Genomic DNA, 144,179 nt, shown 5'->3' with positions numbered 1-144,179 from the left:
ACCTTTTTTTAGATAAAGGACTACCATCCATTATTTTTCATCATGGACATACGTAGAAGCAAGGTCAATCATTGTCGAACTCACAAAAACAAAAAAAATATTTTTGTTTCTTTATATTATTATTTTGGGGGAAATCAAGTATTTTGAAGACCACGGTTAATTAAAGATACTGTCTTTCGACAGATGCGATTGAGTGTTACCTTTCTTATGCGTAACTAATTCTCGAATCTAAAATCTAGTTTTTGTATACCATGTTTTTTTATTTTACGATTTTTTTTATAGTTTTCTCATAATAAATTATGGTGGTGACTTCCAAAATCTTTTTCTTAAACTCGTTTATTTTTGGTTCGCCGTCCTTTTGTGATTTTGGTTGTGACGCATATATAAAATTGAAATTAAAATATTTATATCATAACAAAATTGATATTATTAGAAATATAATAACATACAAAATAAAATACCTTTTTAACCATCAAGATAGATTATATATGCTTACAATAATAGTTAGACAAACGCTTACTAGCTAGTCCTTTATAATATGAATAGAAGAATTCAAAATAACAATTATTAAGTATACATCAATGCCATTGTTTTATTGTGATTTCCAATACATTGTAAAAGTGATTTACAATAAAGAATATTTTGAACTTTTTAACCAATACACTTCATAAACTAAATAGAAAAACCCTAAAGAAAACAATTATGAACTAATGCAGCACCTGGTCTTTCCAAATTCTACATTCACTCATCTCTTTAAAAGAAAAAGTCATTAGATCTCTCATTTCACGACTCTTGATTTACCTTGAATGTTTTGTTCTTTTGAAGACAATTTCTCTTTCCGAGGGCGTAAGGTGCGTACATCCCCTTGTACTAACGAAACATTCCTTTAATATTGTATATTCATTTGTAGATTGACGAGAGGTGTAAAAGGGTAAGCCGATCCGACTCATGACGGGTTGGTTACTTATCTTTTGTTCACTTGAATGAATTTAAAAGAGAGTGATTGAATGTATTTGAGAGAATTTGAAGATAAACTTTTTTGTTGTTTATTTGAATGAATTTGAAAGTAAGTGAGAATGAATTTGGAAGCAACGTTTCTGAGAATTACTATAGGATTTGATTGATGTGACAGATTAAAAAAATTTACTATCCACTCAAATAAACAAAAAAAAAATTATTTTCAAATCTTTTCAAATCCGTTCAATCAGTCTCCCCCAAATCTATTCAAGTGGATAGAATTTTAGTGAGTCAATCTAACTCAGTTTATTCATTAACAAATTGAAAAAATTTAAACCCAGCTTGACCTACCACAGGTTAGTGGTTTAAATGGGCTGACTCACTAACTCACTTAATTATATTATTTTTTAAATTAAAAAAATTATAATTATTTTTAATTCAAATATAAATAAATTTCACTATGTTAAACTTGAAAGACATTTTAAAATAAAAAAAATCATACAATTCAAGTATAATCCAAAAACAAATTAAAAAGATGAACAAATAAGTTTTTAATATTGATAGTTTTTATATCACTTGTTTATCTATATTTTTATCTCATCTACAATATAATAAAAAAATGTTAACTAATAATATTAAAATACAAAATAAATAATTAAATTAAATTAGGTTGGTTGGTGAACCGACTCAGGTTTAACCCGGAAGAGTTGAAAACTAACCCTCTTAAAACAATTACATTTTTTTAAAATTGAAATTAGCTCAAATTCATGGTAAGGCGGCATTTTGACAGCACGAGACGATACAGTAGGGAATACATAGTTCCAAAATTGTGTCTGCAATTTTTTCGAATAATATTGTAAGAAATAAGAGTTAAACAGTGTTGATGGTTGCAACAACAGTAATATTTCGGTTGTGGCGACTCAAAAGACCTTGTTCATTGCAGCTTAATAACGTTGTGGAGTCTAATTTAAAACCATGATGAGCTTGGTGTTATTAGTTTCAGGTTTATATGTTTTAGAAACTGTATCAATATAGGTTTTCATACAAAAATGCTTAATAAATTCAGTAAAAAGACTTTCAGGAAATGGAAGAGAACCACTACATTAGTGACAGTGAGTACAGCCACAGTGAAGATGACTACGAATCTTATTACTGTGGCTCCGGTGGAAACAGTGGAGAAGATAACTACGAACATGACTTCGATTCTGATTTCGGCGGCACCAGTGACTGCAGTGAAGATGACTCTCAGGAAATGTCAGAGAACCACTACATCAGTGACAGTGAGTACTGCCATAGTAAAGATGATTATGAATCTTATTACGGTGGCTCCGATGGCAATAGTGGAGAAGATAGCCGCGAACATGACTTTGAATCTGATTTCGGCGGCACCAGTGACTACAGTGAAGATGACTCTCAGGAAATGTCAGATAACCACTACATCAGTGACAGTGAGTACAGCCACAGTATAGATGACTATGAATCTTATTGCGGTGGCTCCGATGGCAATAGTGGAGAAGATAGCTACGAACATGACCTTGAATCTGATTTCGGCGGCACCGTTGACTACAGTGAAGATGACTTTGAATTTGATTTCTAGGAGCTCTAATAGCAGTGAATGCAGTGGTTTCACCGTTATGATTACTATTGGTGCGATTATAAATTTGATTACAGTTATTGTGAATGTTAGAAAAATGCTTCACGACTGAATTATGTCCATATTTTGATTAACTTTTTATTTTATTTTAATTTATTTTTTGTTTTCATTTTCATTGTCTCTCTGGTTTTAAGGACTGGTTAAATTTGTTAACTCTCCTTCATGCATTCATTCAGTGATTTACTTTTATGAGTTTTCATTATTTTCTTTCCATATTCCTCTTCCTTCTTTTTTGTTAATTCTTATTTTTCATTAAGCAAATTATCCTTTCTTATAAATTGTCAACTATTTGTATCTAAAGCCCTTTTCTTACTAAACTTTTAAAATTGATCATGAAACAGACTTTTTTCAAACAGTTGTTTCAATTTTCAGTGAAAAAAATTATGATATTTGTACCGTTGAAATGGAAGCTTTAGAAACTTTAGATGTTTGGGAATCCGTGCAAAGTTCGGTGGTCGAAGAAAGGCAGAGAAACGGAGGAAAAACCTGGGAGAGAAAAATCAAAACAGTGCGCAAGACGGAGTATAGATCACCAGAGTGAGTGAAAAAGAGCGCGCGCCAACGCGAATTTAAGCTTCTTCGATTGAACGAACTGAAAGGGTAGGAATTCACCTATATGAGAGAAAAGGAAAACGATGTTGTTTACGTACTTAAACCCAGAAAATCAAGTTAAAAACAGAAAATCGTCAAAAGAAAATTCAACAAATAAATAATTATAAATGAAATTGGTTTATTAATTATATATTATTATTATTATTATTATTTTGTTGTTGTTTATAAAACAAATTTTTTACATAGGCAAATGTTAGACAAAAATTGCTATAAAATGATATTTAAAGAGACTATTTTTAACAAAAAGAAAAAATTAAAAATAAATGAAATTAATTTCATTTAACTTAAACTGAGTTTATTGTATAAGTTCATTTGTAGACATTTTTTTTCACATAATTTCTTTAGTTTTTTATTTTTATTTTTTAATTTGTGTATAAGTTAATTTTAGCTAACAAACCAAGATATATAAGTGAGTTGTTTCTTTAATCAAAATTGTATATTTTTTTAAAAAAATCTTTTTTATACATTGATTTTAGGGTTAATATCATTGCTGATCCCAATTTTTGTCAGCTTTGCTCGAAATAGTTCTAATTTTTTAAAATGTTCAATGTAGTCTTAAACATTGTAATTTATGTTCAATTTAGTCATTTTTGGCTAACGATGATTAAATCATTAACGACACATCCCTAATCAATGAATTACATGGTAGTTATTGGCTGACGTGGTTAGGACCAGAGTTGACTAAGAATGGTCGCACCAATGAGGGCTTGACATGTGGCAACCCTTTTCTTCACTCAAAAATTAGGGGTTCAAATTTGCATCTGCAAATTGGAGAAAAGCTTGCTCCACTGTCGTCACGTGAGAATAGGGTTTCTCCTTCACGGTGGATATGGTGAACTTCGTGATAGTTGGTTTGCTTCTACGTTTTTCTCCTGCAAATGAATGAAGAAGGCGCGATGGACAAGCTTACGGAGAGGCTCTGTTGCGACGGTCGAAGATGATTGCGTGATTCAGCTTTGCGTTTCTGCGATTTGGGTTTTGCTCATGGGAGGTTGGTGATGATGTTGGTGGCCCTTCACCATTGCGGCGTGAATCACGCTTGTATTTTGAAGGAGATTTTTTGTTCTGTGGGTTTTGATCTTCTGTGTTTCAGGTTGATGGTAACTGGAGAATGAAGAAGCTTCACGACGACGTTGCTCAAAGGCGCAAGGAACTAGCGATTCGGTTTCGTGATGCTTGCGACAGAGCGTTTGGAACAGTGGCGTGACCATCTGGTTAAGGTTTCGAAATTTCTGATGATGGAGGTGCGAAGATGGTGACTTGCCGTGAGCGCGGCGACGATTAGGGTTAGGTGGTGGGTAGGGTTTCTGTGTAGCAAAAAATTAGGATTTCTGGAGGTAGGAGATGATGATGATGTGTCAAGGGTGATGTGTTACTGATTGCTCAGCTGGACATTTAGTTGTTAACGATTTAAACGTCGTTAGGCAAAAGGACTAAATTGAATATAAATTACGATGTTTAAGACTACATTGAACATTTTAAAAAAAATTAGGACAATTTCGAACAAAGCTAACAAAAATTGGGACCAACAATGGTATTAAGCCTTGATTTTATAACAAAAATCAATTCTTTATAAATAACAACAATAAAGATAAAGAGCTTAGGGAAACAGAAATTCACATAAGGAATTTTATATTGGTTTGGATAAAAAAACCTAGGTCCAATTGTCTCTAAAGAGGGATTAACCAATCACTAAAATTAACCAACAACTTACAATCATGTTAAGATTAGAAAACACCTACATTTACACACAAATGATAAACATCTCCTTTGATATACAAAGGATGAACAACTTTTCTAGCAACCGCACCAGACTCAATTATAAGACACACTTAGTGAAAGTTCTCGTTCTACCCACACAAGGTTTTTCAAAGCCCATTTTCACAAATATAAACGATTTCTCTAGTACACAACTCTTAAACCTTTGAGTGAAAAAGTTATTTTAAAGTTAAGTCTAGTCAAATATTTATAGACTCATATTTAGAAATTTAGGTCAAAAAATAGATAGTCTATTTTGTAACTATCAATGACAATCGATTTCATAAGTGATAATAGATTATTCTAGAAATTATTTCAAAAATTATTTTCTCTTTGTGATAATTGATTATCATAAGTGGTAATCGATTATTCCATATGAGTGTTATGGTGCTTGGGTTGTGTCTATTGACTCTTGACCTATTAATTTAAATAAAAGGTTTAATCATTCAAAAAGTTCCTATTTCGGATGATTTTTCTCAAATAGGTCCCTCACTTTTTTTTTTGTCTCAATTGAATCCCTATTTTTAAAATTTTTAGGAATTAGGTCATTATCGTTAGTTTCATACTAACACCGTTAAATAAGGTGAATCATGTTAGTTTGCGGCTTTTTTTTTGTCTCAATAGCAGTTAGTTCTTTTATTATGAATAAAGGACCATATGTGTATATTCAACACAAGAGAGATTAATTGCATAGTTTTCACTATATTCAACATCGTATCTAGAGTCAGGTTCTTTTGAGAAAAAAAAATTATGTTGCCTCTGCCACTACACCTGTTGTTGCTGGTGGCGACGCCATCTACTACTACCAACAATGACATCAACTATCACTCCCAACGGCTCCATCGGCTACTGCCATCGTCTATCGCAGCCATTACCGGAGTTTTAGTTTCGACTGATGTTCACAAAATTTTGATTGTCTCGGCCGGACGACCACCATGTCATCAACGAAGCCTTCATCGAAGCTCCTACACGCTTTCAACGCCTTTTGAAGTTATAGATCTGCTCTAATTTTTGTCATGCGTGGATCTCCTTTCAGTTAGCGATTTATAGTGTCGAGGTAGCTCTTTTTCCTCTTTCAGGTTCATCACGTGTGGTCGCATGTCCCGTCTCCTTTTAGGCTGATATCCAGAGCATCGAGGTTGCTCTTTATCCCCTTTTAGGTGTCTTGGTTGGAGAATCTTGGATTTTTAAGTTTATCTCTCTTGTTCATCCATGGTTTCTTTTGTTAAGATCTCATCTGACCTCTCTTTCTTCACCATTGTGTTTGGCTCGTCCATATATATTTTATCTCTCGTGAAAAAGATGACTTTTTTTAGTTTATTTATAGTTGTGGTGGCTCTTCAACAATGACTTCTTTATCCACTAGATGTGAACAATGCATTCCTCAATGACAATTTGTAAGAAGAGATTTACATGAAGCAACCTCCCATATTTGTTGTTTAGGGGAGTCTTCTGGGTTGATATTTCTTCTTCTATGTCATCTTCACAAATCATTAATAATTTGATGTCACTCGAGTGTAGGAGATATTTTCACTAAGTTTTTCTGAATTATATTAATAACAAGTTTGGTACATACGATTTGTATGCACTAACTTGAAGAAGAGTGTTAAATATATTATCTTTTATCGGTAGTTAGTTTGTTATTATTTCTTATTTATATTTTACGTTTAGTCCATTTCTTCTATTATAAATAGAGATATGTATATTCAAGATAGATTAATTTCATATATATTTTCATTATATTCAATAATGAACACAAGTCTTTTATATTTAATGTATTCAAACCCTTTAAAATAATCTTCATAAATTTATTAAATTTCACTTACCTTTATAATTAAACTTTGTATTTTAGTTATGATTATTTTTTTCTTCTCACTTTGAACCTTCATAATAAAAACATAAAATAAAAAAATATAAAAACAACCAAAGTATATATATATATATAATTTAAATAATTAAATTACTTTAACTATGTCATATTTCTAAAATTTAACAAGAATTTTCTATTGTTTAAGTGAAAAGTTAGAGATCAATTTTTTAAAATTTAATCATCTTATATATTTGAAAAAATATATATTATTCCACCAACTTGAACACATAGTTACAAAAACCCAATTTCATAATTTTTTTAGTTAGCTAATATGAACAAAATATTTTAACCACAGAGAAAAAATTACCTCAGCCATAAAGATTGTCTTTTTTCACAGGAAAACTCCAAGGAGTCAGCTTGAGATTCACGTGACTGGGCTTTCTGAACATCAATTATTCTCCTAATGTTTCATCCTACATCTCCAAGATCTCCAAGATTACACTTCCAAAAATTCCACTTTTAATCTTTTGACATCTCATTATTATCCTGCATCTTCAACTTTTTTACAACTTTATTTTTAATTTTAATAAATATTTTTCTATTTTTTTTCTTTTTTACTAAAAACAATCTTCACTACCTTAATAATAATTTAATTTAATTTAATTTAAAATTTAAATATTATTTAAAATAATTTTGTATTTTAATAATTATTAGAATATAATTTATATTATAATAATAGTTATATTAAAAACATAAAAATAAAATAATAAAAATAATAATAATAATAAAATAATAATAAATTTGATTTAATATATTCAAATATATTAAATTATAATAAAATATTAAAATAAATCAAATAATTATTAAATTTTAAATAAAAATGAAAATTTTAAAAAACTTATTTATATATTAAAATCTATAAAATATGTTAATACTTTTGCTTTTTATTTAAATTTTAATAAATATTAAACTTAAATAAAAATTATAATATTACTTATTATATTTTTATATTTTAATAATTAATAAAATATAATTTATATGTTTAAAATAGTTTTATTAAGAAAAATAAAAAATAATAACTAAAATAAAAATAAAAATAAAAATAAAAATAATACTCAAAATCATATTTAATATATTTAAATATATTAAATTATATTAAAATATTAAATTAAATAATAATTATTAAAATTTTAAAAAAAGAAAATTTTGAAAAATTTGTTAATCCGATATAGATATTCGATAAGTTATGAATCAGATATCCGATGATTTTTAAAATTTTATTTTATATATAAATTTTAATAATTATTTAATTTAATTTAATATATTAATATAATTTAGTATATTTAAATATTTTATTTAATATAATTTTATTTATTATTTGATAAATAATTGTGTTAAAATTGTTTATTATTTAAATTTTAATAATTATTTAATTTAATTTAATATTTTAATATAATTTAATATATTAAATATTTTAATTTTTTGTTATTATTTTAATTTTAATTATTTTATTTTTATATTTTTAATATAACTATTATTATAACATAAATCATATTTTAATAATTATTAAAATATAAAATTATATTAAATAATATTTGAATTTTAAATTTAGTTATTATTATGGTGGTGTAGAGTCCTTTTTAACAAGAAAAAGAAGAAAAAAAAATATATTTATTAAAATTAAAAATAAAATTTTCTATAAAGTTAAAAGTGTAAGATAATGATAAGATATCAGAAGATTAAAAGTAGAATTTTTGGAGGTGTAGGATGAGATCTTGAAAGTGTAGGATGAAACACTTTTAATCTCTTTGAGACCTATTGGATCGTCACCATATTAACTAGCTAGTTTTAAAATGAAAGACTTGAAATTATCAACCATAAATTTATATTTTGGAAATTTGGCAAATAAAATCTTTTGGAGTATTATCACAAAACATAGTGTAAATTGAGGTTATAATCAGTAATGCATGAAAATTTTTAAGAGCAGTTGATGTGTATTCTGAGCAAATATTACCACAAAATCAAGTTAATTTCCCAAAAAGTGTTACAGAAATCATTTAAAACAGCAATGAAAAGCTTTAAAGAATAGACTTAAAAAAAGCTTAGCTTTATCAAGACGTAATGCAGTTTAGCTTTAAAGATGAAAAAAAGTATTAATATTAATTTTACTGATAAAAAAAATCTTAAAAGGACGAATTTTAAGTTTAGTACATTTAAAGATATTATTTTCATCCTTTAAAATTTTGACTCTTAAACTTGATAAAGGTAAATATATATATACTATGTGAAAATGTTAAAAAACTGTATTAACGTAAATAGATAATGCCAAAATGGAAATAAAAACTTTATGAGTGTTAAAAATTGATTGACCAATGAAAGAAATGTGGGGTTTCAATAGAAAAAGAAAAGATCACCACAGCACTGGGCACCAGCAAACTGCAACTTTTGTCATAAATCTCGATCTTTACGTGTAGCCTTTTCAATGCGTGACGAAAGATTGAACACTGAACAGTTCATAAAAGGCATGCATTTCTATGAACCTATGGATTTCAGATTCAGCACCACCGAATCACCCACCAATAGAAAACATCCTTGGTGGAAAACTGAATGCATGGGACCTCTTCTCAAAAACAAAACACACAAAATCTAAACTCAAACATCATTTCATCTCTGTCAGAGCTCTTCCTCGGAATACTCCTAATCATGGCGGAGTGTGTGTCGGACACGGCTCAGGCTGCTCTTTGCCGCAACAGCACCGCTGCAGCACATTTGAAAGTGATTTCCATCTTCACAATCTTCGTAACCAGCGTGATGGGTGTGTCCATGCCTGTCATGCTAGCACGATACTTTCAAGGAAAGTCTCTCTATGATATAGCTATCTTGGTAATCAAATGTTTTGCTGCGGGTGTTATTCTCGCCACCTCATTGGTTCATGTGTTACCGGACGCATTTGCCGCACTCTCCGATTGTCAGGTGGCATCGCAACATCCTTGGAAGGATTTTCCCTTTGCTGGCCTGGTAATTTTGCTTCAATTAGAGAGAAAATTTTAGAAAAAAGTTGCTATTTTTATTCAATCTTTCTTGCTGATCCATTGAAAGGTGACTCTGGGTGGGGTTCTGCTGGCTCTGCTCGTGGACACTGTTGCCAGCTCTCACGTGGAGCATACGCACTACACGCCGGTGGAAACGGAGGAGAAGGAGGGTGGCGCTGGCTCATTGAGTATCGAGCTGGTAAGTGGCGGCGGTGGCGGCGGTGAAGCGGACAGGGTTGAAGAGTTGATGAGGTTGAAGCAGAAGCTGGTGTCGCAGGTATTGGAGATAGGTATAATCTTTCACTCTGTTATCATCGGAGTGACTATGGGAATGTCCCAGAATGTTTGCACCATTCGCCCTCTCGTTGCTGCTTTGTCATTTCATCAGATTTTCGAAGGCTTAGGTCTTGGTGGTTGCATTGCTCAGGTAAATCACTGTCAAATTAACTACTTTATTTTACTTGTTTTTCTGCATCAATGTTAAGACAAACTGGGAAGTATCAGTTTCTTAAAATTAGCGTCATAATATGCATCTGTTTGCAATCATTTACACAAGAGTTTTCTATTCTATGTACTTGTTTTCTTAATTTTGAACTGTGATATGTGGTGACATGAAGATTCTGGTAATATTTAATGGTGTTGAATAATTGCAGGCAGGATTTGGATTTGGAACAACTGCATACATGTGTTTCATGTTCTCAGTAACAACACCGGTGGGAATAATTTTAGGAATGGTGTTATTCTCGGTGACTGGTTATGATGATAGTAACCCAAAAGCTTTGATCATGGAAGGATTACTGGGTTCAGTTTCTTCAGGGATACTGATTTACATGGCTCTTGTTGATCTCATAGCAGTTGATTTCTTTCATAACAAGCTTATGAACTCCAATTTGTGGCTCAAAAAATTCTCATTTCTTGCTCTAACTCTTGGCTCTGCTACTATGTCTGTTCTCGCACTTTGGGCCTGAAACATTTTGCCCTCTGTCAAATACACTATTAGTAAAAGGAATTCATTTTCTGCTCCTAATTATATACTTTATTTATTTTCAAATTTCTTTTTTTACATTTCATGCATTAGTTTTGAGATTCAATCAAATTTATTTAAGATTTAGTTACATGTTTTACCATTCAATGATTATTATTCCATATTTTTTAATTCCTCCAAATGTGAATATACTTTTTAATTTTTAACATTAATTTTAATATAGCTAAAGTTTGATAAAGTTTAACCCAATAAAAATAAAATATAACAAAATCTAAGTATATTACATCTCATTGCATAGAATAATCAATTCATGTAAACACTTTTAAACAAGGACAAGGAGATCAGAAATTATGTCTCTCCTTAAAATAATAAAATAAAGATAATCCAACCCTTTTTATCACTACTATGTCCAAACACAATAAAAATTATGTTTATTTAATATTATTATCTTATTCTGTATAAACTGACCTGTATAGATTGGATTTGAAAACAATTTAAACCATGGTTTTTTTTTTTTACATAATTAGTTTATAAGATAGTTGGGAATTCATAACTTCTAACTTAAAATTTCAGCGGATAAACTAAATTATTACAAAAAATGTTTGATAGACTAACTCATTTTATTATATAAGTGAAATTTATACTTTTAAATAAAAATATATTACGTAATTGTTGAGATTTCATATTTTTTTAAGAAATGTTCAAATTCCTATTAAATCTTTAGCGCTTTACTTTTTTAAGAGGTTTATATATATATATATATATATATATTTAAACAGATCATTTTATTTAAAAGAAAAGATCTAATAAGTATTAATTATTATTTTTTTAATTTTCACATAGTATCATTAATGAAATATTTTAATTTGTAATGTTAATTATTTTTTTTCAATTTGAAATGGATACCGAAACTTAAAATCTAACCCAATTAAAATAATGAAATAATGAACTGTATCTATAAGATTGAAATATACGATATTAAATAAAATGAAATTAAAAATACTATAATAAAATTGTAATAAAAATCAAATAAACTAAAAATTAGAATTTAATTAAAGTAATTTATAATTTGTAAATTAAAAACTTTTAAAATAAACTATTTTAGTATACTAATTAAACATTAGTATATTAGTCAAAGTAATTTATGAGTTATTAAGTAACTTATTCCCTTTATATATATAAAATTTATTAGGTGGTAAGTTTACTCTTGATGAGAAAATAAATTGGTAAAGGTAAAAAGCGATCGCACTAATTTAAGTAAAAAATGCAGTTGAAATTTCGGTATGGCACTTCATTATGGATTGTGAAGTGTGATTCCATTGTACTCAACTTTTTCTTTGTGCACTTTTATTTCTTTAAAACTTTCTTCGAAATTTGAAGATAGATTCTTCATTCCACTATCTGTCTTTTTAAATTAGTTTCGTGATGACTGTATCTTAGATAAAGTAATATGTTGCGTTCTTTATTAGCATTTCCCTCTATCTTCCATAAAAGCGATAAAAGTTGCATTTCCCTCTATCTTGCATAAAAGCCATAAAAGCAAGACTTGGTCACATAGCCCTTAAATTATATATCTATATATATTTTATTAGGAATTCAAGTACAGAACAAGGATTTTTCTCTTGAGTAAAGGTATATAAGATGAATAGTGTACAGTAGGGCTGGACGGCATGTGATAATGCGTACCAAGAAGATCTTACGGAGCTAGAGAATCGGGAACAGATAAACGGCAGACAGATGCTGTTGGACTTCGCCAGATAACATCGGACGGCTTTCTCAAGGTCGTCCGACCTTCGATAGATAAGTTTTTTCCTGTAAGGATTAAGTTAAAAGGATTAAGTTAAAAGGACCAAGTTAAATGATAATTAAGGATAATGAACTGAGAATAGATCGAGATTAAAGTTTCACCAATGTCAAGCTCATATAAAAAATTATAAATACAAATAAAAAATAAGGAGTTGATAATGGTGTTTAATGTGCATTTAATACTATTGTTCTGAATATCTTATGAATCATTTACTGATTTAAATATCGGAGAATCTTACTCTCTAAACAGTGGAAATAAAGACAAAGACAGAACATAAAACTCTACTACTGAGCCGCCTACGAGAAGAAACTGTGAAGGTGTCAGAAGTTACTTGACCCATACCCAAAACAAATAATATATATGAAAAAGAAAACTTACAAACATGTCTAAAAAGTTGTGGAATAAAAATAGTGTAAAGTGTTTAACTTTCTTATATGTATGAAACATGCAACTTAGACCTGTAACTAAATTTTTAAATAATTTCCACATTAGAAATCAATTCTATCTAGCGTATCCATTTGAGACACTCAACGTTTTTAGTTAAAGTATGTAATTTAATCTCTGATGTATGAATTCAACGTAGAAAAACTATTGAATTAATGTGAGTTCTAGCTTGAATAATATTCCTTTCCACTTATATGTTGGTTATTAGGACAACGTGCTTTACTATTTCATCTAAACCTTTCACATGTGTACTACACTGTAAGTCTTTTCCTTTATTTTATTTTATTATTTTTGTTATTGTTTTTACTTATACATGTTTTAATTTTATTTTTTCACTAAGGTTATACAAACCTATCAAACTTAAACATCATACATGGTTTCAAAGTTTAAGTCAAACAATATCAAGTGGACACCAATTAAGGTACATTACTCTAATATGTTTTATGTGTAGTATAATCATTGTGATTATTAAATTGTTGGATAACCTTATGTGACCTAATTTTATATTATATTTTTTTCTTGTAGTATTTTTCTAGTTGCAAATGTCAACAAAATATCGTGACAATCAAATCATTGAAGTTATGGAAGATTGATGTTTACATGTAATTAGTACATGCTTATAGTTTATGTTATGGTGATGTACATGCTTATAGGTACTGATATGATATATATGTTATGGTCGTATATATTATTTATAAAGCAATGTCATGTCATGACACATACGAAATGACTTAACGATTATATTTTGAAATGTTATTGTACCAATAGTTTTTCTTCATATTAATGAATATTTCTTTTTGAGATCTTTGTCTTTGTCATATTTTTCTTAATATTTTATATTTTTTTTTGTATATAATAGAACCAAGCATAAGTTTGTACATAATAAAATCAATATTTTATATTTTTTTAATTATTTTATATTTTTTGAGATATTTTATCAAAAAATTATGATTTTCTTAAAAAAAAAATTTAGATCAATAAATAGTGTTTTTTTACAATAGATAGCGCTTATTTAAACAAGCGCTATCTATTGTCAAACACAAATAGATAGGGCTTTTTTTAGAAGCGCTATCTATTAATAGATAGCGTAGATAGCGCTGCCATCTATGCATTTTTTGTAGTAGTGTTGCCTACGTCAAATTGCTTGTTCATTGTGTCTTCTATTTACCGACCAAAATTGGATTTATTCACCAAAACTTGTGATTTTCTTATTTTAAATCTAAATAACAAATAGTTTTATAACGCCCCTAATTTGTAGTTATATCTAAGTTTACGGTCATTCGAAAAAGTAAAATATTTGTAAATAGAATACACATTGTATATAAACTTTATATATATATATATATATATATATATATATATATATATATATATATATATATAATATAAAGATATCTATACATATATTCCTTAACTAAGTTTCACATAAGCTAAAAGTATTATGTAATTCAAATAAAAATATATATACACTACCAAAAAAATATATTACTCACAAATTATTACCGACGATAAATGATCCGTCAATAAAACACATTACGGTGAATTTATCAACAGAGTGTAGAAGAAGTATTTATCGATGAGTCTATAGTCATAGATAATATACTTGATTACTTATCGGCGATATATTCACTGGTAATACCGTCGAAAAACGTCGAAAGTCATTACTGACAGACGATGGCCGTCAATAAGTTTTTCGACTTTATGGAACTAGAACTTGGTTTCCCTTTCTCCCATTTTCGTTTTTTACCATTTATATCTTAGGTTGTCTTCAACCTTCAAAATTTTTAAATTTTATTCATTTTTCTAAGAGATAAAAGTGGAGGAGTTATTATGTTTGTGTCAAGAGCGTTTATATAACTAATTTTCTTTTAATTAAATTTTGTCCATAGTCCAGTTTTGAAGTGTAGTCTAGATGTGTATTCTGGTCCTCTCAAGGGATCTTACTAGATTTAACTCCAACAAGTCTATATCCATAATTTGCTTAAGTTAAAATATTTTTTTCCTTTTTTTGGGGTTTGTGGCAATTATTATACCCGAATTTCTCTATCATATCTTCAAACGAAGGGAGGTTAACAACGATTTTCCAACTGATATTTCCCATTATTAGTGTAGAAAAAAATGATAATAATAATAAAATAAAATAATAACAAGAGCAAGAAGAGAAGAAAAGAGTGAAGAGTGATGAAATAACATAAGACAATAACAAAACAAGTAAACAAGTATAACAAGAACAAGAAATAAAGGTAAAAGTGAAAGAACATGGACTAAAGGAAAGCTTAAAGGAAAAAAGAAACAAAATGAAAGATTGAGAGAAGGAAACACAAATGCCAAAATGAATTACACACTTAGAGAGAGACTTCTCAGAATTTTGGTTAAAAGATAATAGTCTTTTGGACAGAGTAATACATGTGTAGGTCATCTAATTTTCGGGGTCAAAATTTTTTGTTGTTGGAAAGAATACAAGGCCCATGAAAATATTTACCTTAATAAATAGTAATAATTTTTATTATTAGTAGTAATAAATTTCTTTATGGGTAAATATGTGATTAATGAGTTTATATAAAAGAAAAATATTAAATTAAACAATGAATTGTGGTAACTCATATGTTAGCTACATATGTTGACATTAGGGATAAGGGTTACCCTCTTGACAAATTTATACTTGGTTTTTTTAAAAGAATTTTCAAATATATAAAATAATGAAAGGCTGAAAAATTGTCTACCTAATCACCGTTAAATTAAGCTTAAATTTTGATATATGATTCATGAGATACATACTCCACTTTAACCGTTCAAATGTTTAATTTTAGGTCTGTAATTAAGGAAATGAATTTTTCAATCTTGAGTAAACTGAGCACCAATTTATTTCTGTCCCCAAGTTATTTCGATAAAATCTCAATCCCCACTCAGTTTACCGTTAGATTAAGCTGAAATGATATATGATTCTTAATTGGACGTTTGTGATTAAAGGTATTAATTTTTCATTTTGGGTAGATCTGAAAACCATCAAATTCTATCCTTAAGTTACCTCGACAAAACTTCAATTTCTACTTAGTTAACCATTAGATTAACTTGCAACTTTAATATGTAGTTCCTAAGACATATTGATTCATTTTGACCACTCGAATTTTGATTTGGATGTTTATATTTAAAGAAATTGTTTTCGGGTTTATTAGAAAACTCAATTCCATCCTAAACTCTTTTTTTGAGAGTCATCTAGGTAAAATTAAGATTTCTACTTCATTAACCATTGGATCGAACTGAAACTTTTACAATAGGTTCTAAACATGTTGTTATTTACTTTGATAGGTTAGATATATATTTAGAGGTCTATAATGAGAATAATCATCCCACGTAATACTCTAATTGTTTAAATTGTTAATACTATTGGTGAAATTTTGAGTAATTGTATTTATTGATTTGTATGTCTGATTGTATCATTGACTTGAAAATTATTTTATGTTAAGCTATGAACATGAATTTGGATCAAATATGTATTGCATGATGAATGGGTTGATGAATATGAACATGATATGAGGTTGGTGAAGGGTCTCACGGAGAGACTTTGTAGTTGTAATTAATTAGTGTTCACGTTGATGTTGGGAGTCCTGATGTTGGAGGTTATCCTGATACTTTAATAATCATCCAGTCTCAAGTAGAGAAGGATGAATTATATGGTGAGAGACATAAGAGGTCCTCGTCTATGTGCTAGTTTTGGGAATATGTGTCAACAAGCTAACCTTGTTGATGACATGGTGTATTGTATTGAAAGTATATTTGTAAAGAGCAATGGAGGCCACCACAAGTGCACAACCTCCTGTGATTTTGCATCAATGTCTCATCCGGATGAGTGTGTCTGGTATGATTATTGTATGATGAGATGATTTTGTTTAGCATGATTAGTGTATAATGTGATGATTAAGTATAATATGATTATTGTATGTTGTGATGATTAAGTCTAGTATAATTATTGCATGATAATATGATTATTGTTATGTATAGTAATATATTTATGCATGTTTTATGAATGATATGTTACATGTTAGCTCACCCTACTTGTTTGTGTTTGTGTTTATATTTGTGCGATGATCGTATAACTCGTGTTGTTATACAGGAGCTCAAATAGGAATGCAAATAATTCTGGAGTCGATGATTATTGACAATTTGAGTTTTATTTAAAGTTTATCTAATGAAAATCTATAGTGATATTTTAGAAATTTATGGGATTAATGTATAAATGGAAATCAACATTTTTATTAATAAGTAAAATGAAAAAAAAAATTGTGACACTCCGAGAAGGGTGTTACAATACCTACTTTATAATCTTAATTAAAGAGATAATGATCCTACATATTTAATTTATATATATGTGATCCAAAATACTAACAACTTAACTTATGTTGCTTTAATAAAATCATTTGATAAAGACGCATGTGGAAAATATAATAGAACTTTATACATAATATATAATTTTGAACGAAAATAATAATAGAGTATAAAAACATGTAGTTAAATTCAATTATTTTGTTATTTTCTTTTTATAATTAAACAATGGTAATAATATAAAAGAAGAATATCAATCATGATAATTAATTTTTTATTTGATATCGTAGGAAGAGTCGGGTCCTACAGTGGACGTCAAATGTTCTTATTAGGATTTGAAACATATATTTTTTGACAGGTGGCAAGATCTACGTGATGGCTTGAATGTTCTTGCAAAAATTGAATCCCTCGTTGCTTATCGGAAGAAAATTCATCTACAAAAGACTTTATAATACTCAAGTCAATAAGAGTTTTAAAATCTATGAGTATAGTAGTGAGTATGAAAATGTCAATGTCATTCCCTAAATGAATGACATGTATTTATAGAGTTTCTAAGCCCATAGAAAATCTGTTATAAAATAAAATATAATAAAACTTACTATAATTTTTATAATTGAACATTATAATAACCTTAAGTTTTAATCATTATCGTAGTCTCTATTTATGTTGGGTTTTCTCAATTTGCTCCCTTTCTTACTTTTTTTCTCAATTGGGTCCCTAAAAGTGAAAAATCGTAGCAATTGGGTTCCTGCCGTTAAATTGGGTTAACGAAATTAAATTTGATATGAGTTGTCAGTGAGGTGGACTTATGTGGTAGATGTAGAGTCATCACATTAAGCTGAGTTGTCACCACATTCTGCTACATCATCATCTTCAACCTTTTCCCAAATCAGAAACCCTAGCCATCCATGGTAATAACAAAAAATCGTCACCAGTAGCCTCCATGCACCGCCACACAACCACCACTATCGCAAAACCATCTTCTTCCTCGAACCAACAAGAAATTGTGAGTTCTCCCCTGCTTCCACTAAATCAACCACCTCACACCGGGATGAAAACATGCAGAGAAACCAGATTTAACACCTAGAAAACCCAAAAACAGCAACAACTCTTAATCGCGATCATCATCATCGCGAACCCAATCCAGAAAACGAAAGCTCAGATAAAAAACTCAATCACGACACCATAATCGTGAGTCTATCCATCATTACACAAGATCGAACCACTCGCAACAACCATGACGAACCCTAAAGTCCAAAACTCTGGCCACCGTGAGCATAAGCACTTCCGCAAGCCTCATCTATTCTCCACCGCGAGCAACTCGCACTTCATTGCAACACACACCAGCAAGCAAAGCACACCAGAAAGCGAAACCATGAACCCTAATCATGTTCCCTATAATTCCCACATCCAAATCGCATACTCTATGGAAACCCAAATCCCTTTGCGTTCTTCATGAACCTGCAAAGAGAAAGTCTAGAAACATAAAAAGCCCCAAATCACTACAACTAGAATGACATAAATCTCGTTCCCAATTTGTTTTTTTGAAATCTCGTTCCCAATTTCAAGAACCCAAATTTGGTTTTCAGAAATCTCATTCCCAATTTGGTTTTCAAGAATCCTAATTTCGTCATTTCAAAATTCAATTTTCTGAAATATATTTCTTTAATTTTTTAATCTTACATATTTCAAGTAACCTGCTCTAAAGGTGCTACGTAATTTAATGAGTCCACCTCAGAACGATAACTCAACTCAATTTTAACATGTTAACCTAATTTAATAGCAGTGATTCAATTGCTCCGATTTCTTTATTTTTAGGACCAAATTAAAAAAAAAAGAAAAAAAAAAGTAAGTTGAGAAAATCTAATATAAATAGAAACTATGAGAATGATTAAATCTAATATTAATATATTACTTAATCAAATTAAATATATATTCTATTTATATATATATATATATATATATGATATAAAAGGATATTTACGATATTATCAAACTATTTGATATTAGTTAATATACGGTAATTATTTCAATAAATATTTGAATATTATTTAGCAATTTTAAAAAAATTATATTAATGACTCTGGTTGAATTGCGTTATTTAATATATTTGTTGGTTCCGATATCTATATATAATAAAATTATGATAAAAGAATTTATAAAATATTAGCATTAAAAAGAGAAAGAAATGTTGATCAATAAATATGCAATGCAGTCCATTAACATTAGTAAGTAGTTGCTCAGCCAACCACAACAAATTAATCAATCCCCATTCCTTGCCATGCCGCATCATTCACCAAATTTCTAATAGCCTACATGCCCATACATAGCATTCAACTTATATACAAAAGGTTTAATATCTCAACTTTATTCGAAATGGTCGTAATTTTTTTTTTTAATGTTATCCTATAAAATATAATTTATGTTTAATTTAAATTTTTTTACAAATAACATTTAAATTATTAACGACACATTGTTCAGTTGTGCAAAATCTAAATGTATTTTTGATTAGGTCTCAGTTATGCAAAGAAAAAAACAAATCAACTATTTTATAATTTTATCTGATGATATATTTTATTTTATTTTAAATTTAAATAAAACCATCAGGTCCTGGAAATGGTTAATATTTAAATAATGCATTTCATATAATATTCCACGATAATGTAAAAAGCATGCATTAAAACTTTTCATAAAACATACACTCTTTTAAAACCCAATTATTAAATAAACAAGGTCGTTTTGTTAAATAAACTACATCTAATTTTATTTAAAGCCATGTGAAATTGAGAGAGCTAGGAAAAAGAGACGAGACTACAGAGCAATAGAGGAACGGGAAAAGAGATAAGGGTTTATTTTATAAAAAAAAAATGGTATGAATATATATATATATATATATATATATATATATATATATATATATATATATATATATATATATATATATATATATAAAAGGGGTTTGCTAACGCACGTACGCCTGTTTTTCAGTTGGTACATTTTAGCAATGTGTACCGAATTTTAGTAGATAAAAATACCCTTATATATTATGGATTTTAAGTTTTAAGGTTAAGGGTATTTTAATAATTTTCATTCTCAAAACTTAAAAAAAAAAAAAAAAACCCAAACCCTTACTCATCTCTCTCATTCCTCTCAATCCTTTCTCTTTCATCTCTCTCATTCCTCTCAATCCTTTCTCTTTCATCTCTCTCACTCCAACCTTTTCTCTGTCATCCCTACTGTAGTTCCAATTGAAAAAATCAGAAACATTTGCCTTTAAACAATTTGCCTTTGTAAAGATTTGAGTCGTTGACATATTCACCTTCAGGCAAAGGTTCATTCAAGATCTCTTCAATTTCACCATCTTCACTAACCCTCATCATCTGCATATGTTGAATCATCATCTCTAAAAAAACCCTCCAGGCCAATTACCAATTCTTTTGGATGTCATTATGCTTGTGAAAATTAGATAAAATTATATACGACAAAAATTATAAAATGAAAACTCATTCTAAAGTCATTTTTTGTAAGAAATTGTTTAACAATGAGTGTTTCTGATTTTTTCCAGGCCAATTACCAATTCCTTTGATGTCATTATGCTTGTGAAAATTAGATAAAATTAGATAAGACAAAAATTATAAAATAAAAACTCATTATAAAATCATTTTTTGTAAGAAATTGTTTAACAACAAATATTTCTGATTTTTTCCAAGTCAATTACCAATTCCTTTATACTTGTGAAAATTGGATAAAATTAGATAAGACAAAAATTATAAGATGAAAACTCATTATAAAATCATTTTTTTTGTAAGATTGTTTAACGGCAAGTGTTTTTTATTTTTTCAATTGGGGCTACAGTGAGATGACAGAGAAAAGATTGGAGTGAGAAAGATGAAAGAGAAAGGGTTGAGAGAAATTTTTGATTTTTTCAATTGGGGCTACAATAGGGATGGCAGAGAAAAGATTGGAGTGAGAAAGATGAAAGAGAAAGGGTTGAGAGGAATGAGAGAGACAGAGAAAAGATTGGAGTTAGAAAGATGAAAGAGAAATGTTTGAGAGGAATGAGAGAGGTGAGTAAAGATTTGGGGGATTTCTTTTTTTTTTTTTAGTTTTGAGAATGAAAATTATTAAAATACCCTTAACCTTAAAACTTAGAATCCATGATATATAAGGATATTTTTGTCTACTAAAACCCGATACACATTGCTAAAACGTACCAACTGAAAAACAGGTGTACGCGCGTTAGCAAACCCCTATATATAATTATTACAAAAATAATTTTTGATGTGCATTGTTTTTTATATTTAATGTTGGAGACATCAAATTAACATCAAATTTAAAAACAGACATAAAAAGTCAGAGTAATTGTGACGTTAATTAATCACAAATTACATAATTGATGTCACTTTTAACCAATAATAAACGTACACTATTAGACATCGTTTGACATCGAACTATATCATAGTCGACATCATTTGATGTCTCTTAGAGTACTAACAAATGTTAATTGTTGCTTTCTTTTAAAAGTTTTTTGTTTTTACAATTTTTTAAACTTGAAAAACAGAAAATGCCTAGAACAGTTTTAAATGTTTCAAACACAAACTCAAAAAACTATACATTAATCAAAACTACTACTAAAACTAAAATCAACATCTTGAAATAAATTCAATTGCTATTGCGGGTATTCGTCAAGAAGATATGTTGTTTACTCTTATCATATCTTTTTCATTGTGTCATCCATTATAGGTGATACATTCTTGAAGCGTTGTAAACATAACACAATTTTATTATATATGCAATATGTATATTGGAAATAAAAAAGTAATCGTGTATCCAACAAAAAAGCTTGAATGAAGTTGAAAGGTAGTGTCGCCATTGTTGTGAAGCAGTCGTCGTTGGTGAAAGGAGAAAAGAGAACTCACATCATGCTTAAAGGTGTTCAAAACACAAAAATTACACAAAAACAATCGGTGAAGCATTATAAAATCATACCTAAAGCAACATTCAAACATGCATTTGTGTTAAATGGTTGAAAAGTTACCTTTGGTGGTGGTCGCAAAAGTCACTGGAAGGCCAAAGAACAAAGAGCACAGAAAAACAATGGAAGGAAAATGGTCTCTCGTGCTGTTTTTTAAATTCATAAAACAACATATGACGTCAGATATCTTGGGGGATCAACGTCTAATGACTACTGAAAAATGAATTTTGCACTACATTTTTTAATGATTTAAACACAATTAGAGGTTGTCTCCCTGACCATCAGGCGTCTAAAGCGATATGACGTTGATCTCTAGACTTTTCGATGTCATATGTATACAGTAAAAGGTCTTTTGAGTTCAATTTTTTAATAACTTAAAGGTTTAAACCCTCATTTGGTCTTCGTATTTGTGTATGAATCTCAAGTGGGTCATCATTTTTTTTTCGGTCTCAATTGGGTCCATAAACTTGTAAAATTGAACTAATTAAGTCCTCTCCGTTATGTTTTAAATAACGTCGTCTAACTTTGATGACATGGTGCACACATATGTATACATCTTATATTACGTGGATTTTTTTATTTAATTTGTTATTAAGTCTTGATTAACTGTCCAAACTCCCCCTCATAGCCCTTGACGAAAAACCCGTGAAGATCACACTGTTCACCTTTCCCGCGACACATCCGAGAAGATTAGACTGTTCTGCCGAGTTACACAGGAAATCAAACAATGATAGAATCATTAAGAAAACAAAAGGAAAATGAAAAGGAAAAAGAAAGAAGAAATATGTTTGTTTCCAATCCCTTAATAACCCCAACAAATCTTTCAAATTGAATGATCAATTCACTCATGGAGTTCTCCTGGTTCAGAGCCAACAACACCCTTTTGGCATGTTGGAGGTGCGAGATGGTGGTCGTGTTTTGGCATCGAGATGAAGGTTGGGCATGATGATCTCTACGGTGGCGCTGATTTTAGGAAATTGTAAGCGAGGAGACATTCCACCCGAAGACTTGAACAAAATGCTCGATCTTGATGGCCACCAGCACCCTTTGAATGACTTGAGCTGTTACTTACAACCTCGCCCTGGTACTGGTTCTTTGAGTCGATCTGGTCGGTCCAAGACCCTAACTCCAGCAAATCTGGAAGAGCTTTTTTCATCTGAAATTTCATCATCTCCCCGGTATTCGGATCCAGCAGCGGCGTTTGTGTTTTCCCCAACCCACAAATCAATTGTTCTCAATCAGTTTCAACAAATCAACTGTTCTCAATCAGTCAAAACCGGCATGGTTTAATAGGTAGGAGTCATACAATTAAATAATATAATATAAAGGCCACGTCATATAACACTTATACAAGACTTAATAATAAATTAAATAATAAATTCCACGTAATATAAGATGTAAGCAAATTTTAACACCGAGAGTTAAAACTTAACGGAGAGGACTTATTTGGTTCAATTTTACAAGTTTGTGGACCCAATTGAGACCGAACAAAAAACGATGACCCACTTGAGATTGACACACAAATACGAGGACCAAATGAGGGTTTAAACCTAATTTAAACAACATTAGACATTGGTCCATTTGATAGTTCGACACCTAATGTAATATGATGTCAGTCACTTGACTATCCAACGTTAAACTCTTCAAGAAGATTCCTTTTCCAACTACCTTTTTTAAATGCTTAAAATAAATTAGACGTTGACCTCCTCCAATAGACGCCTAAAGTAGGTATGGAGTCCGTTGTGTGGGCTATCTGACATCATAGGGTTAAATTTTGCACAACAGCTTGGCAGCCCAATCTCGACAAAATAATAACCTGAGCTCGACAGTCCAAAAAGATGAGCTTGATAGTTCGATGGCATGAACTGGACAGCTTAAAGTCATACATCGACACCCTCATAAAAAGGATGTCTAAAGTGTATATAATTCTAGTTACCGAGATGGTAAGATGTCTAATTGCACATTTTATATATAAATATATCACCAGTCATCTTTTATGGTAATATTACTTACATCAATTCTAGACGTTAAAAGTCCATTATATATATATATATATATATATATATATATATATATATATATATATATATATATATATATATATATATATATATATATATATATATATATTATTTCAAATATAGGGTTGACGTCCTATACTCAAAGCACTCAAGATTATGTGAATGGCCGGACGGACCTTTGAAGATTGGGCGGACCTTGCAGACCGAACTGACCAAGCATTATTGAAGATCGGACGGGTAGGGCTTAGGACAGACGGTGCTCCATGCACTAGGTTGAAGATCGATCGGACGTTTCTCTGTGCACTCCAGGTGGTCGTCCTCCTCCTTCTCCAAGTCGGGCGGGCGGGCACCTGTTTAAGGCACTCTGATGCTCAACTTAGTAATGTAACCGAGCGGTAAGTAATGCATATATATAGTGCATCGTGTGGAGCTGTTCTCGAAATCATACCTGGGACCTTTATTTATATTGGTTATAATGGGCTTTTACCTTTCGTCGGCCTAATGACGGTCCAATCACACCTTAATCTTCATTATGGGCTTTAATGAGCTATTATCGTTTGTAATCTAACCATGTGGTCAGCTCCGCCTAGGTGGCTGGTCGGCCTGGTAAGTGGGTGGCTTGATGGGCGGTCGACCTAATAATCAGCCGCTTAGTGGGCCTTGTTTGAGAACTATCTAGTCCGGTGGTGCGGGGATATCATTCGGTAAGCGACGAAACATGGAGATTGAACGGTGTCGTTCGGTGCATGAGGGAGCAGGGAGACCCTACGCACACCAGCCCCCAAGCCCGAGCATGATGTTAATCTACGGAGGGGTTTTGTACATGGCCTTCTTGGAAAGGGCAGGTTCTCTGGTTGGCTTTCGTCCCTATGCATTCTTTCTTCGTTTGATTCAGATGAGTGGAAGACAAAATTGGGTCATGCCCTTATGGGCCGAGTTGGGTAGGCTACCTATCTTGTGAGACCGATAGTCATTAAATTTCGATGGGGCTGGCCGGGGTTCCTCTAGAGCATGGCCGAACGGTTGCATATTTGTAGTACTTGAGGATCCACGGTCGCCAACCTCCAGTGAGGCCGATCGAGATTCGTTCGTTGTATGGTCAAACGGTTGTCGATGGGCACGAGGCCACGGGGGGCCGAGTTGAGTCAGACGGTTGAGGCTCCACTTTAAGGGCAAATGGTTGGCCGAATACTTGTGAGGACATTTTTAAGGTATGACTGGGCGGATGAGGCCAGCGGAGGCTGAGAATTTGAGGCCGAACGCTTGATACCACATTAGCCCGAGCCGTTGAGGCCGGATGGCCGTGAGGTTATGGACGAATGGCCGAATGTATGAGAAGTTGAGGCCGATGGCCAAAAGGTTGAGGCCAAATGGTTGAAAAGTTGAGGCCAAATGGTTGAGACGTTGAGGCCGGATTGCCGAAAAGTTAAGGCCGAATGCTTGAGACGTTGAGGCCAAATGGCCGAATGATGGATACCAGATTTGGCTAAGTCCCTGTGCGACCATGTAAGGTCGGGCAGTTGAGGCCGAATGGTCGATGGTTGGAGGCTGAATAGTCGAATTGTTGATGCCAAATTTGGCTTAGTGCTTGAGGCCGAATGACCGAGCAATGGAGGCCGAACGACCGAGAGGGAGAGGCCGAATGGCCGAACGAAGGTCGAGCAATTGAGGTCAATCGGCCTAATACCTGTGGCCGAATGGCCGAGAGGTGGAGGCCAGATGGCCGGGTAGTTGAGGCCGAATGACCGAATGGTTGAAGCCGGGTGGCCGAGAGCTTGAGGCCGAATGACCGAGGGTTGGATGCTGAATAGCCGAATTATTGATGCCAAATTCGGCTAAGTGCTTGTAAAGCCACGGAAGGCTAAGCAGTGGAGGCCGAGTGGGCGAATGCTTGAGTGAAATGCCCAATTTGGCTGAGAGCTTGAGGCCGAATGGCCCAATAACTTGAGGCCACTGTAAGGCCGCATGGTTGCAAGGCCATGGAAGGTCAAGTGTTGAGGATGAACGTCTGAATAGTTGAGGCCATTGTACGGCCGGACTGTGGCGTTGTTTCATCTGCAAAACGTGGCGTCCTCGAACTTGGGTTTTACCTGGAATCGGGCGGCAACGGTTCTGCAAGGAACTCGTCGTTCACCACCCAACCAAGTTAACAATGATTCCTTTAGGAACTCACCGTTCGTCAACTTGGGCTTTATCTGAAATCCGGCGACAGTGGTTTTGTAATGAACTCGCCATTCACCGCGCGGTTGAGTTGACGGTTCACTAAAGAACTCGCCCCTTTGGTTCCGGGCGGCAATGGCTCTTTATGAACTCGCCATTCACCGCCCGATTGAGTTAATGGTTCACTAAAGAACTCGATCCCTTGTCTCCGGGCGACAGTGGTTCTGTAATTAACTCGTCGTTCACCGCCCGACCAAGTTGATAGTTGTTCCTTTAGGAACTCACCGTTAATCAACTTGGGCTTTATCTGGAATCAAGCGGCAGTGGTTCTGTAATGAACTCGTCGTTCACCGCACGACCAAGTTGACAGTGGTTCCTTTAGGAACTCGTCGTTCATCGACTTGGGCTTTATCTAGAATCGGGCGGCTGTGGTTCTATAATGAACTCGCTGTTCACCGCCCGGTTGAGTTGACAGTTCACTAAAGAACTTTCCCCTTTGGCTCCGGGCGACAGTGGTTCTTTATGAATTCGTCGTTCACCGCCCGGTTGAGTTGGCGATTTACTAAAGAACTCGCTCCCTTGTCTCCAGGCGATAGTGGTTCTGTAATGAACTCGTCATTCACCGCCCGACCAAGTTGACAGTGATTCCTTTAGGAACTCGCCGTTCATCAACTTGGGCTTTACCTGGAATCGGGCGGTAGTGGTTTTGTAATGAACTCGCCGTTCACCGCCTGGTTGAGTTGACGGTTCACTAAAGAACTCGCCCCTTTGGCTCAGAGCGGTAGTGGTTCTTTATGAACTCGCCGTTCACCTCCCGATTGAGTTGGCGGTTCACTAAAGAACTCGTTCCCTTGTCTCCAGGCGGCAATGATTATGTAATGAACTCGTCGTTCTTCGCCCGACCAAGTTGACAATGGTTCCTTTAGGAACTTGCCATTCATCAACTTGAGCTTTATCTGAAATCGGGCAGCAGTGGTTCTGTAATGAACTCGACATTCACCGCCCGAGTTGTTGAGGCCGAACGCTTGAGCCAGATAGCCGAGGCCGGATAACGGAGGCTGGATGGCGGAATGCTTGAAGCCAAATTTGGCTATGTACTTGTGAGGGCCAGTTTGAGAAAGTACCGGATTACTACAGCCGAATGGTTGAGGCCTTTGGAGGCCGAGTTGAGGCCAAGAAGTAGCCGAAAGGTTGAATGATTCGACGTTGATGTCAAATTTGGTTATGTATTTGAGGCCATGGACGGTCGAGCAATTGGGGCCGGACAGTTACGTCCATGGGAGACCATGAAGTTGAGGTCAAGGTAAGGCCCGACGATTGGGGCCATGGTCGGCTTTGAAGTTGAGGCCTAAGATAAGGCCGGACGAATGCGACAATAGACGGCCGTGAAATTGAATCCAAGTGTTAAAGTACTTAATGGAGAGAGTTTCTTCAATCCGGATCAATATGTAGGGGCCAGGTCGATAGAATGATGATGAGATTGCATCCTTGCCTGGTTCCTCGTGGATCATGGGAGATGCTGCTCGACCCCACGGTAGGCGTCAAAATGTTTCGGATATAGGGTTGACGTCTTATACTCAAAGCACTTAAGATTATGTGGATGGCCGAACGGACCTTGAAGATTGGGCGAACCTTGTAGACCGGACAAACCAAGCATTATTGAAGATCGGACGAACGGGGCTCAGGACGGACGCTGCTCCATGCACTAAGTTGAAGACCGATCGGAAGTTTCCCCGTGCACTCTAGGTGGTCGTCCTTCTCCTTCTCCAAGTCGGGCGGGCGGGTACCTGTCAAAGGCACTCCGACGCTCAAATTAGTAATGTAACCGAGCGGTAAGTAATGTATATATATAGTGCATCGTGTGTAGTTTGTTCCCGAAATCATACCTGGGACCTTTATTTATATTGGTTATAATGGCCTTTTACCTTTCACCTGCCTAATGACGGTCCAATCACACCTTAATCTTCATTAGGGGCTTTAATGAGCTATTATTGTTTGTAATCTAACCATGTGGTCGGCTCGGCCTAGGTGGTCGATCAGCCTGGTAGGTGGGCGGCCTGATGGGCAGTCAGCCTAATAATCAGCCGCTTAGTGGACCTTGTCTGAGGATTGTCTAGTCCGGTGGTGCGGGGAGACCGTTCAGTAAGCGATGGAGCATGGAGACCGAACGGTGCTAGTCGGTGCATGAGAGAGTAGGGAGACTGTAGGAAACATATATATATATATATATATATATATATATATATATATATATATATATATATATATATATATATATATATATATATATATATAATTATTTTGATGTGGGAAAAACCTCAAAAAATAATGTTATTTAATTATGTTTATTTTCTTAAGGTAGAATAGAAGATGGTATTTTCCTATTGGATCTCGATATTTTGACAACCAAAGTTTAACAAGTTTTTGCCAACGCCAAATGTCAGCGTTTGATTGGCCAGTTTGAATTATTTTTTTTAATAAAAATCTGACGTCGAAATGGGTTGAGGGTTAACTTTTTCATGCTTCCAAAAATACCCTTATTTCCTTATCTCTCCATATTGTGTTTCTGCGTTTTGGTTCACCATTCTCTTTCCATTTTCTCATTCTCCTCTTTCTCGGCATTAAGCAAAACCCTTGGCATTCTCCAACTTTGCCTCCTCTTCGTCGTCTTCTTGTGGTTCCTCATTTGCGTGTGACGAACCCAAAGTCCGTTCACCTCATTTTGGTCCTCCATTTTGTTCCCTCTCATATTCCTCATTGTGAGCAATGACATTCTCTGGTGACCATGGTGGTTCGAGCAAGATAAATGGGTTTATCCATTTTCTTCATTGCGTTTTGGGTTTGGCATTGGGTTTTCGTTGTTGTGATTAATTTTTTTTGTTTTCATTTTTGGGATTTGGCCTTTTCTTATTTTGGTCTCTTTGATGCAATTGTGCGTTCATCATTCTTTTTCAACAAAGTATGTTTGTGCTTTGAAGAGAAGAATAAAAGGAGAAATGTACACAGTACGCCTCCTACAGAATCTGACATGAACATTGCCTTTGTAAGCCCGGGAGACATGTACATCAACCAACTCGGTGTGTAGAGGTTTGTGAGGGTCGGATCGCGAAAACATTACAAGAGCAAGGCGCTTAGAACCACACACATAGGAAATAGAGCGAAACACAAGTGATTTTTGTATTGAATTGTTATAGAAAGGAATACAAAATTGTACATAGATGAACAAATACGTTTATTGTACCCAATTTTTTTAATGAAATAAAAGATGACATTTTACTTCAGTTGGTTATTGTTAATTAAAGTTTTAATGTCTTTGTTATTGTCATTGTCAAATGTGTTGTTATTTGGAATGTGAATAAACAAAGTGGCCAATGTGATTGAGTACCATCCATGAATAATGATATCACCAATTTTCATTGCATCTATGGCATGCGTAGCCTATTTTGTCTCTTGTAATCGATTACAATGAGCCTGTAAACGATTACACGAACAAAATTGTGGTTTTATAGAAAAACCTGTGCTACAGGAGCCAGCTGCGGCCACACATGTAGCCAAAGACATTTTACGTTATTTTTTCATATTTCTTCAGTTGATGAGAGTTGTTTTTAGTGTTTAAGTGTGACTAGAGGGAGGAAATTGAGGTTTGGGCAGTCCATGGCGAAGGAAAGACCCAATGCTGGTGTCAAGGCTAAGTTTGTTCAATTCTTGAAACAAGTGCAGGTCATTTTGTGCCTTGTAATCGATTATAAGGATCTTGTAAACAATTACACGAACAAAATTATGGTTTTGTACAAAAACCTGTGCTGCAAGAGCAAACTGTGGGCACATTAGCATAAGGCAATTTGAGTGAGATAACATGTTGTCAACTTTGACCTTTGTTGGCTATTTTAATGATAACTTTTTCCACCGAACTCCAAATGATGCGATTCTTTTTATATTAGAAACTAGACTCAAAAATATTTCCAATAACTACTAATTTGTAATTTTTGGACATCTGAGTAGGTACAGTTTATTCCCTCAAGTTAATGCTTTATATATTCCTGCCAACTCTGACCTTTACTGGTTGTTTTGCTCTTAACTTTATCCACCGAACTCCAAATGAGTTGATTCTTATTTTTTTTGGAATCTAGACTCAAAGAGCTTTCAAATGACTATGAATCCATAATTTTTAGATCACTCGACTAGATGTAGTTAATTTCCCAAAAATATTATTTTTATAAGCGTCCTAAATAAGTTTACTTTCAAGTTTTTGTTTCATGTTTCTTATTTTAGATGGAAAAATTACAAATTAGTAGTCATTGGAAAGATTTTTGAGTTTATTTTCTAATAAAAAGAGAATGAACTCATTTGGAGTTCGGTGGAGAAAGTTAAAAGTAAAACAACCAGCAAAGGTCAGAGGTTGTAGGAATATATAAAACGTTAACTTTAAGGAATTAATTGTACCTACTGATATGTACACAAATTAATATTTAGTAGTCATTGGAAAGCTTTTTGAGTCTATTTTCTACTAAAAAAGAATCACATCATTTGTAGGTATGTGGGAAAAGTTATGATTAAAATAGTTAGCAAAGGCCAAAGCCCATATATGTTTTTGAACCAAGGTAGGTGAACTGCAGGACCCAACTGTGGGCACATAAGTAGTCAAAGACATTTTACTTAATTTTTTCATATTTCTTGAATGAATGGGAGTTCTTTTTAACGTTTAAGTGTGAGCAGAGCCTGAAAAATGGGTTTTGGGCAGTCCTTGATAGAGGAAAGACCCAATGTTGGTGTCATCACCAAGTTAACATGTTGTCAACTTTGACCTTTGCTGGCTATTTTAATGATAACGTTTCCCACCGACCTCCAAATGATGTGATTCTTTTTTAAATAGAAACTAGACTCAAATATCTTTCCAATGACTACTAATTTGTAATTTTTGGACATCTGAGTAGGTACAATTTATTCCTTAAAGTTAGCGCTTTATATATTCCTGCCAACTCTGACCTTTGTTGGTTGTTTTGCTCATAACTTTCTCCACCGAACTCCAAATGAGTTGATTCTTATTTTTTTGGAATCTAGACTTAAAGAGCTTTCAAATTTTTCCTTGGTAATCAAGTGTAGGCCATTTTGGCATTGTAATCGATTACAAGGACCCTATAAACGATTACACGAACAAAATTATGGTTTTATACAAAACCCTATGTTGTAGGAGCCAATCGTGGGCACACAGGTAGCCAAAGACATTTTACGTTATTTTTTCATATTTCTTCAGTGGATGAGAGTTGTTTTTAGTGTTTAAGTGTGAGTAGAGGGAGGAAACTGAGGTTTGAGCAATCATGGTGAAGGAAAGACCCAATGTTGGTGTCAAGACCAAGTTGGTTTAAGTGCTGAAACAAGTGCAGGCAATTTTGTGCCTTGTAATCGATTACAAGGGCCTTGTAAACGATTACAAGAACAAAAATCTAGTTTTGTACAAAAAATTGTGCTGCAAGAGCCAGTTGTGCGCACATAAGTAGCCAAAGGCAATTTGAGTAAGATAACATGTTGTCAACTTTGACCTTTGCTGGCTATTTTAATGATAACTTTTTCCACCGAACTCCAAATGATGCGATTCTTTTTTTATTAGAAACTAGACTCAAAAATATTTCCAATGACTATTAATTTGTAATTTTTGGACATCTGAGTTGGTACAGTTTATTCCTTAAAGTTAACGCTTTATATATTCCTGCCAACTCTGACCTTTGCTGAACTCCAAATGAGTTGATTCTTTTTTTGTTGGAATCTATACTCAAAGAGATTTCAAATGATTACCAACCCATAATTTTTAGACCACTGTACTAGATGTAGTTAATTTCCCAAAAACAACGTTTTTCTAAGCTTCCTAAATGAGCTTACTTTCAAGTTATTGTTTCATGATTCTTATTTTAGATGGGAAAATTACAAATTAGTAGTCGCTAGAAATATTTTTGAGTCTATTTTCTAATAAAAAAGAAATCAACTCATTTGGAATTCGGTGGAGAAAGTTAAAAGCAAAACAACCAGCAAAGGTTAGAGGTGGTAGGAATATATAAAACGTTAACTTTAAGGAATTAACTATACCTATTGAGATGTCCAAAAATTAAAACTTAGTAGTCATTAGAAAGCTTTTTGAGTCTATTTTCTAATAAAAAAAAGAATCACATCATTTGGAGGTTTGTGGGAAAAGTTATGATTAAAATAGTTAACAAAGGTCAAAGTCCATATATTTTTTAAACTAAGGTAGGTGAAGTCTATGACCATTTTTGCCCAAGTTATGCCTTGGTAATCAATTAGAGAGTCCCTTTAATCGATTATTAGGGGCTAACTGCTTGTTTGTAAAAAAATTATGTGACTTGTTTGTTGTAAGAACTTGACTCCCAAAGGTCATTTTTTATGTCTTTTTGGATGATTTTTTTTTACGAGATTTATCCCATTTTTTTATATGGATGATTGATTTTATTTATTGATACTGTGAAAAACTCCTTTTCTCACTGAACAAAGCCCAAACCTTGGAGAAAGAAGATATCTTTTCTCGTTGATGGAGAGCACGAGAGAGGTATAGGGAGGCAGAATGCTACAATGCTAGTGGAGCAACGTTGGGAGAGGTCACGGTGGTCGGTGAGAACGACGGGCAACCAAGAGACAACATGAGAGAAAGCCTTGAGATAGAGAGAGATTTCAAGTTGCTGAGAGGAAGAAGATGAACCCCTTTTCTCGTTCCCAAAACATCTTCTGCATAAGATTTCATTTATGAAAATATTATTTGAAATGCACCAATCAAATGTCGACACTTATTATTGTAAAAAAATTGACAAAAATGAGTTGTTAAATAAACGTTTTCCTTTCTACCTGGTAAGACAAAAATGATCACAAATGCTCACAACCACCTTACAAAGGACTCACAAGCCAACCACTACCTCCTCCTTTCATCTTACAATATTAATTTCCAATCTAACTTTCTACCCAAACTCTCTCACCCTTCATCTTATTTCACTGTTCTCTCTCACACACACCTCAGCCTCTGACCAAACATGGCCTCGCAACAACAACACTTAATTCAATTGCACATTGACGACAATGCTTCAACCTTTTTTCACTCTTATGGACAAAGCTTCTTCTTATTGCTCCTGTTTTTCGCTGTTTTCATCTTTGTTCCTTCGCTCTTCTTGTGCATCCACTTCTGTCGCCGTTGTTTCTCACATCATGGAAGGTCCACAGCAACCACAGTGGTCTCTCCCCTACCTGATCTTCAATGGGTTGGAATTGAGCTAACAAACAACATCATGGTACCGTCTTCAGCAAGCATAGTTGGTTTTGAGAAAGAAGAATGCTGCATATGTTTGAGTCTTTTCCAAGGTAATGAAAAGTTGAAGGTGTTGATTCAATGTGAACATGTCTTTCATTCTCAGTGCTTAGACTTGTGGCTCACTGCACACCCTAGTTGCCCTCTCTGCAGGGCCTCTCTCCATCTCAGACAAAATCTCAACAAATAATAATGTTTTCCCTCATTTATTCTTACATTTATGTTTCTAATGTTGTCGACATCTTTCAGAATCAACTTTTTCATCTTTCGGTGTGGCTTCTTTTACCCTCTATATCTAATATTTCTCAGACAGAATTTATCAAGTGGATATACAAATTGTTATTATTATTTTTATTAATTTATATATGATATATAATCAAATGCTATTACCTTTTTAATCAATTACTATATATATACACACATATAATGTGGAGATTAGTTGAGATTACAAAAACATAGTGTTGGTAGACCATGAAATGATGTTTGCTTGCTGATGTTTTAATCCTACTTAATACTTAGTAAAAGAAGGAGAAGTGTAAATATAATAATATATGACGTGATAAAAATATCACAGTGAGGTAGTTTAATTGAACTATAGGACTTGTTTCATATGAAGTTTTTTAAAATATAAAATATGTAAATTAATTTTTTAACATGTTCAAATTAATTTATACTCGTAAGTTAAAAATAAAATTAGAAGGAAACTATATAAAAAAAATGTACAAATTTTGTTGCTAAAATAATGTTAACTTAATTATAAAGAAATAGTTTTCTTTTTTATAAAAATTATTTTTGATAAATATCCCTTCAAACCTAACTCTTTTTTTCTCATTAAAGAAACCCCGTATCTTATGTGAGGTAGTAGGGACACGATTTAATTTCCATAATAGTTAGTAAATATATTTATCGTCGTGAGTAGCTGTGAAGTGCACGAGGAAATACTCTCTTATTTTATTTTCTTGATGAAAGACTAAAATAAAATATATGGACCTACTAAAGCGTGGGGTTTGGTAGAAAAAAAAAACAGAATGGCTAAAACAAATAATGAATAATAAATAAGTAAGAAATACACTAAAATAAATAAAATAAAAAATATTTATAAAACTATTCCTTTTCAATTTTTTTCTACTAAATAAATAAATTTACACGCTAAAACACAAACAGATACACACGTTCAAATTCAAAACACTACTAAAGTTTTTTACACAAATCATGCATTTGCAGCTTTTTGCGTCAAACATTAAAGATATTTTACTCATTAAACTATAGCGAGATTTTAATTTTTGTTTTTATCTCAAAATTATATTTTGGTTTTTATACTTAAATGCAGTTCTCCTTGTCATTAACTGTTTCTTGACGTAATAAATGATGACTTATAAAATATATTCAACTTAATTTGTCGTTTATCATCACATCAGATAATGTCGTTAAAAAAACTATATTTATGATTTTTTAATTATTGTTGTTTAATATGTTAAAGAAAATAAATTTTTTATTTTTTACAATCTTTAAATTAAATATTAATATATGTAATAGTTAATGTTAAGTGTTGTTAGAGAATATTAGTTGCTTGTTAAGTCTAGAAATGTTGTAAATATTAATATTTTTAAAATTAAGTTAATCACAACATAATCAATTAAGATTAGTTTTTGTGCGAAAAATGATTCATTTCAAATTATATACTTGTCATTAATTTGTATTAATAGATTAGCTTATTAATATAATCAATTAAAACAAAATACATTTACAAGTTTTCAAAGCCAAATGTCATTAATTTATTTTCATAATCAGTTATGATGTCATCAATAAACAAATTGTCTTTAAAACCATGTTTTCTTCTCATTCTTAACTACCATTTTTGAAATAAAAAATGAGAGAAATTGTTTAGAGTTCTGGGAAAGATTTACACAATTTTTCAAGTTTCCATCAAGATTAAAAGAAAATTGGATTGGTTCTAAGGTTTTCTTTCTTGCTTGGCCTAGGATTGAGATGTAAAATCTACACATCATACAAAATATATTCATTTCATATATTTTGTTTGTAGTTATACTATATTTTCTTCACTGTGTAAGTGATAGGTTTGGGTAATTGTATGTAACATTACCTTGGTTGAAAATCTTGAAGTATATGTCAAGTTGTTGTATATCTAGAGAGTGTAAATTTTACATAAATTGTAATCCTAATTCTTGATATTTTATTGGAATTCTTATTAAGATGGCTAGAAACTGCGTGTATACATTAAATAAATCAAAATAAAAAATAAAATTATGAACTCTTACTAAATAAATTAAATAAATATAATAACAAATATAAATAAAATACGAATAAAACAATAATTATAAATAAATATAACGAAATGAAATATATAAAAATAATAAATGTCTAACTTTCTTATCTTAAATAATTTGTTCAAATAACTCTATTTAACTAATTTTTCCAAACTACTTTAAAATATATAAGATAATATTTTGAAAAAAAAAATATTATACATAAGATATTTTTTACATGTAAATATCTTGATGTTATAAAATTGACGTTAAAATTTATAATAATAGTAATACTAATAATAAAAGAATGGTAATAATAATACTTTTAATAACAAAAATAATAATATTATTATTATATATAATAAAAATAATTATAATTATAATTACAATAATAATAATAATAATAATAAGATTTAATAATAATATATAATAATAATAAAAGATTTAATAACAACAATTATTTAGAAAATAATTATTTAATAGTTTTGGAGAAGATTTTATCAAATAATTAGTTAAAAAAAATAATATGTATTTTTTTCGCTTAAAATTTTATTTCAGTTCCTATACTTTTAAGTGAATTAATAATGTCTTCCAAGTTTTTACAAGTATACAGATTTAATTGCTTTTCATGATTAGTGGTAATGAGGACTAAATCAACATGTCTCTCAAAGTCAAAAGAGTAAAATCAATCAAAAATAAAAATCTATCGAAAGTATATATTTTCTCCTAATTTTATGATTATACATGAGATAAACGGACAATAAGTAGCCGAATTTTGTTTTATGAAAAAAAGAACATAAAAAGTGAGAATTGTATAGAACAATAAAATAATGAAGAATAATAGTGATTTTCAAATTAAAAAATTAGATTATTTTATTATCTAAAAATATTATATTATAAATAGAGTTTTTATTAATTGAATTTCATTTTATAAATTCAAAATTTCTTTAAAAATATTTTATAAAAACTTCTGTTAGTTTCTTTCTAAAATTTTAATCTCATCATTCATTTGTTTGAAAATAAGAGAGAAGGTGAGATGTTTGCAAAGAGTTTTACATATCTAATTAATTAGAATTCAAAAGAGTAAGTTCATTTTTTGAGTTAGTGTATTCTTTTGAGTTGCATATGACTTTATGGTTGATGCATGTAACTTAAAATTTCAAGATAAACCTATGTTTATTTGTGGTCATGAAGATGTATTCTGATATTTGATAGAGATTTTCTGTGTAGTTAGAGCATGTGTGAGAATTATAGCTAGAGGAAAAATCTTAGAGGAAAACTACTTTAATTATAGAGTAATGGTACCATGACACACTTTTGCATTCATTTGATACATAGTACAAGGGTAAAATGATTATAAAAGTGTAAATTTTTATATTTTTTTCAAAAAAGAAGATAGTAAAAAGTAGAAAAAGATAATGTCAAATGGATGTAAAAAATTTATGTGTGTCAAAGAATCGTTTTTCTTAATTATATAATTTGAATTATACTTGATGAATGGATTCTGATGAGAAAGTGAAATTGTTGGTAATTTATAATGTGTATGTTGGTATTTTGAATTGAATTGATGTTATTATTGAGTGTTATGATTGAATAGAAATTGTCTATCTATGGAATTAATTAGTTATAATTGGATTGTTTAATTTGCTTTATTTAAGGTTTTTTTTGAACTAAACCATGGTAATTTGAACTAAGGAAGAGATAGAGTTGCCTAGATAAACAAATTGATAATAGTTTCAGGGGGCAAAGTATTGGGCGCAAATTGATAATAGTTTCAGGGGGCAAAGTATTGGGCGCTAGGTAGTTTCTCTTAGGAGCTAATATTTGTACTTGATAAATTAAGATGTTTTAAATTTTATAATTATACATATATGTTGATTAATTGATAATAATGGATGGTTTAAATGCAAGCAATGTCATGTATGGATTATATGAATGAGTGATACCAAAATGCTTTAGAGATATATGTGTAGTGATTTTTTAAGGAGGAAGTACTTCACTCTACCGAGTGTAGGGTGTATTTAAGGGGATTTGAGGATATTGTCCTGACTATGTCAATATCCAACTCACATAGAGAAAGATATCTAGTTATGAGAGTTAAGAGAATTTCTACAGTGAGATTTGACGTGAAAGATAATTATTCTAACTAACTATAATGAATTAACCTTCTTATTTGAAGAGGACATAGGTCTTGATATTTTGAGGGTGGAGTAGAGTTTGGGTGGTAATTGTCGAAAATATACTTTACATGATAAGTGTAAAATCTTTAAGTCTACTCAATACACATTGGTTCTAGCAGGACAGTTAACTATCCAAGTCTTGAGAACTAATGGGTTTTGATTACAATTGTATGTCAATGAAGATAAGTTTTGTGCAAATATTAGATTTTTTTTTAAATGTTGATAGATTGTTTGAGCTAGTTAGGTTAGGTTATTAAACTAATAATTGTTTGACTTATGTATTGTTTGACCATGTGAGTTAATTAATGACTTGTAAATGAATTAGGATGATAATCTTATTTTGACTTGTCTACCTACTATTATCATATATCATAGAAGATTATAAATGAAAGAATTATGAAACAATAAAATTGTTAATAATCTTCTTAGAAGAAAGTAATTACTATTTAACTATATAATTTTTATATTATATACATAATCGTAATTGATAATGAATTAATTATATCTTTAAAGTTTAACTTGAAATTTTGTCAAAAAATATTATAAATACATCTTATATATTATCATTATTTTATATACCTATGTTTGTTTATCTTTTATCAAATATATATTGTTTTAATTAATAAGGTGTTACAAGAATTATCCTAACCGAAATATTTTTTTACGATCGAAATCATTACTTCCACACAATTATTAAGGTAGAAAAAAAAGAGTGCCACAATCCTTTATTTTGTTTACAGAGCATTAATAATGACATAAAATAATATAATTCTGATTGTTAAAATACCATCTAGTAAAAAACAATTTTAGAAAACAACTAACTAATCTGATTGTACTTATTGTACTCATCTATCAATAAATGATGGTCCTAATTCTCAATTAATACTTATGTAGTGTTTGTTTTCAGTTCGAAGTGATAATTTTCATTCACAATTTTGAAGAAAAATAAATGATAGCAATATGCATAGTTTATAATAGTGTGGTGATACAAACATTTGAAATATACCCATTTGTTTTCATGTCTGCTATTGTTAGAATTTGTATTATTGTTTCCTTCATTTTTTTGTTTGAATAAAAAAATCCACTTCTAAATTTTATTATTAGAATATTTGGATAAATTCGTTTTAATAAAAAAAAAGTAGTTTAATTTTTTTTTAAAAAAAGAACGGGTTTTATCACAAGTTAAAATTAGTTTATAAACAAACTATAAAATAAAAATTGAGAAAATTTATAAGATAATTTGTGAAAATTAGCTTATATATAAATTGATTTTAACTTTTGGAATAAGCTTTCCAAATTATATAAAATACAGTTTAACATCTTTTGTTTTATTTTATTTCTGCAACGTTCTCCCTCTCTCTTTCATCTTGAGCAAAGTTGATGATGGCAGCGTGGTGTGGTGCAATGATGAAGGGTAATTTAGTTTTTCTCACTAGCGTGGAGTGCAGGTAATAACTATGGAACTGCGTGAAGCACTACCATAAGATTAATTAATAGTTATGGTAAAACAAAATGTTAGGCTCAGTCCAAAGTTGCTTATCGTTATACTTGAAGTATAACGTAGCATTAAAAAAACTAAAATGTAGATTGTGTTACAAAACGATGTCTTTTATTTTACTTATCTATTTAGCTAACAATTGATGTGTTACAGTTATCATTTTTCTCTCTTTTGCAAAGTTTGGAGACAAAGGTCACGAGAGAAAGTCTGAATGTTGTAAATTTGTGTAAAAGGTTATGTAAGCACATGTATGACTTGTCATGCACCATTTACCTAATTTATCAAGAAAAAACACATGAAAAAAAGGTTATAGAGGAAATAATTTATAAATCTATTAATTGTAAGAAAAATTTCTTACATTAGTTTCTTTAAAAGCTTATTTTCAAATTATACATATGTTACTTTATTTCAAAGAAACATATATATTTTGTTCTTCTTATTTAAGTTTTGTTTCGGTAAGATTTTACGAGACCGAGAGACGAACCTTTGCTGACGTGTCTTCCTTCCTTCCGAACATTGATATCACTTGAACTGTTTGCCTTTCTTCTGTCGGAGTCGTTCGGTTGACTTCCGTCTGGGCCGTTCGGTCACTTCAGTCTTGACCGATCGATTGCCTTCGTGTTCCAGGAGGGAGTACCTGCAAAAGATACTTCGACGCTCAAGTTAGGTGTGTGATTTGAAGAGCATCGGCTCTTGGTTGAATATTTAGTGAATGGTTATCACTTTTGAGTATTTGAGAGTAGCGTAGAGTGAATAATGCGTAAGTGGAACGTACATGGCTTGTGGCCCTGGCTTTATATTTATAATTTATCTCATGGATCCTGAGCTGATACAAGCCCAATAAAATATAAACATAATAAGATATAAACAGAGTACCTGAAAATCCGGTTGGTTGTTTATAACCTGCTTATCAATATCTTTAATTAGATATTCTTTGATTATTTTATCATCTGCTGGATTGTTGGCCCAACAATAGCTTAAGAGTTGGCCCAATTGCGTCCTAATCTTTGACCTGAGTGGATGGACCGAACGTTGCTGAATGTTAACCGTTCGGCCTCCACAGGGTACGATACATTATGCCCCCCAAGTCCGAGTTAAGCATTCGACTTTAGCCGTGGTTAACTATAGGACTTATGAGTTTGAGGGAGGTTCTTTTTCCTGTAGTGAGGAGCTCGCTTTCCATGTAAACATGAACCGAGAGGGATTTACCTCTCAGTCTTCAACATGAACCGAGAGGGATTTACCTCTCGGCCTTCAACATGAGGGATTTACCTCTCGTCCTTCAACATGAACCGAGAGAGATTTACCTCTCGGTCTTCCACATGAATCGAGAGGGATTCACCTCTCGACCTTCAACATGAATCGAGAGGATTTACCTCTCGGCCTTCAACATGAACCGAGAGGGATTTACCTCTCGACCTTCAACATGAACCGAGAGGAATTTACCTCTCAGCTTTTAACATGAACCGAGAGGGATTTACCTTTCGGTCAAGAGGGATTTACCTCTCAGTCTTTGACTTTGACCTAGGAGTACCTCCTAGGAGGCGAGTTTTACCGTTTGATTTATAGTACACAGGGGGCTGTCTTCACCGTTCGGTTTATAAGTTCAGTTTGTTGGTGAGAGGGATTTACCTCTCTGTCTTTCAACTTTCTGGCGAGAGGGATTTACCTCTCGTTCTTCGGCATCAACTCTTTTAGTTGACAAGAGGGATTTACCTCTCGGTCTTTATCTTCAACATCATCGAGAGGGATTTACCTCTCGGCCTTCAACATGAACCGAGAGGGATTTACCTCTCGGCCTTTGAGCTAGGAGTGCTTCAAAGTGAACGGGCTTTACCGTTCGGCTTTACACTAGGAGTTCCTGGAGAACTTCCTAATGGGAGGACTTTACCTCTTTGCCAAGAGGGATTTTTCGCTCGGTCTTTGAGCTAGGAGTGTTTCCTAGTGAATGGGCTTTACCATTCGGCTTTACACTAGGAATTCCTGGAGAACTTCCTAATGGGAGGACTTTACCTTTTTGCCGAGAGGGATTTACCGCTCGGTTTTTGAGCTAGGAGTGTTTCCTAGTGAACAGGTTTTATCATTCGGCTTTACACTAGGAGTTCCTAGAGAACTTCCTAATAGGAGGACTTTACCTCTTTGCCAAGAGGGATTTACCGCTCGGTCTTTGAGCTAGGAGTGTTTCCTAGTGAACGAGCTTTACCGTTCGGCTTTACACTAGGAGTTCCTGGAGAACTTCCTAATGGGAGGACTTTACCTCTCTATCGAGAGGGATTTACCGCTCGGTCTTTTAGCTATGAGTGCTTCCTAGTGAACGGGTTTTACCGTTCGGCTTTGAGAGGGCTTTACCTCTCTGCTTTGAGCTTTAGATTGTTGACGAGAGGGGTTTACCTCTCGGCTGAGAGGGATTTACCTCTCGGTCTTTGACTTTGACCTAGGGATTCTTCCTAGGGAACGGACTTTACCATTCGGTTTTTGTACTCCTCTTGGCCACCAAGTGGTTTGCAGGATCCTATCACCTGCACTATGAGGCCGAATGGCTAAATAGTTGAGGCCGAAGGGCCAAATACATGGAGGCCGAATGGCTGAATACTGGAACGCTTGAGGCCATGGAAGGTCGAACGGTTGAGGCCGAATGGCCGAGCTGTTGTACGAATGAACATTTAATGCCAAATTTGGCTAATTGGTGAGTGCGTCATTTGACCCTTAATAAGTCTTTGAACAATATTATTATATTGAATTAAGATATTTAAATTAAATCATATAAATTAAATAATAAAATGAATCTATATCAAAATATTTATCTGTAAAGTCGTAGAAGCTTGTTGATGTTGATGGTGGTTCCTTATGGCTATAAGGGATGCCCCCTGGTCCTATGATGGGCGCCAAAATGTTTCGGTAGGATTTTACGGGACCGAGAGGCGAACCTTTGCTGACGTGTCTTCCTTCCTTTTGAACGCTGGAATCGCCTGAACTGCTTGCCTTTCTTCTATCAGAGTCGTTCGGTTGACTTTCGTCTAGGCCGTTCGGTCACTTTAGTCTTGATCGATCGGTTGCCTTCGTGCTCCAGGGGGGAGTACCTGCAAAAGATACTCCGACGCTCAAGTTAGGCATGTGATTTGAAGAGCATCGACTCTTGGTTGAATATTTAGTGAATGGTTATCACTTTTGAGTATTTGAGAGTAGCGTAGAGTGAATAATGCGTAAGTGAATAATGCGTAAGTGGAACGTACCTGGCTTGTGACCCTGGCTTTGTATTTATAATTTACCTCATGGATCCTGAGCTGATATAAGCCCAATCAAATATAAACAGAATAAGATATAAACAGAGTACCTGAAAATCCAGTTGATTATTTATAACCTGCTTATCAATATCTTTAATTAGATATTCTTTTATTATTTTATCATCTGCTGAACTATTGACCCAACAATAGGTTAAACGTTGGTCCAATTACGACTCAATCTTTGACCCAATCTTTAACCTGAATAAATGGACCGACGTTCCTGGATGTTAACCGACCTCCACACGCTACTATACAAGTTTTATTTTAGGCATAATACCCAATTTTGTCCCCACTTTGGTTCAGAAATCTCAAGTTAGTCCCTTTATAGAAAAGTGAGTTGAATGGATCCTTACTTGTAATTAATTGACTCTAATGAGTCCCTTCCGTTAAATAGAAGGAAACGGAGTTAGTGGACTGATGATGTGTCAGTTGTCTTTGGTGAGGTGTCTCCTTTTCTCTCGCGCTCGTTCTTCTTCGAAAATGGTAACCCAGGGAGGGGTTGGCCCTGCACGCGCGTCGCCACCTCCTCCGCGCAGTCCGCCGCGAGTTGTCTCCACCGTCGGAATCGAGCCCTGGCTTCTGCCCTTCGCTCTCGTGTCTCTGTGCCACGCCGACGCTGCTTCTCGGTAGGGCCAACCTCCGCAATTTTTCAACAGCAATGCACGATCCATTAATTTTTCTAGAGAGCCCGAGCATAAAATTTAAACTCCGCTTGGATTTCATCCTTTTAACATGATTGGCCCTTCGCTCTTCAAAGGAGCATATTCTCTTTCGAATTTTTCTCGATACTTCATCACCGTCGCTGTCTGTTTAATTCGTATTAGAGGTCCAAACGGGTCTTTGATTAACCTGAGTTGAAACCGCCGCACCAGCGCCCCCTTGAACGCACCAATTGAGGGCCTGGGCATCTCTGTGCCTTGGGGGATTACTTTAATGGCTTTTGGCTATGAGGATTCCTTGCTTTCTGTAAAAATGAATGTTGGAAACTGTTGCTGCAAAACCAATTGGTTTTCCCAAGCTGCATTCTCTATGGCTAACCCTTTTCATTGCCCAAACTATTCCCTGAGTTAATTCCTTTCCCTATCGCTTCTCTCCTGGATTAACTTGTTGTGTTGGATGAATCTTAATTTATGTGGCAAGTCTGGTCAAAGAAGATCCAATTGTCTTTCTTAACTGGAATTTGGGACAAATGGGAAACCACTTGTATATTTGAAGAAGGGGGAAGTTGCAGCTTGTAAGAAGCCTACCCGTACATATCTGTATTTTAATTTCAAAGGGTTCATACAATGAGGATGAGACCTACCGCGCAACGCCAACCCAAGGACTCTTTCCTTCCTCCACCGCCACCCACTCCAGTCGACTTCCACCGCCGCTAGTACCCCTCTTGCGACTCCGACGTCAGCAGCCGCCCCTCATCCGTTGGCGTCGGCGGACGCCCCACTCTCGATTTCTACAAAGACCGCCAGTTCCAGCAAACGGTAGTTTCCACCATCAACTCCTTCCTCTCCTCGCACAATTTCCCAATCACCTTCAAAACAACCTTCCCCTCTGCCAAAGACATCCTCGAAACCCTAAAATTCCTCCTCTCCCTCCTCGATTTCCCCTCCTCCAAACTAGAAGAGGATCTTCCTTTCCTCCTCAAATGCCTCAATTACCCTTTCAAAATCAACAACGCCATCAACCAATACACTGTCAACAGTTACATGCACTACATCCGCGGCGACGACGATGCCGTCGAGGAAGTTGACCGCAACATCCAGGAGAAGATCCAACACCAGGGTTTAGGAGAAGATCCAACTGAAAATACATGGCAGCTGAAAATACACCACGTAAGCACGCAAACAATTGCGTCTTGACACTTCACCAAAGACAACTGCCACATCATCAGCCCACTAACTCCGTTTCCTTCTATTTAACGGAAGGGACTCATTAGACTCAAATAATTACAAGTAAGGATCCATTGCACTCACATTTTTATAAAGGGACTAACTTGAGATTTCCGAACCAAAGTGGGGACAAAATTGGGTATTAAACCTTTATTTTATTATAAGAGTCTAAGAAAAAAAGTTGTATCCCAGTATAGATATATCATGTTATGTTATAATAATATTGTAGTAGAGTATATTGGAGATTTTTTTTTTATCAAGATGTTACATTATATAATATTACATAGTGTATTATATTTTATTAGTGCTTAAGAATAACAACGTATAAATAATTTAAACTTGATTTCTCTCTGTATAAAATTTAACTAATAGTAACAACTTCATATTTTGGAAGAATGAAATGAAAGAAAAGTTAAAATTAAAACACAATCATGTTGTAAAATTAAAAGTATACTAAAACGTATATTTCAATATGAAAAGCACGTGGCTATCAAAGGGGAAAAGCATGGGCAGAAGAAGCCAACTGTGAATCTATACAGCCAAGTTCTGTTTTCTGTATGCAGTATTGACTAAACATTTTTCTCTGGGTCAGGCCAAGCTCTGCATTAAATAGGATGAAGCATACATCATTTTTAATGGGTTCACTTGCACAGTTTGTTTGACCCACTCGACCCTTGCCTTCATGCACAACTATTCAAACAAACAAAACATTGACAACAAATCATCAAAGGCTGTACAGTCACACAGTTGTCTGTATAGAAATGAGTAAGTAACAGTGCTTTACATTATTCATCAATCTCTTTGCTTAAAACACAATGACAAGGTTGTTATCACTAATTATCTGAACTAATTTGGTTTAAATCGTTGAATAAAATTATAAGACTGCATGATGGACCCACCACATTGGTTTCCTGCAACCGAGCCACAATTTTTGGACTAGAGGATCGTGACAGAAAACAACACATCTCAACTCTTGAGGACAATCAATTGCTGATAAAAGGTATATATATCGTGAAGTGTGACTGCCCAATACAGCACAGTTAAGTGCTTAGTTATTAAGTACTGTATTTTTGTCCTTTTCCTTTGGTTTATGCACCTACCCTTGTTACTTTCCTACTCTACTATGTTCAAAAGAAGCAATAGAGTGTGGTTGCTACTTCCTAGCTCCATTGCTCTTTAAATACAATCCAGCATAAAGTGATGCTCATAGATTGTCATGGATTTGGTCTAAGCAAAAAGATTTCTTAAGCAGTGAAAGTTAACTGGCCTGTGATGTAAGCATGCAGGTAGTACCAGCCCAATGGAAATTAAAATTGAGTAAATAACTTAGTTAAGCAACAAGTGTTCGTTATACAAGTTATCAATATGGTTTAAGCAACAATGAGATCAAATCAATTTTATACAAGTGTTTCTATTGTATTACATAAAACTAATCTAAATAAAAGTACAAATGTTGTTTCCTGTTGGAATTTCTTCTACAACACCTTCAATAAGAACCAACAAGAAGTGGTTTTTGCAGCATTTAAAACACTAGATATTCTGAGGCTCCATATTTACATTTTCAGAAGAAACCCAATCCTAATTTATGCTTTAAGTGTGCACTGGGATGTATGTTGTAGCAATTTGGACAATAATCCAAACATGAACTAAGCCTTTTATAATTTGATTCTTTTTTGTTAGTAAATGTGATATGAGGACAGTGTTCTTAACATGCTTTAATGACATTCAACAACCTATCTAATAGTATAACACAGTGAAATGCAGGAAAAAGAAGAACACGGAAAAAGAAACTTTTGACAGCTTCAAGGTTTAGAATAATTTCTGAGAGGGATGAAACAGAGAAACCTGTACAGAACCGTAGTTGATGATGCTCATTTCATGGTAAATCGTGTAGAATATACATCTCAAGCATGTAATGAATTAATTTACATTAATTAGCCGAAGGGAAAACCTTGCCAAGCATTCTCTCCAAAGAGCACCCCAAAAACGAGGAAGAGGTTTCTGACACAGAAACACTTGTTCTTGCTCCTCCATTACCATTACCATTCCCGTGATCACTCTCTCTAGTCTCATCGGAACCAGCATCAACCACAATCTCAAAATCAGAACCACCATATTCAGCACCATGATCTCTTGAAGACACAACCTGAGAAGAATCGCTCTCAACAACATTTACTACAATGGGGGCTCTACAAATAGGACAATTGGAGTGTGAACTTAACCACATGTCAATGCACTCCACATGAAAACCATGGCCACACTTTGGCAAACACCTTCCCACTTCACCACCCTCAAAGGCACTCAAACAAATCACACATTCAAGTTCTTCATCTTCTTTTGCCTTGTTGTTATGCTCATAGATGAAGAGAGAAATTGCTCTAATGGTGGAAGAATCCAGGCCTTTGGTTGAGAGGGGTGAGGAGTCTTCTATGTTGAAGCTGTGGAACTGGTGGAACCTAGCAGGGCCAAGGACGTCGGAGACGGTCACCGTGGTTCGGCGGCGGCGGCGTCGACGGCGGGCGTGTGCCTGAGCCTGTGCCTGAGCAAGGAACCATCTGGCATAGAGGTGTAGAAGGAGGACAAAGAGGATGACAAGGAGAAGGGAAATGATGGCTGCAAGCATGATGTTACTGTTGTCTGAGAAGATGTTCTGAAACATTTGGGTCAACGTGTTGGGCGAGTCAGCTTGGGTTGGCATTGTGAAGAGTGGCCAAAAGGGTGTTTGGTTTTGGCTCAAAGTTGTAGACTTGAAGGGCTTTATTAGGAGGGTGGGTGGCTTAGATTCCTGGTGTGTGTTTGTTTTTTGTGCGCATTTATTTCAGATACATTTGTTCCAAAACCATATCAGATTATGAATATTTCGGAGATAATTTTGAGGAAGTTATAAAATCTTATAAAAACAATCATATACTTGTTATGAAACTCGATCATGTTAATTACATCTCAAATTTAACTCTAACGAAAAAAACAAATGTAACTGAGAAGAGACCGTTCAGATTTTGAAACAACACATCTGCAGAATGAATTTTATGCAACCTTAATTAATATGACAGTACTAGATAGAAAAATGTACATAATAGAGTAGATTGGGGCGTAGTTGGTGTATGGTTGCTATGTTTTGTTTGTGTCATGTGAAAGTGATTACGTGAGAGTGAAGTTAGTTTTGTATGATGGAATAAATTAGGGGTGTTGCCTGAGGCATATGATACACTTGCGTGTAGTGGTTAGCAAGAAATTAGTGTGTTGTAATGCATTAGTTTGTATAGATTGACGTAGAAAGGGGTTTCGTTGAAGTCAAAGAAAGAATCCCTATATCCGAGGAGGAGAGAGTGATGTGATGAGAAAAAGGTGCAGAAATGAAGGACTCGTGAAGGCGACGGCAGCAGAAAGAGGGTGGTTGAAGTTTATTATATTCATGTGGAGCAGTGTACTCTTCTGAATAGTTTATAGAGCACAGGTTTTTGTAGACTATGGTTTCGGTGGTGCTATTTTTTTAGTCCTTCATGAATTATCCTTGTAAAAAGTCATCTATTGGTGATGAAAATGTGTTAGTATTTTAATGAGTTTTTGGTGTGATAGAATGTACCATACGTAATTTCACTAATGTGGCGAATTTAGGGGATCCCAAGGCAGAGCCAGAGCATATAATTCCGAGTCAAGATTCTTGAGGTTTTTTTGCACAAACCCAAAGTACACCAAGGAAAGCTAACCTTCCTTCAACCATTTTTTTCTTAGAAACAAAATTTCATCGGTTAAATACGTTTTTAATTATTAAATTTGATGTAAAATTAAAATTAGTTTATCGATGCTAATGAGTTTCTTTTAACCCTTGTTACAATTAGAAATAAAATTATACCGTACCGGTATATTCTTATTGATCGATAACAAAACAATATAGAAAAAAACTATAACCTAATGTACTGAATGGGTGAAATGATGTACGACCATTTCAATTGTTCGGCTCAAATTTCTTATTCACAAGAAAATAAAAACATGCTTAGAAGATATTAGACCGTAATTAGATCAGTCATATTCAGAGACCCAATACGAAACTTATAAATACAGAAGAAACAGGTAAGAAGAAAGGTGGTTGCATTTATTGAGTATTTAAAACTTAATTGTAATAAGTTATCACTAATATGATTTGAACGTCAAAGTATCTTTAACCGGTAATTATTGCTTAGATTTAGACCGTTGAAGTGTCTTTAACAGGTAATCACTGCTTGGATTTGGACCGTAGAAAAAAGAAGTAATTGCACTTTAAGAAGAAGAAAAAAAGACTAAATTATCACGGTAGACAAAAGAAAATTGTGAAAGTGTTTGAAAATGTGATTCTCAATCCTATTTAATGAAACAAAAATGAATGAACTATTGATCAAGAAAAGAAAACCATATGGTATGTTGTGTTATTTATATGAGTCTTGAATTATTTGGAATACATGAATGATGAAATTAAGAAAATTTGATGGAAACAGGGGGGTGTTTTTTTGTAGTAGAATTGGGGTAGGGGTAGTAGGCATTATTGTTTAAAAAAGAGAAAGAGTGTTGAAGGGTCCCATGTGAATGGAAGTGAGAGGCATTTTTCTCTACACTTTATTTTGGCACACCTTGACCACCCTATAACCGAAGCTAAATGACAAAGACAACAACAGTAGATATCTTTGCATAGATTCCAGCATTTTCTGCTGCATGCTTCCGACCACCATTTTAGACATGCCATGCTGTGTGTGTGAATGTTCATATTCATTCACAAAGGCTCGTGAACTCTGACGTACCCCAAACTGCCACCATGTAATTATTGTATCATGTAAAGAGGGACCTATGGCCTCTTCCCATGCACTTCAAAATTATTGCACTTTTTCCCTTTTAACTTCACTTCTTTTTTCTTATTTCTATTCATACGAGCTTTTAGTTTCGTTTTTATAATATGTACTGCATTGTTAATATTAATGCCTTCTTGCTCTTTCAATCTGATTCTTACATAATAAGAGAATGAGTTAAAAATCTAATAAATGATACAAAATTCGTTGATATAAGAATATTATGATTAACTATCACGTTTATTTTTGAATTTAAAATTTATATACTATGTTTAAATTATTTTGACAACAAAAAAAATGTTCTTAATATGATACACAATGATTTGTAAAGTAATTATCAAGAAATCACTAGTGAAAAGAAAGAGTTTTTATAAAGACTATTTATATAGAAAGTGGACGTAATGATGATATTTTTATAATAAAAAAGAAAATTTTATACAATAACTCTGGTTATAATTGATATAAAAAATGAATATAATAATATTTTAATAATAAATAAGAAAACTTTTTATATGATTTTTAATTATAATTAATATAAAAAGTAAGTATTTTGTCTGTATTTTACGGAGGATTCCCAAATTCTTAATCTTTATTTTTCTACTTTTTCTTTTCTGTCTCCTTTTTCTCTGTGAATCACATATCTCCTTCTTCTTCACTATTCTTGCCATCATTTTGTGTCACCTATTCTTACATGATGTTGTATAGTGATTTTTGAGTTATTTATTGATCTAGTTTGGTGATTAAGGTTTACCATAGATCTAGTAGTTGAGCTATTAAGGTTGACCATCATACTCCTGTTCTATACCATTCTAAATTCAGTAAAATTATTTTTAACCTGTATAAAAGTATTTTTTATATTAGTAAATAAAATTAAAAATTATATTTTGAATGCATTGATAAGATTTATATAGATAAAATTTTGAGTATGGTGGTGAGAAGGGTGGGTTAGGTGTGAGGTTGTGTTCTGACAGGGGGATGGAATGAGTCGAAGAATTCATTGATGAGAGCAGACAACAGAGAAGTCAATATGTAGGTAATAATCATGTCTTTGTCTCTCTACAGGACCTTCATACATAACAGATGTGGCAAAGTTGGAGAGAATAGAAATATGATAGGTGAAATAAAATATAATTAGTAAAATTAACGACATCTAATTAAATAAAAATAGATAAGAAATAAAATAAAATAATGTTTGTTGCATTTAACTAAACTCATAATGATTAAGAGAGTGGAAAGGATATTTATTGGTTATGAAGAAGGAATTTTTTTTTTTTTTACATTAGGTGTATCACTTGATAATCTATTTATAAAGATATTTTTCTTATTAAAAAAACTAATTTTTATATTTATAAAAAAAATTAAAGAGTAAAATAGTGGGTGTAAGAATTTATTTGATGTCAAAATTAAAAACAAAATAATGGAAATAAGAAGAAGTGTACTAGTATTTTGTCATTTTAGTTTTTTTTTAATTTTGTTTATCAATTATATTTTAGCAAGTGAAAAGGTGAGAAGGCAAAACATGTTTTTGCTTGGTTATTTAATAAAATGAAAGAAAAATATTCTTCATAAATTCATACTACCTGTTTTTCACCATTTTGAGAAGAAAAAGAGAATGGCATATTTTGATGTATTTAAAACACAAAATTAATTTTGCTTTTCATCATAGTTATTTAAACTATAATTAAACAAGACAAAAGATCATTTTCATTTTTTCTTTTTTGTGTTTTCGTCCCGTTTCTTTCTTCTGTGTAATAGTAGATGTGAAAACATTTTCCTAAAGAAAAGGATTTTACTACAATAGAGCATTTTAAATAACAATACAAAAAATTGTATAAATCTTAAATAATTACATAAGAAAATAAACTATTATATATACTGTGACAATTATAACATTTTTTTTGTTAATACATACAATTGAAATTTTATGACAATTACAACATTTACTTTTTTTTCTTGCTAATGTTGAAAGAGAAAGAGATTGAAAATCTAAGTAAATATCCAATTATTGAAAGAAAATAAAATATTATGTAATAAAATAATTATTTTTTAAATTGAATGAAAATAAGAACTAAAGAATATGAAAAATTATTATATAACACCTCTAGATACAAATATCTTTAAACACAAGTTCATACGTCTTCCCTAATAAAAGTATTATAATTACAATAAAACTAAAATATTAAGCTGTTGCCAATAAAAACGCCAAAGACCACACATTTTATATATAAAAAATAAAGTTACTAAGGACTTAAAAGTAGCAATTGATAACAATTCTATAAATAACAAAAAGATAAATACATCTATAAAAACATCTACATTAACAAAATACAACATATGTTAACCTAAAAAATATCATAAATATATCATTTAAAGACTTGTGATAAAATGATGTAACCCATATTCCTACTATATTTAATCCATGTAAAGCGACTAAATATATAAAAATAAAGTCTTATCAACCATAGACTTAAAACCATTTAAAAATTGCAAAGTACTTTAATTAAAATTAACAACAAAATCATATTGTCCACTTTACATTTACTTAGTTTAGAGTAGACAAATTCATATCAAAAGAGGAGTGAATGATATGCAAAAACGGGGAAAAATACCGTATTAAAAGACTAAAAATTAAGATGGAGAAGTTTCAAACGGAACACTTTTAGAATAAGAAATTAAAAAAATGAAATAAACTTTTACATTTATAAGCTAATTTTACATAGTATTTTTAAATTATTATTTTTAATTTATATATACATTACTTTTAACTAGTAATATTATTACTATTTTATTATTGGTTAAAAGATATATTCTTAGTTGACATAATTATAGTCATATCCACGATGATAAATATTTTGAGTGACTGTAATTTTATCTTATTTTGGATAACATAAAAATGTAATATAATATGTATTTATATTGATTACTTGATGAATATAGAGATATGAGTTTTCTCATAGTAAAACTTACCAAAATTCATTTCATTTTTTCCACCGCTAGTGATATTTACAAAAAAAAAATAAAGAATTATCACACAACACTTATAATAGTATGGCGTGTGTATTAACTGAATATAATATTTGTGAAAGATATGTCATTTACAGTTGAAGTGAAACAACATTGAATTTGAAGAGCATACCTTGCCTTCAATATGGTAATTTAGAACAATGTAGTCCATTCAGGGCAATATTACATTTTGCCAATAAATTGAAATGATAAGAATGGATAATTGGTTCTAACAACATAGTTAAAGTATAGTAAAAGAAAGAAACTTTTCTTCAACTCATTTCAGTCCATTAGTTTGTATCTTTTTTCTTGGACACCCGTCACTCCCATTTGTATCTCAATTATGGTATGAAGAGGAACCTGGAAATCACAAATCTAACTTTAGATATCTTCACCATTTTCATCATCACTCACCAACTGACATGATGATGAACACCAAAATTTCTAAGCAAAAACTAAATATAAAGCAATATTCATTTCATTAATTAACTAGAAACTGTAGTTTATGCTTTCTAAACTCTTCTTCGATTTAGTACTTGAGATTTTACACATTGTTAGAAATGATTCACTCTTTCTAGACATGTTGTAGCACAGAAGTGTCCATGCATCATTTCATTTAAAGTATTACCAAGATAAAACACCAAATCTGATTGCAGAATAGTAATAACATCAAGACTGATGATACTGTGTTCAGGTTTTCTCATTTTCTTATCAAGACAATTAGAACAAAGCATCATCGAACTCCATGTTTCATATGCAACAATCTGGTAAACATAAATGCACAAGTTCAGGTAACCTCAATATGCGGAATTTCATTCAAAGGCCTGTCAGCAAAATATGCATATAGTGCCCTCAAAACTGCCTGCAATGAGAAGAGTATGGGAAAACCTCACTGATTAGAACAAGACAACCACAGAAGCAGGGATTTAGCTTAATGTCTTGAGTACAACCTGGTGGGATACCACAACAACAGGTGCTCGTTGTCGCTCAAGCTCTATAATTACAGGTTCTAACCTGTATTATTAGTAAAAGTGGAGTTATTTGTATCAGGAGAGTTGAAGCAAGGAGCTAAATAATGTTCATAACATAAAATGAACCTTTGAATAACATCCAAGTAAGACTCGCCACGAGGATAACGATACCTAAGCTTGTCCATCTTGCGAGACCTGCAATATGAAAAGAAGAGGGGTTGGATAGTAACCATGACTTGATTATCTTCTAACCCCAAAACCAAAAAGAATTTTCTCATAGTGCTTATTTGATATCTGATATCTGATATCTGATAAAGAAAGTCCAAGTTTGCAACGTACTCATATTCCTCTGGCATGTTTTTCTTTATTTCAGCATATGTCATACCATCACACACCCCTGCATTTATCTCATCAAGTGCACGCCATTGTATCTAACATATAGATAGTAGGTCATAATGTGTAAATTTGTGAACTTATTTCTTGTAAAAACATTGTAGTACACAACAATAAGCTTAAGATTGACATTTACCTTGGGAAACCCAACAATTGGACTTGCTGTCAGAATTGTTCGTTGTAGTGTACTAGTCCATATCTACACAACCAGTTACAAAAATCATAAACCATCCATCACTTTAATACTTGCTTATATTATAGATGCTGTTTAGCAGATTCGCACAAAGGATGTATAATCATCGGCACTAGAACACAGTTCAACAAAAATGCTATATGCAGATTTAGCAGACAAGGACTTAGCCATATATGTGTCGAAAGATAATAGCTTCAAGCATCAACTTTGTTTGGGCCTTGAATTTCAAGGAAAATGAGAGATTGAATGAATCTATACAGTTGATAAAGCTTACAGAAGCAGCCCGTTCTGATTTGAGACGCTTCCCAACAAATTTGGCAAGTTTCTTTGAATAAAGTTCCCCAGCCTCACTGTAATAACAAATTGCAGAGCTCTAGGAATTTAGCCAAATATTAAAAATGATTCTAAGAAATGCCAGATATCACATAAAAAAGAGACTACTTACTTACTGAGCCAACATTCAAACATGAGAAATATTTTACCATTTCAAACTTGTATGGAAGTCCTTGAATTTATTATCTAACAACCCTTTGTCTTCCCTCAGAAACCAATGTGACATTATACTAGAAGTCAACAAGCCATATTTCTACAATTGAAAGGGGTGAGGGGGAGATTGAAGAAAAAGAACACAGGGAATCTTAAATTTCAAATAATAAAACCCCACTTTCTACAATGTAGTTGTTAATAAATCAAAACAGTGGTCAGATTGTTCGTGTACTGATTTATATTCATATCTCTTCCTTTTCTACGTCTAATATCACCCTCAATTTTAAATTTACATTGAGTAGCAACTTAAAGACCAAAACTAAGAAAATACCTTATTGCAGTATCTCCTCCAATTCTGCCTCTCACATTATCCTGACTTTCCCCATGTCGAGTAAGTAATATTGGGCGTGGAGTAAGATGTGTATTTACCTGCCTCATATAAATTGAGGTTCATAAAAATGTATGAAAACTAAATAGAAGAAAAGTTCTGGTTATTCATAAGAAAGTAGCATTGATACAGAGTCTATGCATTACTTTGCAGATATTAGTTTTATGAAATACATAACTTTTTCCAATCATTAATCTTCTATACAAACCATTTTCATTTTATAACTATGACACCAAGACAAGCATGTCCATTTAAGTAAAATTTAGACTGAGCAGTGAAATATCCTCAGTAATATTTTCCAGGGATAATAACATGCATTTATGATTAAATATAAAAAAATAGTTAATTAGCTCATGTTTCCATAAAGTTAACATGAGTCAACTTGGACACTATATTAGCTACCTATTAATTATCGTAAACCTCTCTTATGTAAGCATACAATACAATGGTTCAACTCGATAATATTTTACCCTTTATCTGGTCAAGAATTCCAAACCCCGGCCTACTAAATTTAATATTTCACTTTCCTGCATCATGTCGTCAGCATTATTCCTAACACAAAATTGAAGAAACATAATCTGCTAGTAATTAATAGCTATCCATCTTGTCCACAGTCTACAAAAGCCACTTTGTTCTTTCAGATAGAGTAGAGTTCTTCAGGATTTGAATTCAGCTAAAAAAACTTAGCATTTGAGGACTTATAATGAAAGTATCATAAAAATGTTCTCTTGATTTTTAGAAGATTCTGTTCTTGCATCTGACCTATAAACGATAAAGTCAAACCCTGCCAAGAAAAAGCATTGTACCCTAAAAGAACACTGACTTTTCACAAGACCAATGGTGAAAGCTCAATTATGCATTTAATCACATAAGTCAAACAAAGTATTTAAATCACATAATGCTGGTTAATTTTAATTTCAAAGGATAAAAGTTCAGAGTGATATGCCATTTACATTTTGCCAATATTGGGTAAAGTAAGTATATTAATCAACTTAATTGTTTATTTTGTCAAATATTCGACGGTAATTTTGGTATTTAACTACATTTAACAAACCTTACCAAGAAAAAGACAATTCGTCCAGGAAGGTAACCACTGATATTGTTCACCTAGACCAAAAGACAGATGTTATCAACAATTAACAAATCAAAGCCACACTTGAAACTAAATTGGTAGAGCAAAACTCAAGGACATGCACACAGGTACTATACTTCAATCTTAGCTAGTGTTCACAAAAGTAAGAAGACCCATGAATTCTAAGACAAGAAAAAAGGTCTGAATTCAGTGCTTAGCCACTCTGTCAGTGATCACGAGTTCACCCACCCATCAACATAATTTAAAGCACTAAAACTCTTCCTAGCTTGTCGGTCTTCTACTATGCTAGTTCAGATGCTTTTTAGTGACTTATTGTACACCATAACACTTTCATACGAAAGCAATACTCCTTTCAAATACTAATTCTTCACAGCACAAATACATCTTGAATTTTGTGCTTTCAGTCAACCATGGAATAAATAAATAAGACAAAGAGAAATAAAAAAAATACTATAATGATTTAATGTTACGTGTGAAACTAAACAATTTCCATTTCCAAGATACTGGAATTAAGATGTCACTGCAACTACAATTTACACCTAGTTTCTATTAGAGTCTGGTAAAAATTACTAACGTGACCTAAGTCACTGACTGAAGAGAGCTGGTTCCCAAACCAGTTATGTCCATTGTAGATGGAACACCATGATGGAAAGGGAAAGAACACATTCACTATGCTGCTGAACTACACATTTTTTAACATTTTTGCATCTTCTACAATTATCAACACATGCTAATCACATCACAGAATATTACTACCATACAAGAAATCTCTGACTAGCCAACTTACCAATCAACTACGTAAAGGATTATGTTCAATGAAAGCTTACTTGTATTTGTCCACCATGTCCACTGACCATATCAATCATTTTTATGTAAGATCCTTCATTTACAGTTTCATATGCCTGGTGCATGGAATCAACATTATTTAAGGAAAAAGCTCAGCTTGAACAGTCATTAAAAGAACATGGTATGATATACACATACCTTTTCATAATTGGCAAGACGGTTTTTAAAGTCTTGCAATCCAGCCTCAAAATCTGGCCTGCATAAGAAAGTTAATTGCATATGTATCCATATAGCCATCAAAATATCACTGGTTTTAAATGAACATTACTCTTCTGCATAATCAGGACTTTGCTGAATTTTCAGACGGATATTCCTTTCAATTATATTTACATCATTGCATATTGTTTCAAGGAAGATTATCTACAATGAAAACACAACTATGATCAGAACAGTTCAAAATTAAATATATTATTCATATTGTATGCTTATTTCAGTTCCATCATGACTACCTTGCATCTTCCTTTAGCCAATTTCATCAGCATATCTCTTCGTTCCTTGCTACTGTTTGTAGCATCAAATATCCCAACCTAAATCCAAATTAAAACTTAACAAAAAGAAAGAGAAAGAAATAACACATTAAAATAACAAAAATATACAACAAAAATGAACTTACCTGGCCGCCTTCTTGCATCCAAGAGAACATATCTTCAAATGCCAGTGCTGCTACCTAATGGCACGTGATATATTAAAACTATGTGCACAGAGAAAGGGTCAACGTGGTGTCAACTTTATGAGAAACATTATAAAGCAAATATTTGAAGTAACACTATATTGAAAGTTAACACGGTCCAAAAACGTTGATGCCTGCTAATATGAATTTTTCTTTTGTTTAATTTATTCTAGATTAGCTGGGTGGGTTTACTTTATATTAACAGACTTCTTCAAAATAAATCGGATGACAGTATTAACATTTTTTGCGGAGAAAAACTGCTTTAACAAGGGAACACATGAACGTCCCTTTTGAGGTCTTGTGCTATGCTGTACGTCATGTAGAGTATTCGAACATGATAAATATTACTTTTATTCAGAAACAGTGACATGGATGATTCAGGAAACAAAAAACAGTCAGTTTGGCTTCCTTGGAAGGCCCAATAACAAAAGTTTGTTAAATGAGTTCATGAAATAATAGTCCCATGGAAAGATTCAACAAAATATAGCAGCAAAATCATCATAGAATTTTAAATAATTAGTAATAATAAATTATTATGGCCTGGCATGCATGCTATAGGTTTTATTAGGTCAGTTATCACAGACCTGCAGCTAATCTACTAATATTAAATAATTATAAGAAATAGATAAAAACTACCTCATTACGGGCCTCCATGCCTTCAGGATTATCAGCTCGAAAGAAATCAGCAGACTGCAGAGAAGAATGACATGATTAAGATTGCCCAAGGAAATCTGAGGCTACTGGTGCAACATTATGATTTCCAGAACATATCATTTAGAAAGGGAATCATGTTAGGAGACCCACATGTTAGGCTCTCCTATCAAGTGGACTATGTACCAAAGTCCTAAAAATTGATTCTTCTGTTCAGTGTTGGGTTGCATCCGTAAAGTGAAGCTATCATGGACCTTAACCCTTAAAGGATTAGTCTTTTGGTTTGTTTGAAGAATTAAGTCATTATAGAAAATAGAATCTGCCAAGTAGTGAATATTTCATTTGCTTTTTTCTTTGTTACATTCTGTTATTTGATTGTGCAGCCAATGATTGATGCATCCTTTTGCACGCACGTGCGCACATACACATATATATATATAGGCAGGAAATCATGATTTCATTCTTATTCCTATTTTCATAGTCTTGGTTGGGTATCATTAATCAATAGAATAGTATCCTATTCTATTGTCTCATTATGTGGAAACTTTTCAACTACAAGACATTATATTTGAACATCAACGATGGTAGGATTATAAAATTCATTCTTGGAGTGTTAGCTCAATATAACAGATTCTTTAACTGTTTAGAATACTATACTTTCAACCTTCCATCTTATGTACGAATTTCATTATGCAAATATTCAAGTTCAGCACAAGGAAATTGTAACAATATACTAGTTCCATATTTCAACCCCACAGGGATTTCATTTGAAAGAGTGTGTTATAAAAACATTTTTTTTGTCTCCTACAGCCTAATAAGCTTTTAGGTCAAGTGACTTGGATTCATTAAGAAGTGGATCCTCGTGAATACCTGTTTTAAGGATAAATAAACTGAATTGCTTACTTACTAATTGAAGCCAATATCTACTATCTACCAATGAAATGTCAAACAGTAGTTTAAAAAAATGAAAAATAGTTGACACCTTACACCTGAACAGAATCTATACATGAATTTTGTTCTCAATTTTTGGTGAATTTACAAGATAGGACATTGAGGCGTGGGTTTTAAAAGGTGCTACATTTTGGTTCCATAAAAAAGGGATGGAACAGAGGAGACATATAGAACAGATCGTTATTTCCATTTTGCTCTGTCTGAATGTGAAATGCTACATCAGTACAGAATTTGACACCACACTCATAATTATTTCCCTAAGGTATAAAATTCGCAAATCATGAAAACCAGCACCCCATTAAAATCATCATGAAGTCCCTGAGCATCAACAACTGTAGACTTCTCTTCAGTGTGAATTCCCTAGTTATTCAAACTAGATTTCCTTTCTGACCCACTGTCAAACGAGTAATGCTGCAAACATACCCATTTAGGCACAAAATGTCACATTCCTACACTATATTATTGGTGGTGGAGCTGGGTCAACTATTCAATTGAATGATATTGAGCATGCTTCCAATTTCTTCTATAGAACCAAGTGGGCCAGTTCTTTCCAAATTATGCTTATTTTCATATTCACATTCCTGCCTATATTTAAAACTCACAAATACAAATCAATATGTGCCAGAGGGACAGCAATGGAAGTGATAATAAATACAGAAGTTGTAGGTGTGTCAAACCAAAACCCTGCCTAGGGTTATCTCATAACTGAGAGGAGTGGTATGTGTGTATGTATGGAGCATTGCTCTAGTTAAAAAGACACAATCACTAACCATCAAAGTTTTAGCAAATTATCCACTTAATTACCTTCTTTTCACTTTTTAAACTCGAAGCCTATTCCAAGGTAATGAACTTGAGTCCCACAAGAGAAGAGATTCTTTTGAGAGGTTTATAGTGCCTTGAGCTCTCCAACTACAATCACTAGCTTATATGGAGCAATTCTACTAAGGTTCTTATCATATGGTATCAGAATTTTACCACACTTTCTTCACCCTATACTTTCTGCATTACCATGAACCAGATATTCTTATGATGATCAGTATCACGCATCAGTATATAGTACTACATGCAATGAGGGAAACAAATAAAAGCAAAAAATAAAGCAACAACTATATAAGTGAGACATTTTTCTGCATTCATGATAACTTTTTGTTATTCAATATACGTAGCTATGCAGATAATCATTAAATGAGAAGGAAAAAGGTTATTTCACAGATAAACATTACCTGATTAACTCCATGCTTAAGGCGACGATACTGTGACATCAAAAAACAAGTGTTAATATTCAAAGTTCATACATGAGAATTAATGTATTTCCAGCTTATTACTAAGTGAAAATATACTGATCAAATAAATGAATTGTGCTAAGAATGTGAACAACCTTCCCAACATTGAAGTGTTTGGTATTATGACCTAACCAACGAAGATATCTTGTAAGTTTAGCTGCTGTGAAAGTTTTACCTCTGGCGGGCAGACCCACCTACATAAAAGTAATTTCTAAATTCAAGCTTTTGGCGTATATTCTAAAGTAGCTTACAACTAGAACTCCACATTGCACAATAAAAAACAGTGACCAAGAATTACTAAAACTATGGATATTAATGAGAAATTAATGCAGCAGATTAATGAAGAATTCAAGAAAAAATTTGATATAAAACAAATAAATATTATTCAGATTGCTCCTAAACATTTACAAGTCAAAGGCTTAAATAGAATGCATAATGAAAAGGATAATGGGAAAATAAATTATAAAAGGAAACAAAACAAGATAGAAACTACTATAGGGAACTATACAAGATAGAAATAATCATAGGAAACTAAATATCTCGTAACATAATAGAAACCAGGAAACAAAATTTTCCCATGACAAAAGAGAAACTAATTACCAAGATTAGAATCTGTAACTAAATACTCATCATGCCAGAATAATACCAGGATAATTGCCAAATGTCTATCTTCCTTGGGACCCATCATCTGATCAGCAACAGCTGCAGCAGCAACCGCTCCAGCAGCAGCTGGCATTGAATTCTATCAATAAAAAGGCAAAGGAGAAGAAACGATTATTTGTGAACAACCTCACAACATGATAAGTTACTTGACATGCAATAAGTTTGAACAATAAACAAGAAATGGAAATCATTTATACACACCTTAGTATCAGCAGAGAAAATATTTGAACTAGAAGATTTTACAAGTCTAGGAGATCCAACACCTCTATCAACAAAAAGTCCCCTCTGACTCTCTTGCCTTTGCAGAGGCGAAAATGTTCCAACTGACTTGGATTCAACCATTCCAGAACTTTGAAACGTCTTAGATGAATCAGGAACGATAACCTCCATCTCCTGATTGGAACATCAGCATAACCTATTAGATGTAATGAATTACGTGTTGCAGGAGCAAGAGTCAATGTAAATGTTATAATTACTAAACAAGAAGATGATTCTATATAATCAGGAAATTATCTAAATTGTATATATGTGTGTCTGTGTGTGTGTCAAAGAGAGAGAGTCAAATTAACACTCTGTAGAAATCATCATCTGCCTGCTAGTCATAGATGTCGACAAACAGAAGAGGTTTCATTTTCAATCTTAAAAGAATTAATCTTACACCAATACAGTTACATATCCACTACAAATACAGAAAAAAGGTTCACGAGAAAGAACCAAATTTACACATTATTTTAATGTCAAGCATCCATCTGATAATCAAATTTAAGGAGCACAGAACGCATGTTCAATCTTGAACCAATTAAATTCTTTCGTACATCCAATTGCAGGCATTACAAAAAAAGAAAAATTGAAGATTCATGGTAAAAAAATGAACAGGTTGAAAATAAGCACTTAAAAAAATTTGTTAAAAGGATAACAATAAACTGATTAAAGTTTTTTATTAGTCAGTTATCCTCACAGAAAAAAGCTGTAAAAACTAGTAGTTCATTTAGAAAGTATAACGTAATCAAAGAATGCAGCTTTGAAAGAAAAACCTTGATGGGATATGAATTGCTGCCAGACCCACTAACCATTGACCTTGGATTCTCTGTCAAGTTAGCTGCATATACATGGGCTGTGTTTGCAGAAGTTTCTGGAGTTGGGACAACATAATGCTCAAGATCAAGTTCCAAACCCACAGAAGAACCATTCTGGACCAAAAAATAAAGTAAGCCTAAATCACTTGAACCTTGACAATAAACATTGCACATAGGATCCCCAATAGATTAGAAAAATACTGCAAACAAAGTTGCTATTAAAGAAATCTCCTTATTACATTACATCACATAATAAACAATCAAATGAAAAATAAACTGGAACATAAAATTGACCAATATTTTGGCATTATTTGAAAAACACTGTTTAGAAAAAGGTGAGGTTTTAAGTGCAAGATATCCCACATGTGCATACTATCTAAAACCTCAGAACTAGATTAACATTATGTGAGACAGGAGATTACAAAGTAAAATGAAAGTGCCAAGAAGGATTCTTTTTTTCAGTTTACCTCACCACCTGGTTGAGGTGCTGAATTTATGCTGACATCAGGAATCCATCTCACAGATGAAGGACGGAAATTATCCTGATAAGCCCTCCAACTAGCAGCAAGGTCAAATGGAGAAACCCTGTCTGCTTTGACAAACACTTGATACTCAAGAACTTCACCGTTATCAAGCCTAAACAATGCAAGTCTGGCATCCTCTTGCAATGCTCCCCCAACAAGCAGGTGGCTTGGACCCTCCTCAACAAAGCATGGTACATTGCTGTCCTTAGGCTTCAATAGGAATTTGAAATCCAAGGTTTCTGAAACCCACATAGAATTCAAAAGTCTAAACATCCCTTCAATTTCAGTAATGTCACAATCATGCACAACACATTTCCATAACCTAATTCCTTTCATTCCACAGAATAGCCAGGACACCTTAATACTGGATTCCTTCTTATGGTAAAGGCAACAAAGCCATTGGTAAGAGTCACATTATGCTTCCTTTTTTTTCCCTATAACCTCTGAATCTTAAGACATTATGTACTATTTTATTAAACATACTTTTGTTAAGTGAATGAGATAAGGAAAAGAAAGAGACAAAGGGTTAATTATATTTTAAAATTTTAGTCCATATAATATACTGATTTTTTTGGTTACCTTTTATCTTTTACTTTAAAATAGTTCTTTTATATTCATTTTTTTGCATTAGTCTTTGTTGCTTCCTAGTTGCCAATAACCGGTGAGGTGCATCTCATTGCATACACTTACACAATTTTTATTTTAATATTTTAAAAGCTATGTTTGCACTAGTTGTTCCACAAGTACTTATACAAGAGAAAAATAAGAAAAAAGTAAAACAAAGTTCTCCATAGTTAAAATTAGTTACATAAATTTAAAATAAAAATTTAGAGAAATGACATGACAGAGATTGTAGAAAAATGCATAAGCTAATTTTTTATTTATGGAGAAGTTAATTTCAATTTTTTTCTTACTTTTCTCTCCTAAAAGTGCTTATGAAAAAGTTTGTTCAAACAAACCCTAAAGACACTTAATTTTTTTAGTCCCTCACTATCTAACTTTTCCCTTCTCCCAGCAATTTCCAGCACCTTCCTACATCCCAGATCCATGCACACAGACATATTCATAAAACAAGAGACAAATTATTTTGAATGCAAAAAAATAAAATAAAAAAACTTAGAACTGCACATGTAAGTCAAAGCAAACAAAGCAAGGAAAGGAAAACAGCATTATCCTGATATGTAGAACAACCAAGCTAAACTCTCAAACCCACACTTAATTCAAAAACCAACACCCTTTTAATTTCACTATTGACACAATCAAGCACAACACACTTTCATAACCAAAATCAATTCATTTCCCAATATTGCTAAGACACCTTAATACCAGATTGTGATCGAAACAAAGTCATTGCTAAGAGCCAAACATTTTAACTGAAATCCTACCCAGTAAAGGAAACATCCTTAATGAGCTATATTTGTTGGCCAATTTTACTGCAATCCTACCGAGTAATATATGTAAGACTTTAGAGCACTGAAAAAATTGTCTTTCTACTTTCTTTATTATTTTCCCCGAAACCTTCTTAGATAATAGTAGCAGTCAGCCTAACAACTTTGGTGTTTTGATTTTTATCAGCATGCCTCCCAAACCTTCATCCAAGGATCATGATGATCCTCTCAAAACCATCCATGAGATGCTTACTTCCTTACAAGCTAGTTTGGAGGCTAAAGGTGACCATTCCTTGCTTCTAACCAACCTTAGACAACCGTCACGAAATTCTCCAAGCTTCCATTACCTCCCTCACCAACAACGTTTCCCCCTTCTCTACTACCATTCTACGACCCCCACTTCACCATCATCACTACAAACACTTTATCATTATGTTCTCTCCCAAACATTGGTCTACCCTTACCTCTCACCACCAACCCCATTTACTATATGCCATATCCCCTTATGCTTACTCAACCCCTACCTCCTCCACCTCCTTCCTACAATGTTAATACTACCATTGCCCCGTTTCACCACTCCCCCATGCATCCTTTTCACTCCTCCTTGTGTCATTCAACCCTCTTCACACACTCACCCTTCCTCCTTCATTCCACCCCCCAAAACTGCAACTAGTGACTTTTGGTGGCTCGGAACCTCTTCACACTTTATTTCAAGTTGAACAGTTCCTTTCCCTTTACCAGGTTTCTCTTAAACAACTCCTACATATGGCTTCCCTCTACATTTTCAGTAAATCACTGGAAAATCGTTTTGGCCCCTCCTCCTACCAAAACCACCTAGCTGAATTCTTCAAGCTCTACCAAGCATATTTTAAGAAAATTTGAAATCATGGGATTTCCCATGAAGTCACACTAAATTGCTCTTTGTCAACTTCTACAGAATCACACTAATTTGTGATTGGTTTATAGTTAAAAATTGATTTTACTGAATGACCACTAAACTAAGATTAAACTGGGAAACTGAGACAGAAACAAAAGACAGAGCAAAAGGTATTACCGTGATTAGGAGGGACAACAAAACTAAGTTCCCACATTGATACCGATTCCCGCTCCATGAATAGCTAATACGAAAACCAAAAAGGAATGAGAAACAAGGAAAAAGAAGACATACCCAGAAGAAAATGGGGGAAAATGAGATAAGGGAAGGGACAAAACTTACAGCTTTGGAAGGATCCCAAGAGCCGACGAGAGGAAGAGAGCCAAAAACGTGAGGAACAAGGTCCCCAGTGAGCTTGCGATTCTCCATCTTTAGAGAGACGTAGAGTTGGCCACCCGCTTGGTGGAGCCCGTCACTCTCTTCCTTTCCCCCTTCCTCCTCATCCTTCGATGTCCCCGTTCCCATATCTCTGGAGAATTCTCCTTTGATGATTCTGCAAAAGCAAAAAAAAAAGTGTGTTTGAAAGGTATTATTGTGTGTGTGGATGTGAATGGATTAATGGATAGGTAGAAGAAAAGGGATGGGTATGTCCTGTGTTGATTTTGGTGTGATATGGATAATGGGGTTCGGAATTGGAAAGTGGGAATGAGAAAGGATGTTGTGTGTGTTGGTCTTGGACCCTTTATACCTCTCTCTTTCTTGTCCTTTACACGTGTTACTTCATCAATGAATGAATGAATCTGAAACTGAACCAATTTGCATCTTTGTTTGTACTTTCTCTTTTCATATATGTTTACTATTTCCTTTTTAGGTCGCATCAAAACAAGTAAGTAGTTAGCAACTGATTCTCTCAGAAAAAAAGTATTTCCTTATTCTGATTCTGATTCTCGGTCATTTTATTTTTTCATAATATAGGTAACTGGTTTATACTTATTTTTCATCCATGAACAGATAAATTATATTAATCAATGACCAACTAAGTATTCATGTGGATAAATGAATCCCTTGTTTATATAAAATAATTCATTATTTTCCACTTATTTATTTGAGTCCTGTGTTTTAAATTTAATTTAATCTTACAAAATTAAAATTTCCACTTATTTATATATTAAATTAACCTTATCTTGCTGATTTAAAAATTTTAACATTATAATGTTTAATTTTATAAAAGTAAAATTTGTTGTCATTAAACTCTTATATTTACAAAGAGAGATAAATATAACAGGAATACAGGAAAGTAAGGATAAATGATGGCAGTAATAAAGTGTTTAAAAATATTTCATATCTGTTACCCCAACAATTTAGAATTAATAGTGATAAGTTTTGTTATCCATTTTTAAAGATAAAGAAAGCATCACTTCTTTTCTATATGATTGTTGCCTTTATCTGGGTGGTTGACTTTTCTACCTTTTTTGGCAATAATTTCATAGTGTTTTATAATCTATAAAAAAAAATAGTTTATTATGTGAAAGGAAGATGTACTAATCAATTATTTTTACTTTCACATTTGAAATATCAATTTAATACTTTACAAACAAATAATCTTTTCTTCAAAAAAGTGTATTTTGGAATATATATATATATTAGGAATCTCATTCTAAACCCTAAAAATATAGTAGTTGATATTCTATTTTTCCGAACAAAGTTTTTCAATTAAATATCCATGAATCTTTCAAAGATTTTTTATATTTACATAGATAAATTATGGACTCTAAGATATTACTGATAAGGTTTTTGAAGGAGAAATTCAATAATAATAAAATTTGATTCAAACATATAAAAAAAATCATATCAATTCTTATTTAAAACTTTAAAATAATGAATTTTTTGATTTTTTTTTATGTATTAATTAATATTTTTATATCTATTTGTCCTACTTAAATTCTCTAACACTTCATTTGATTGACATTTTATAAAATATATTAAATTTAAATTTCATTATCTTAAATGCCTAGCTAAATAAACTTTAAAATTCTTACATAACAACAAAAGTTATAACTTATTTTTATTAATTTATATATATAATATTATAAGTCCCCACGCATGGGTGGAAAAACATGTGGTGAAGATGGAAAAATAAGGTAGTTGGCACATGTGTGGTTCTGAGGTGTCATAGTGTTTGGATAAGGCCACGTCAGAAGTTGAACTTCCCAATAAAACGTGGGACCCACTTTGAATTTAAGTGGGTCGATCTAACAAAAAACAATATATACAAAATAAAAAACTGGATTTTTGTTTTCTTTTATTTACTTTATCGACTGAATTATCTAGTTCAAACTAACATGAAAAATCTAAACGAAAACATTTATTATATTTAAGTATAATATTATATGTTGAAAAATATGTTAATAGGTAATAAATATATGTTAGTAGTTCTTTTAATATAGTTTTATTGCATAATTTAATATATTTATATTTATATATCGATAAATATCAAAACATAATAATAAGATTGTAATATAAATTTTATGTAATTTATTTATTGATAAAAGATAAAGTTAAGATCATGAACATTTCTCTCTGCTTGAAAAAATTTCAGTATCAAATAGTATCTTTCTAAAAAAACTTGTTATACTTTTTTGAAAATATTTAAGAATTTTATCATAAAGGTAAAAAAAGTAATAAAAAACATAATATATATATATATATATATATAATTTTATATGCTACTAACAAATAATTTTTCAAGTTATTTGTTAACTAACATTGTTCAAGTCAAAATTTATATTAAATTATTTTTTAATATAATAAAATATTTATAAATTTATTATTTTTTCAATTTATTTATTAACATTATAATTATAGACCGAAATTATCTTAATCAACATATGTCTGAATAAAATATAAAAATAAAAGATAAGTTATAAAACAAGATCTAACAATTGTGGAACTAGATAAAATAAAATTATTTTATAGAATCTGTTTCTATTTCGAGAGAATTTTTTTTATTATAGATATATATATATATATATAATAAAATATATACTATTTATTATAATTTAATAAAAAGTCTTATTAGTTTTGGATAAAAAAGATAGGGAAAGTGTAAAACAAACGGGAGTGTAAAAAGTAATCACGGGATTTGTAGATAAGCCCATTTGTTTTTGAACATATGTTTTAATGTGCTTTGGAACGAAGGCGGCTAAACATAAAAGATAGAAGGATCGCAAGCTCCGAAAAATAGGAGATATAAAATATAGAAGGAGGATAGCAAATTTAAGTAGCAAAATCAAAATCACTGCGATTCCATCTCGATCCTCTTCTTCGTTTTTGTCTTCGATCTTCAATTTGTCTCTGCGTACTTCACACCATGGCTACCGCTTCAGGTACTGCTTTCTCCCTTCCAATTCTCAGATTTTCATTTTCTAGGGTTTCTGTTGTCAGCCCCCACCCTTTAAATCCTTCTCTTATTTATTTTTTCCTAAACCTGCTCATTTTTATGGGCGACTTCAATTTTTTTTATTCGACAGTGCTCTTTGTTTTTTGTAATTTTTATTTCTTTCGGGATTGGCTGTTGTTTCGTTCGTGCATGTCCAGGTCCCCATCAAATTACAATTCAAATCTATTAATAGCTACTCGTCATGATTTGAATTAATAGATGATAGAAACTAGATGGAATTTTGGCAAGGTTTAGAGAGCGTGAGGCATTTTTTTTTTCTTCAGACTAGTTTAGTATTGTTGGCAAGTATCAGAATTGGATTCGGATATGTGTAGAAAAATTGAAGTAGTGTGGCTTCATAGCTCTTAGGTTAATTGGTTTGAGATTGTTTGCACCATTTGTCAATTTTCACTTTTTAATTTTAATTGAATTTTAAACATGATCATGTTTGTCTCATTTTACCTCATACATCAATGCTTTTTTAAACTTTTTTGGCATGGATTTCAGTGGCATTTAAATCCAGGGAGGACCATCGGAAACAGATTGAGTTGGAGGAGGCACGAAAAGCGGGGCTTGCGCCAGCTGAACTTGATGAGGATGGGAAGGAAATCAACCCTCATATTCCCCAGTATATGTCATCTGCGCCTTGGTATCTTAATGCCGAGAGACCTGTAAGTGTTTCCACTTTTTAGAGTTATTGAGATCGGTAGGAATTTGGGGCGTTTGATGTATAAAAATTAACATTTTCTTTCGTCCCATTGTTATGCTTGTAGAGTTTGAAACATCAAAGAAAATGGAAATCTGATCCCAATTACACCAAATCATGGTACGACAGAGGTGCTAAAATTCATCAGGCAGACAAGTATAGAAAAGGCGCATGCGAAAAGTAAGTGATCTTTATCTGTCAAATATCTGAGCATTTGTTTGTGTTTAATGTATACTTCTTGTCTGAGAAACAACTTGTAAACTCTTGATTAAACATTTACTAGTTATTGGTTATAAGACAATAAATAAATATGATGTTTACTTGCTTGTCAATTTTTTCCTGAAAGTAATGTGTTTAGGTAGACACTCATAATCAGTCAATGTGTATTTTAGGTTTTCGAAGTCTGAATCCTTTATTTAGTTTTTGTAGTGTTATTTAAACTTCATGATAATGGCTGCAAGTTGGACTGTATATAGCATAACAGATGACTTAGTTATTTATGTTTTTACCTTATAACTTCATTACTTATGAGTAAGTGAATATGTTATTTGATATGTTTTGTTATTAAGACATGTTTTTTAAATATTATCTTTCAAATCCCGTAAACTATTTGACAACCAGGCTTGTCTCTGAATTTATTTATGGACCACTCCAATCTTCTTGTTACAGTTGTGGAGCTATGACACATGATGTGAAGTCATGTATGGAAAGACCACGAAAAGTGGGAGCAAAATGGACAAACACTCACATTGCCCCTGATGAAAAGATAGAAACTTTTGAGCTTGACTATGATGGAAAACGGGACAGGTGGAATGGTTATGACGCATCTACTTATGCTCGAGTCATTGAGAGGTATGAAGCTAGAGATGAAGCACGAAAGAAGTACCTGAAAGAACAACAGCTTAAGAAATTGGAGAAGAGCAACCAAAATGGTGAGGATGCTGCAAGTGATGAGGATGAAGATGAAGATGAAGATGAAGATGATCTAAGGGTAGATGAAGCAAAGGTTGATGAGAGCAAGCAAATGGACTTTGCAAAGGTTGAGAAGCGTGTGCGTACAACAGGTGGTGGGAGCACAGGAACTGTGAGGTAATTTTTATGTTACCGTCATTTAAATACATCTGGCCAGTTTAATTTGTCTTATATTTAAGGTTATCTATTTCATTATTTATTTTAGATGAATTGGAGCTGAAATATTTTTTTCCCACAGGAATTTACGTATTCGAGAGGATACTGCAAAATATCTTCTTAATCTTGATGTTAATTCAGCACATTATGATCCCAAGACCAGATCCATGCGAGAGGATCCACTTCCAGATGCTGATCCAAATGAAAAGTTTTATGGGGTAACTTGTCTCTTGAATGAAAATTTTTAACACTTTAACTTGTTTCTACTGCTATCTGTAATCTTGTATTTAGACTGAACCTGCTTTTGTACTGTAGGGTGATAACCAATATAGAAATAGTGGGCAAGCTTTGGAATTTAAGGAGTTGAACATCCATGCTTGGGAAGCATTTGAAAAGGGACAAGATGTTCACATGCAAGCGGCCCCATCACAAGCTGAATTAGTCCATAAGAGTTTCCTTATCCGGAGTGAGGAGCTGAAACATCAAACAAAGAAAACAATTATTGAGAAGTATGGCAATGCTGCTGATGAGAACAAGCCTCCAAGAGCACTTCTGCTAGGCCAAACCGAAATGCAAGTTGAGTATGATCGTGCTGGTAGAATAATTAAAGGCCAGGTGAGAATTGTATTCTAAATCTGTACAGAGCACCATTGTAATTTGCTTATAAATCTTAAATATCCTTGGTAGTGGGACTTTTTCATGATCTGTTAACGTTTTGGGTTTTACCATGACTTTTAGTTTTGACCTTAATGTTTCTGCTTTATGGTTACTTGAGACTAGATTTAATTGTTATATATCTGATGTTTCCAACAGGAAGCAGCAGTCCCCAGGAGCAAGTATGAAGAAGATATTTACATTAACAACCATACAACTGTGTGGGGCTCATGGTGGAAGGATCACCAGTGGGGCTATAAGTGCTGCAAGCAGACAATACGAAATAGCTATTGCACTGGTGCTGCTGGTATTGAGGCTGCTGAAGCTGCAAGTGATCTTATGAAAGCAAATATTGCCCGTAAGGAGGCTGCTACAGGTTCGTTCACTGACAAACATCACATCTATGTTGTTTCTCTACCTCTATCTCGTTCCTTTCCTATTTCTGTTTTTACTTTTTGTTTGTTTGTCAATTTTGTTTAATTGTATTTAGCATGTCTTTATTAATCACTATCATTTTAATGAACCTATAGACGATCCTGCACCTGTGGATGAGAAAAAGCTTGCTACGTGGGGTACTGATGTCCCAGATGGTTTAGTTCTAGATGAGAAATTGCTTGCTGATGCACTCAAGAAGGTAAATCTCATTCTATTGTGTGTGGGTACTGGGTATTTGTTAGTGTCATTCTTCATCTTAATTGTACCGACTGGAATTAATTATATTTTTTTGCCAACAAGTCTGTCGACCTTAATTACCAAGGATACGACACGTTTGATTTAAACTAAATTTTGTACATAATTTCTTGTAACAAATATGGCTTTACATTATGGATGTCCATTTGTAGTGTAAAATGTATTTTTCTGGAGCATTCAATCTTTTGAGATGTAGTTATTCTGACATTTATATATACAAACGTTGTTTAACAGGAAGATCTAAGGAAGAGGGAAGAGAAAGATGAGAGGAAACGCAAGTATAATGTCAGATGGAACGATGAGGTTACTGAAGAAGATATGGAGGCATACAGAATGAAGAAAGTACATCATGATGATCCAATGAAAGATTTCCTTCACTAACCTTCAAAATAATCTATCTTTCATTGAAAGTCAGGAGCCGGGGGAAACTATTGATTTTCATGTATAGTTTTTTATGCATCGGTTAATCACTTCTGATGTCTTTAATGCCAGTGTAACATTTTATCAACCTTTAGAAGTTCGTTTGCTTGAGTGTTGTGTAAAATGAAGAGTAATATAATGGGTTGATTGAAAATTGTTAAATTGCTGTGGGTACGTGCAGAATAAATAGTAATGGGTGTTTTAAAGTTATGTATAAAAATATATTAAATATTCGTGTGGAGTGTTTAATTTAACCCAGATTATTGATGGTATATTAAATTAACAACATTAAATAAAGAGGGATATACAATTTCAAAATTTGATCATATACTTAAAAAATGATATCTCGGCGGCTAGATTTTATTATTTAAGTATACACAATTTTAAGAGTGGTCTATTAGATTAAAGAAGGTATGATTTGCTTTATTAAACAGTTCTTACGTAGGCGCATATGCATGCTTGTCAAATTCACCAGTGAATTATGAGCATCACCCATTCATGTGAAGACAATTCAGGATGTACATTTGTGACCATTTTAACTTTTGAATAATATGGGTAATGATCATTTGCCTAATGCTTGATACCAGTATTCCCATCTTAAATTCTTGAAATGCTGGTCTAATTTGATCTTATTTCTCATTAATATGATTCTTCAAGAGATTCTCTCATATCAACGAATAAACGTTTCAAGTTTGGTATTACATATGAGCGGTTTAACAGGGTGATATAATTGTTCCAAAAAAACTTGACTGAGTTCTGTTTTAAATAATTTCGAAATCATTTTAAAATCAATTTAACCCCAAAACAGGTAGGTTAGTGTTAGTGTGTAACTCAATCTTAGATATTGGTTACTAAGGTAAGAATATGTCAACCTTACTTTAAAAATTTCATTATCTAATTTACCTTAAATTGACACGTGTATGAAATTGCATTAAGATAATAACTTAAAAGAATATGAAAAATAAATATATTTATAAAAACAAAATTAAGAATTAAATTATTTGTTTTAGTTTAGGAGTTAACAATTGTTATTATATAGAGATTGTGCGGTTTTGTATATCACACGATAAAACTGTTTTAATTTAGAGATTGCGCAAGAAGATTGAATAAAAAGAACTAATAGCATATTATTATTATTATAAAGTTTAAAAAATGATAAAAAGTCGAAGTTTGTTATAAGGAAATTGTTGTGAATTTATGATTATGCCTTGAGAATGTGAACCCATTATCCTAAGGATGAGAATGTTGGGGTGTTAATGTGTTTGAGAGTCATTTGAGGTTATAAAATAATATGCATTCAGTTAAAGTGTGTTATATCTCCTTCAGTCTTACCTTGCTCCATAGCCACTTCTTCCTTGGACCTATTTTCTTTTCTTGGAGACCAACCCGACAGGGTCAGGTTCAAAGGATTGCAGAAGCAAACATATAATTATAACCAATGTCTGAATTCCCATACTCAAATGCAAAAGTAGCCAATAATTTGTGTGCATGCATTTTTTCCACCTATATCACATCAATTAACTTCAATGGAATTTTTAAACTCATTTTTGCTGGAGGTAAGTTAGATAGTAAGCGTTCCTTTTAAAGGATTATTTCAAGTTTTAGCTACATGTCGGTTTCCATAATAAGTAACCTATTGCATTCAGTTTTCCACTTTCACTAATAGTATATCTTTAGTCATTAGTTGATTATCCGCATTTTCGTGAAAAATGACGTCAACGTATAGTATGCAAATCGGTTATCGGTTATCTTAATGGGTTCGATATTCTCCCTCAGTTGATTGCAACAAAGTTTCAATGTAAGGATCTATAATATACTTTGTTTATGTGCTGCAACTAATCAATAGCAATGGCTATCCAAAAAAGGAGCTGAAACTAAATTGGATTAGTTTAGAACATTCAAAATTTATTGAATGGATAATAAAAAAATTATGGGCTAATTTATATCCCTGAAAGAATTAAATCAACATACAGTAATAGATAATTTTAAATATTATATGAAAGTCTATATACTAAGAACAGGAACTTTAAGTCCTAATCAATAAACATTTATGACTTGACAACTACGAAAACAAATAATGATTAAAAAAAATAAACTATACAGGTCGCAACCAAGTCAATGCCTCAAAAGGAGACAATCCAAAAGAAACAAGTAAGCTCAGAAAAGTTTCATTGAAGAAAGCCGCAATCATTGGACAGTAGGTATCAGGCTGGGCTAGGCTACACTTGAAGGTTGATGCTTGGTGCCACCACGCGAAATTCTTTAACCCTAAGAAAGTAGTTACCTTGAATGCAAAAATGAGATATTCTAAACAATCTAGCTTCACCAGTAAAAAAAATCGCGAAATTCTCTTGTCTGCTGTTGATTGGGAGTTAGTAGCCGCCGCCCATTGGAGGCATGCCAAAAGGAGGCATTGGTGGCATCCCCATTCCACCCATGGGTGGTGGGGGAGGAGAGGGAGTATAGCCTCCACCCATTCCAGGCATTGGAGGAGGGGAAGGGGTATAGCCTCCACTCATTCCTGGCATCGGAGGTGCCGGCAAAGCAAGCGGTAGCAACTGGGCATACATATTCTGGAGATCATCGAGAACACTGTTAAGTTAATATCAAACAAACAATATGATTGCTTGTAAAAGGAGATTCCAAAAAGGCTTACCTGCTGAGCAATCACTTCCTTCTCCTCCTTTTCCTTAGCTTTCTCCTCCTTTTGAGCTTCAATTTTGTCCCTGATAAGCTCATCCACCTTGCTTGTATACTCTCTAATAAACTTCAAGAAAAAAAAAATGGTTAACTTCGTCTGTTGATGAAAATCATTATACCAGAGCCACAAACAAAAGCATACCTGTAAGAGATATGGGAAAGCAAAATCAATCATGTTGTTCATCCAAGCTAGCTCAAGAGCAACATCTGGCCGGATAATATCATAACAGACAAAGAGGCATGATGCAAAACACTCTTTCTTTCCCTGAAAATCAATATATTCCCTTTATTAATTAAGAGAAAAGAACTGGTGCAGGAAATGAAAAAGGGAGCAGCAAAAATAATTTCTAACTGAAGCAGGGGTCAAACCGCACTATGCCACCAAATGGGGCTTAGTTTGTATCTAATTGTATAATACCAGAGCTGGATATTTTAAGGAAAAGGACAACGAATAAACACCTTCTCAATAAAGTAGATAAGCAAATCTTCTGAGAGTTCACGATCACCAGATTGAGAGCATGTTTCCATGCAGTCCTTGTAAAGATTGTCTTTCTTTGACAAAGCAATGGATTGCTTCCATCTTCCTGCTTTCTTGTAAATGTATGCAGCAACACGCCTCATTTCAAGAAGTTCATGCTTCTCAATCTGCATATGCTCATCGTTGATCTCAATCAATAATAATTCGAAAATTGTAAATTTACCAGTAACATTATAATCTCATCTTTTGCTAATTGTCAAAATAAGACCAAAAATAAGGAGATTCACCTTCTGCGCAAGACCTATCTGATCAAAGTTGTCATGCAGATCTATTGATTCTCGAAGTCTGTCATAGTCCTCTTCCTCGACATAAATTTCATTCAGAGCTTCATTGACAGCAGATACATTGGTGCTTTGAACTGCAACCATGTACGGCTTAACTAATCTAAGGTGGCCAGCCTAAAAATAAAAAAACCAAGCAACAAGCAATATTGTTACAGAATGACATTTGAAACCAGTAACTTACCTCACCAAATAAGATTGAAACTGTAAATAGGGTAGAAAAATTGCAGACCTTCCGTAGTATATCTACTACACGAGTGTGGTCCACACGAAGAGCAATCACATTTAACATATCATTTATTACATCTGGATGCTCTTGTAAGTAGAAGTGAACAGCCTTATAGTAGAGCTCTACACTTGCAACTTTAACTATAACATCTTTGAATTGCATGTGGTCCCATGCTTCTGGAGAGTGATTCATGACAGTGGTTGCAGCATTATCAAACTCATCATATTGAATGAATAAGTAAGTGAGTTCTTTCCAGTGCTGCTGTTCATCACATGCCCGAATAAGCTTTGGAATGTTAAGCCGTGTTGAGAACAACTTAATGTGTTCCATTAGCTTCTCGGGTCGATATCTTGCATATAGAACTCCCAACTCAGTAAAGATACCCATATGTGCACGCTCCAATCCTAACCCACTTTCCATTAGAGATATGAGTTCATTGAAGCATCCTCTGTTCTGATAAAACTCGCTAACCTCCTCCAAATCATCCACCTTCATATATAGCAGATAGTAAGTAGCCAGACAGCAGCAAAAAGGTTAGACAAAGAAATGAATTGTTTTTCTTTCCAAATGTTAAAATATAAACTAGAAAATTATGTCACCTGAATGATGACATTGAGACCACAAATCTGAGCTAAGCGGAATTCCTCAGCATCAACACAGGCAAAACAGACTTCCTTCCATGTTTTTGAACTGTTTGCTTTCCTGGCTGCATCAACAGCTCCTTGGAACTGTTTAAGCTTCACCAATGTGACTGCCAACTTAGCCCAGTTAGAAATAAAAGCAAATATAATTTTTGCAGCCTCATACAATGTCTCATCATACAAGCGGTCTCCAACATTTGGTAAATTGGCAACATTTGGCATCAGTATAAACTCTTCAATTTCTCCAAGACGGTCAATCTTAGCATAAGCATAAATGAGCTCACTGTCCACCTTGGGCTCTTTGGTCTTCTGCCTAACCATGAGAAGATACTTCACCAGGTCATGGTATACATCTGCATCTTCAGCAGCCTTAATAACCTCTAAGAAATGAGTTGAATCATCTGCACGAATGAATGACTCAATTGCATCACTCACTAAGCCTTCCCTAAGTTGTGCTTTAGCCACCTGACTCCAAACAGCATCTTCTTCAACTCGGAAAGCAAACTCCACAGCACGATCAATAGTCTGGAGGTTATCCAGCAGGACATTAACAGCCTGAACATTCAAATTAAATTTCTTGAAAATAGCAAATGCCTCCTCATATAGTTGTGCTTCCACGGCTACCTCCCCTACTGCAGGTCCATCAAAGTTGTCCAACCTATTAATGTAATCCATAACTCTTGAAGGATCTGCCTTGATTGCAGTAAGGATCAGCAAATTTTGCAGATTAAAATTTCCACTAAAAGCAGAATTTTGTAGCACAATCTTTTCAAGAAGCTCGATCAACTCATGTGGAAGATCGGCAGTCATAAAAGCTTTCACCGCAGCTGAAACTTGCTCAGGACTCTTGCTTTCAGGCAAAGCAGTGGACACCACTTGATCAATCAACTGCCTTCTAAACTCGTTTTCAGGATTAAGAACTTTCTCCCAGAGGTCAGAGTCCATCCTTTCCACAACATATCTGACACAAACATCGGAAAATAACATGTGTCACAGACTAGCATTATGAAATACAATGAAAACTTTTCCTGATACAGGTCAAAGTTCACACCTTGCTTGGAGTTTGAACAAGGAGTTTTTATTAGTAGCATTAACAAGCTCGTCATCACATTGCCCTCTCCTATAAGCAACAACAGCAAGGGTAGGATCCCGCTTTTCACAATATTTACCAACAACACGAGAATCATAGTATGGATTGGTTGTGAGAAAATGCTCGGGATTGTTGTTGCTGTCAATAATTATTTTACCCAGAGCATTATGTACATGCACATCCTGGCTTCCTTCACTTACAAGATGCTCCAAGAATTGAGTAAGCAAGCGGAGACGATTCCTATGCATAGGAATTTAAATTAGAAATCAAAATGACATTGGTATTGGAGATGAAAGGTAGAAAGAAAACCAGCACACCTCTTCTCACATTCTTCAACTAAAGGCTCAACTGGCAGAAGAGAACGAACGGAAAGTATAAGACCTTTAATAAAATCTTCAGGGCATTCATCATCTAACAACTGTCCTACAACTAGAGGAGCATTTCCAGGATTGACCTAAGAGCAAGAAGTACAGAGTTTAGGTCACCGTTCTAAAATTTTCAAAGATTTGAAGGACACCCGTATTATACAAGGATTACCAAAATCAAATCCAAAACCTGTAAACAAATTTACCTTTTGAACATAACCTTCAATATATCGAAGCATGTTGTTAGTATAGAGATAATGGGTGAGATCTGGAACAAATCCAAAACGATCACAGACATTAATCAATGGTCGTGCATCTGGAAGCTTGGCCTCCATAAGAAAATTCTTTGTCTTCTCAGCGTCATAAAAGTTTGATTCCCTAGTTACACGCTCAACCTCCTTAATTTGTCCAGTTTTAGCAGCAGCCTCGATATACTTGAAGTGAATATCAGGATCCTCACTTTCCAAGACAACAAAAGAAAGTTACAATAATTAAAAAAAAAAAAAAAACTAGAACAGTGAAGCTGGGGCAAATAATGAAATGAAGTCCGTTCCATCCCCAGTAAGAAAGAAATACCTAGAGCTCAAGTATGCACCCAAGAAAAAGTATAGTCCCTCATAGGATTTGAACTGCTCAAATAGTTTAATGCATGCTTCAACACCCAACTGCTCAGAATATTCCTTAGCAGTCTGCAAATCATGTACTAGAGTAAGATACTCTGAGAAATGAATTATGGAATTCAAGCAAAAAAAATAGGACAGAAGTCTTGCGGCAACATTGTCCAGAGATAATACCTGAACAATTATTTGAAGATTTCCCCTGAGATTGACAAGTAAAAGATCTTTCATACACTCTAGTGCCCATTCTCGAGAAAGGGTACCAAAAAACTCAACTAAAGCCTGAAATACATCATGTATGGTAAGAATTAAGAATATAAAATAATTTTATGAATAAACTGGGTCATATGAGCAATTGCAATCAAAACCTGCGGCTCAATGGCATGTGTATTCACAATGACACGTTTGATGTCTGGCAACTCAGAATAATGCTGCATAAGACACAGACAAGGTTCAGGATATGCTAATGAGAGAACATTAATACTGCCATCAGAACCTAAGAAGTAGCGAACCTGAAGAGCCCGAATGAAAAGGCCTGCCTTTTCACATAATTGTCCAATACGTGGGCGATCATAATGACTGAACATGCCATTGGCCAATATAGCATCAGCAACATTTGGAAAGGTTACCAGATTAATTTCCAAAACCTAAGTATAATACATAGAAAAATATGATTTCAATTTAAAAAAAAAACATATATATCACCATCCAGTTCAGGGACAGTGATAATGGCACATAAAATAAAAGAACCTTTGTTTGAAGATATCCATGTTCAGGAAGGTCTGGCTTCAGCACATCCAACAAAAAGGCCGTTGCCTCACGGATCAAATTCCTCTAAAAAGTAGAAGAAATATATATATATATAAACAAGATTTCCAATTCACATATAACCAAAAAAAAAAAGCATGCAATCGGTTCCTACATTAAAGTTTAAACAAATCACTTTTAGTTGAAGGTAGAGGAAACTATATTAGCCTAAGCAATGAAGTTATCAAAAGCCTTACCAAAACCAAAAATTAAAGAAAGATTTGTTTTCACATTATTATTATTTTTCATTTTCAATTTTCAAAAAGGGTACAGAATGAGTGCAGTGATATAAACAAGATTGTACATGATACCGTCTTCTAAAATTACAACTGAAAAATAAATAATAAGAGAACACAAAGAACAAGGTTTCATGAAGATCCAAAGGGTAAACTGCAAGTAAACCTGAAGAAATAGATCAGTAATTGTGTTGTAGTCTATGGGGCATCCTCCTTCCATTTGAGACATCATCAGAGCAAAATTTACAGCACCCTGCAATCAAGGAAGTTTTGAATTATTCTATTTACATAAACCAGAAAAAATATGGATGCCCAAAAAATAAACAACTTAGATTAGAATGTGGATGAGCAATGTGGAAATATTCTTAAAATTAAAGCAACATAAGCATAAGGAAACCATTTCCATTTGGATCTTTTAACTGCCATTCATTAGGTGATGCTACTTTAAGCAAGGTATGCTCGGACTTCCAAAACATAAATAAGTACATGATGAATGTCAAGCAAGTCAGAGATAAAATTGAATCAGATGATTGTTCAGACAAAACCTTCTCACCTGGGGATCTGTTCGTAAAATTGTTTGAAGAAGGAACATGTAATCAGGTGTATATCCAACCTTCATTAAAGAAACAGAGAAGAATGGCATTACAAAGGTAGTGGTAAAAAAACTAACAAATGACACAATAACATTAAATATCAACACCAATAATTTTGTGATCCTACTAAATTTAATAAAAAAAATTACCTGCTTTGAATATATCAGGATTTTGTCAAATTCTCTCCTCTCTGCAAAAGCTGCAACAACTTTTGGTGTTGCTCTAGCTTTGATATAAATTTTCAAAGCAAGGTCATTATCCACCGTCTGCATATATGCAAGCCTCGTAAAAATTAGGAAAAGCAAAGGAACAGATCATGGGTTTCTTTAAAAGGAATGGACAATTTGGATTTTCCTTCCCCAGACCATCAATAAAATAAAATTAATAAATATGTCCAAATGAAAAACAAATAACACATTAAATTTCTGTCAGGACCTTCACAAGGTCACCAAGCTCCTCACTGCATTCAAGTTTATCCTCTGCCAGCCAATTTTCCAAAAGATTCTTTTTGTTCTGATTTACAACAAGTCGTGACAGTTCCAGTGACTCAAAAGCATTAAGTTTTCCCATGGTTAACAGAGTTCCAAAGTATTGCAACAGTGGTGGTGTTTGCCCAGCTTGCACAGGTACACTCTGAAAGCAAATTAACAAACGCAACTCAAGAACACAGGATAAAAAACATATTGATATATTAATGTGATTATGAATACCCTAAATTTGGTAACAAAACCAAGAAATATTAATGTAACAGCATTTTCATGCATAAAAGACCTGAAATTTAGCAACAGTATCAGGAGTTCGAAGTACTCCTTGGGGTGATTGTGCAGCAAGCTCTGCAGCTTCCTTATACTTGGTCTGAGCAAATAATTCTTGAAAACGCTTAACAACCTGAGAGAAAAAACACAAACAAAACAATAACAATAGGTAAAAATAAATGAACTTTAAAATTGAAAAGAAAACTCATTCTTCCCTCTCTACTATCAAACAACCTACGAAGAAAAAAATTATGGTTGGGGAAAAATTTATGCCCTAATAACTCCAGTTACTGATCTTTGAATCAGAAGTTACAGTTGCCATGTTCATATTTCACATCAACATTTGTTTTAGCACATACTTTTAATGAAGATTCCCTTAGGCCTCAAGTAATTACACCTTACAAACTGTTACCTGTTCATTCCGGTATTCTGTCAAAAAATAAAAACATATATACAAGCAAATGCTACAAAAGAAAATCATTTTCCATCATTTTCTCGAGCTTTTATGCTAATTGTCTTGTTGATAACTGCTCTACTCCAGATGACACATCTGAAATGCTGTTATGACAACTACGAAACTGTTACATGTTCATTCTGGTATTCTGTCAAAAATAAAAACATATATACAAGCAAATGCTACAAAAGAAAATCATTTTCCATCATTTTCTCAAGCTTTTATGTTAATTGTCTTGTTGATAACTGCTCTACTCCAGATGACACATCTGAAATGCTTTTATGACAACTACGAAACTGTTACCTGTTCATTCTGGTATTGTCAAAAAATAAAAACATATATACAAGCAAATGCTACAAAAGAAAATCATTTTCCATCATTTTCTCAAGCTTTTATGTTAATTGTCTTGTTGATAACTGCTCTACTCCAGATGACACATCTGAAATGCTTTTATGACAACTACGAAACTGTTACCTGTTCATTCTGGTATTCTGTCAAAAAATAAAAACATATATACAAGCAAATGCTACAAAAGAAAATCATTTTCCATCATTTTCTCAAGCTTTTATGTTAATTGTCTTGTTGAAATAACTGCTCTACTCCAGATGACACATCTGAAATGCTTTTATGACAACTACAATCTATTGAGACAAAAGGCATACAAGGATAAATCTTCTAGTTAAGTATCCATCAGGTAAAATATTTCAGCCAATTTAAAAGTAAATACAAGGAGTTCATGAACTCTAAAACTACAGATAAAAGTATAAAATCATCATATGCAGCTCAAGTTACCAATTCTTCTGCACCAGGGAGGTTTCCCCTTTTAGCAAGGCTAACAGCAAGTTCCAAATTATTTAACTGCCAAAAATCCAAGCAAAATATTAGAAGTAGATAGCAAAAGAGGTGTCTGCATAGCAAAAGAGGTGTTCGCATAGCAAAAAATACCTGGCCACTAACAAAAGGTACAATGGTTGCTTCATTCACAGTAGCAAGCAACACCTGGCCACGTCTATTTATAGCATAAAAGCCCCCTGATGTTGAGGCCTCTGCTGTCAAAAATATCGGATCGGGGCTGATTCGATTTCTATAAACTGCAGTGGCAGTCTCTAGATCATAGACAAATAAAAGACCGAGTTTTGTGATAACATATATCAAACCATACTTATTTGAAATCTGCACAGTGAAACAAGTCAGGTATTCAATATAATGTTCATTGGGAAACAGAAAATCATAAAGTCTACACTTATACCTGCATTGATACGGGAAAGTCATCAGCAAAGTCTGGAGGAAAGAAGAGATCGGCTTGTTTCTTTGAAAAAGATGGCTTGCCTGATAACCAATATCACAACATACCAGAAGGTAGCAAAAAAGGCATTAGAATGTAGCAAGAACATATACTACAAATAGCAGACACTCTATTAAAGCTCCATAATTACATCACGTGTTGTTTATCTCCTATTAACTTATTAATCACTTTATATCCTATAATGTCCTCTTTCATTAACAAGTTAAATTGATATTGAAAAGTTATTTTTCTTTAAGATTTAAAAAAAAAAAGCTGTTTATACTAATGAGTGGGGATGTATCTATTGGCTGATAAAGGAAAAATCTAGACATGCATATACCTGGCTGGGCGCCAAGTTCAATGACATGCATCTTTGATGTAACCTGTCCAGCATTGATGCTCTTGGATGCAAAACAAATAAGAGTTGAATCCTTATCATTGCCAGCAACCTACATGTTTCAAAATAAAAATATCAGACAGTATTCAACCTACAAGACACACACCTGAAATACATACTAATCAATCACAAAGAAGACAAAATTACTCTAAATGTGGCAAATGAGGCTGCATGTGCTTCAAGAGCCTGGCTCCGCTGTTGATCCACAGAGAAAAGTTGCATATTTCCTTTTACAAGTTGTGGCCTCTGTAACCAACAAATCAAAATACTATCACTCCAACAAATAATAATTTCAGAAGATTTTATCACTAGCAATAAAAAATATGAAGAGATGGTAATTCAGTAAGTTTAACATCCCCCCTCTCAAATAAAAAACAGAAAAAAAAATTTATTACACAATATAAGTTCAAAACAAATTAATTTGTGTAAAACATGTTGCCATTAATAAGGCATGGAAAAAAGTTGAAGGAGGATAACATTTGACAAAAAATATTGAAAAACATGAGTAACCTAAACCTAACTTGTAAACACATAGCAAGGAAAACCTTCTAAAGTGTATGTAATTGTACATACTAAATAGAAGTGAAAATAATACAAAAAAAATGAAAAATATAAATATGAGCCATCAATTGAATAATTAAAATCACGGACTTGTTTATTTCATCAAGAAAACTTTGTCATTTATTTACCTTAATATAACATCTAGTACCGACCAGAAAAATAACAATGGAGGTAAAACTAAATGACTAAACCATTGACTATTTACAATCAGAAGTATTAATATCCTGTGTCTTGGACAGCTTCAGTGTGTAATTATAAATCATTTATATATATATATATATATATATATATATATATATATATATATATATATATATATATATATATATATATATATATATATATATAGGCCAGATTTATAGTCCTTATTTCTCAGAATAATACAAGAGAAGTAAATTTGCATCAAAAATTGATGGTTAAGACTAAAAAAGTTATTTATGAAATGTTTGGGATAGTTGTGAAATAGAATTATTTCAATGATCAGTTATATGTATAATATATTACTGTTATAATCACAATCAGTTTTTGTTTGGGTAAATTTGCTGAAAAATAGTTTTAAAATAATTAAAATCATTTAGAAGCAACAAAAATCCACTTGTGCATAAAAATATGAACGAAGCTTACAAGGAAAAGAGCTTATGTTTCCAGAAAAAATATATATTAAACAAATTTCAACCATTATCCCTAATATCCAACTGAAATTGCAGACATATTTTTTTTCCAAATCAGCTGAATTTCCAACTAGTTATCTTTCCTAAAAATAAACAATAATCATGTAACTACTTAAAATGGTAACATGACTACTTAAAAAAGTCACACCACTTCACGATTTAAGAAAAAGTCGTGACTTGTTAAGAAAAACTCACATCATATAATTGTTTTATTCCCAACATTCATGTCAGATCTAAGGATTAGTATGTATTCATCTCACCCACACACAAAATGTTGTGTGTGGGTCCATGTATCTTGTTAAATTTTATCATGAACAGTCAAGATACCTAAAAGTCATGTAATTTACATAAATAGTTACACAAACAGTTTATGCAACAATATTGTAAAAAACTTTTAATTTGGATACTCGTTAAAACGACTACCTTAAAATGTAAAATATATATATATATATATATATATATATATATATATATATATATGAGAATTTTCCTAACTTATTTAAACAAAATCCTCAAGTCTACCAAAAATAACTCATAATAAGGAATGGAACAAGGCCAGAATTTACAGTATGTTACAGCACTATAGCCATTGAACTTGAAGTATACAAATACAATTCTTAATAAAATGCAACAGCCAAAACGTGTTTATGCAGCTGTTGATCAAAAGGTATCTTTTGTCTACATTTACAAATATATGTGTGTGTGTGTTAGGTTTCAATCAATGAAACCTAAGGATTGAATCACATCAACACTCGAAGGATCCTGAATAACATCCACACTTCTTATTCACAGTAAGAAAGTCAATTACAAGGTAGCTATGGGAGCCTAACCTCCCCCACAGGAATACAGTTTCCTGTACAAAGAATGCAAGTAATCAAAAGTCCTCTTCAACAGCTAACTACTTTCTTTATATACAAGTTTATCCCGCGCCTTTTCTAACTGTTAAGACAGTTAGAGTAACTAACTCTGTTAACTCTTCCTTCTCCTCTCATAGACTCTCAGCCTCCTATCATTACCCCCTCCCTCTTCAACAATCTTGGCCCCAAGATTGAGCTCCGGATATTGGTCTTGGATGACCAATTTGTCTTCCCATGTAGCTCCTTCTCTTCCACCTTCTTGCCATTCGACCAGGACCTGTTGTACTACATCTTCTCCTTGTTGTAGTTGCCTTTCTTCTATAATCCTGATTGGCCAAAAGGTTGGCCCCTCTGCCTGTAGTTCTACAGGTAATTCCTTCTCTGCCAATCTGTCTCCCACTGCCTGTTTTAGTTGAGACACATGAAATACTGGATGTATACGAGCTGAATCTGGTAGTTTTAGTTTATAGGCCACTTGTCCCACCCTCTGCAACACTTGATACGGTCCAAAATATCTGGCCGAAAGCTTGGGATGTATTCTAGTCGTCGTGGAGGTCTGACGATGAGGTCTAATTTTTAAATAGACCATATCACCTTCCCTGAAGCTAATCTCCTTCCTCTTCTTGTTGGCCTGGTGCGCCATTCGATCTTGGGCCCTGCTCAAATGGAATTTTAATTGTGTAAGTGCCTCGTCCCGCGTCATCAAGTCCTGTGCCACCGCTTCCACAGCCGTTTCTCCAGGGATAAATCTGCTAAATGATGGAGGGGACCTACCATACACCGTTTCAAACGGTGTGCAACGTGCTGATACCTGGTAGCTTGTATTGTACCAGTATTCTGCCCAAGACAACATTTCATACCACCCCTTCGGCTGTTCCGAACAGAAACAACGCAGGTATCCCTCCACAATCCTATTAACCACCTCCGTTTGTCCATCCGTTTCAGGGTGGTATGCAGTGCTCATTTTGAGCTGCGTTCCTTGCAACCTAAACAACTCCTTCCAAAACATGCTTAAGAATATGGGATCCCTATCACTCACAATCGACACTGGGATCCCATGCAATCTTACGACCTCCCTTGCAAAAATTTCTGCTACTGTCTTGGCCGAGTAAGGGTGCTTCAATGCAATGAAATGACCATATTTGCTCAGTCTATCTACGACCACAAGAATCGCATCATGGCCGTGGGATTTTGGAAGTTTAACTATGAAATCCATGCTCACCTCTTCCCATACGACCTGTGGAATTGGTAAGGGTTGTAGCAGCCCTTGAGGAGAAGCAGCCAAGTATTTGTGCTGCTGACACACCACACACCTAGCAACATACTCAGTAACCATCTTCTTCATACCCACCCAATAGAGTGACTGGGCAATTCTTCTATAAGTGCGGTAAATTCCCGAGTGGCCTCCTGTTTTAGTTACGTGGAATTCAGCTAGCAACTTAGGGATCCATGCTGAACCCGCCGATATTACCATGCGTCCCTTGTAGTGCAACCTATCATTCTCCATGGTATAAGCCAGATGACTCTCGGGATTCTTCCTAATCTCATCAATCAGCTTCTTCAATACTTCATCCTCCTCCACTTCCTTCAAAACTTCATTAAAATCTGGCCAGAATGGCCTAGATATCAAGTGCAACTCCCCTTCTGCCGTATTACCCTCTTCTCTCCTAGACAGAGCATCCGCCGCTCTGTTTGTGCTTCCCTTCTTGTAAACTATTTCGAAATCATACCCCATCAATTTAGCCAACCAATTCTGTTGGTTTTGGGTGACTATACGCTGCTCCAGGAAGTATTTCAGACTTCGCTGATCCGTATGAACAATAAACCTTCTCCCAACTAAGTAGGGACGCCAATGCTGAATGGCCATGACTAAAGCCATCAATTCTTTTTCATAAATTGATTTGCTTAGTGATCCTGCAGATAATGCCTTGCTGTAGAAAGCGATGGGTCTGCCCTCCTGAGTTAACACCGCCCCTACGCCCCCACCGGAGGCGTCACATTCTATGTGGAAAGCCTGCTGGAAATCGGGCAAGGCCAACACGGGAGCCGTGGTCAAAGCTGCTTTTAACTCGGCCATGGCGGTGCTTGCTGCTTCTGACCAAGCAAACTGACCCTTCTTCAATAAATCGGTCAGTGGTTTCGCTATTTTTCCATACCCCGACACAAAACGCCGGTAGTATCCTGTGAGGCCCAGGAACCCACGCAATTCCTTCAAACTCCTCGGTTCGCCCCACTCTAATACTGCCCGCACCTTATCCCCATCCATTTCGACCCCCACTGCCGAAATTTGATGGCCGAGATAGCGGATTCTTCGCTTCCCAAATTCACACTTCTTACTGTTGGCTACCCAACGTTGTTGTTCCAGTGTTCTCAACACCAACTCCAGCTGCTCTAAATGGTCTCTCCAGGTGGGGCTGTACACCAGTATATCATCAAAAAAGACTAGCACAAATTTCCTGAGATAGTTCTGGAACAGCTTATTCATCGCTCCTTGAAAGGTGGCTGGCGCATTCATTAGTCCGAAGGGCATCACCAAGAATTCAAAATGCCCCTGGTGAGTGCGGAAGGCAGTCTTGGGAACATCGTTTTCATTCATTCTAATCTGATGGTACCCCGCTTTTAGATCAATTTTAGAGAAGTACTTCGCCCCCTTCAGCTCGTCCAACAGCTCTTCTATGACTGGGATAGGAAATTTGTCCGGGACGGTGGCCTTGTTTAAGGCTCGGTAGTCTACACAGAACCGCCAACTACCGTCCTTCTTCTTCACCAAAATTACGGGACTAGAAAACGGGCTAGAACTGGGTCGGATGAGCCCCGCCTTTGTCATGTCGGCCACTTGCTTCTCGATCTCGCTTTTCATGAAGTGTGGATACCTATAGGGACGGACGTTTATAGGATCCACTCCCTCCTTAAGTGTAATACTGTGCTCCTTGTCACGTGATGGGGGTAACCCTTTGGGTTCTTGAAAAACGCCATAGTGCGCATGCAGCAGCACTTCCATCTCTGCTTTCTGCTCTCCCGTCAAATCACCGCTCCACCCGTCATCTCTCTCCTGCTCCACCACATTCAGACTCCACACTAATGCCCATGACTCAGCATCCACTATCTTGGACAACATTCTGGGCTCTACCAGCTGTCGCGCCAACGTTGGGTCACCCCGTATCTTAATCTTCCTGCCTTCCACGTTGTAGATCATGGTCATCTCTCCCCAATTAACTCTCACTTTGCCCAAACTTCCCAGCCATGTAACACCCAAAATGACGTCCACTTCTCCTAGTTCAAAGACAAAGAACTCCTCCTCGACTGTGGCTTCTCCCAATTCCACTCTGATTTTCTCACAGCGGCCACGCGTCACTCTCTTGTGTCCGTCCCCTAAACTAACCGAGTATGGCCGCGTATCAATCGTCGGTAGTTCTAACTCCTCCACCAACTTCCGGCTGATGTAATTGTGGCTTGCGCCACTATCTATGAGCACCACTACTTCCCTCTCTCCAATTTGTCCTCTCAACTTCAGGGTCTGGGGTGTCGTTAACCCTTCAACGGAGCAGGCGGACAACTCCATGGGTTTCTCTTCTATGCTTCCCACTTCTTCGCATTCATCTTCCTCCTCATCCTCCGCTAATAGCAACACGCGCAAGCTCTTCTCAGCACACCTATGGCCAGGCGCGAACGATCCTCCGCAACGGAAGCACCGACCTTCCTCCTTTCTTTTGAGAAATTCTGGGTATGGTAGATTTCTCACCATCCGTCCTCTGTTATCGTTCCCCGCGGGTGCACCCACTCTCGCATTTGCATGCGTCATCGTCCCATCTCTTCTCACCGATCTTGTGCTCTCCGCTCTCCCCGTTTGCGGAGTCGTGTTTCGACTGGGTTCCGATCGCAGCACACCCCCCGTTGATCGTGTTCCCAGTAGGTTAAATTTGACCCCATTCCCATATCCTCCCAGTGCTTGCATGATGGCCCCCTCGACATCCCGAGCAATCCGCATCGCCTCCATCAATTCCGATGGGTTTTGAATTCGCACCTGGACTTTTACATCATCACGCAATCCCGCCAGGAAGTACCCTAGTACCTATTCATCAGGTATGCCCCTTGTCTGCCCCATCAACACCTCAAAATCCCGAACGAACTCCTCCACCGTACTCGTCTGGCGTAAAGTCGCCAACCTCTCGTACACCGTTCCCCTTAAAACTCCTCCAAACCGGTTGATCATGGCTGCCTTTAGTCCTTCCCATGACCGATTTCTCGCTTTCTCCCTCCAAAAGGTGAACCAATATGCCGCACTCCCCTCCATACTGACGTAAGCAATTTCGACTTTCTCCTCGTCACTAGACACCTTCTGTATATTGAAAAACCTCTCGGCTCTATTGAGCCAACTCAGTGGTTCCGCCCCATCAAAAGAGGGCAATTCCACCCTTCTCCTCCACGGTTTCTGTTCATCATTCCTATCGCCGGTTCCTCCGTCTCCGACCTCCCTCCCGACTCTTTGTCGGTTGTCATTCACAGAACTATCATTGGAGCTCCCTTCTGCCTGATCGACTTGCTTCCCCAACAACTTCATGATTTGTTGTAAGTCCCGCCTTACCGCCACCGATTCCGCCTTCATCCCTTCCATCGTTATCTCAATCGCTTCCAATCTCGCCTCCGTTGCACTCTCCATTTCTCGGTGTGTCACCCTCCTCCAAATCTGGGATCCGGCAGGTCGGACCAAATTGTTAGGTTTCAATCAATGAAACCTAAGGATTGAATCACATCAACACTCGAAGGATCCTGAATAACATCCACACTTCTTATTCACAGTAAGAAAGTCAATTACAAGGTAGCTATGGGAGCCTAACCTCCCCCACAGGAATACAGTTTCCTGTACAAAGAATGCAAGTAATCAAAAGTCCTCTTCAACAGCTAACTACTTTCTTTATATACAAGTTTATCCCGCGCCTTTTCTAACTGTTAAGACAGTTAGAGTAACTAACTCTGTTAACTCTTCCTTCTCCTCTCATAGACTCTCAGCCTCCTATCAGTGTGTGTGTGTGTGTGTGAGAGAGAGAGAGAGAGAGAGAGAATTTTGCTAACATATTTGAACAAAACTCTCAATCTAAAATAATTCATACCAAGCATGAGCACAAGGCCACAATCTACAGTATGCTACAGTACTAGAGCCATTGAAGTATCCACATATACGATTCTTAATAAGCAATGACAAACCTTCACTTAAAATGTAGCACTTCTACCAAAATAGAAAAAGAGAAGTAAACTAAGCAACCTAAACCTTAACCTAAGAGGAAAATTAAGTGGCGAAAAAACAGAATTCCATACAAAAGACAAGTTTTTAAACACCAACTTTCTTTGATGGGTGAAAGATGAGTAAATGAATTTTTAAATATAATATATTTCTAAAAAAATTTAAATATATAGATTGGATTATTTATTAAATGGGGCATGAATAGATTTGATTTTGCAATTTCCATCCATTTTCAAACAATCCAAAATGCATTAACGGGTTTTTAACTCATCCATTATAATCAAAATCAAAATATCAAATTTTACGAAACTGTAGAATAGCACCTCACTGACTATGTTAGAAACTATTGTAATGTCTTCCTCACATACTCAAAACCAGCCTATGAAATTAAATTGACAAATTTTGCAACTTAATAGTGACAGTAAGCTGACAGACAAATACAAGAATAAGACAAGGGGAATTGCTAAGGGCAAGGTCACGTTGCAACAGGAAGAAAACGCATACCTCAGAAGAACCAGGGGCAATTCCAATCAAAACCAACCACTTTTCAGTAGGATCACAACGGTAATTGATGATCTGATTATTCGCCAAATTAGCTGTCCGGTCAAACACCTTCACTGGCTCACCCTCACCTAGATAAGAGAAACCATAAAAACATTAGACTCTCACTCAAAAAAAGGTCAATCAATAGAACAAGAAGAGAGCGTAAGATAGTACATTACACTACCTTCAATTGACCAGTGATACACAGATGACTGAGTCACTACGCCTAATGTCTTCGGAGTTATCCACTTCCAAAACACAACCTAAAGGAAATGGAGGAAAATAAAGAACATCACGAATAATTAACCAATAAACTGATAACAACAGACAGATTGTGGGAGAATAAAAATCGTTAACAAATATTACAAATCCTCACCTGTTGGCTCATTTGATACGATTTCATCTTCGCTTTCGTTTCAATGTTAAACACTTGCAAATGATCCTGACTAGTGCCAGGAACTTGAGCTGCACGGAGAACAAGCGTCACATTCGTTGATCGAATTGGAATCATCGCAGAGTCAAGTAAAGCAATGGGAACAGCGAATGATTACCTTTAAGCGCGAGAATTCTGGCGTTAGGGTTCATGAGAGCGGAATCAGCGGTGATAGGGCGTCGGAGTGGTTGCATGGGCATGGCCATATCGATCATGACGACGCTGTTCTGCGGCGCGGTTTCCCTGATGCAAATGTACTTGTCCGATTCCATGGTGACGTGCGTGAAGGTGATAAACTGCGGGTTGATGCCCACGCTTCCCAACTGCAAAAAAGACGAACGTATCGGAGAGTCAGAAAACGAAGAGAAAATGGAGAATGCGACGAGGCATTGCTGGGAAAACGACGGGATAGTGGGGGAATGCGGACCGTTAAGACTTCGCGCATGGCGATGGGGGCGTTCGCGGCCATGGCGGGCGTGGATCCAAGGGAATTCGAAAGTGAGAGATGGTGTGTTAGTGGTGCGCTGCGAGATCTGAAGCAGTGAAGAGAGAGAGAGAGAGAGAGAGAGAGAGAGAGAGAGAGAGAGAGAGAGAGAGAGGGAGGAGAGGGGGATAGAGAAGAATAAGGAGAGTGTGTGGAAGGAACAGAAGGGAAACACACCACAACGAACGAGGTGGAAGTGGAAATGGGAAAATGGAAGGATCCTTTCTAAAATTGTTTTTGCTGTTTTTGATTCCTGGAAGATGGAGGGAGAGGTGGGCCTTGGGCCTGGTACGCCTGGTAGGCTGGTAGGCCCAGGCCATCCCATTTGACATTAGTAAATTAATTAAATGGCAATGATGATTTGAAATTTTGTTAACAGTGTTGTCATTGATATTTTCGTGGTGTGTTTGAGCATGTAGTGGATAACGTGTGGACAAGCAAGAGTGTCTCTGATCCCAATTCATGGCTAGAAAGCTTTGATCTAAGGTCCTGTTAAAAATGCGGAATTTCATTTTCTCTATCTACATTGTTTTGAGTAATGTAGTTTTAGAGCATCACGTTTGCAAGTGTGGAGTGTCATACTCACGCAACATCACAACTTCATCGTCCCTTTGCCTGAATGCCCCAACATGTGGGGTACATTACGCAGCCAAATCCACCCTTGCGATCTCACTCTCAATTAAATCTCTACAATGCTTCCTTGGTTGCGTCATGCATGCGTTGTCCTCAGTTACAAATATACTCTTCTTACAAAAATTATTCATAATGCCATCAATACGAATCCACCCAAATAACCCCAAAACATAAATAATATATGTTTAAATACTTCAAATAGAAACAATGTGATTTCAATAATTTAAAGTACAACTTGTAAATGTTTATTTTCAATATCATTCTTTTTTTCTTATCAACATTTTCCCACCCACACTCACACTCACTGCGCCGGTTGTACTGTAACAACCACCGCCTCCCACCCAAACACCACATTCCCAATTTTACCATTTCGTTTTTCAAGCTTTCACATTCCGAATTTGTCCTTTCCTGAATTCCCCGTTCTTCCCTCGAATTCTCAAAATTTTCCAAAATCGACCCTTCTCTAACATTCTCAGAACTGTCAGCCACCACCGGTTCGGCATCGAAAGCCAATTCCCTCACCATCACCCATCCTGGCGCTTCCCAATTTACCCCTACGCTCGTAGCCAATTTTCCAATTCTATCCCTTGCCGAATTTTCACTTTCAGTTATTATTTCTTCTTCTTCCTGTTCTTCTTCCTCGTCGAACTCAGCGAACTCCGAGTCAACTCGGTCGAGAACACACCGAGGCGACGATTCCACGATCACACCACACGGTAACAGAAACGGATGCTCCAGCAGTTGATCGCAGCTCCACCGCCGCCACGGCTCCCTCCTCAAACACTTCTCCAGAAAATCCCGGCCGAGCTCCGATAACCGGCGCGGAAACCCCGGCACCTCGCCGGAGAATCCAATCCGACTCAGCGCGTCCACGGCGTTCCCCTCCCACGGCGGTTTTCCGGTGAGCATCTCGATCATCGTGCAACCTAACGACCAAACGTCCGACGCCGGACCCTGACACTCCCGGCGTATCACTTCCGGCGCCATCCACAGCGGACTCCCGCGCGGCGATGCCGCCGGGAGACCTTCCCCGTCGAACTCCATCGCCGAGCCGAAGTCGGCGAGCTTGCAGTTGCGACCGTTGGCTCCGTCTCCAACAAGGACGTTCTTCCCCTTCACGTCGCAGTGCACGACGCCGTTTCCGTGCACGTGCTTCAGAGCGCTCACCAAGCACCACGTGTATTGTCTCACTAAATACTCGTCCACGTCGGGGTCCAGGTCAGCGAGAGTGCCACATGGCATGTACTCCATGTGAAGGTTCCGCTTCTCGCATGTGGTGTCTTCGCCGAGAAAGGTTACCACGTGCGGCGAGGACATGCGTCGGAGGATCCGAATTTCGTTCTCCAACGCTTCGAGCTGACCCGGGAGACCCGTTTTAATATCCACAGACTTCACCGCGAAAATTTGCGTTTGGGCGTCAAGCTTTCGAAGCGCGACGCTGACGGTACCAAACGCGCCCTTGCCTATGCACTTGCCTCTTACCCAAGTAGAAACCATTTTAAAGTGTGCGTTTTGAGTGTGCCATTGAGAGTATATATATAGTGGAGTAGGTGTTCGGTGTTTGGTCCTGCACAAAAACATTTTTTTCCTTTTTTTTTGTTTATTTTGTGTTCTACGTGGAATTAATGGAAGTGGATAATTAACGAAAGTGGTCGCAAGAAGTGACGTAAACGGTGATAGAGAGGGAAGGAAGAGTTTTTGTTTTGTGGGTGTTTCAATCGTTATCCATTTTATATTCGAGTTTGAAGAACTTTTCCCATTTTACTTCTTTCTGTGGTTTAATTACGTTGCTATTAATGGCATGTATGCAAAATCAAAAAATATTGTTAGATGCTTATCCAATAGCACTGATTTAAGCTATAGTTGGTTGGGAATTACTTAGAGACAAAACCATTGTATTTCAACTAAATTAGCTTAGGAACTAGATCGAGACACTCATTGTATTTTAACCAGATTGGATTCACTAAATTTGGAACACAATTAGGTGAATCATCACTTTTGTTAGGAGATTTATGATTAGTTTTAAAAATATATATAACTGTGTTTGAGTGATAAGAATATGATGAATTAGAAGATGTGGCTATGATGTGTGGTTTAGGTGAATATTATTTTGGGCAAAGGGAATGGAAGAGAAGACAGTAAAAGATGAGTGGGGAAGTGAGGCTAGTAGAGAAGATGCCCATCCCATTATGCTTGTTGCTCTTAGCCATACAATGTTCAAAATATTTTTATTATGAGAAATTTGATGCATGTGGATACTTTAATTTTTAGGTGAGGTCCCAAAATCTAGTCGTATCTTTTTTAAGATCTGAACCAGGATGCATCATACAGTATCTCTTCTCTGTTTCTCCTGGACAACATTATTGGAACACTACTTTTGCTTCTCCGTATTACGGTTCACAACACAAAATTTATTCATCTAGTTTTTTTCTTACATCATCTTATCGTTCATTATTTTTTTATCTTTTTATTAGCTCTGTAGATGGCATTATAGAGCACTCACCATTGTTGTTTTCCCTTTTAGCACCTTTTATGAATTTGTTTATTTGGTCTGTGCATGAAACTGAAGTTGAGTGGCTTAAAACTTAGAGTAATTGCGCCACTTGTCGTGGTGTGGGTGCTTGCAAGTGACATTGAAAAGGAATTGACCAAAAAGAATATAAAACAATGATCAACAGCGTTACGCAGGAGGAAAGGGAAACGAAGGAAAAACAAAGTTTGAAAAGGAATTTCATTACATTCTCTTTTACATTAAATGACTTGTGTAAGTAACCGTTTCCTGATAATTTGGATTATCGTTGATTTTGGGTTTGACATGAGTGCGCAAAGGAGAAGCAAACGAGATAGAATATGTTGGGAATATGCATAATTTGTTTGGATGAGGCTGTTGTTTAGAGTGTTAAGCAAAGTACTTCATGACTTTGACTTGCATATTGTGTGACGCAATAACACAAAGGGATTTAAGTTTTGGATTAAGAATTCAAATTATAGTTTAAAAACAATCACCCAGGAAAAATATATCATGATTGCGTTGTAAATATTGATTAATAAATTAAGGTTCTGAGGTGATTTACAATTTAACTACTTCTGAAATGCCATATCCAATCGTGTAGCTCAAATTTAAATACTAAAAATATGATAAGAGCACGTTGTTTGACATGGTTTCGTATGAAACTCAACATTATATTTTTAATAAGAAAAGGATTTTTAATTTTAATTTTGAAAAATAGTACCGTGACAATTAGATAAGACAAATTATAGCATAGCTGAATTAAGTTAAACGCTTGCTCTAGTAATATTATTATTTGATTGAAATTATATTGAGATTGTAATTTGAATATCTTATTTATTCGTGAGTTAATAACTAGTTAGTAATTAATTTAATTATATTGTATTATGCTTTTAGTATATTAATTGATTATAACATTACTCCAACATGATTATAAATTGAATTTCTTTTAAGAAAACATAATTAAAATTTGAGAATAGTAAACACTTGATTTTAAGAAAATTATTTCGTATATAGGTCAGATTATAATGAATTTGAGGATTTATATATGAATATGACTGCTGCAATCCTTATGAACCTAGAATTTTAATTTAACCTTTTTTTTTAATTTGGATGATTTTATATCTTATGTGTGTTATCTTGATTATTTTTTTTCCTAAATTTTGTTACATGTTCATCACTTTAATATGATTTGGGATTTAGAAATTGATGGAAAAATATTTTCTGAATAGAGATTTGAAACGAATCAAAATTTTGGTTCTCACATTGGTTCTTCTTTTTACCAATAAAAACGCTATGATGAAATAAGTTTTTTAAAAAGAGTTTCATGTTTTTGTGTATCATGAATATTTAAAAATATATTCTAAAATTTTAATATTTAAATTTGATTTAATCAATGAAATTACTAAAAATATTTATCAAAAATAATAAATTTAGAAATTAAATTTTTGTAGTAAAATAAAAATCATACATGTAAAGTACGACTTCCTTAAAAGTAAATAAAAAAAAACTTTTAAATCTTGTTTGAAAATGACTTCTTTGAAAATAATAAAATTTTAATTTTTTTTAAGCCACGACTTCTCTTTCAAGTCGTGTTTTTAAAATATGATTTCTTTTTAAAATCATGTTTTTGAAATACGATTTACTTATTTATGTAATTATTTTAAAATCTATCCATTTTAATAAATTTGAATTAAAATTAACTAATATTGTAAAAAAAAAAGGATTACGAAAGAGTATAATGAGTGAAAACTAACATTAAACTTCTCAAATATGAATTTTCAAACAACTTATCACTTGATTGTTGTTATCTTATATTATATTGTATTCTATCAATTTTAATCTCTTTCATTGAGATCAATAATAACCTATAGTGAATACAACTTATATATAATTTATTTTTTCTAAATCAACTATCTACCTATCTTCATTCAATTATAAATAACTTATTATTATTAATCAATTATATAATAATTATTTAAAGATAATATTTAACAAATCCACACTTCATAAAAACATTTTCAGAATAGAAAACTTATTTCACCTTTTCGATGTGTACTTCGTTAGCAAAATAACAATACTCGATATTATAATATATATACATATATAACCTAAATGAATATTGAATAAATAACTATGTTTTGCTATACTGAAAGTTGATAACGTTTATGAAATAATTAATTTAACAAGTTTTTGGTGAAAAAGCTAATTGAGAATTTGATTCAACACTTGTGAGAAGCAACACATGTACTCATCTCTTTCCACATAACGTGCTAGTATTGTTTTACTAAAGAACGAAGGAAGACGTATTCATAAGATGAGGAGTGATTGTTGGTGTGTAAAATTAAACCAAGTTGATGATGCACTCTGAGATTAGACAGAAACAATATAGTACAAGACTACATGCACTAAGATTATCACAAATGTTGATTGTGATTGGATAGTTTGTGTTGGTTGCATGTACATTCGTCTCTTTAAAAATATCATTTGCTCAAGGATCACCTTCACCACACAAATTTTTGTGTTCAGCCTTATAACACAAAAAAGTTGCATTGCACCCAAAAGAAAGTGGCACAAAAAGTGAGATAAATACCATTTCTCAATTTATTCAAACCCTGTAACTTTTTGACCACTTCCTTCTCCTATCAACCTCAAGTCAAACCATACCAAATATCATTTCTCATCATCACTTCATCATTCTCCACTCCTTAAATAAATATATATATATATATATATATATACATATTTTGAATTAATTAGATTCTAAATTAAAATTTGTTCATCTTAAATTAAATACATTTTTGTCTGTTTAAAAATAAATAGATATATAGTTCTTTTAACCTAAACATTAAATTTTTTTTAGTTGTTAAATAATGTTTTATACTGACAATTGAATTACTTATACTATTTATCATGTTTTACCTTAAATGTCAATCTGAAACGCAATTTAACACATAAAAAATATTAATATCATTGGATTAAGAACTATATTAATTCATTTTTAAAGTTTAAAAATCAAAATATATCAAGTTTAGGACAAAATAAATTTTAATTATGTCAAAGTTTGGAGATTAAAAATATATTTAAGAAAAAAAATTTATCTTTTTTTTAAAGTTTTAAACTAATTTTTTAAAATATTAAACACTACTACGAAAAACAGTTTTTAACGATAATTAAATAAGACTTTTAAAGACTCTTTTTTAACCGTTATTATATTAGACGTGTTAAAAGGTTAGAGAATCCACGACGATTCTAAATCATTGTTAAAAAAATTAAAAAATGATTATGCCGCTAGATTTTAATTGTCGTGCATTAAGTTTTACATGACCCTATCACAAAGGTTTGATGATGCAAAATGTCACTTATGGAGGTATAATGGTGCGATATGGTGAGGAAGAGTTTCGAAAAGTTGTATGGCATGGTGCGGAGGAGCTTCACAGGATGTAGAGGTTGCACAGTGCGGTGCGACGAAGCCTTGTGGGTTGCGGAGTGCATGATGTGCGACAAAGCTTTGCAATGTGCAGAGGTTTGCGTTTACGAGGTGTGGGGCATAAACTAACAACGCGACAGTGGGACGCGTGAACAAATGGTGATAAAAGTAGAATGCGTAGCAGTAACGGCATGACTAGAATGCATAATAGCGAGGAACACAAATCCAAACGATGGCACAATCGAAGACACAAGCAACAACACTAGATTAAATGACAACAACAATGTGAACCGTGAAGAGGGTAGATAGTATTGCAAACAAGAGATAAGAAGTTTAAAACGAGAGAAAAAACAATAACACATGTAGTTGTGGGAAGAACAAATATGAAAAGTTAGCGTAGGGACGGTTGAAGCAGGTAACCATTGTTATTTCTCTCATATATGTTGTAAAAAGCTGATAGAACCACGAAAAAAATTTCCTGAGGCATGTAGAGTTACTGTCCTTAAAGACTTATTCGCAGTGTGTTGCGCAAGTCCCCCAGGATACAACAAGAATTTCTCAGAATTTCTGAGGATCTCAGAACTAGCAAGGAACTCTGAATAGAGTATAAGAATAACCCAGAATAATTTTAGAAGAGGAAAAGATGATGAAACTAAAAGAAGAGGAGAATGAGAAAGACTGATTTTTTGTGTGTCTTGGAATGGAGGAAAAACTCTCTATTTATGGAGTTAGGGAAAAATCAATTAAATAAATGAAATTAAAAATCATAAAAGTCTTGACGTTGCAACAATTAAAATTTGAACGTTGCTACTTAAAATATTAACTTTGCAATCAATAAAATACTTTTGTTACCGTTGTCAACGTCTATGTTCTAAACATTGAAATACATGAGTTTCATATTTTACAATATAATAATAATATATTATAACAATCCCCCACATATTGCAAAATAGAATTGAAAGAAACAGTCTTTGACTCAAATAGTTCAAACGGTAAAGAAAGATAAGAAACTTGTATTCTAGGTTTCATAGGATGTAATGTATTAGAGCTGGTATAGCAAGTTATATGAACCAGTCTTAGATTGAGATACTTAACACACAGTGTAGTTGGTATAGCAAGCTATATGAACCAAAGACACTTGACGTGTGTTAGAGGTTTATCAATCACAATACACCCCAACAATTCTTGTTGTGTTGCGCTTACTAGGCCATGCGCGTATCTAGTATTCATGAGTGCTCTAGAGATCATGCCAAGATCTCATGCAAGCGGCCCCACTCGACACTCATATAGGTGATTTCATCAAGTGTATGCTGCAAATCATACACCACCCATAAGGGATATGAAAATCATTAAAAACTTTGTTTAAACTAAAATTCTTTCACCACATAGAATTTTAATGACAAAGTTTAACCTCTCAATAATGTAGTCTCTAGCACTTTCACACACACCATAGGATGGGACATAATTGATTAAAATCAATTTAGTGCTATCTGAACTAACAAATGACTTGTTTTTACCCATATAAACCTTATTCATGGGGTCTCCAATCACAAAGGTTGGGTTACAATCACTTGTTTGTTTGCAAGTGGCTTAAGTCTCATTCCCCTCGATGTTTCTAATATCATTTGTCTTCCCAGGGGTTTTGTCAAAGGATCTGCTAGATTCCGTTCTGACTTCACATAATCAATGCAAATAGTTCAACTCTTTAGTAGCTGCTTCACCAAATTGTGTCTCAATCGAATATGTCTATTCTTTCCATTGTAATTCTTGTTTTTAGCTATAGCTATTGCCGATTAGCAATCACAGTGTATTGATACCGATGGAGTTGGTTTCATTCCTAGTGGAATGTTCGCTAAGAAGTTTTTCAACCACTCAACCTCATTACCAGCCATCTCAAGAGCAACAAACTCATATTCCATTGTTGATCTTGCAATAATGGTTTGCCTAGCTGATCTCCATGTAATCGCATCAGCCCCAAGTGTGTACATAACCACTAGTGGATTTTGTCTCATCTGAATCAGAGATCCAGTTAGCATCATTGTATCATTCTAGTACAGCGGGAAATTCACTATATTCAATGGCATAATCCATTGAACCTCTTAAGTATCTCATAAGCCTAGCAAGTGTATCCCAATGTTCCTGATTTGGACATTGAGTGTACCTACTCAGTCTACCTACTACATAAGCAATAGGTCTAGAAAAGTTCATCAAGTGCAGTAAGCTCCCAATTATCTAGGCATACTGAGGCTGAGATAATGATTCTCCTATATTTTTCATTAATTTAGAATTAGCATCATAAGGGGTACTTACTGGTTTCAGGTCATAAAACCCAAACTTCTTAAGAAGTTTCTCAATGTATTGTTCTTGAGATAGTAATATACTATCTCCCTTCCTTATGATTCTGATACCTAAAATCACATTGGCTTCACCCATGTCTTTCATTTCAAATTTTGATCCTAGAAACAATTTTTTTCTACCGACAATCTCATTGCATGTATAAAAAATTAACATGTCATCCACATACAAGCATATAATGACACAATCACCGTTTTCAGATTTAGAGTACACACATTTATCAGCATCATTGGGTGAAAAACCATCACAAAGCAACACATTATCAAGTTTTTCAAGCCATTATTTTGGTGCTTGTTTCAACCCATACAAAGATTTTAAGAGTTTACATACGTTCTCCTTTTGACCAGGTACAATACACCCTTCAGGTCATATAAATTTCTTCCTCTAAATCACCATTCAAAAAGGTTGTTTTAACATCCATTTGATGTATCACTAGTTTATGGATAGCTACTAGAGCTAACAACACTCGAATAGAATCCTAGTCACATGTGCAAAAGTATCAAAGTAATCTATGTTGGGTTTTTGAGTAAAACCTTTTGCTACTAATCTTGCCTTATACTTTTCTATGGATCCATCAAGGTGATATTTCTTCTTAAAGATCCACTTACAACCAATGAGTTTTGCTCCTTTAGGCAAATCTACTAAAGTCCAAGTATTGTTTTTCTGAATTGATTCAATTTCAGTCGTAATGGCTTTATCCCATTGTTTAGCATCAGGAGCACTAGTAGCTTCTACAAAGCTTGTTGGACCATTATCAACAAGATAAGTATAAAAGTCATCTCCAAAGGAAGTTTCCTTTCTTTGTTTTTTACTTCTTCTCAAATCCTCATTCATGGTATCACTATTACTATTATCATCAATAGGTTGAGACATCTCACTAACCTTTAAGGGAAACACATGTTCAAAAAACTCAACATTTTTCGTCTCCATAATAGAATTTCTCTCAAGTATGTTACTTTTAATAACTAGAAACCTATAGGCAGCATTATGTTCAGCATAACCTAAGAACATGCAATCGGCGGTTTTAGAGCCTATTTTCCTTTTCTTAGGATCGGGTAACATCATCTTAGCTAGGCACCCCCATACTCTTAGATATTTAAGGTTAGGTTGGTAACTTTTCAACAACTCATAAGGAGTTTTACAGATTTTCTTATGGAGTATTCTATTTTGTAAAAAACATGCAGTAAGCAAGGCTTCTCCCCAAAGGTTATCAGGTGCACCAGAACTAACAAGCATAACATTCATAATTTCCTTAAGGGTTCTATTTTTTCTCTCAGTTACTCCATTAGACTCAGGTGAATATGGTGGGATCACTTCATGGATAATTCCTTCTTTAACACAAAAGTCATTAAAGAGCACATTTTCACCACCTCCATCTGATCTAATCCTCTTAATTTTCTTATTCAATTGATTTTCTACTTCTGCTTTATAGGTTAAAAACACATAAAAGACTTCATCTTTATGTTTGATTAAGTAAACTTTGGTGTATCTAGAATAATCATCTATAAAGGTCACAAAATAATTTTTACCTCCTCTAGACATGGTTTGTTTCATATCAGCTAGATCAGTATGAATTAACCCTAATAGCTCAGTTTGGCGTTCTACAAAAAAACATGTTTTCTTTGTTAATTTAGATTCTACACACATATCACATTTACTACTCTGTTTATCATGCATATTAATCAATCTTAGTCGTTCTAATTTCAAAACATAAGAGGAATTCACATGTTCTAATCTAGCATGCCATATATCATACGAGTCAACAATATAAGCAGAAGAACTTGATTCATTAATATTTTCTGAAACATTTAGAATGAAGAGTCCTTGATCACAATATCCCTTTCCCACAAAAACATTATTTTTTGTCATGATGATCTTGTCAAACTCAAATGATACTTTAACCCCCACCTTTTCCAATAGTGCTACAGAGATTAAATTAACTCTGATTGATGACACATGTAGCACAACACTCAAGGCTAGAGTCTTTCCATATGTGAGTTTGAGAAGAACTTTTTCTTTTCCTAGAACAAGAGTGGTCCTGGAATCACCGAGGTAGACGTGTTCTTCTCCATCCCATACACTAGTGTAAGAGGTAAAGACACTTTTGTTTACACAAATATGCCTGGTAGCACCAGATTCTACCACCCACTTTCTCACATCGGTCATCAGATTTACTTGAGAAACGATCGCAGCAATAATGTCATCTCCTTCGACTATATTTGCCCTAGGAGGATTGTCGTTTCTCGCTCTACACCTGCACTGTGGTGCATGATGGACCGACTTCCCACATACGAAGCAATTTCCTTTCTTCGTGAAGGTGGGTTTAGATTCATTGGAACGAGATTTAAGAAAATTATTTTTCCTTTTGTGATCAGGTTTGTGTTCGTACCTTTTGGGAGTAGGTCTTACTTCTACCATATTTGCTTTTGCAGATAAAGCTTTGGCCCTTGTAGTAACAGACTCCTTCCTGTTGGTATCTTTAATTATTGTGTGTGTAATGAGTTCTGGTAGAGACATCTGTTTGTGCTTGTGTTTCAACTGATGTTTGTAATCTGTCCAGGATGGTGACAATTTCTTGATCAAAAGTTTTGAAACAAATTCATCCGGTAGTAGAATGTTTTCTGCTTTGATGTCTTCGAGCAGCTTGTGGTATTCATTGCACTAGTACAAAAACAGTGTATAACGTCACGCATTCAACGTCCAACCACTGAATAGCCAAAGTTAAAAATGAGCGGTGACATTTTTGTAAATAAATGCAATTATTAAACGTTGTTTAGAATTGTAATTCGACGTAAAAGGATATAAAACGTCGAATGAATGTCCTTTAAATTCGACGTCAAAAGGTTAGTGAATTCAATAAAAATTTGAGAAGGAGATTGAAAATTCATTCACTTTATCTTAGCGTGCGATACCCTCTTCTCTTCACAAACTTTTCTCGAACGAAGTTTGACGAACATCACATGTAATATTTCTTTCATTTGATACAAATGCATGTTAATTAATTACTTTATGTATGATTTTTGTTTGTTTTAAACGATTATTTTCGTGCTCTTCTCCTTCATAAGCGCATTCTGTTTTCTCTCTCATTGGTGACAAAACTTTATTTCGATGAACCCACCTTTTGAAAGTTAGTTTTCGTTTTCTTTTTGAAGAACTTATGTGTTGAACTTGTTTGTTGCTTTTTTTTTTGTTGAACTTGTTTGTTGTTGTTGTTTGGTTGAACTTGTTTGTTGTTGTTTGATTGAACTTGTTTATTGTTGGTTATTATTGTTTGTTGTTGATACTACACTACACGTTCATAGTTCATGCTTTATAAAATATCAAACACTGAAATTTGTTGTTTTTTTTTTTGCTTTTCAGGTCTCATAGAGTTGTAAAAAAGGATCAGAATTAATTAAGAAAAAATAAAAAAAATTGATTAACGTCGAATATTGACAAAATTCGACGTTAAGTTAATGTCGTATATTAACAAAATTCGATGTTAATTTAATGTCGAATTTTTTAAATTCGACGTAAACTTAATGTCTCCTAATATGACGTCGTTCGCGAATTCGCCTTTAAAAACCCAAAATATTCGACGTTGTACGCGATTTTTGTACTAGTGTTGATTTGGGTTTTTATGTCCTTTTCTTCAATCTTTTCCCAACCGTGGTAGTTCCCTATGACGAATCTTTGTGTGACGACATCGTCGACAGTGTATTTGAGAATCAACGAGTCTCAAATGTCCTTTGCTTCCTTGTAGGAACAATACATATCCAACAAATCATTAGAAAGTGCCCTATGCAGAGTGTGTCGGCATACCTTGTTCGCGTAAGTCTACTCTTCAACTAGTTTTGAGTTTGAAGGAATAGTGGAGTCGGGCTTCGGAGATGAAAGAGCAGCAACAACTCCATACATGTCTAAAAGGGTGGAAACGCGTTCTTGCCAGCGTCGGAAGTTCTGTCAAGAGAAAACTTCGATTTTAGACACGTCCAGAAGTGATTTTGCGAAGACTGTCTGGGTTCCGGGAACAATGATTTGGCTTTTCGGAGGCATGTTGTTGACATCAGCCATAAGTTCTTAAGATTGTTGTAAAAAGCTGATGAATAGAGTATAAAAATAAATCAGAATAATTTTAAAAAAGGAAAAAAGGATGAAACTAAGAGAAGAAAAAAATGAAAAAGACTGATTTTTGGTGTGTCTTAGAATGAAAGAAAAGTTCTTTATTTATAGAGTTAGAGAAGAATCAATTAAATAAATAGAATTAAAAATCATAAAGCTCTTGACGTTGCATCAATTAAAATTTTGAACGATGCTATTTAAAATATTAAGTTTGCAATCAATAAAATACTTTTGTTACCATTATCAACGTTTATGTTCTAAACGTTGAAATACATATCTTTCATATTTTGCAATATAATAATAATATATTATACCAATACGTCACTTTTAATGAGATGTTTATTCTACGCCACTTTTAATGATGATTATCTAGAAATTAATGTTAAAAAATTTATCAAAATTATAAAAATGAACATTTATTTTTTAGTCATCCTTATTTAACGTCGTGAAAACTTTTTTTTATTTAAAAGTTTGAGTTCATTCAATATATATGGTTACTCAAAATGATCAATAAGTTGGATAAAAATATAACTCACCTTTGTGCAACTTGCTTAAGTATAATAAAATACTAAATCAAATAGAAATAGCTCACAGATTGTTACATATTTTATCACTTATTCAAATATTAATGAGTGATCGTGGTATACAAAAGTGAGTGCATGCTGAGCAACCCATACGCAAGATTCTTTATTTGGTGTGGACATTTTCTATGCTTCTAATCGCCACCAAACTTGATCAATTCCTTTACAAAAACGGTGATGATTTATAAATGGTTCTAAACAATCGCGTTCCCACTACTTGGAATCACTTTTTAGAACAATTCTTTTCTCATCATTTTGTTTGCATGTTTAACGTACCCTAACAAAACAATAACTGTATATATGTGTGTATCACATTGTTTCGCCTTTTCAACGCTTTACGAAGTCAACTCCTACGTGGTAGAGGGAAAGTATGATAAAAGTCAAAAGATGGGATGACAAGCCCGTTGTGATGTAAATTTCAGAATCCCACTATTTCAATCTCATAATCGAAAACATGAGAAGACTTTGGTACCAAAAACAAAAAATATAGAACACTTTTCATGTAGAATGATTTTGATATACTAAATTATTTACTAAGTTAACACTTGTTACGATTGTAGAACTATATCGAGTCAATGTTACTGCCTACAAATAAATAATCAAAGTTAAATGAAATTAAAAAAAATAATATAATCATTTTACAATGGAAAAAAAACTAGAGAAGGGAGAATTAAAATTACTGAATAAAATGAAATCTTTTGTTTTATTTAATCCTATTTTAAACAATTTAAATAATAAAAGTTTATATATAGTTCATCATTATCTTTTTATCAATCCTTATAGACTTAATCTCGTTTCCGAAGTATTTTTATATAAACAAGATAAGACCATGCTTACAAGAGATGGGGAATCATGTGATTTAAAACCAATCAAGGTATAAATTACACACAAAAAAAAAAACTACATTATAGAAGTGTAAAAAACATCAACTCCTATAAACACAGCTTCAATATTCATAGTTAGGTAAACAAATAGGATCACTTAGTTTTGCTGTTAATTGCTCTCTGAACTATTGTTTTCAACTGTGCATTCTACGTACTCAGAAAGAATGCAGTAAAACTTCAAGTAAAAACATGAATTGTACAAAGATGTGACATATGATATACATATATAAGATAATTTGGGGATAGAATCGGATACAAATTCTACCATTTTATACACTCAAAAAGATGTTCATTGCTCGAAGATCATTCTACCAAAAAATTACTAAGTTAGTGCTAATATCTTCAACGAACTCTGCCATTCGTCGGATATATACAGATTAGTCTCTTACTTTCAGGTTAATAACTTCAACTTCAATCCTGTAACCTTAATGATCACATTCATCATCTTCTGAGTGTTGAAGGCTAAGAATGAAGATCTAACTGGAGTCCTTCGTACCCTCCCAAAACCTTCTTCTTGTAGCAATGAGACTTCAAACATAGTTTTGCAACTTGATGATCATAACACTTATATCATCCACAGAACCCCGCGACACAGATAAATCTACGAGCTTCTTGCAAGCCTGCAAAGGTTGTTGTCTGTTGTTACCTACACAAAAAGGACCAGCAATATCCACTGCTTCCTGATTGCTAACCTGATCAAACAGCGTTTAATCAGTTAATAGCTGAGTAAATGTACAGCACATGCAGTGCATTATAAAAATGAATTCACTCCATTAACTTTTTTTGTCATTAATTAAGTCCTTTGTATATTTGTGTATACCTTTTCCCATAAGCCATCTGAAGCTAAGATCAACAAGTCATGCAGAGGTTCAATTTTAAGAACTTTGGTCTCAGGTTCTGCTATCACCCATTGTTTCAGGTTCCTATCTCCAATTCCCCTAGAAACAGCCAATGACCCTTGGATCCTCCACACACCACGGCACACATCAACATAGCCACCCTATTTAAATCAACAAATTAATGTCAAAGGAAGAACTTGAAAGAGGGTAAATTATATTTCAGACGATGTTGTTCATGGTTTAGATCATTCAATACATGTTAAAAAGTTGAAATTTTGAATTTATAAGAAAGAATTCGTTAAGTACTTGTGATTAGATGCTTGGAAGAGAAATTGTAATAAGGATTCAGACATGGTTAATTAATCAAATACCTGAGTTTCAATTCTGTCCCTTTCATCTTCCCTTGAAGGCCTGTGATCAGATGTGAGGGCTTCTGCCACCCCGCCTCTGCTAATCACAGCACGACAATCCCCAACGTTAGACACAACAAGGTTGCCATTCCATATCAATGCCGTCACACAGCAAGAGCCACCATGAAGATCCTCCTTCAAGAATTCAGAATCTGTGTTGAGGTAACCATTTTTCACTGCCTCCTCAATGTCACTTTCATCTCTCCTAACCACCTCATCCATCACATTCTTCTCCAAGTTATGTGCAGCGAATTCCGAAGCTTTTGTGCCCCCATGCCCATCGAATATGCCGAAGAAAGCCTAAACAAAACAACAAAAAAACTCCATGTTAAAACTCGTTGCTTGCACTTGCATCCATTCTGCCCATTGAAGCATATATATCAAACAAAATTCACTTCAAACAAATTCACGATTAACGACAAAAATTTAGGTTAAAACAAATTTCTATACTGTTTGAACAAGTTGCTATAGCCTAATTTTCTGAAAGAAATTCATTATTATTAAATTTGATCGTTGTTATATAACTATAACAGATTATAAAAAAAAAATGAAAATAATTGATGAGTTATCATAAAATATAACAATTTTAAGAACCCTAAGATTTAATTAAAAAAATATCATATTTTATGTTTGAATGAATTTTTTTTTATAATAAAAACTTTTAGGAGAGAAAAATATATAAAAAAAAGATTGAGATTAGTTTCTTTATAACTCAAAATTGATTTATATATAAAGTAATTTAGAAAAGAATTTCATATACTTTCTCTAACCTTTTAATTTTAAATTATGCAAAATATTAATTTTAACAAATAAAATTGTTTTTTTTATTCTTATCAACTAATTCGCCAACATATCCTACTTTGACCATTTATAGTAATTCTAAAAGTTTTGTCAATAAATATTTTTACGGTGAGAAAACAACCATTTCCGTCACTAAATTTTTTCTGTAATTTATTGATTTTCTGAAGTGATTCTAAGGTCAATGCCAAACAAACCCAACACCAAAATCTAGGAAGAAATTGAAGAAAACTTGATTCTAGGTTACCTGCTTGGGTTCACCGCGAAGATCAACGGCAGCGGAGTAACGGTCCTCCATGTGGGCCCTCCTTCCTCGTCTGCAGAACACAGAAAACCCGCTTCCGTCGACCTCGACGACCGAGTCCATCGCCGGAGACGGCGCCGGCGCCGTCGAGAGCGTGAGTGCGAGAGAAGCGACGGGAATGTCGAGTTTTGCAGGTCTTCTCCGCTTCAACAGGGGAGAGGAAGGAGGAGAGGAGCAAGAGGGTGTGGTCGAGGGAATGGGAAGAGAAAGCATGAGAGGTTCTGCCATGGAAGAAGAGTTATTGTTATTGGTGTTGTTGTTGAAGAGAGAGAAGACGGGGGAATTAGAAACTGCCACGAAACAAGACATATTGCGATAACAACGTTGGCACTGTGCAGATTCTTGTTCTTGTTCCTGTTCTTCAAGAAAACTGTGTTTGAGTTTTGTTTCGGTTATCATGAGGGAGAGAGAGAGAGGGCAGAGGGTATTTATAGGAGAGTATGTGTCTGTCTTAAAAGATGGGTCAAAGGAGGACTTTCTTCATCATTCAATCTTTTTTTTTCTATTATTACTAATATTCTTCTTATGTAATTACACCTTTTCAATGGTCATTTTTAGGATTAATTTTTTTTAGTTTGACTAAGAAAATATATTTTTAGTAGTATTTGTTTTAAATTCTTTTTTATTTTATTTTGTTACCATGTGAGATTTGTTATTTATCTTATAATTAATAAATGGTTAAATAGAATATATAGTGTTTCTTTACCAAAAGTTATTATCCGAATGAAATTTCTAATGCTTTTATATTTTCACAATGGATCCTGTTTACTTTAAAATAAATAATAAAATTATTTGAAGAACGAATATGAAAGAATCTAATAATTTTTATGGAGAATTAATAAGTTTAAGTTTTAGAAAAATAGCAAATTAAATATCAACGACCCATTTATTATTACAAATTCTTCTAAGAAATAATATTCTTTTTAAGAGAATAATCACGTCTTTAATTTTTTCAGCTTTTTAAAATAATCAAAAAAATTAAAAGAAAAACTTTTCAGAATAAAAAAAGCTGCGCTGGATACTTTCATGAAATCCATCTTTGAAAAAAAAATGATTTTCATGATTGTAAAAAGGTGCAATTCGTATTGTAGTATACTTTCAAATTCTCTAAAGAAAATTACTTTATAAAACAAACTGTCTTAAATAAAAAAACTCATTTTATAAGAGCTAATGATGGTATTATACTTAAACCTTATCTTAATTATTGAATAGAAAATGTATTAAATATTGTGGAGAAAAAGTGTTGTGGTGATTAAGAATGGTCAAATGCTAATGTTAAAAGGTTCTTTGATGTTTGACACTTTGACCACATCTTTTTGGTGGCACCAATGGTTTAACCATCGTTCCATTTTGTATGGCCGGTTTTCTAGATTTTCTGATTCATCACAACACAACATCTACGATGGACCTCTTCTTATTTATGTTCCGCTGTCAAAGTCGGCGATTAATTCTATCACACTAATCTTCTAAACAAAAAATATATATTCACCACTTAAACTTTCCCAGCTAAAAAAGGAATATTCAAAGGTAATTTTCTATTTTCACGAAAATGAGATATTTAAGCATTTTTTTTCCTATTTTAACCGTCACAGTTCAAAATTAAAAAGAAAAAAATCACTGTAAGAAAACAGCCCAAAAGATGATAAATTAAGGCAAGAATTCGTCAAAAATTCGAGAGATGGTTAATAAAATAAGAACAACTTTCTGAATTGTTAAGCAATTTTAAAAATGGTCTGCATGATTGCAGATTAACCGGCATCAAAATCTGTGAACAATTAAACGTTGACTGAAACAAGTGACAATTTCTGTCTATATAAAAAAAAAATAGAGGATAAGAATATAAAATTATATAATTATGTTGAATGTGTATTATTAATTATAGAACACTTTTTTCTATTGTATATAGGAGATTTGACTTGAGCACTGCATAATTGTTTGGCGTTGGTGCCTTTGCCAAGGTCAATTCCAATTTTATTCTGCCGGCCACTGATGCGGACATTTTCCAACGTAAAAAGTTTTGAATTATGTTCTTGGCTATGAAACATTCTTAACTTAGTGATTGATTCCCGAACGTTAACGTCAGAAATGAGAACCCTGGAGGTAGCTAACTCCTTCGTCACTTATCACTGCCTTGCTTAATCTGTTGGTATGTTTGACTGGGTTGATATTGTTTATGAAAAAGTCATTGATGTGTGTATTGTTAGTATTTGGCCTTTCTATTTTATAGCTGCGTGGAATGAGCTTGCTTAACCATGTGTGAGTAAGCAACAACGCAGCCGCTTTTAATGTTATTCCAAACCCATTTTCTAACTTTCACATCATTTTCATTAACAAGTTAATTATAATAGATGTCTTATAATATATATACTATGAGACAGTTAATTAACTACAAATTGTTTTTTTTATAAATTTGTTTCAGTGTACAACTTTTCAATTAGAATAAGAGGTGAGATTTCAGAAATATGTAAATGTGTCTCTTTTTTTTATGTTTAAATATTGTGTTATAACAAAAAGTAAGAACTTTGTGTTTCAAGATTTTTATCAAATTGGTATATATTTTTTTCAAATTTACTTAAATAAAAATTTATTCAGATGGACAAGCTGTAATTTCACAGTACAACTTTTGACAGTAAGAATTTCAAGATTCTTACTTGGTGTTTCAAGGTTTTTATCAAAATGGCATAATTTGTTTTCCAAATTTACTTAAATAAATATTTATACAGATGGACAAGTTGTAATTTGACAGTTACAACTTTTGTAACACCTATAAAATTACCCTGTCAACTATCCTATGATTCATTAAAGAGTTGGTATAAAGATTATATTAAAACAAAAATACAATTTAAACTTACAATATAATATTATTAATATATATATATATATATATAAAAGATAATTCAAAAAAAAATTATTATTACATCTATATGCTTGTGCATAATATAATTATCACATGTCACACGGTAACAATACCTGCAAGAATAAACTAATAAAAATAAAACATATTACATATAACATTGTTATCATTAACTTAAATAAAAAATTTACATTAAGAATAAAGATTAACAGCAGTATGCCATGGACAATTGTACCAAAGAAGAATGAAGAAGGCATTTGACAAAAAGGTACATCCAAGAGAATTTCATGAAGGTGAACTGGTGTTGAAGAAGATCCTACCTATACAAAAAGATCATAGAGGCAAATGGACTCCAAATTATGAAGGGCCATTTGTAGTGAAAAAAGCATTTTCTGGTGGGACACTAATTCTCACGAGAATGGACGGAGAGGAGTTACCATTGCCAGTTAATTCTGATGTAGTAAAAAAGTTTTACGCATGATGATTCCGTGATAGTGGTTGCTATTAAGGGGATGTTGATATTATCGTTAAAGATTATTGTACTCTGTGTTTTTTTTTAATAAAGGAAGTTCGCGTAGTTCATTCATATTTTGGTTGTTTGCATTCCATCTGAAATATTGCATGTCACGCTGAGCTGTTAAGTAATCAAGGAAAAATGAAAATGAAAATAAGTAAACGCATGTTGATAAAAGCATCACAGGTATATTAGGTTGGTGAGCTCGGTCCTGAAGGATGTCGAAAAAGGAAAACGAAAAAAAGAAGGTCACATGTTGAGTTTGTTGTTAATAAAGTTGTCATGGACATAGTATTTTCACAAAAAAAAAAAAAAGGGTTTTGAAAAAATACCGTTAGTGAGCCCTTTTCTTGATTCAAGGTTTTGGGTGTAACCGGTGTTCTTTTCTTGATAAAGCATCTGCATTCACATTACTTGAACCCTAATTTTTTTCGTTTCCCACAAGACGAAGGATTTCGCCATATGCCTAATATTGGGGCAATTTTCATCATGTTACATATCACCGATAATCCGTTGATTAGGGAGATAAAAAAAAAAAAAGAGAGAAAGAAGGAGAAAACAAAGGAAACAAAACAAGGGAAAAATGAAGTTGATGTGTCAAGTACTACATAGTTTAGTTTCAGGGTTAAATTCAAGAGAAAGTTAGACAAACAAGATTCAGAGTGACGTGTGGCCGTTTTTCGTTACCCAATCGTCAAAAGCAGTTCATCCAATTGCACCCCTTTTGAGCCAAAATGCATAATTGTTTTCATCACCCTAGACAAGAATCATTAGCAGGTCGACGTCAATTTAAAAGGGTACATCATAAGCATCCAAAGAAAAAGGAAAAAATGAATGAAAAGGAAAGTATCATAAAGGATCACAACAGGGGCAACGAAAAGAATGATCCAAAGGGAAAGAAAGAAAAAACAACAATAAATATGCCTGAAGTTCAAATCCCTAAAGACAGTTGACTGGGCACCTTGCAAATGATTCTTGTCTAAGGACTTTAACCGTCAAACAATTATTTGGGCCTTCATTATCCTTTCTTTCAAAACCCTTTGACCTTTAGCCACGGTACAAGCCGATAAAAGTCCACGCTGACTGAAGATTGTTGGTCCTAATCTTTCTCACGAATTTAACTTTGAAACAGAATAATGTGGTGAACGACGCAATTCAGTGTTATTTAAAAAAAAAAAAAAAAAAAAAAGTCTCCCTATTAATCGAAGATCACCCAATTTGGAGGGAATCCTTCATACCCAAATCTTTTCACTTTTCCATTGTGCAAAATTGGGGCAGTATGGGAGCACAACATGTTAATAGCACTTTCTCCCAAAGGAGGGACACACATACGTTAATTTTTGCTCACAGAAAATCATTATTCATTTGTTTTTCATAACCATTCTTCCACATCATACAGGGTTCAAGTTAATTTGGATTGCAAAAAGCGATAAAAAGAATTTTAACTCAGGGTTACACTTTTTTCCTGCTCATTAAAGGGTTATATACCTATCAACGTTGTTTTTAAGGAATGCGTTTTGAACATACATTGTGTTTGATGACAATATTAACAATGGATTCCAAGCATGGAATTTTCAAAAAAAAAAAAAAAAAAAAAAAAAAAAAACAAAATGAAGGTCTCATGTGTCTATGCATCAATGCATCATCATGACATAACATCATCTTAGAGGAAGCGAGGAGAATTGTTTGCAAAATCTTCATGTTTTACTCGGCATTTATCAACTTTCCAAAGCTGCAAGTCAGGTTTTAATTTTCTGTTATCGACCCTCTGCGTGGCAATGGTCGGATTTAAATTTCCATTCTGTGAGTTTGGCCCTCTGCGAGGCAATGGTCAAATCCAGGTTTTAGTTTTCTGTTATCGACCCTCTGCATGGCAATGGTCGGATTTAAATTTCTGTTCTGTGAGTTTGGCCCTCTGCGAGGCAATGGTCAAATCCAGGTTTTAATTTTCTGTTATCGACCCTCTGCGTGGCAATGGTCGGATTTAAATTTCTGTTCTGTGAGTTTGGCCCTCTGCGAGGCAATGGTCAAATCCAGGTTTTAATTTTCTGTTATCGACCCTCTACGTGGCAATGGTCGGATTTAAATTTCTGTTCTGTGAGTTTGGCCCTCTGCGAGGCAATGGTCAAATCCAGGTTTTAATTTTCTGTTATCGACCCTCTGCGTGGCAATGGTCGGATTTAAATTTCCGTTCTGTGAGTTTGGCCCTCTGCGAGGCAATGGTCAAATCCAGGTTTTAATTTTCTGTTATTGACCCTCTGCATGGCAATGGTCGGATTTAAATTTCTGTTCTGTGAGTTTGGCCCTCTGCGAGGCAATGGTCAAATCCAGGTTTTAGTTTTTTGTTAGGTTTAATTCCTATTTTGGTCCCACTTTTCGTAGGGTCTGTTCAAATTGGTCCTACTTTTTTTCAAAAGTTCACTAAGATCCCACTTTTCGCAAAAACGGTGCAAGTTAGTCCTTTTTGGTTACGGCGTTAAAAAACTAACGGCACAGCTGCCCAGCTGGAAGAAAACTGATGAGCTGTACATTTTTTTGTTGACGTGGCACTCTACATGGCAATCACCTTGCAATTGCAACCTTCAACCTCTGCCCCAACTCTCTTCCTCCCATATGCCCATGGCGTTCCTTCTCATCACCACCTTCTCCTTCTCCTCCTTCTCTTCCTCCTTCTTCCACCCTTGCAATAGCACAGAATGCAATCATTGCACCACATCAGTGAACTTCCAGCTGAGATGTATAAAACAATAAGATGTATAAAACAGACTGAGACATTCCAAATCACCTTCATGATAGTAACATTTTTCTGCAACACCATAAATTCTCAAGAGTTGCCATCTTGTTTTTTCCTGCGGTTGCCTGTTAGATGCACCAGAACAAACGATCAAGGGAAATGACTTGAAATGGAAAGCAATAAGTTACACATAAATCATAGTCAGCACCTCAAACAAAAAGAAAATAGCAATCATTTAATCACTTGCTTAAAGTTGTTTATTTGAGAGGAAAATAGCAACCATTTAATCTTTCCATAAACGCAAGAAGTGTGGAGTGACCCGTGATGAGTAGAGGGACGAAGTAGTGCAAGGGATGAGTCAGAGTGTTGAAAAAATGGTCTGGTAATCGTTTACAGAATCCTGGTAAACGATTACCCGAGAGAAAATTGGATTTTGTACATAAAGTCCAACATAGGTAGTCAGCCAGGTGAACAGGGGTCACCATTGGAAAAAAAGCTTAGTTTTAGGCAGTTGTGCACCTGTCTGAGGCTGGTCCATGTGTTTCAGTGGTGGGAGAGGGTGGTTGGTGATGTGATGTGAGTCCAATGAGTGTGGGGTGACCCCTCATTAGTTGGAGGAGCAAGCTCTGCAAGGGATGACTAAGAGTGTTCAAAAAAGGGCTTGGTAATCGTTTACAGCATCCGTGTAAACGATTACCCGAGAGAAAACTGGATTTTGTACAGAAAGTCCAACATAGGTACTCAGTCAGGTGAACTGGGGTCACCATTGGCCAAAAAGGTGAGTTTTAAGCACTTTTTCACTTTTCTTAGGGTGGTCCTGGTGTTTCAATGGTGGGAAGTGATGTTTTGGCACCCCATGATGGAGGAAAAAAACAATGTTTATGAGATGAGCAACTTGGGTGAGATAACATGGTGTCAACTTTGACCTTTGCTGACTATTTTACTGATAACTTTTCCCACCGACCTCCAAATGATGTGATTCTTTTTTTATTAGAAACTAGACTCAAAAATCTTTCCAATGACTACTAATTTGTATTTTTTGGACATCTGAGTTGGTACAGTTTATTCTTTCAAGTTAGCGTTTCATATATTTTTGCCAACTCTGACCTTTGCTTGTTCTTTTGCTCATAACTTTTTCCACCGAACTCCAAATGAGTTGATTCTTGTTTTGTTGGAATCTATACTCAAAGACCTTTCGAATTATGCCTTAGAAATCAAGTTTACACCTTTTTTGACACTGTAATCGATTACAAGGACACTGTAAACGATTACCCGAGAGAAAACTGGATTTTGTACAGAAAGTCCAACATAGGTACTCAGTCAGGTGAACTGGGGTCACCATTGGCCAAAAAGGTGAGTTTTAAGCACTTTTGCACTTTTCTTAGGGTGGTCCTGGTGTTTCAATGGTGGGAAGTGATGTTTTGGCACCCCATGATGGAGGAAAAAAACAATGTTTATGAGATGAGCAACTTGGGTGAGATAACATGCTGTCAACTTTGACCTTTGCTGACTATTTTACTGATAACTTTTCCCACCGACCTCCAAATGATGTGATTCTTTTTTTATTAGAAACTAGACTCAAAACTCTTTCCAATGACTACTAATTTGTATTTTTTGGACATCTGAGTTGGTACAGTTTATTCTTTCAAGTTAGCGTTTCATATATTTTTGCCAACTCTGACCTTTGCTTGTTCTTTTGCTCATAACTTTCTCCACCGAACTCCAAATGAGTTGATTCTTGTTTTGTTGGAATCTATACTCAAAGACCTTTCGAATTATGCCTTAGAAATCAAGTTTACACCTTTTTTGACACTGTAATCGATTACAAGGACACTGTAAACGATTACCCGAGAGAAAACTGGATTTTGTACAGAAAGTCCAACACAGGTACTCAGTCAGGTGAACTGGGGTCACCATTGGCCAAAAAGGTGAGTTTTAAGCACTTTTTGCACTTTTCTTAGGCTGGTCCTGGTGTTTCAATGGTGGGAAGTGATGTTTTGGCACCCCATGATGGAGGAAAAAAACAATGTTTATGAGATGAGCAACTTGGGTGAGATAACATGCTGTCAACTTTGACCTTTGCTGACTATTTTACTGATAACTTTTCCCACCGACCTCCAAATGATGTGATTCTTTTTTTATTAGAAACTAGACTCAAAAATCTTTCCAATGACTACTAATTTGTATTTTTTGGACATCTGAGTTGGTACAGTTTATTCTTTCAAGTTAGCGTTTCATATATTTTTGCCAACTCTGACCTTTGCTTGTTCTTTTGCTCATAACTTTCTCCACCGAACTCCAAATGAGTTGATTCTTGTTTTGTTGGAATCTATACTCAAAGACCTTTCGAATTATGCCTTAGAAATCAAGTTTACACCTTTTTTGACACTGTAATCGATTACAAGGACACTGTAAACGATTACCCGAGAGAAAACTGGATTTTGTACAGAAAGTCCAACACAGGTACTCAGTCAGGTGAACTGGGGTCACCATTGGCCAAAAAGGTGAGTTTTAAGCACTTTTTGCACTTTTCTTAGGCTGGTCCTGGTGTTTCAATGGTGGGAAGTGATGTTTTGGCACCCCATGATGAAGGAAAAAATAAGGGTTATGGATGTAATATGAGTGAACAATCTGAGTTCGTGTAATGAAGTTCGTTTTAGTCCTCCTTTGATTTAAAAATGTTAATTGTGGTCCCCCTTTGCTTTTGAATTTGTTCACGATGGTCCCTTTTTCCTTTAAAAATTGTTCAAATTGGTCCCTTACTATATTACTATAATACATATTAAGGATACCTGGCAAAAAACATATATAATGACATAATATCACTACTTCCAAATATCACAACATAATATCAGTGCAACATATTTAATTAAAGTGCTTAATAAGAATTCAACATACAGAATGAAAGTGTTTGATAAGAATTCAACACAGACAATGAAAGTGCTTAATACATCCACAATTAAAGTAGTTAAGAAGAGTACATATTAATACATCCAAATTTTCAACTAAATCTATGGATCTTTTCTTCTAATGTTTAACTTCTGCCTTTGTATTGGCTCACTTAAATCTCGGATGGAATCTTGACTTGGTTGTGGTGGTTGAGGAGATTGGGGACTTGATGGCTGTGAAGGTGCAATGGGTTGTGAACTTTGTGCCTGTGTTGATTGTGTTGGTTGGATGATGGCTGGATTTAAAGGGCACATTTTTTTGTTGTGCCCCAGTTCACGGCAGATACTACATCTCTTTCGCTGCCCACCAACACTCATCTTGTAATGGCGACATCCCCAAAATTTCCTCCCAGCATTCCTTGAAGTTCTAGCAACTTTCATTACAGCAATATCACCACAGTGGCAAATAGGGGTTATCCCAACTCTCCTGGAAACAACACCGTGTGAGGATTGCGAAAATCCTTTGGAGGTTGCCTTCGAACAGGAAGAACAACTCTGTGATGAATTCATCCCTAACCCTAAACCTCTGCTTTTAAATTTCAGAACCCTAACTTTGCTGAAACCTCCTGCTTTTAGATTTCAGAACCCTAACTTTGCTTTTCAATTTGGGTAAAACAGCCATGAATCCTCTGCTCTCAGGATGAATCACCAATTCACAGTGCCACGTCAACAAAAAAATGTACAGCTCATCAGTTTTCTTCCAGCTGGGCAGCTGTGCCGTTAGTTTTTTAACGCCGTAACCAAAAAGGACTAACTTGCACCGTTTTTGCGAAAAGTGGGATCTTAGTGAACTTTTGAAAAAAAGTAGGACCAATTTGAACAGACCCTACGAAAAGTGGGACCAAAATAGGAATTAAACCTTTTTTGTTACTGATACTTTACTTGACATTGGTCATTTGGCATCGTGACTTGAATTATTTTGTTCGTTTTCTTTCATGATTGAAACCCGGACAAAATTAGTGTCTTTATCTTTACTTAGCTTTACTTAAATAATACGAAAAGATTAAATTTTCATATTATTTAGTAATATCTAAGTAAAGAGGGGCAGCTGTCAACACTCAATTTCGTCCGGGTTTGTAAAAAAATGTGTTTTTATTGTTTCTTTTATTATTTTTCTTTTATTTTACCTTTTTGTTTTATTCTATTTTGTTATATATTTAGATCTTTGCTTTTAATTCAATTTCTATTTTATTTCTTATTTTCAATTTGTTTTAATAGAGTTAATTAATCAAAATAATTAAAAAATTGAAAAATAAAAATAAAAATAATAATAATAAAATAAAATTGAAATAAAAAATAAAAAAATAGAAAAACGTGGAAAATGGCGTATGGGAAGCGTGTCTGAGGAGGGGGGACCAGGTTGTTAGAATGGAATATTTTCCAAGATTTTGGGAGGGGGAATTGGGGTGAGATCAGAGAGAAAAAAAAAAGAAAAGGGAGGAGGCACACGGGGACCTTCATCTGGGATCATCATCATCTGGATTGACCATTTTTTTTTCACCTGGAGAAAAAGACAGAGGCTAGCAAAAGGAGAAGAAAAAAAACCCATTGGAGACGCAAGGTTGGCAATAACAATCGAGAGGTAAGTAATATCTAACACTCCTTATTCTACTGAGTTACTTACTTGCTCATGAACATATCTCCGATTGTTGTTAAATTTGTATGTGAATATTGTTGAATGCACTGGATATTTGTATATGTTCGTTATTACCAAACATCATCAATCTTCGCCTCCAACACTTGATTTCCAATACCCATGATCATCTTCATTCCCTGCTGCATCTCCCACCCATCATCACGGTCTCGCAAACTTTGCACTCCTCAATTTACTCAACCAAACCTCATTCCCTCATTCACTCATAAACCATCATCCTCAACCTGCATTATACAAAGCCACTGTCTAGAACAATGACCAATTTCCAGCATCTAAACACAAGCCCATACTTTACCTTCACTGAGTCAAAACAGGGATTGGTCACTGTGTCGTTCACTGTCTCCTTCAACCGCGCAACACCTATCTCCCTTTCCATTCATTCTTGTTCAATCTAAGAAGAGGCACACGCCACCACCTTCAGGCTCACCATCCCGTTGTAGAACACTAGATTAGGATAGTGGTGCTGAGGGGAAGAGGAGAAGGTTCTCTGTGTTTTTTCTCGGTGAATCGGACGATGGCTTCGGCGGCAGGCGACGCTACTGGCGACGCCATAGACGATGTTTCGCGGCGATCGATTTGAAGAAATATTGGCACATGTGCGGCGGAGGAAGACCCTCCCTGGAGATCGCTGTTTTCGAAAAGAGAAAAGCGGAGAAGGTGGCGTCGTGGCGGGTGGTGGTTCTGGTGGCGCGAGTTGTCGCCAACGAGGTCAAGGCGTGTTCTGGTTGAGGTGACGGTGGCCGGATATGGCAGAGGTGGCGGTGAGTTCGTGGCGCAGAGCAGGAGACCTTGGGTCTCTAGAGAAGACGTGAGCTGGGGAGTGGGAATGAGGATGAACCTCCTGAACCCCTAGAAAATTCTAGGTTAGAAATTGACCATGTGGGCCAGGCCCAGAAATGAGCGTACGTCCAGGAACCTTAGGCCTCTTTTGGAACGCTCGTTATTTAGCGTTCGCTATCTCCCCACAACGAACGCTCGTTATTTAGCATCCGTTCGCCATTTCCCAGCGAGCGCTCGTTATTAGGCTTTCATCCCCAACGTCCGTTCGACATCTCCCCACAACGAACGCTCGTTATTTAGCGTCTGTTCGCCATCTTTACCCAACGAGCGCTCGTTATTCAGCGTTCGTTCCAGGCGTCCGTTCGCCATCTTTCCTCAATGAGCGCTCGTTATTCACCTTTCGTTATTTAGTGTCCGTTCGCCATATCCCCACAACGAACGCTCGTTATTCAGCGTCCGTTCGCCATCTTTACCCAACGAGCGCTTGTTATTCAGCGTTCGTTCCAGGCGTCCGTTCGCCATCTTTCCTCAATGAGCGCTCGTTATTCACCTTTCGTTATTTAGTGTCCGTTCGCCATATCCCCACAACGAACGCTCGTTATTCAGCGTCCGTTCGCCATCTTTACCCAACGAGCGCTCGTTATTCAGCGTTCGTTCCAGGCGTCCGTTCGCCATCTTTCCTCAATGAGCGCTCGTTATTCACCTTTCGTTATTTAGCGTCCGTTCGCCATATCCCCACAACGAACGCTCGTTATTTAGCGTCCGTTCGCCATCTTTCCCCCAACGAACGTTCGTTCTCTCCCCAACGAACGTTCGTCATTCAGTTTCCATTTCTAAATGTCCGTTATATTCCCAATGAACGTTCGTTCTCTCCCCAACGAACGCTCGTTATTCTGAATCTGTCCCCAACGTCCGTTCGGCCACTTCCATTTCTTTTGTTTATTTATTTTATTTTTATTTATTTTTTTTCCTTATTTTATTTTGTTCTATTTATTTATTTTAGACATCTACTTATCTTAAAATATATATTTAATAATACAATATTTATAGTTTAAATAAAAAGAATTTACAAAAAATATTTTGAAAAGGTTTAAGCACACGTGCGACCGCTCGCGTAGGCCTTGTGCTAAAAAAACCTTTTCCCTTTCTTTTACAAAAGTTAAAAATCAAATAAAAATATTTTGAAAAGGTTTAAGCACACGTGCGACCGCTCGCGTAGGCCTTGTGCTAAAAAACCTTTTCCTTTTCTTTTACAAAAGTTAAAAATCAAATAAAAATATTTTGAAAAGGTTTAAGCACACGTGCGACCGCTCGCGTAGGCCTTGTGCTAAAAAACACCTTTTCCTTTTACAAAAGTTAAAAATCAAACAAAAAAATATTTTGAAAAGGTTTAAGCACACGTGCGACCGCTCGCGTAGGCCTTGTGCTAGAAAACCTTTTCCTTCTTTATTAAAAATACTAAAATATTCCCAAACTACAAGTAATCTCTCAGCTAGAACTACGTAACCCTGATTTCTCATTTTGAATGAGAATACGTAGGAGCAAGGTCAATCCTTGTCGGGCCCACAAAACTAAAAAATATATTTTGTTTATTTAGAATTTTGTTTTAGGGATAGTTAAACATTTTGAAAACCACATCATATTCGTGCATTTAGTTAAAGGTACTGCCTTAGGGCAGGCGTTGTAGGGTGCTAACACCTTCCCTACGCGTAACCGACTCCCGAACCCAGAATCTAGTTTTCGCGGACCGTGTCTTATCATTTTATGGTTTTTCCGTAGTTTTCCATAATAAACTATGGTGGCGACTCCAAAATCTCTTTTCAAAACCCGTTTCTTTTTTAGATAGTCGTCCCGTCGCGATTCCGGTTGCGACAGTTATATACAAAGAATTATGTCACTTAGATAGGAAGTAGAACATGGCTCGCTTCCTAGCATTCCTATTTCTTCAAGAATGTCCAAAGCATAATTCCTTTGATAAAGATGAATGTCCTTCCAAGACTTGGCCACTTCAAATCCTAGGAAGTATTTAAGCTCTCCTAGGTTCTTAATCCGAAATTTATGGTATAAAAGAGCCTTTATATGATCAATCTCTGTGATGGAATTTCCTGCCAAAATAATGTCATCTACATACACAAGAAGAGTTGTGAAATATGTAAGTGTTTTCTTAATGAAGGGAGAATTGTCAAATTTAAATTGAGTGAAATTAACAAATATAAGGAAAGTGGATAATTTGTCAAACCATTGCCTACTGACCTATTTTAGACCATATAAAGACTTAGTTAGTTTGTAAACCTATCCCTTTTCATAAAAATTCAGACCAAGCGGTGACTCCATGTAAACTTCTTCATTTACGTCCCCATATAGAAAGGCATTTTCCATATCAAGTTGGTGTATATGAACCAATTCTTTGAGACAAAAAAGGCAAGCAGTAACCTGACAATGGAGAACTTGGCAACAGGAGAAAAAGTATCCATAAAGTTTATTCCTTCTTGCTGGGTATAACCTTTGGCCACTAAGCGAGCCTTGTACTTTTCTATGGTGTCATCTGCTTTGTGTTTGATTTTGTATACCCAACTACAATCGATGAGAGTTTTTTCAGGAGGTAGCTAGGTTATATACTAGGTACCATTGTCCTGTAAAGTTTTGATTTCTTTTTGCATAACATCCGTCCATTCACAGTTGGTTTTGGCTTCATCACAAGAATGGGGTTCACTACTGGCAATTATAGCCAGGGTGTATTTTAAATGTTTCTCAGACAAAGAGTAATAAGATAAAAAAAATTAGAGATAAGATATAAAGTTTTGAAACCATTTCTTATACATAAGGATTTAGATGAGGATTAATTAACCTGATGTATGTAGTCATTCAAGTATCCATGGGTCCTTCTAACTCTGGTGGACCTTCTATGATTATGAACTCATTCACTTTCAGTAGGATTAATGTTGTAGCATTAACATTCTCAATAGGCCTTTGGTCATTGTTGTCACTTTCAATTGAGCTTTGTTTATCAATAAAGTTATAACTGCATGAAAGATTATTAAGAAAAACAATTTTGTCCTCTTCAATACATTAGGTTTCCTTATTGCTTTTGTGGCTTTTATAGAGAAAAATATTTTCATAAAAGATATCATTTCTGTTTATAAAAATTTCCCTAGTATTGATGTCAAGCATAATATAACCTTTCACATCATTCTTATAACCAAGAAAAACGCCCTTTTCCAGCCCTAAGATCAAGTTTATTTTTTATATTTTTCAAAGTGGAAGCAAAGCATAAGCAACCAAAGGTTTTTAAATTAAGATAAGTGGGTATAATGTCATACATTAAATCATAGGGAGTTTTGCCATTAAGGACAAGGGAAGGAAGTCTATTAATCAAATATATGGCATGAGAGACAATATAAGACCACTAAGAATTAGAAACATTGGATTGAAAATACAGGCTATTAGTTATGTTTAGTATATGCTAATGTTTGCACTCCACGACAGAGTTTTATTGAGGAGTGCTTCTCTAATCGCCAATATCATGAAAATAATACAAAACAATATAGTTAAACTCAGGTCCATTGTCAATTATAATGATCTTAATAGTTTTATTCAACTGGTTTTTAATTCTTATAACAAAATTCCCTATGATCTTAATAATTTTATTATGCATTATAAAAGCCTAAATATGTTTGTTGTAATGATAAACTATATTAATAAAATATCTATGACCATGAAAAAAGAAATGGAAACAGGGCCCAATATATCATAGTGTATCATTTCAAAATAATCAGTAGATAGAGAATTACCTTTAGGGAAAGCCAATTTGTATTGTTTAGCATAATGACATATAGCACAAGCAATATCAGAAGGTATTTATACATAAGGGAAATTTTTGCATATTTGTTCTATAATTTTGTGTCTAAGGTGGCCTATCTAAAATGCCACAGATTAACATAAACACATTTATAAGAGAACAAATTTAGGAATGAAATATTGATCAAAAATGGGAAAAGATTTCAAGTTATAGAGGCTCATGTAGACATTAACACATCAAAACATATTCAAGGTAGAATTGTCATGTATTTGACACATCTTAGAGGAAAAGGTTATGGTATAGTTTATGTCCCTAGTTAAACTTTGGACATATATTAGATTAAAAGAGAAATGGGGAACACATAAGACATTAAAGATAATAAAATCTTTCGAAAACTAAATTGTTCTTGCATGTTGGGCAGTGACAACGGAGTTATTTGACAGTTTAACAAATATGGGTTTGATTTTTTGAACAGAGACAAAGTGTTTTTTCTCATGGGTCACATGATCAATGGCCCGATGTTTATAATTTAAGAAATCATATCATGTTTGTCTTCTGTTGTGTTCCTGTATATTTGACTAATGCTGTGTGAAGAATTATCAACGTTTTCTATCATCTTTAGCAACTTCTGCATCTATTTTGGAGTAAAGGAACTTAAGGTATTAATGTTTGCCTATTGGGTGGGTTGTGTTTTTGTAAGGGCATAATCACTCTTGCAAATGTTGGCAGAGTTCCAGTCATTATTCCTTCCTCCATCTTGATTGTTGTTTTCATTTTTCTGGTACCTTGATGAGTAACCATTTTTAGAGTATCATTCATCCACAATGTGGTTCATCTTGTGGAAGTAAGAGCATTGTTTTCCATAATTGGGATTTCTTCCTCTTCCTCTTCCTTGACCACGTGATTTGTGTTCTCACAATGTTATAGGTATCATTTAGGCCCTTTAAGAAACAAACAACATGTTCTACATCTCTGTATTTGAACAAGATTTTAGACAAATCACAACTACAAGAAACATCATAAGTACAACATAGTATGGGTCTAAGAGACTTTAATTCTTCCCAAAGAATCTTCAAATCAGTAAAGAACTGACTTACGCTCTTTTCTCCTTGTTTAATTGAGTGAATGTCTTGAAGTAAGTCAGAAATCTTGAAGTAATCACCTTTTGAGAACCTTTCTTTCAATTCATCCCACAAATCTTTGGCATCTTCTACATATATGACACATTCTGCAATCTTTGGTTTCATTTAGAACTTGAGAGATGAGAATGAGACCTGGATTTTCCCTAGAATGCAGGTAAAAGGGTTGGAAGGATTGACAGATTGATCATGTTCTCTATCATACCAAGAATGAAAGAAAACGGGTTAGGCATTTTGATTTAGAGGGTTTTGGCACATGAGAGGAAAAATAGGCAACAAACCTGCTCTGATACCATATCAGAGATGGTATGAGAGAAGAAGAGTTGGAATGAGAGAGATCCATGACAATAGTGACGAAGAAAGCATATAAGCAAAGGGAAAGCATGAGACAGTTAAGGGAAACATAAAACTCTTATTGAATCTAGGTATTTTTGTCTTACATGAGAGAAAGGGAAAACCTTAGCTTATATAGGGTTTCTCCAAACAGAGAAAGGGGGAAAAGGGGAAAGAGGGAGAGTGTGTGTGAGACTTTTATTTTCTTTTTATTTTCTTAATCAATTACAAACATAGAATCTCTCCACCAGATCCTTGATCAATGTCATATCAAGTTCATATTCATCAACCAATTCATCATGCAATATAAATTAATATCTTATTTCAAAACCAATATTAACCTTCATATTTCATCAAAGATTTTCTTACCACTTTTTTAGATATATTGCACAATCAACATAACAACATATGCATGAGCTATTTGAGAATTTAGAAAGAAAAATGCAGTTTCCAAAAAACTTAAAATTGTATGTTCTTGCATTCAAATTAGATATAATCAAATGATTAATGCAATGGAAAAAGAATCAACTCAATTAGATCTCTATGGTAAAAGTTATACAATAAACAAACAACAAAGGTCAAAGTTATCAACCATCTAAACTACTGGAATATTATGTATAAAAGTTTTCTAATTGCAAGCCTCTAATTAAAGATCCGATCGGTCAAAATAAATAACAATATATCTAAAAGCCATAGTAAAACTTTCAATTCGATCGAACGATTAATAAAGTGGGAATCTTACTTTTACCGAGATGGCTTAGAGACATAACTAAGGTGGTGATCAAATCATTCAAAATGTGGAACTAATTTCTCTAAGCTGAGATATCCAATTAATAATTTGAGTGATCAATGTGAATTAATATGTCTTAGGAACCATATATCAAAGTTTCAGTTTGATCCAACTGTTAATTATTGAGAATTTAGGTTTTATCAAGACAACTTAGAAACAAAAATAAAATAGTTATCAACTCTCTTCAAAATACAAAATTAATTTCTCTAAACTTAGTCATTCAATTAATAATTCAAGCGGTCAAACATAATCAATATATCTTAGGATCAAAATTTGAAGTTAATATAAGGATAAATGAAGTGGAAATGAAAGTTTTACCAAAGTAACTCGGAAAATTAAAAATAATAAAAATATAATCAAGAAAATTAAAACCTCCACAAATAAATAAGATAAGTACTTTTACTAAAATCAAACATACTCATGTCTCATATTCATATTCAAAATCTTAAAATATATAATTATCATGCACAAAAGAATAAAGTTAAATCACTCTACTTCCTTTTGAGTATTTTATTGATCAAAGAGTGCCTTCGAGTAGCTCTCCCTCAACTTCCAAGACAATTGCAAGCTCCAGAAGTTCTCTTCTGTCTCTTCTGTCTTGCTCTCTTTTGCACCAAATGTCTCTTGTTCTAAAATCTCTTTCATGTTGCCTTTCAATTTATAGGCCACCCTTCATTTTGCTAGTTGTGATGGTAGACCACGCTATTCCTTATTTTCAGTATGAAATCCTCAAAAGGTGTCTAAAAGGTCCCAAAATTTTCTCATCATGAAATTATGGAAAGGCACCCTATCACTTCCTAATTTTTTGTATGAGCTTTAGAAATATGTTGGCTGGTCCCAAAAGTATCCCACCATGGATTTTTACATTTAACGAGATCTCATTTTATTTATTATTATTCTTATAGCAATTTGTCAGACCTCATTAAAAACGCACCCAAAACTCCTCTGAGCGGACGCCAGGTGTCAAGCGAAGGAAATCTGAAAATCAAAAAGTGGAAAACAGGTGGCTACGGGAGAGTGGACGTTCGGTCTTGGTAACGGTAGTGGTAAATGCCAAATTCCAAAATCCCATGCCACTTCTTTACATGCTCACCTTCTTCTCCAAATCTCTGAACCATTTGGTCCTCCTTCTCTCTAAATTTCTTCATCTTCTCTCTAAGAAAACACTCACTTTCTCATCTCCGATCACCATTCAGGCACCGCAAAAGCACTTCCGACGTCCAGAGCTTCTAGTTAAACCGTTCGGTTTGTGAAGTTGAGCTGGTAAGTTCTTCCCTTCATCCAATCGTGCGTTTTCTTGGACATGCAAACCAAGTCCTGGTTTCAGGTGTTGATCACCCTTTTCAAATGAGTGGTTCTGATAGTGTTGGGTTTTCACTTGGTGTAGTTTGGATTGTTGAGTGTTGAGGGTAGAAGGACGTATAGAGGTGAACCATATACACTATCGGGAAGCGTTCAGTCACGTTAGAGGTAAGGGAAGCTTATATAATTTGATTGTATGTTCGTTTCTACATTCGTTTTAATGGATGCATGTTTGTTGAGTTGCTGAATGAATATGAGGTATGATTGTTGATATGTTTTGATTGTATGAATGTATGAAAATAGATGTTGAGGAAAGGAATTGGTGTAAAGAATGATAAGTATGTAATTCCCTATGAAAGTGTACGTTTGTCATTGAATGGTCCTTGACCGTTCGGTTTTTCTAGTGGACTTGGTTGGAATTAAATTCTTTCATTTGGGAAGAATCCTAGTTGAGGACGATCGTCTTTGTTTTGTAATACTTGTACATGAGCGTTCGGCCAAGGGTAGTCGTCCCTTGGTAATTGGTTATAAACCCAAGTATATCTATATGTATTTGTATAATTCGTTTGTTCTTAAACACTACTAAAAAATGGTATCCATTATATTTATCAAGCCTTTTCTCTATAATTTAGTAGTACTTGGTCTTACACCAAGTGCTCGTGCTGAGTAATTGCTTAGTCTTACACCAGGCACTCTTTGTCCTTTCTGTAAAATATATATATATATATATATATATATATATATATATATATATATATATATATATATATATATATATATATATATATATATATATATATATATTTATTCACCGGATCCAGTTAAGTACCCTTATTTGATGTCCCTCAGTGTCTCTCTAAATTGGTTCCAGCCTAGAGTTTTAGTACTCGGCCTAGGCTTGTTGGTGTTCGGTCTAACTCGTGAGTCAGTTCATCCAATTGGCTCACTTAGTATACAAACGTTTGGTTCTAGTCGTTCTCGAGAAATATTATGTTAATCACTCCCTTTCTTAAACTAATGATTCACTCTCTCTCGGTTTTGACCCGCTTGAAACTGGAGACCTTTGGTCTCACTCCAAGCGTTCAGTCTTATTCAGAGTCGAAGTTAACGTTCGGCATTTGGTATTTTCAGAGATGTTTATTCAAATTGATCTCATTGAGGTCTTATTAATGAAAGATGATGAAATATGATATAAACGAAATGAATTGGATTATGAACGAGCGTTTCGTGAAGGAATAGCTCATGAATGAATATTGGAATTGGTAAAGTATGAATGTGGGCATGCTAAGCTGGCAGTTCATCCTGATATTCCATGATTACTCGCTCTCACTTAGAGAAGGGTAAGTCATGCGTGGGAATGGCAGGAGGTCCTAGTCCTTATGGTTAATTTGGACAAATAGGACTAACCTTGGGTGGCAGTTGTTGAGGGTATCCTAGTTACTACATCACCCGAGTGCACGAACGTCGTAGCTACACAGAGTTCATACAGTCCGGACAGTCAGAGTCTAGTCTTAGGCTTTGCATGTATAAGTGAATGAAATGATCTTGTTTATTTTGAATTGTGTGAAATCTATGTTGATACTTGAATTGAATTACATAAGCTTACCCTATGTTTCCTGTCTTGTCTGTTTTGTGTGTTCGTTTGTCTTTCTGTTGCAATGATCATCCATGCGAATGTGAACAGAAGGAGACGAGCTGCTGGAAAAAACGTTGGAAGAAGAAAATTTAGTTAAAGTAGAAGTTAAGACCGAACAGTAGAACCGTTCGGTCAGTATATTAGTTTAGTTGTAAGATAATAGTTTGATCATTTTTCCCCTTTTCTTTTGTATGATCGTCCGTTATAGACCTTTTGTAAATCGTTCGGTCGGGGTTTGCTTATTTTTTACAGTTTTAACTTTCTTGTCTTTCTGTAAGGTCGTTCGGCCACAAGTGTACGTTCTTTATTTTGTAAGACTGATCTGTAATATTAATCGATGTGATTATTCTATTATATAGTTTTTACACTGTATTTTGGAATGTTACACAATTCAACTAAATATTTTACCTAAAACGATTGATTTCATTACTATTTGAATCCACAATATGGGAATTCTAATTTACTTATCTATTATATTTATATATATATATATATATATATATATATATATATATATATATATATATATATATATATATATATATATATAAACATTAATGTTTTAGTTAGAAACAAAGTCACGTATATTTACAATATTTTTAATTAGAAATACTTTAAGTAAACTAAAAAATAATTCCACAATTGACCAAAAGACCTTAATTTAATACCTCTCAATTTAATAAAGACTAAAAGTATAATTTACATAATTATTCTCTTATTTTGTACATGAGAATAAAAAGACAAAGTATTGTCCTTAGTACTATTCAATTGTTGGTGACTTTTTAGCAGTGATCTGGTGGGCATGGATGAGTATGAGCACCTTCATAGTCTACATGTATATCTTCTTCCATCATTCTTGAATTTTCTGCAAAATCAAACAAAAAATTTAAGTTAAAAAAATTAGAAGAGTTTAAGATGGTGGTTATTGAAGCAAGAATCAAACAATCCATCTTAGTAACGTGATGTGACAATTTAAGGATTTAGCATCCGTTAATCATATGCATGCTATTTGTATAATAAAAATATTACTTTGATACATTTTCACATTTGATATAATATCTTTCACTTTCTGATTATAAAAAAATATGTTAAATAAATATAAATGTGTCAACTTACTATTATCTTTTATATATAAATAAAATAAAAATACAGTATATTTTTTTTTAAAAAAATGTGGTTTAATTTTTACTGGTGAATTAGGTTTGAATTAATAGAGACATATTTAATTAAATTAGTCTTCAGTAAAGTTATCTTTTAAAAACATTTTTTACTGAAAATATATTGTTTTTCCTTTTCTACAAGAAAGAAAAAGAGTTTCTGGTAAAAACAGATTGGTCTAAGCTATAAAAATATAACATAATAACCGAGATGAAATACAAATTAATTTTTTTAGAGATCAATTATAAAACCGTTAAATATTTATGAATACGTTATTAGAATGAAGAAAACAAAAACGACTTTTGAAAAGAAAATTGTCACATAAATAAAAGGTATTTAATGCGTACTCTTCAATGTAATTTAAAATATACTTAATAAATTGAATTTAACACATAATGACAAAAACATTAAAATAATAAAATCAATACCAACGTAGACATTTAAATTCACACATAAATATAAATAAAAAAAACTCTTAAGAAAATAAGCTAAAGAATAATTATATACTCTCTATTTTTAATTTTATTCAATTTTAGTATTTACTTATTTGAAAATGTATTTTTCGTTAAAAAATGAATAAAGTGATATCTAAAAAGTTTCTTTTCTCACTAGTATATTATATCATTTAAATATTTAGTCTCTTCATAGCATGCAAATATTGCAATGAAAAAACTACATATAAACCTTTTAGAGTTTTATCTTTAAACATTTTAATTACTTTTAAATCTAACGCATGTATTTTACTTTTTTGTAAAAAGAAAATAAAAGAGATTAAAAATAATACGCAATGAATTACCAGAAAATTTGACATGTGGTTGACTCGGAAGCATGACTCTGGGTAACTTGTCCAACCATTGATGAGTTTGCTCAATTTTTGAGACTAATGCGATGTTCTTCTCTGTGTCTGCATAGGTTTTTGGATCAATAAAAATTATTAAAATTCACAAAATTTAATGATGTTTAACCACCCTCTGTTTAATTTTTTTGTCTTTTTTTTGGATTACAAGCAAAATATATATGTTAAGAAAAATGTTACTAGTACTCTTTTTCCTAAATACAGAAAAAAGGAACTTAATCTCTTGATTTAGCAGAGTATGAACATGCTTATGTTTATTAAAATATATATATATATATATATATATATATATATATATATATATATATATATATATATATATTTAAGAGAAAGAGAAGGTTGATATAGTATGAAAATCTATACCTGTGGGAGTGGCACGACCAAAACAAGGAACAGCAAAAGCACAGATAACAGCTATGAAACAAAAGACTAAGAAACTTGAAGAAGCCATTGCTAACTTTTGTGAGAAATTGTCGAATCAATTTGGTCAAGATTTACAGTGGTGACTTTTTGATGTATAAATAAGGCCTTTTGAACGTTATGTATGATACTTAATGTGATAATTCAGCATTAATGCTCTTGACCTGTTAAGATACGTGTGTCGAAAACTAACTTGTTTAACTTTTAACAAATCAATTGATTACTTTAGAACTGATGAATAATTATTAATTAATTAATTAGTAATTGTAAAAAGGCAATAAAGTTTGTGATTTTTAGGAAAAAAAAATATTTTTGTATAATTATAATTTCAGATTTTAAAAAAAGTTTAAATTTTTAATACTTTCATTTTTTTTAATTGCATGTTTTTTATTTTAAAGATCATTTTATTTTAAGTAGTGAGTATTAATATTTTTAAATGGTGTTGACAGAGAATAACAAAAGGTCTTAGTTACTAAACTGTTTTGGTTATAGGACGAAGAAGACTAACCTTATGAGTAGTAGGATGATAATCCCTTTGTTTATGATTTTGTAAAGTACAAATATTACTACAAGTGTACACTTACATTGAAACCCAAAGTCAAAAGTATGTATCGAAATAATTGAGTCCAGTATGAATCTTTATATATGATATAATTGTTTTTCTGAATAAGTGAAGTATCATAATATGATTATGTATGTTTTTTGAAAACCTGTTTTGCACATTAACTTGCCATGTTGTTTTCTTTAGTGTTTATGTGGTTTCTTTTGTGATGATTACTTTATTGGTGTAAACAAATGAGAAATAAGTGTTAAAATATCTTTAGTAAAAAACGTGATGTAGCATAATTTTGTTCTTGGTGGTCTTTAGTTGGTTTAGATATATTTATTATTATGGTTATTTTTTTTAAATAATTATATTAATACTATATCTAAAAGTGTAAAATAAATATATTTTTGTTTTATTAATTTTATAACACTTTATTTTATTAATTGTAAATTGCTAATATTGGAATGTTACAATTACAATATATAACATTTAAAAGTTATATATCAATACAAAAAATCATACATTTTAAATTTGATACTCTAAAAAATAAACAGACTTGAACACTATAATTGGTCATAATCCGATGATTATGTAGCATATTCACATAAATTATTTTGTCCTTCAAAATATTGCTTTATGTTTTTGTTATGTGAGTTAAATTCGTTTATATAAATAGGAGTTTCTCGTTACCAAAACAAAATTTACAATAATACATAACTATTGTTAAAAATAAATGCTTAAGATTTTTTATAAAGCTAAAATAAAAATTTTAATTAAGAAAATATGATTAATTAATTTTAATGAAATCTTATTTCATTTATCTTATTCTCTTTGTTTATAGTAATTCAACTAAATATTCTACCTAAAGAGATTGATTTCACTACTATTTGAATCCACATTATGAGAATTTCAGTTTACTTTTTCATTTACCATATCTTTATTTAGGAATTATTATTATTATTATTGGTAGTAGTACATCTAGGTGGAATCATGATATTTAGAACTAAAAACTAGTTCCATAGTTAATTCAAAATAAGATAATTAAAAATATTGAGATAAATAAGATAAAAATAATAATAGGTTTTTATTCTCTTATTTTGTACATGACAATAACAAAGAGAAGATAATGAGCACAGCATTGAATTGTTGATGATTTTTCCTATGGGGGGCAGTGTTCTGGGGGACAGTGACGCTTACCAGCATCTTCATTGGCCACATTTTTATCATTTATCATTATTTTTGAATTTTCTGCAAAAACAAATAAAAAAGTTAAATGAAAAAGTTCAAAATAAAAAATTTAGAAGAGTTTAAAAGAATGAATCAAACCATCTTCTTAATGCGATGTCACAAATTAAGGATTTGATTTTGATGTAGTTTTACAATCTATGTATATAGCATCAATGAATATATATTTTGAAACTTCTTTTTATTGGTGAATCATGTTTGAATTAATGGACACAGATTTATATTAAATTAATCTTTGGTGAAGTTATTTTTAAAAATATATATATTGAAATGTACTGTTTTTTTTTTCCTTTTCTACAAAAAAAAGTTTACGAAGGAAAAGAGTTTGTTGCAAAATCAGATTGGGCTAAGCTTTTGTCCAGCCCAATTCTTTGCTTCAATGGGCCGAATAATATAAGCTTATAGAGACATTTTTTATTTTAAGAATTAACACTTTAATAATAGAAATTTTGGGACTATATTTATTATTATGATTAAAATATCAAAATATAAATCTAAAAAATTCTGAAATTATTTAAAAAAATAACATAGTAGATACGAAGTAGAAATAATTTTTTTTAGAAATCAATTACTCTATCCGAATAAAATATATTTAATGAATTGGACTTAATACTTTCACACGCATTTACCACTAAACGCCCGATGAAAAAACATTAAAATAATAAAATCAATACCAAGTTAGACATTTAAATTCACACACAAATATTTCAATGTAAAAACTACATTTAAACCATGAATAATTTAGTGTTATATCTTTAAACCATTTTTTAATTATTTCAAAATCTAACACGTATATTTTAGTTTTGCAAAAGATAAATAAATAAAAGATATTAAAAATAATACGTAATGAATTACCAGAAAATTTGACTTGTGGTTGAATGACTCTGTCTTCCCCATCCAACAATTGATGACCTTGGTCAGTCTGTAGGGATAATGGGATGTTCTTCTCTGTGTCTTCATAGGTTTTTGGATCTGAAAAAAATATTAAAATTCACAAAATTTAATAATGTTTAACCACTCTCTGTTTGATATGTTAAGAAAAATGTTAGTAGTACTCCTTTTCCTAAATGCAGAGAGATTTAGCAGAGTATGAACATGTTTATGTTTATAAAAAAAACATAAACATGAATATATATATATACCTGTGGGAATGTCACGACCAAAGCAAGGAACAGCAAAAGCACAGATGATACCGATCAAGCAAAGGACGAAGAAACCTGAAGAAGCCATTGCTAACTTTTCTCAGAAATTGTTGATTCAATTCAGTGGTGGTTTTGTGAGCTATAAATAAGGTCTTTCAATGTGTAATAATTTAATAATTTGTTATTGAGTATTCTTCCTCTTGGATTGTTAAGGTATGTTTATATATAAAAAAAATACTTTATGGTTAATTATTTAATTTTTAATAGTCAATTATATTAGAAGTGGTTGATAATTGTTATTTAATTAATTAATAAATGCAAAATCACATAAATAATTTTAGGTTTCAAAAAGTAGTTAAATTTTTTAATACTTTATTTGGAAAAATAATTTTATTTAAATTAGTTGAACCAGTAACCATTAATTACATTTAACTTTTATTAATTTCTAGAAATTTAAATAATTCTTTCTAGTTTGACCTACATAACAAATTTTAAAAATTCAAAGTAATGTATTAAAAAGTATAGTTAAGAAATAAAATTAGAAAATCAGTCTCCTTTTTCTCCCTAAAGAATGGATTGACCAACATAACACTTGATTTAATATATCAAACTCGCCTTGCATAACCACAAGTTTGTGGGACTTTAAATCAAACAAAAATATAAAACTCTTTTATAATTTTTTAATCTCAAATTTGAATATCTTATAAAAATAATATTTTACTGCAATGAACAATTATAAATTGTTTACTATATATTATAAATAAATAAGGAAAAAACCTATATTAAAATAGACGATGAAATAGAATATAAACTCATTATTTATAAGATAATGAATAGAAAATAATGAATGGAAGTATTTAATTATAGATTATACTATGTAAGAGTTTAAAAAATTGTGTTTTAGAATTGATAGTGTGATTAAAATGATGAGACTTTATTATTTTAATATTAAAAGTTTAAAGAATAAATAAAAATTTTATAAACGAGTTTCATTATTTAAAAACACATATTCTCTTTATAACCTTTTCTCAGAACATTCTCTCTTCTCTTTAGATATTTTACAATTTGTTCATTCTTTTGAAGATCAGAGATAGTAAGATTTCTCTTGGTGGTGAGCTCAACAAAATCAATTGATTAGTTTCTTCAATAGGGTAAGTTGATTTTTTTTTCCTTTCTTGGTTGATTAATTTTTTTTTGCATGTGGCCCTTTTTGGCTCACATATAGTGTTTATGTTCTTTTTGCTAGTCTTTGTTGATTACTTGTCCTAATGGTGTGTCCTGATCGTGTTTATGTTGTTCATAGAGATAGATTGAGGATCCAGTGAGCTTAAGAGTGTTTTAGGGGTAATCAAGTTGTTTGGTTGCCTTTTAGATAAGGGACGCTAATTGCTATAATGTGTATTAGTTGGATAATTGTGATGTTTTTGGTATGTTGTTTACATTTGATTGATGTTTGTACTTTTGTATGTTTTGATTTGAGTTTTTCTTGTTGTTTGTATTGTTGTGATAAAGAGAACTAAAGAGCTGAACATTTGTACAAATTGGTATAAGCTTTAAGGTATACAATTGTGTTAAACCATTTCTCAGGAAAAGAAATACCAATCCAAATAATTGATTAGGTCTCATTTCACTTAAATCACAAATCTGAGTGTCTTGTAATCTGATATAACATTGAGCGATACTAGTTGGGCATTGAGCACAAACTTGATTGTGCAAATCTAAAAGCATTTTAGCTTCAGATCATTGAGAGTCCCTTTTTCACTCTAAGATAGGACATGGTAAATTAGGGTGCAAAGAATCATCTTAAAACAGTTAAATCATATCAAATATCAACTTTTACATTGATTAAATACAATAACTCATATAAACACACATAACATTTGACATTAGACTCAATTATCTAGACACATGTCTTTGACATAGGGCTTCAACATAGACGTGCACTTGTAATGGTATTTATGCTATATAGTCATATACAAAAGGGTTATCACTCTACCACTTACAAAGTTAGTCCCCTTCGTGCCTAGGACCAACAACACATTGGTTAGGACCTTTTGTGACTCTCACCACATAACTCATTCTACTCTATTTGAGCATGAATAGTTATTAGAGTTCATAATATCTCCTTTTTGACCCATATGTCAATGCATACACTAAATGTTACCTCTACACAAAATTTCACCTTGAAATTCTCTCAACAACATTTCCAAACATATCATTATAACATCTTCATTTTCACAAACCCAGTCTTCATACTCAAACATATTTAAAGCTAATTTAAATCAATGCCAAACAACCAAGAATAATATAGCTCAAACATGCAAATTAGCACTCAGAAATGGTGTCCAACGCCAAACTTCTCGCAAAAGGTGGTGCTCAACACCAGTCTTGGCGATTATTGCCATTTTTCTTGCAAAAATTTGCGCTCAACAACCATACTCTTCTACTACTTAGTATTGTGGAATTAAATTGCTTCAGACCTGCAGTGATAATATGGCGTTCAATGGTTCCATGTTATAGTTCAACACTCAAGCATTCACAAAAATGGGCTCAAAAGCCAACAACAAAAGGTGGGAGGACCATCTACGTCCAAGTCTAGACAAAAGGAAAGGAAGAAACTATATTCTATGACTCAACCTTAAGGGACTAGAGGGTTTCATTCTTAACAACAATCTCATTTTTTTAGGATCCACTGCTTTCAGTGTGAAAGACCACATTTGAGGAATGATTGTCCACAGTTGGTTGGCCCTAAGAATTGCTTTAATTGTGAGAAAGAAAGGCATTTTGTCAAAGACTATCTTTTTAACAAGAGCATAGAGATAAAACCCTTGTCCCAGCCTTAGTGTAGAAAAGAGGTGACATACCTCAAGCTTCAAGAAGGGTCTACAAAAGCAGCTGGTTCAGGTAACCTTATCATTGGAAGTTGTGTGATAGCTAGTATAAGTTTGTGTGTGTTGTTTGATTTTGGAGTGACATCCTCTTTTGTGTCAGAGTATCGTGTTTAAGAGTTGTGTCTGCATGTGAGGGAGTTGTTGTATGATTTGGTGGTATCTACCCCAACTTCAGGTTTGGTTAAAACATTTGCAATTTGTGCTAGATGTTCAATTTTAGTGACGAACGTTCAAAGTCAATCTTGTATGTCTACTTCTACAAGGGTTGGATGTGATATTAAGGATGAATTGGTTATATGCCAATCACATTCTTATTTATTACAACAAGAAGAGGTTGTTGTTCTCAAGTTTAGAAGATCTTGAGTTTTTGTCTTTGAATCAGGTCATTAAGGAGGCCAAAGAGGGGTATCAGGGTTTTATCATCTTGAATCATTTGACTATTGAGGAGGGTGATAGGAATACTGAGATTCTTGTGGTGAAGGAGTTTGTAGATGTTTTTACTGATGAAGAGTCAAGGTTGCCTCCTAAAAGAGAAGTGGAGTTTTTTATCAATTTGGTGTTCAAAGTAGAACCAATATCAATAGCTTCATACTGTATGGCTCCAGTAGAGTTGATAGAGTTGAAGAAACATATAGAAGACTTATTAGAAAAGTAATTTATCTGACCCAGTGTGTCACTGTAAGGAGCATTAATGTTGTTAAGTGAATAACAAGGGTGGTAGCTGAAGGTGTGGATTACAAGCAGTTGAATAAGTTGGCATTAAAAAGAAATTACCCCTTGCCAAGGATAAATTATGTGATGGATCAGTTGCATGACGCTGTAATATTTTCAAAGATTGATCTGAGATCAGGGTATCATTAGATTTTGGTTAAGGCTGAAGATGTGCAGAAGACAGCGTTTATGTCAAGATACAAGCATTATGAGTGTGTAGGTGCCTTTTGGTATGACTAATGTTCTTATCTTATTCATGGACTATATAAATATAATCTTGAAACCCTTTCTAGATAAGTTTGTCGTAGTCTTCATACACGATATTTTTATCTACTCCAAAACTCATGAGTAGCATGTTTAACATCTTAGAACGATGTTTGGTATTCTAAGAGAGATGTTAGTATGTCAAATTGTCTAAGCATGAGTTTTGACAAAAGGAAATGAAATTTTTAAGCTATGTGATATTAGCTGAAGGAATATCTATAAATATAACTAAGATGAAGGCAGTATTGAAATGAGAGCATCCTAAGCCTTTGTAACCCGCAAGGATCAACCGTCAACGTAAGAAAAACTTTCAAAAGCTAAAATAGAGATTGACAAAATGCTCTAGTATTGATAGTACTTCACACAAGTAGATATTTTGAGGTTTTTTTATGATTTTTCATGCTTTAAGAAGTTAAAGATTCATGAGAAAAACTATTATACCCATGATTTGGAATTAGTAAGAATGGTTTTTGCCTTAAAGACATGAAAACACTACTTATTTGATCAAAATGAATTAAATATGAAGCAGAAACTATGGTTAGAGTTTCGGAAAAACTATAACTTTGAACTATTATACCACGTAGAAAAAGTTAATATAGTTGCTAACGGGGGATTCTTTCATTTCAAATTACTAATATTATTATCTTTATCTTAATGATACATAATCATGTAGCCAATATAAACTTTGAGCAACCCTTTCAAATTTAAAGAATTTTTGTCTTTCTTTACTACATTTAATTTAAGGTTTAATCATTCACTAAGTCCCTATTTTCGCGTGGAATCTCAATTTAGTCCCTTTGTTTCTGAAAATCTCAATTGGGTCCCAAATTTATGAAAATTGCAACAATTGGATCCTTTCCGTTAAACTGACTCCAACGGCGTTAGTGTGTGTCTAACGTGGCACGCTGTAGTTAGTTTCTTAGCTGACGTGGCTGACTGAAGCAGGGGCACAGTGAAGCACGTGGATAATAACAATATTTTAAGTAAAAAAGAAAATAAATATTGGGATTCAGATTTTGAATTGATCTAATTAGGGATTGGGATTGTTTCTGAGTACTTCTAGGGCCTGAGATTTTAAACCAAAATTGATCGAACTAGCACCAACAATAGATCTCGAGAGGCTATTTACAATTTTAGTTGCCGAAGAGATGAAGCCAAAATTACCAATCCCTGCAGATGAGCTACCAAAGGCATACCAGCTCCTGCATCTTGACTTCTTTTAGTTTCCAGCAACTCTAAACCAGAAGATGATAGAGGTAAGCTTGTTGATGGGATAGGAGAGGATCCAAATTTGAAAACAGAAGTTGTCGGATATGAAGATGCCACCACTGGGGTAGAAGAACTGCTATTACTTGATGCCATTTTGCCGCGGGCCAGGCCCAGGAGAAAGCCCTCGACCCCAAACTTATCCGGGTAGACGCAGGAAGAGATGTAGGCCGGGACGTGTAAATTGGAGGGTGCTCTTGCACGGGTTGTGGAGTGCGCGGAGGAGAGGATGTCTTGTCCGACATCGCCACTGACGTAGAAGCCGGCGAAGGGTTGAATGGTTGAACCCCGCAGGTGTTGTTAGTGCATCCCGTTTTGAGAGGGTGGTTGATGCATGTGATGCAATCGGTGCCTTTGGCTTGGATGCAATCGGCTGCCACACTCGAACCCTAATTCGATCAATTCAAAATCTGAATCCCCATTTTGATTTAAAACATTCATTTTCTTTTTATTTAAAAATTATTATTATCCACGTGTTTCACTGTCCCTGCTTCAATCAGCCACGTCAGTTAAAAAACTGACTACAGCATGCCACGTCAAACACACACTAACGCCGTTGGAGACAGTTTAACGGAAAGGATCCAATTGTTGCAATTTTCATAAATTTAGGACCCAATTGAGATTTCCAGAAACAAAATGACTAAATTGAGATTCCACACGAAAATAGAGACTTAGTGAATGCCTAAACCTTAATTTAATGAGTTATTAATACAAAAATCATATATTTTAAAACTTTAAACTTTAAAATTCATATTTAAATTCAAATGAAAACTAAAACATCCGATCCCAAGTAACAATAGATTTGAAAAATTAACTCATTAATAATTCTATATATTCTTTATTTTTTAAATTTTCCAATAAAAAAATATTTTAAAAAAATTAACATGAAATAAATTAATTACAAATTTATTAAAAGAACCCGTTTCGTGTATAGGCACTAGTTTATTAAAAAGAAGCTGTTTCAGTTTAAGACCAAATTACTTTTAACATCAGTCTCCAATTATAAAAATTCAAAATCATATATAAAATATCCTTCGTTTGTTATTAATCAAAATAATGTTAACTTAATCTTAATTTGCCAATTGCTCACTGTGCTGACATAGAAAATGCAAGAAACAAGAAACATCAAAATAAATCCTGCTGCTACAAATATAGTAGTAGATGTAAATGCAATTGTGCAAGCCAGAAAAAAGCATAAGCCAGAAAAAAAAATACTAAACCAGGTAGATTCAGAAGCATAAAGAATGGTTTACAATCACTAAGATATCTCAGATCAAGTGTTGGATTATATACTTTGCTTCATCACAATCTGCCAAGGCTTTTATATAATATTTCAAATAAAACTTCAATTCCCCATCTCATACACAGTAGCATTCAAGACACCTTCGAAAGAGAAGTATATATTCTGATAAATATAAACTCAATCTCAAGAGATTCAAAACACTAACCTCAATCACTAAATTATATTGAACCCAAATCATAAACTCCAAAATTTTCAAAACATTTGCCAAACTCATCGAGCAAACATACATCAAATTTGAAGCCATTTTAGCTCCCATATACAACACACCCAAATTAAACATTAAGAATACGAAATTATACACATTTGATAAGCAAAAACAATTAAAAAGCTCAGAAAATACGCAAACATAATAACTCAGTCCCTTAAATGTTAATTAATGGTTGCGATCATACCCGTAACTCATTACTGGTCTGTAAGACTAGTCACAGTTAAAAACAAGAAACACCCATTTCATCAATCAGCAAAAGAATGCAAACCCAGAAAACAAAATCGAAATTTAACTGCCCCAGAGATCCCCAAAAATTCAGAAGGAAGAAAAAAGGGTTTTGCGTTGGGACATGAAAGGGAAACACAAGCTAGGGCTTTTCGGCCGAAATTGAATTAAGACAACACGCAATATACAAAAAAATACTAAAAGATTTCAGCAAAGAGGCTTATAAGCAAAAAACCCTAATTTGAGTTGAGGTAGCGAAGGGGTCGAGTTATAGTTTATATAGAGAACACGTATATGTGGATCTAACCAGTCCAACTAATTTGGGCTTTGACTCTCTTAAATTATTAATTCGGCCCAGATACTGCTTTTCCGGTTAAATATTTTATTTACTTTTAATATAATTTAAATCTCAAATTTATGCTTAAAAAATGTATAACCATCGTGAAAAAGAAAATTAGGCTAAATATTAATGATTCATTATCAAAGCGCTTGTTTTATTTAATGCACTGTGTATATATACAAGACAGAGAACTTTTAGATATTTTAACGTTTGGAAAAGTTATAGTTCAATTGCTAGGTCCTATTTGTATAAAAATTATGTGGTGAATTAACTATAAATTTTTATTAATATATTCATCAAAAATATATTTTTAAAAATAAAAATATTATCATAATTATAATTAATGATTAAATAACATAACACATGCTAATTGAGTTGGTTTAAGCTATGATAATATATAAAAAAATAAATTTTAAGTTTAACTCAACTTTACAAAATCGACTTTTAGAATAAAATTTATATATTGTAAATTGATTTTATTTCTAATTGAAATGAGATTTTTAACATAAATTTTTATAAATTCTCTTTTCTTATGAATAAAAAATAAAAGTAATACAATATAAATTTACTCAAGATGCAAAATATTAAATTTATGCTATTAGCACATTTTTCTCTCGTTAATGGTTTGTTTGTGTGACTAGAAAAAGTAAAAGCAACCATTTTGCTTAGTTTTAGAATAATTGGTATCATAAATATAAATATTTCACTCTTAACATAATTATTTCGCACTAAAAACAATATTAACATGATTTAAATATTAGGAAATATAAGTTACTATTATTTGTGTGAACTTCGGCTAATGTGGAATATGCGTAGCTTTTCTGTTCAGTCCACGTTTTTTTTTTGTGAAGAAAGTAATATTTTTGTCTTTTTGTTTTATTCATAGAATGTATTTGTTGGGTTTGCTTCATATATTCAACTGCGCTTTTGTTATCTCTTAAAGGGCTATTACTTTCTGCACCCCTACACCTTCCTCCCACAGCCCCATTTTATTCAAATATCCATTTTGTGTTTTATGTTCTATGTATAGTTGAAGCTCAAAAAACTCTATTTTTGTGTTAAATTTGAGCCCCTGTTTTTGGATAAATATATTTTTGAAGATAAAAAAAAGGTTATTGGGCATTTTCAATTTATGATTAAAAAAAATCAACAAAAAAGCGATGTCTAATTGTTTTAAAATCATTCAAGTAAATATTACGTTTAGAGTTTAAGTACGAATAAGATACTTTTTTCTTATTTATCTATAGAACATAAACCACGTTTTAAAATAATAATTTGTTGGCATTGAACGTAACAAAACAAAAGAAGTATCCTTGGTATTTTATTTGGAATATCCAATATCCCTTTTTCTCTAACTTGGTTTGCAAAATTCTAAACGTCTTCTCAGCTCTATCAAGCATGGCACATAAATATTCAGAACCAAAATAGTGGTCAAACGACTCATATTTGGAAATTGAATTGAATTCTCACGAAAATATAAAAAGAGAAAAAAAAAAGTTTTGACCTTATCCTCCAAAAGTACCACCAATTAACGTGTACCATATCTTGGTGCAAATTCACGTCTATAAAATAACAAAGTCTTTTTCTTTTTTTTTTCAGGAATTTGTATCTTCTGGAACTGATGCACAACCTCCCATGTTGAATTATTGTTTCTACATCTTTTCAAACCTTCTTATCCCCACATTTTTTCAGGTTATATAATAAAGGTGTGAAATATCTATTGGTTTTCCTTTATCATATAAATTTAAAAAAAATGTTGAAAAATACAGCGTTTTCTTGAAAGAAATTAGTCTTCAATTATTGGTTAAGGTTATATATATTTATAATTAATTACATATTACAATTTGTTTAGCATCAAGTTCAATATGTGACAAAAACAGAAACACAATTAAAGAATCACTAATTGGGAAAACATGATGTGTAGTGTAGTGAGATTAAGATTCAACATGTTGTCAATTAACTAAGTAATTGCTTCCTTTTCACTAATAAAGTTATTGATAGAATACTTTACATAGCTTTTCTCCAAACCAACCAATGTAAAATCCACACAAGTTTCAATTATTTAAGCCTAAGAGCTCTTTAATGACATAAGACCAAATGTGATGAAGTTGAAGTTGAAGTTCAACCACACACTATTGGATTATGTATCTCATTATTTTATAATAAACATGAACAAATAGAGTTATATGGTAATGTTGAAAGTCATTGTCCAAAGAAAGGGAAAACTCTAA

General features: G+C 33.6%; 7 protein-coding genes and 2 non-coding genes across 12 annotated transcripts; 2 read left to right on the top strand and 7 right to left on the bottom strand.

Moving 5' to 3' along the window:
- The first annotated feature begins 9,274 nt into the window (after positions 1–9,274).
- LOC108342091 (zinc transporter 6, chloroplastic) lies at positions 9,275–10,874 on the top strand. Its single transcript, XM_017579797.2, has 3 exons — positions 9,275–9,809; positions 9,891–10,250; positions 10,477–10,874. The coding sequence occupies exons 1-3, from the start codon at positions 9,399–9,401 to the stop codon at positions 10,789–10,791; spliced, it is 1,086 nt and encodes a 361-aa protein (XP_017435286.1). The 5' UTR covers positions 9,275–9,398; the 3' UTR covers positions 10,792–10,874.
- A 35,919-nt stretch (positions 10,875–46,793) lies between these two features.
- LOC108341491 (RING-H2 finger protein ATL63) lies at positions 46,794–47,715 on the bottom strand. Its single transcript, XM_017579166.2, has one exon. The coding sequence runs from the start codon at positions 47,652–47,654 to the stop codon at positions 46,887–46,889; it is 768 nt and encodes a 255-aa protein (XP_017434655.1). The 5' UTR covers positions 47,655–47,715; the 3' UTR covers positions 46,794–46,886.
- Positions 47,716–52,814: 5,099 nt separating this feature from the next.
- Positions 52,815–65,953, bottom strand: LOC108343413 (6-phosphofructo-2-kinase/fructose-2,6-bisphosphatase). 2 transcript variants are annotated; one of them, XM_017581684.2, is made up of 23 exons: positions 65,572–65,953; positions 65,410–65,473; positions 62,911–63,206; positions 62,438–62,557; positions 61,569–61,760; positions 61,351–61,446; positions 60,800–60,898; positions 60,645–60,674; positions 58,456–58,509; positions 57,763–57,816; positions 57,599–57,676; positions 57,418–57,509; positions 57,288–57,345; positions 57,131–57,205; positions 56,270–56,317; positions 55,154–55,251; positions 54,611–54,686; positions 54,280–54,342; positions 54,090–54,181; positions 53,877–53,945; positions 53,730–53,793; positions 53,576–53,641; positions 52,815–53,139 (listed from the first exon to the last, which is right to left on the bottom strand). In XM_017581684.2, the coding sequence occupies exons 1-23, from the start codon at positions 65,752–65,754 to the stop codon at positions 53,062–53,064; spliced, it is 2,145 nt and encodes a 714-aa protein (XP_017437173.1). In that variant the 5' UTR covers positions 65,755–65,953; the 3' UTR covers positions 52,815–53,061. The 2 variants fall into 2 exon arrangements, with proteins under 2 accessions (XP_017437173.1, XP_017437172.1); XM_017581683.2 differs by having other exon boundaries at positions 62,402–62,557; positions 65,572–65,952.
- Positions 65,954–68,428: 2,475 nt separating this feature from the next.
- Positions 68,429–72,428, top strand: LOC108340914 (pre-mRNA-splicing factor SLU7-A). The gene is made up of 9 exons (XM_017578480.2): positions 68,429–68,615; positions 69,176–69,339; positions 69,442–69,554; positions 70,044–70,463; positions 70,585–70,720; positions 70,818–71,117; positions 71,316–71,532; positions 71,687–71,790; positions 72,081–72,428. The coding sequence occupies exons 1-9, from the start codon at positions 68,600–68,602 to the stop codon at positions 72,225–72,227; spliced, it is 1,617 nt and encodes a 538-aa protein (XP_017433969.2). The 5' UTR covers positions 68,429–68,599; the 3' UTR covers positions 72,228–72,428.
- A 1,806-nt stretch (positions 72,429–74,234) lies between these two features.
- On the bottom strand, positions 74,235–92,247 carry LOC108342812 (clathrin heavy chain 2). Of its 3 annotated transcripts, none has more exons than XM_017580625.2 (30): positions 91,989–92,245; positions 91,680–91,884; positions 91,505–91,593; positions 91,313–91,391; positions 91,090–91,217; positions 83,402–83,500; positions 83,198–83,306; positions 82,822–82,901; positions 82,518–82,745; positions 82,365–82,430; positions 81,135–81,251; positions 80,799–80,996; positions 80,513–80,629; positions 80,324–80,383; positions 79,937–80,023; positions 79,478–79,561; positions 79,240–79,374; positions 79,096–79,158; positions 78,905–79,009; positions 78,687–78,799; positions 78,317–78,569; positions 78,063–78,199; positions 77,707–77,985; positions 76,614–77,616; positions 76,018–76,503; positions 75,732–75,902; positions 75,426–75,611; positions 75,109–75,231; positions 74,923–75,033; positions 74,235–74,839 (listed from the first exon to the last, which is right to left on the bottom strand). In XM_017580625.2, exons 1-30 carry the CDS (start codon positions 92,028–92,030, stop codon positions 74,639–74,641), a joined length of 5,154 nt encoding a protein of 1,717 aa, XP_017436114.1. In that variant the 5' UTR covers positions 92,031–92,245; the 3' UTR covers positions 74,235–74,638. The 3 variants fall into 3 exon arrangements, 2 of the variants coding, with proteins under 2 accessions (XP_017436114.1, XP_017436113.1); XR_008249884.1 differs by having other exon boundaries at positions 74,702–74,839; positions 74,923–75,025; positions 91,989–92,247; XM_017580624.2 differs by having other exon boundaries at positions 79,096–79,374.
- Positions 92,248–92,390: 143 nt separating this feature from the next.
- Positions 92,391–94,175, bottom strand: LOC108342256 (mitogen-activated protein kinase kinase kinase 17-like). The gene has a single exon (XM_017580003.2). The coding sequence runs from the start codon at positions 94,173–94,175 to the stop codon at positions 92,817–92,819; it is 1,359 nt and encodes a 452-aa protein (XP_017435492.2). The 3' UTR covers positions 92,391–92,816.
- A 12,409-nt stretch (positions 94,176–106,584) lies between these two features.
- On the bottom strand, positions 106,585–109,269 carry LOC108342706 (probable protein phosphatase 2C 2). The gene is made up of 4 exons (XM_017580499.2): positions 108,833–109,269; positions 107,749–108,087; positions 107,359–107,538; positions 106,585–107,230 (listed from the first exon to the last, which is right to left on the bottom strand). The coding sequence occupies exons 1-4, from the start codon at positions 109,196–109,198 to the stop codon at positions 107,069–107,071; spliced, it is 1,047 nt and encodes a 348-aa protein (XP_017435988.2). The 5' UTR covers positions 109,199–109,269; the 3' UTR covers positions 106,585–107,068.
- A 31,826-nt stretch (positions 109,270–141,095) lies between these two features.
- On the bottom strand, positions 141,096–141,184 carry LOC128197599 (small nucleolar RNA snoR31). Its single transcript, XR_008250229.1, has one exon. It is a non-coding gene; the product is annotated as a small nucleolar RNA snoR31 (small nucleolar RNA).
- A 339-nt stretch (positions 141,185–141,523) lies between these two features.
- LOC128197618 (small nucleolar RNA SNORD25) lies at positions 141,524–141,608 on the bottom strand. Its single transcript, XR_008250246.1, has one exon. It is a non-coding gene; the product is annotated as a small nucleolar RNA SNORD25 (small nucleolar RNA).
- Between the last annotated feature and the right edge of the window lie 2,571 nt (positions 141,609–144,179).

The sequence above is a fragment of the Vigna angularis genome, chromosome 6 (genome assembly GCF_016808095.1).
Source record: "Vigna angularis cultivar LongXiaoDou No.4 chromosome 6, ASM1680809v1, whole genome shotgun sequence".
In the NCBI taxonomy this organism is placed as follows: Eukaryota; Viridiplantae; Streptophyta; class Magnoliopsida; order Fabales; family Fabaceae; genus Vigna; species Vigna angularis.
The sequence above is the reverse complement of the archived record's forward strand: the minus strand, read 5'-3'. Positions and strand labels throughout refer to the sequence as shown.

Excerpts from the sequence above, each read along its gene's own strand:
- LOC108340914 (XM_017578480.2), top strand. Across the intron at positions 70,464-70,584 it reads GGGAGCACAGGAACTGTGAG|GAATTTACGTATTCGAGAGG; the intron begins GTAATTTTTATG and ends TTTTTCCCACAG. Across the intron at positions 71,791-72,080 it reads TTGCTGATGCACTCAAGAAG|GAAGATCTAAGGAAGAGGGA; the intron begins GTAAATCTCATT and ends GTTGTTTAACAG.
- LOC108343413 (XM_017581683.2), bottom strand. The coding sequence starts at position 65,754 with ATGGGAACGGGGACATCGAAGGATGAGGAGGAAGGGGGAAAGGAAGAG. Across the intron at positions 57,346-57,417 it reads AGTCCTGATTATGCAGAAGA|GCCAGATTTTGAGGCTGGAT; the intron begins GTAATGTTCATT and ends TTTCTTATGCAG. Across the intron at positions 57,206-57,287 it reads GTCTTGCCAATTATGAAAAG|GCATATGAAACTGTAAATGA; the intron begins GTATGTGTATAT and ends TCCATGCACCAG.
- LOC108342091 (XM_017579797.2), top strand. The coding sequence starts at position 9,399 with ATGCATGGGACCTCTTCTCAAAAACAAAACACACAAAATCTAAACTCA. Across the intron at positions 9,810-9,890 it reads ATTTTCCCTTTGCTGGCCTG|GTGACTCTGGGTGGGGTTCT; the intron begins GTAATTTTGCTT and ends ATCCATTGAAAG. Across the intron at positions 10,251-10,476 it reads TTGGTGGTTGCATTGCTCAG|GCAGGATTTGGATTTGGAAC; the intron begins GTAAATCACTGT and ends GAATAATTGCAG.
- LOC108342812 (XM_017580624.2), bottom strand. The coding sequence starts at position 92,030 with ATGGCCGCGAACGCCCCCATCGCCATGCGCGAAGTCTTAACG. Across the intron at positions 78,800-78,904 it reads ATCTTCAAATAATTGTTCAG|ACTGCTAAGGAATATTCTGA; the intron begins GTATTATCTCTG and ends CATGATTTGCAG. Across the intron at positions 78,200-78,316 it reads TTGAAGGTTATGTTCAAAAG|GTCAATCCTGGAAATGCTCC; the intron begins GTAAATTTGTTT and ends TCTTGCTCTTAG.
- LOC108342706 (XM_017580499.2), bottom strand. The coding sequence starts at position 109,198 with ATGTCTTGTTTCGTGGCAGTTTCTAATTCCCCCGTCTTCTCTCTCTTC. Across the intron at positions 108,088-108,832 it reads TTCGCGGTGAACCCAAGCAG|GCTTTCTTCGGCATATTCGA; the intron begins GTAACCTAGAAT and ends TGTTTTGTTTAG. Across the intron at positions 107,539-107,748 it reads GGGACAGAATTGAAACTCAG|GGTGGCTATGTTGATGTGTG; the intron begins GTATTTGATTAA and ends TGATTTAAATAG.
- LOC108341491 (XM_017579166.2), bottom strand. The coding sequence starts at position 47,654 with ATGCCAACCCAAGCTGACTCGCCCAACACGTTGACCCAAATGTTTCAG.
- LOC108342256 (XM_017580003.2), bottom strand. The coding sequence starts at position 94,175 with ATGGTTTCTACTTGGGTAAGAGGCAAGTGCATAGGCAAGGGCGCGTTT.